A 144,179-nucleotide genomic window follows, 5' to 3' on the forward strand; every position below is an offset into this window, starting at 1 on the left:
TCTGCATTCACACTGAAGTTCTTTCTACTATTTACATTATGGAATTTTTATGAATGGTGGTATTTGTACTATTTTATCATTTTTCAGTAAGTCGTTTATGTGAATTGGGAATAAAGGAGTATCAATTGTAAAATGCAAGTTTAATAAACATGAAAATTAATAGGAAAGTACATTAGTGAAGATGAACACCTTGTTGACTTCAGGTTGGCTACAGTAAATTGACCAACACAGTCCTTGTTGTATACATATGTACCTAATGAATATACATTAAGAACAGAACACCGTTTAAAAAAATGAGATTTTTATGAAAATCATCTTACATTTAAAATTTGCAAAATATGTGAATTATGTGCACAAAATTACAAAATACATGTGAAAAAAATGTTTCAGTGCACTTTTTTCCTTCTGAACTGTGAAACTGTTTACTAGGGTCTCCATTCTTTTAGCAGCATTGCTCTGATCTGAAGGTTAGGATTTTACCTACAATTTAGATTAAGCACCAGAAGATGACAATAGTTAAAGTAGTAAGAGTGCATCAATGAGAAATCACAGAGAAGCACTTCCTAATAAAATAAATTCTTTATTAAACAGTAAAATTACTTTATACAAGTTAAAGTGAGAAAAACATAAACTAGGAGAAACAATAAGCTACTTGATGTACCGACTGTCTTCTGTTAAAATACCTGGTACATAGTAAGTGCTCAATAAATGTTTACCAAATTCAAAGAACATTTAAGAGAAAACACTGATATGTTATTTAAAATCAACTTGTTTCCTCAGTCTAAAACTCTTGCTTTAGTATAAGGCTGCTCTTAGAATTAAAATAATGGCTTATTCTACATTTCTCTTAATTTCTAGGAGTCTACTGTTCAATGATTTTGATTGTTCTATTACTAGTTCCAGCATTAAAGGACCTGACATGCTAAAATTTTCTATCATTATCTAGTTTCTGCATTCTAAACTCATTTTATCATAAAGCTGTACTTCTCTAATCAATGCAGTCAGTACAGCAAAACCTCCTATCTGCTCAACAAATGTTTTTCCATTACACTTCCTAGAAAAACTTTCAGTGATCTTAAGAGCAGTATCCATCCAGGGCCATGCTTCCTACAGAAAAATCCTACCCCAAATCTGCCACTTGTCTCCAATGTCACTCATAAATATTTGCCAACTCCTACTACTCAATCTCTTGGAGTCATCTATATTTGATTCTTTTATTAACATCTTTATTTTTACTAGGGATTGCTGGCAGTCTATAATTTGGCCTTCTGTCAACCACTTTACACTCTTCTTGACTAAAACATGGACATATATTTTAACCATATGCAACAAAGCAAAAAAGTTGTACAGAACACCAATTTTTCAAACAACTTAAGCATTTCTAGTGATTAGAAAATAGGACAGTATTTTAAAGGCTTCAAACTTTTCCCTTTTCTATTCTAGATGTGATCTCTAATTTTTTTAATCTTTTTATTTCCTCTGTAAATAGAAACACACTATACACATAACTTTAAAAATGTTTGAAAAACACATTTTTCATTCTTTGTTTTTTCAATGAGTATGATTTATGAGGAAGCAAAATAATAAAAGAATTTCCTTAATAATGAACTACAAATTCACTTAAAAGTAATATTCTTAAGTTGCTGAGAAGGCATACAATCACAAAATCGTGTAACCTGTAACAAAATTGTTCCAGACCTTAGAAATCATCTAACTGGTTCATTTTTATATGTGAGAAAATGAGGAATCGAGTTTAAATTCTTTCAAAATAAGGGAGTAGCAAAAGTCAGACTGGAAATAAAGTGCAATAAAAAATAGGCTTTGTAGTTTAAAAAGAAAATAAAACAAACAAACAGAAAAAAGCCAGAGGAAAAAAAAATCTCTACAACAAAACTACGTTAACTTCAGAACATTACTTAACTTTTTGGGCTTCAGTTTCTTCATCTTTTACAAAAGCATAAGACTTTAATAATACTATCTACCAAAGAGTATTGTTGGTTTGAGTTCATATGTCATTATTCAGGAAAATAACTTTGGCTTTATTCATTGAACAAGTATTTACTGAGTATCTAATATATATGCTAGGTATTGTCTTTAGCAGATAGGCAGAGGACTAGAAATATGTAAGGCTCTGAATAAAAACTAGCATTTGTTCCCTTACTCATATCTTTAATAAATATTATTGAATACCTTGTCTGTGCAAAGCAGTGGAAGTACAATGAAAAGTAAACCAGTCCCTGCTCTCAGCTTAAAATCTTAGTAGGGGAAATTCATAAATTAGCAATAATATCTAAAGTGCTAAAACTGAAATGAGGTGCTCTGATAAATATTAACAAGAGAGTCCAATTAGAGAGGAGAAAACATTTAAGCCAAATCCTCAAAGATGAAAATGAAGCAGCCATGCAAAACCTGGGGAAAGATTATTCTAGACAATGTACACAAAACTCCTAAAGAGGAAAAATGCTTGACTTCTTGAGAAATTTTTAGTGTTTAAACTCCATTTCTATCAGGGTCCTTTTCTTTCTACAATATATTAGACTGTCTGCAACAACAAAAGAATTAATTCTACAACTTTGGATACTTGCCAGTAAAAGCAAAGGGCTAAGTAAGCACAAGATAAATACAAAGACTAGCAATAGATATTGGTTGGACCAAACAATGTGTGAAAATGAATGGAATCAAAGCTAAATAGTGATAAAAAGCAGATTATGAAATCTGGACTTTATTTTGGAGGTAATGTAACACTAATGAAATTTCTGAGCATGGAAGATATGATGAAAGCTGTAGTGCTTTAAGGAAGTTTAATGTCACAAATATGCAAGAAATATTAAAGAAATAAATTATTATATGTCAAGGTTTAGGTAAAGAGGGTCTAATTACAGCAGCTGAAATAGAAAATACAGCAGATATGCTACATCCAGATGTGGCAAGAAACTGAACGTGTGAAACAAAGACTATTTCTGAGGCCAAAGGCACAATGGTGTCAAACAGGAAGGAAAGAGAACCAGATTGTGGTAATACAGTGAGTTTAAGAAATTTGATATAAATTGTTACCTACTTTTTTTTATTTCCCAATTACCCAGTTTATTCCTTTTCATACGTAATACTGTCATACAAGAACATTATCTTTCCTCCAAGTGGTTTTATCACTAAACAATCAACTTAAGAGGTATAATTACAAAAGGATGCAGTATGCATTAACACTCCTACCTAATCCAGATAAACAACTCAAAGGCATCTTTGCTTTGGAAATAAGTGTCAGCAAATGACAATAAGTCAAAAAGGATTCATCAAAAACCTACTGTAGGGACTGCCCTGGCGGTCCAGTGGTTAAGACTCCGAGCTTCCACTGCAGGGGGCTTGGGTTCAACACCTGGTCGGGAAAGAAAATCCCGCATGCCTCATAGCGCAGCCAAAAAACAAAAAAAAAACTTACTGGAGATGAGAGGCAATATGTGTAGTCGTTAGTTACCACTTGGCTCTCCGGCTGTAAAATCTGGGTTTAAATCTAGGCTCTACCATCAGCTATGAAAGCTCGGGATGTTACTTCAACCCTGTTAAAGAGTGATAGCTGTCCACAGGATTAAATGAATTAATACAGGCAACATGCACAGAAAAGTAACTGCCATATAATAAGCACCCCAAATTTAGCAATTATTTATCCTGTGCAAAGCCCAGTGGGGAAAAGACTGAGAAATAAGTAGGAGTCACAAGTTCTAGGAACTACTTAGGGAGGCAAAAGTACCTTAACACGTAACAACCTGAGCACAATTAGTATAGTAAAAGATCAGAGATAGAAAAGACTAATGCAAGTTAATGAAACTAAGTGCTTCAAGCAAAAAGGCTTTCCTAAGTAGTTACTGATTTTTTCTTCAGAAAATATCACATCAGACAAGTAACACAGTTGGCAATGGACAGCAGATTCCTTCAATCCTTAAATTCATTAATTGAAATATAACTAATTTCATACTTGAGATTTAGGGTGCCTAAAAACTGAAGATGAAAACTGCTAACCAAAGAACCCTCACTAAATGACTCACTGAAAAAGGTAAATAAGTTTAAGGCCAGTGATTCTATTAACATTACGTGACTAACAGAAGTAACTCTGGAGCTTCTGGTTTAATATTTTGGAGAACACTATAACTCACAGTAAACATCATACTCAATTTTAATATTAACACTTTATTGAAAGACTACAGGAAAGGTACAAACTAGAAAAAGTAAAGCTGAAAGGATTTAGTGCACTCTGACAGTTCTGAAATTATTTTCCTTCCAACTCTAGCAAAGGGCCTAACGTAGTTCTCACTTTAAGACATCTAAACCCAGAGACTGAGATTTGAATTCAACGTGAGAAGTTGAGGTAAATCAACTTATTGATGTATTATTTTATCTTATGCTTGATTCAGTGACTTACAAAGTGTAGATGCTCAATAAATATATGCATATAAACTTGAAGAGAACCCAGATCCATTAAGTCTTATTTCCCAGCATTACAGCTGGGCTGTGTACCTTCAAACTGGCTATATACAAAGGTTATAAATAGGGTTGGGGAGAAGAGGGGGAGGGGGCTGATCACAAATATAGACCCTTCAGAAGAAATTCATATTTTTAAAATGTTTCATTAGAATTAGCAATATGCAATCATTACCAAATAAACATCTCCTTAGGATAAAGTTTTGTAAAGATCTTAAGAACATTATTTAATGTTTTTTTCACATTTTTATCACTTTCTCCAAAGCATGTTCATTGAACTTGTGCAAATAAAATGAATTCTGCATCAATGTTTCACTTGACAGTACTGCAGTAGGTTTTGCCTTAATATCTAACATCTATTGAAAAACAAAATACAAACAACTATCATAAACTGACAGACTTTCTAGAGATTATTCTTTCATTAGTAAGATTTAGTCCTCTAGCTTAAGGACTCTGGCAAGGGCACAGAAGTTTCTAAAAATAATTTTAATTTTTAACACAGTAGAGTAGTAGTCTGGGGGAAATAAAATTATTACGGCAGGATTTGAATATGGAGCATAAGGATCCCTGTTAGGACTCACAGATGTGCTTCAGGGAAGACCAAGAACTCAATGAAATATGCAAAAATTGTAATACTATATGCAAACATGTTTTTTCTAGAAAGAATATAGCTCTCTTTTTCAAAAGGTCAATGACCATCCCCTGCAACCCCAAAAAACAGTGAAAAGGGCATCTCAATTTGTGAAAATAGATGCTGAGAAAAACATCAAGGTATGGTTCACTCATTTTTATGATCTTTTAAGCCACAAGAGCCATTTTGTTAAAACATAATGGTTCTGATTATCTCATTTAGTTAAACCATTATTCTTTAAATCCTTTTCTGGGGTGCTATTACAATTTCTTACTGGGACTAAGTAAGTAGCCTTCCTTTAACATAGAAATGTTGCCTTTCTGAAAACCCAAGAATGTTTTCCTGTGTTTGCCATTTTCAAGTTGATTTAGTAAATTAGATACGGCTTTTTTTCTATTATTTGGTATTTTAGTAAGACACATGAAATACGTTTTTTGGTATTCTGGATATTAGTAAAACATCCCAATACAACAATTACTTTTAAGTTTTTAACAAAAAAGGATATTGATGTATACTGTTAGCTATAGCAAATCAGCCTCCAGTAAATAAAGACCAGGTGTCCCCTGGTTTGACCAACCAATTACTATGAATTATGTGTGGAGTTAGTTGTATTCTTTACTACTTGACTCCACAAACCTCACAAATACCAGCTAAGTATAATGAAGTAAGAGACAAAGCTGTAGTCTCTACTATTCCCTAACATAAACGGAGTAGTGAGTGGTAGTAAAAGTAGTGTTCAATCTGCACTGTGCTTTTGGACCTTCTCAAAGGCCTGACCAAGCTTTAAGCTTCATGAGCAAATTTCAGTTCTTCTAGGTCTTCTTTCTCTGAACAGGAAGTATACACTTCCCTTATAATGGTTTCTAGGTATCTTAGGGCCCTCCAGTATATCCTACTCTGACCTTGGGCTTCTGAAAGTCAGTAAATTTTAATGGAAAGTTAAAATTATCCTGAATCTTAGTTTGGGGTCTAAAAGTTTGTGTATTCACGTATTAAAGTCAAACATGATATAACCCCAAAACCACCACTAATGACTAGAACCAAAGACAAAATCTACATGCAAAAAAGTCTTTTATACAGTATATAAGCTTCTTTTGCTCATTCATTCACCCATTCACTTAGACATTAGGTCCTACTGTGTGCCCAGCTGTGGGAATTCAAAGGAAATAAAATATAGCTCTAATTCTCATTTGGTCTATCGCAAAGATTTCACATTTTTAAGGGTATTAAAAGAACATGCAGATTACAGCCTTCCTTGAGCATTACACATTCAAAAATTCAATACTGAACAATCTACAGGTAATTTCTGCCCATCCTGAGCATCTTTGGTATTATTTCTTGATAATAATACTTGACATCAATAGCACAAAGAAAACAGATGGGAATAATTTCAAATTTTATCCTTTATTTTGTATATTTATCGATAACATGTTATAATGATACTTCAAACTTAAAGAAAAAGATGACAGGTTTAAATCGAAACAAAAAACTATTCTTACAGCAGAAAAAGGGAGTTCCCTCCTTTATTAAGTTCTTATTTTAGGACATATCAATTTGTACTCCTCGTAAGAGGCATAGGACTAAAAAAAAAAAGATCGATTTTTTCCTCCTGCTTCCAAAACTTTATCAGTTACCCTAGATGATCATGAGCAGAGTTAAAGTTAAAAAAACTAATATGAACAATACCTCATCACATTTCCCAGTTGAATTTTTTCCAAATGGCATTTTTGTAAATTAAAATTACTAATTAAATTCAGATTCAGCAAGTAGCTGCTGGGTGATGAGGAATTTAAACTTGAAACCAACTGTGTAATCTGGCAACTTAACCTGGTAACTCAAATCTAGTAAAACAAATTAAGAGGTTAAAAAAATCCTAATAATTTTAATTCAATATATGTATTTTTTTTGGTCACCTCTTCTAAAATCATTCAAGAGAAAACACAGTAACTCATTTAAATTAGGAACTGGGTAAACCTTTAAAAAATTTTTCAATAGTATGTTTCCTTTATATGCTATTATAATAAATGCTCTAGAAAACTGTTAGCTGAAACTTTAGATAAAGAAAAAAGTCTGTTTTGAGAACAGCACTTATCATTGCCCAAAATTGTTCAGAAAGTGTTGCAGATTTTAAGATACTTAGCTTGGACAGCAGCAGATAACTCTGAAAAATGTTCCTCAAATATTTTAAAAGGCAAATTAAATTTTTTTTCTACCAGCTAAATTACTGGACTTTTTGTATAAGAATGTCATTCAAGTTTTCTAAAATGAGAGTTTACTCATTTTAGAAAGTGAGCTTACTCATTTACTGAGTTTACAGTAAACATCTCTAAAATTTGTATTTTTTAAGCAGTACTGTCATGAGATGCATTTGTAAAATTACCCAGATTTAGACAAAAGTAAATGAGAAAATTAAAAGGGGAAGCCTTGAACACTATTAATTTTTTCCCACATGACAAATACAGATAGTAGCAGAATATCCACCAAGTAAAATGAAAATATTAACTGGTTTCTAAGGCACACAGTTAGTTACAACATCTAAAGTGGGATTTATTTGATGAATTGCATGAAGCCTTCAGAACATTTGCTGCAACTCAAGTAGAAAGAGGCAAGTGTTCACATAACATGTTAGCCTGTAGTCAAGAAAGACATTTCAACTAAAATATGTCAATCCCCGAATCTGAAATCACTTAGACATTACTGATGTAGTATTTGGAAGAATTTCTGTATAGAGATTTTTCAGACTGAAATATAGTACTCAATGCTTCAAGGGCTAGGCAAAATTAGTTCTCTTTTGTTCAACAGTGCCTCATTTCCACTAGATAAAGTTTGGTCTCCAGTCTCACTATCCAATGCCTGCCTTACACTGAGTCATCCTTCACTGGACCACACAAAGTGTTTACATTATGAAAGGCTTCTAGATCACCTGGTTCAAGTGTAATAGCTGGTTTCATTAATGTTCCAGGAGCAAGGGAACCCTCTCCAATAATTCTCAGGTTGATAAGTTTAATTTTCCAAGTATTCTCCACAAAAGGGCAGCGGATGAGTCCAAAAATTTGTTCAAAAATGCCCAAAAAAGTGTTCTCTCGGTGGACAGTCCCAGCAACTCCAACCATAACTAGACCATGGGGAGAAGAAGTACATTTCAGGCCATGGGAATCTAGATTGGGACTGAGAAAAAGATATTCTTCTTTCACTAGTGACAGCAGACGAAGGCTCACAATTTCTGCTCCATGGTAGTCTATGACATTTTGTTCAGATGTGTTGTAATAAAATCTAAGCTTGACATCATGCCAGAAGTGCTGTGGCCCCCATTCATCTTGAGGTGGTCCCAGAAGAGGATTCTGAGAATTAAGAAGTTCAAAGAACCAGTGACAGAATTCTTCACCTAATCGACGAAAATCAACCTTTTCAGCTTTTTTATCTTCTTTCTCCTGTTGATTAATAAAACCAACGTTAATTCTTGTATCTATTTTCTATCTTGCCGGTTTCATAGCTAACTTTTAAGGTACTAATTATAGCAGAAAGGAAATGAACTACCTGTGAACTCACTGAACCCATCTTGCACAGTAAATTATTTCTCAAAAAGGGGAGGTCATTTTAGAATTTCTCAGCTTAAACTTCTGAAAATTCCTCTAAGAAATTAAGGTTCAAAGTCTCTTAAAATATCAGCATGAATTAAGAGCCAATAATAAGGATTTACATAAGCATTTTCTCTTGATTGTGGCAGTGATTTCACAGGTGTGTTATTTGTCAAAACTTTCAAACTGTATGCTTTAAATGAATACACTTCACTGTGGTATATTTTATATGCAGCAAAGTTTATAATAAACATGTCTTTAAACAGACACTTCTAATATGATTGAAATAGCTTATTTTCTATGATTGGGATTATTTTATACTATCTCTTTCCAAAATGAATATTGCAAAAATACACCTGATAGCCTAGATTTTATTCAACAATGTATTCCAGAGCATAGTACCTCATCTAGGTGGTGAAAGATCTTTTATTTACTGGGCACATGCTATTACTGAATGTACTGGGCACTGTGCTTGGCACTTAAGTGCTATTTCTGTCTTTCTCCACAAGCTTTATGACACAGATATTATCGTTATGCCCGTTTTATAAACAAGGCTCACAAAGGTCCTTACTTGCTCATTTACAGCTAGTATACAGCAGACCCTAATATGAAGTCACATCTATATGATTTTAAAGTCAATATTCTTTTCAGTACATTAAGGAAGGCTTAGAAGTTCCTTTCCTAATGTGAAGGCAAACCTCTCTCACTGTAAAATACCATTAATTCAATGTGGGTATGTAGTTTAAAAACTGCAAGTTACCTAAAGGTTCAATCGATATTTAAATATTCACACAATATTTAAAATGTACAGTGGAGATAAAAAGAAATACGAACAGCCAATGTCAGCTGGAGGAAATTACTAAAACAGGATTTTTTCTAGCTAACAAATAAAAAAAATTTTTTAAATTTAAGTTTCTTTCATGAAATTTTTGCAATTTAATACCAAAGAAAGTCTTCAAAATGAGAAAGGGCTTACAACAGCATTCTTCTAAAGTGGAAAAAAGAAATTGTAGAACCAGAGACTAAATTAAAATTAAATTGATCCTGTAGTCTTTCCATTCTCTTTAAAAATCAATAGTCCCCATTTGCTAAAGGGATACAAAACTTTTTCTCACAAATCAATAGAATATTACATATACATTACTAAATATCAAAAATATTTTCTCAGGTGCTTTACTGCTCTTTCTTTAGGATGCAAAAGATAGAAAGTAAAGCTAAAATTATTAAAAAAAAAAAAACATTAACCACATCATTCCAGATCTAGGATTATCTAAAGATTTTTACACAGAACTACAGTTCAGGATACGACTATAAGGTCTGTTTTACCTGTTCAAAGAGTCTAATGTCCTCTGTTTTAACTGGCTCTGGAGTTTCCTTCAATTTCAATTGTGACTGCTTTTTCCAGTAATCCTTTGCATGCTGAATAAGATTGTGTTTTTCAGTAGCTGGAGGTATAATAACCCCCTGTGTTGCCAAGTACTTAAATATGATTTCTCGGTGGACTTTTTTACGCCTCAAAAGTTCTTCTACACTTTGACTGTACACTAATATCGCATGAATGGCATCTAAAAGAAAATTATAAAGATTAATAGAAAATCATGAGTCACTTGTAAATTTGTCCAGGGTCAGCAGAAACTCTATCAAATAATATTTATAAACTCTTGTCATGGCATTATTGCTTTTGTATAAGATGGTTATCATTTCTAAAAACCAGGAAGTGGGGGCTTCCCTGGAGGCGCAGTGGTTGAGAATCTGCCTGCCAATGCAGGGGACACGGGTTCGAGCCCTGGTCTGGGAAGATCCCACATGCCGCGGAGCAACTGGGCCCGTGAGCCATAACTACTGAGCCTGCGCGTCAGGAGCCTGTGCTCCGCAACAAGAGAGGCCGCGATATTGAGAGGCCCGCGCACCGCGATGAAGAGTGGCTCCGGCTCGCGGCAACTAGAGAAAGCCCTCGCACAGAAATGAAGACCCAACACAGCCAAAAATAAATAAATATACTTATTAAAAAAAAAAACAAAAACAAAACAAAACAGGAAGCAGGTTGTCAAGTTTTAGATTTTAAAAAAATTTCTTTAAACTATAAATTTCCCCACCTAAAATTCCTCCTTCCTTTCACTTCTCATACGAGATTGTGAATTTAAGCATTTTCTTTTAAAGAATGGTTGTATTTTAAGAAAAATTTTGAATAAGAGAAGAAAAATTTTAATAAGGTCAATGGAACTAAATTCATTTACAATCCCTAAAATATAGGTAAAATTACAATACTTTTCAATCTCCTCACTCTACAGATAACGAAAGTCAGGGATACATGAAGTATCAACAATCATACTTCTAAGAAGTGGCAAAACCAAGACTCTTAATTTTAAAGAACTTCTATTAAACAACAGACTAAAGATTATTTTTACATATGTGAGGTATACAGAATGGTAATAAAATGAACTCCTATATACACATGACACAGCTTAAGACACAGGAATTACTGGTATCTTTGAGGCCTCATTTTACCTCTCCCTACTTAATGCTATTCCCTCTCTCTCCTCGCTCACCTCACATATAGCTACTCTCCAAAATTTTATCATTCCCTCGATTTTCTTTTTTCTTTTCTTTTTCTTTTTCTTTTTGGCCACTCTGCCGGGCTTGCGGGATCTTAGTTCCCTGACCAGGGATCGAACCAGGGCCCCCCAGTAGTGGAAGCTCAGAGTCCTAACCACTGGACCACCAGAGAATTCCCTCGATTTTCTTTAGAGTTGTACAGCATAACTGTGTATCCCTACAAAATATAGTTTGGTATTTCTTCGAATGTTCTATAAATTGAATTCATCAATATATATAGTCTTCTATAATTAACTTTTAATGTTTCTGAGATTAATCTATGTGGCTAGACACAGCTGTAGTTCATTTTCAGAGCTGTACCATAGGTAATTATAGACTATACCACAAGGTATCTATCCTTTTGTTTATAGACTGTTATTATGTGTATCCAATTTCAAATACTGTTACTTTGGACATTTCCACACTTGTCTCCCAGCCCAGAGGGGCAAGCAGCATGAGCATCACCTGGAGCTTGTTAGAAATGTGGAATTTCTGGGCCCACCCCAAAACTACTGAACCAGAATCTGCATTTTAACAAGATCACTGAGGGACACATAGGCACATTCAAGTTTGAGATGCTCAGGTAAGTAACCTTCCATTTTAGGAGATAATATCGAACTTGTTTTCCAAAGTACTAGTTCTAATTTACACTCCCCCAGTAGTTATCAACGACATAACTTCACAAGATCAACAACACTTGAAGTTTTTACATTTAGTTTTTGCCAACTTGGTACATATGAAAGACACCACGTAGTTTTGGTTTTCCTTTCATTGTTTTCTAAAGATGTTGAGTATCTTTCAATATACTTATTATTCTTTCCTCTCTGAGAAATGACTTCAAATCATTTAACATTTTTGTACTGGGTAGTTTCGTTTCTTGTTTGCTTTTGGATCCACCATCAATTAAATTCAGCAATTTTATCTATTACAATTTTAAATTCACATTCACCAAGACTGTTAGAAGGCGATTAGCATGTAAAATATATAAATGGCAAAGAACTACATTAAGTCTAAAATTATTTTCAATCTAAATTCTTAGAAATTTATTCACTTAGTGTTCCTGGTTCACTTTCAAATGAATGACCTTAAATGGCGGAAATGTTAAAAGCAGAGAAAGACAGTTTTAAAAGGCAGACTCTTTTGTAGATACTTAAGTCATATGCTAATACAGGAGGCGGACATTTTCTCATTTTAAACTAAAATTCAGCAAATTTAAAATAAAACTAGCCAGGTAATATACAAAATCATAAATGCTTAAGCTACTCATTACATTACAACCAGACTGAATATTTATAATCCATGAAATCTACTCTACCGAAATGTTTATTTGGCTCTGAAAGTAATGTAGTCCTAGTACACAGAATCATCTCTGAAAAACTTTGGATCCAAAAAGAGACATGGATTGACCCTATCTGCTCTTTTATCACAGTAGTTGTTTTACGCAGCAGACTGATAAAAAGTGTTTATGATATCCTCCCCCAAGCTTGAAGAAAATGAGCAGCGGCTGACACTCCTCAGCTAATCGAAACTGAAAATGGAAAACACCCTGACTCCCCGGAAATCTTCAAAAAACAAACAAACAAAATCACTATTCACGTACCCTGCATCTTCGAAACAAGCAGCATTTGCCCACAACGTATAATGAATAAAACCTGGAAGCAGCGCCATTTTCAGCGTGCATCTGAAGCAACAGAGCAGCTATAGGGGCCGAGATTCCCGAGGGTTCCGCACAAGCGCAATCCCGGACGGGCTGGGAAGGAGGCCTACCACGGCCTCCACTCACACGCTCCCGCCAGCTGGGGGCCGGGTGAGGCCTGGGGAGGGACGGCCGCCCTTGGGGAGAAGGGTCTACCTTACCTTGGCGGTCCTCAGGCTGCACCAGGCGGTTGGTGATGGTGTCGCATAGGGCCATGATCTCGTCGCTGTCCAACAGACCGAGCAGGTTACGACAGCCCTCCATCTCTGGGTAGCTGAGCCCCGACATCTCTACCCCAGAAAGGGGGAAGAGGACGCCAACAACTTCGCCCCCTTCGGCCCACTGGGCCGGCGCCGTGGCAACAGGTACCGGAAATGCTCTTCCCGTTGTTCGCAGCCAAAGGGCCTCGGGTATTCCAGAGCCGTGGGCGCGGAAGTGATCGTTAATGAGGGCACTAAGGGAAACGCGGTGCCCCGACCGGTGGTTCCGGGCTCTCGGGGACTGAGTGGAGTCCCACGGATCTCACTTTAGGGAAACTCCGCATTTACACCGGGAACATCGACCTTCCACAAGGGAAAACGAACCTAAACTCCTCAGGAGTCCCTCCTCCAAAAGAACGCCTGGGAGGGCTGCGCAGGGCAGGTGCGCGGAAAGCCGGCGGCGGCCCCAGCGCACAACAAGCTCCCGTGATGCCGCGCGGCCGGCCAATGGCGGCGTCTCCTCCCCGCCTTTGGGCCGGGTCCCCGGGAGCGCTCTAAAGTTCTCTGCGGCCACTTCTGCGTTGGGACCGCCTGTAGTTTGATATTCTTAAATTACGTAGTTCTGTGTTAAAACAATTTGGTTTTGTTTAACATTATACTTGGAAAAGTTAAGGGGAAAAAAATCACCTATTCTGTGCTACGGCTGCCCGCCTTGCAGCTGACTTAAACTCCCCAACAAGCTGCGGTCCGCTGTTGCTTCCCTTCTTATCCTCGCCGGCTTGGCTTTAGGCGAGGCAGTATCGCGAATAGTTTAAGGTTGGGGTCTTTGAAAGCCAGATTCCCAGGGTTTTATCACGTCGTTTACTAACTGTGACCGAGAGCAATCTCTTTGGTCTTCCAGTTTTCTGTCTCGAAACGGATCTAGTAGAGATACCTACTTCATAGGGTTGTTGAAGCGCAGGGAGGGGGTGAAGAACTGTGCCTGGCGCCTAGAAAGAGCCCAGTATATATTAGCTATTGTTACCACTGTTGGTGTCAACATTCACGAGAGGGAAACTTCAGACTTCAACGCATTGTCACTGGTTTCTGTCTCCTTCCATTGTTTTAGCCATATTTTAGATTTGTTAACATTTAATTAGATTATTGCCAGTTAGTAGCTGAAATGTACACACCTGCAGATAACAGGTGAGCAGATTTAACTTTTTTAAAAAAAAAATCACAGCTAAATATCAGTCAAAATGAACTGTAAATACAGTCTTTAAAATAAGGCATTCAAACCATGGTTAAAGTGATTTGCCAGTGGATGTTATTGGGGGTACCATTTACTCATCAGATAGCAATTCTTCATTTGTCATTAAGCATTGAGTGCCTACTATGCTAGATATTGAAGATTCCGAGAAATGACAGACCCTCCTTTAGGGAGCTTTTGGGAGTGTTGCAAATAAAGAGGTAAGTGCTCACAATACTAGTGTGGAACCAAATGGAAAAAGACATGCCCAACTTTTTCATTCGTTCATTTTTAAAAAATGTGTTTACTGAGCATGACTTGCCAGACACTGTTCTTTATGCTGGGAATAAATGCAAGTCCTTTGGAGCTTGTATTCTAGTGGAAGGAAATAGACAATAAACATAAAAGAAACTATACTATGGCAGGAAATTCTATGGAGAGAAATCAAAAAGAGGGATGGAGGAGAGGATGTTCCTATTTTATACAGGCTGTGAAGAAAGGCTTCTCTAAGTGACATTGAAGGAAAGACCTGAAAAAAGTGAGAAACTGAACCACAGAAGAGTGTTCTAGGAAGAAGCAAAAGTAGAGGTTCTGAGGAAAGAACAGAGTGCTTGGCATGTAGGAAGGAGGCCAGGAGGCTGCAGCAGCTGGTGCAAAGAGAAAGCAGTGAGTAGTGAGGTTGGAGTTGTCAAGATTGATCTAGAGCAGGGTTTCTCAACCGTGGCACTACTAACATTTTGGGCAGGATAATTCTTTGTTGTGGGTCTGTCCCACAACATTGTAGGATGCTTCAGCATCCCTGACCTCTCCCCACTAGATGCCAGTAGCATCTCCTCCCCACTACCAAAAATACCTTGTTCCTCAAATGTTTCCTGGGGGGGGGGGCAAAATTCCCCAAGTTGAGAACCACTGATATAGAACCACTTGTCCAAAAGTGCTTTCTGAGATGAAAATATTCTGCATCTGAGCTAATACAGTAACCATCGGGCACATATGGTTATTGAGCTATTGTAATGTGGCTAGTACAGCTCAGCTGGCGAATTTTAAATTTTATTTGAATTTTAATTAAATTTTAATAGCCACTTGTGGCTAGTGGCTACTGTATCAGTGCAGTCTAGAGTCTTGCAGCCCACTGTAAAAACTTTGGCCTTTATCTTTTACCTCTCTCTGCATTTCCTATTATTCTCTCAGTCTCTCACTCCAGACCAGTCAGTGGTTCCCTTGCTATTTTGTTCCTTAAACTTGCCATGCAGGTCCTTGCCTCAGAGCCTTTGCTCTTGCTATTCAGCCTAGCACATTTTCCCCTCAGATATGAGTGGCTCTCTTTTCCTTAACCTCATTCATTACTTTCTCTGCTCAACAGTTATCAAAGAGGTGGTATCATCATATCTTATCATCATCCTGTTTAAACACCACCTACAATGCCATGCTTACTTATACTTTCCCTACACACTTAATTTTTCTCTTATATTGTATTCTTGTCCCCCCTCCCTACCCGCCCCCCCCCACCCCCCGGTAGAATGTGAGTTCTGAGATTCAGGGTTTTTTATGTTTCTTTTTTTTTTTTTTTTTCAATTGCCTATTACAGAGGCTGGCATATAGTAGGTATGCAATAAATATTTGTTGAATAAATGAATGAATTGTAAAGCTATTGGAGGATTTTAAACTGAGGAATGGCATGATCTTACTTGTTTCAAACAGTATCATTTTGGCTGCTGGTGTCTAGAACAGACTGCCAGAAGGGCAACGGTAGAGGCAGGGAACCCAACTAGATTAATACAGTAGTCCAGGTGAGAGTGAAGGACACGATAATGAGTCAGGGATGATTGCAAGGATTTGGTTTGGGCAACTGGAGTTGCTGTTTACTGAGAGGAGGAAGACTGGGAGAAATAGGTTTCAACGGAGAAATCCAGAATTGTCGAGATTAGGCTTTCTGGAGAGTGTGGTGATGCCCAAGAAGATTAAGCAAAGAATGAGGAGTGGGGCGGAAAAAGAATTACAGGTAAAGGGAGCAGTAGTGAAAAATGCATGGAATAAAACAGCATGGCTGGTTTTGGCTGGAACCAAGAGAAAGTTAGTAAAATCATTAACAGGAAGGCTCAGCTCCCTTCAGGAGCTTAATTCTTAACCTTGCAAGAACGGCTCTCCCCTTTTAACAGATGTGGAAGTCTGAGCTCAGTGGGGTACACTTAATTGCCTTAAAACTATCATGCTGGAATTTGAATATAGCTGATCTCCACACATCTTTGAGCTGTTTTCATTAAATTACATTGTGGTAGTTTGGATCACTGAATACTTTGAAAAAAGTTCTTTAGATTAGAATGGTTTTGGGGTATTAGATGTTAAAATATCCATTCATTAAACAGTAGTTATTTAAGTACCTATTAATAGGGGACTTCTTTAAATGTCCTGGAAATTGAGTTTCTAAGGCTCTATAAATTTAATACTTTATGAAGAAACTGGTTGCTTTAGATCTGTGGTTTTCAAACCTTAGTGTGTATCAGAACCACCTGGAGGACTTGTTAAACGACAGATTGGTCCCTCACCTGATAAAAAATTTAGCTTTTTTTTTTGGGGGGGGGCACGCCTCGTGGCTTATGGGATCTTAGTTCCCCGATCCCTGGGGACATGGCAGTGAAAGCGCAGACTCCTAACCACTGGACCGCCAGGGAACTCCCCAAAATTTAGCATTTCTAACAAGTTCTCAGGTGACAGCGGTTCTGCTCTTCTGGGGACCACACTCTTAAGAATCACTGCTAGTAGAAGAGAATGGAACATCAAACAGCCATGTCTGTACCGGACTTCATCCTTTGTGAAATCACTGATCCTTAGGCAAGACTAACCCTCTCCATCTGGATATATTAGATCCACTCATGCTGTACAATTTGTAGGGAAAACTGCATGGCAGAATGGAAACTGCATGGCAGGATTTTAGGAGGAAACATCCGACTTTTCAGTTCCACCTCTCCATTTACTAGCTGTGTGACTAGTCAAGTTATTTAACCTTTCTGAGCCTTGGTGTCTAAAAAGCATTGTTCATATCTACCTTTGGGTTGTTTTAACAATAAGAGGTAACACATATAAAGTAACCTGGTACACAGTAACTTCTCCAGTTGCAGCACCCATAAATAAGGCATGAACCTCTCTCCCTTTAGTTTTTATTCCATGTAATATTGGATCGCCTCCATTTTAAATATTGATATACAGCCCAAATTTCTGGCCTTGTTATCAGTTGATTCTTGAAATTAGTATGGATCTTATGCTATGAAAGCAATCTAATTTGTTTGTCTTGGAAGTGTATTTAATATTTGATTGCTTCCCAGCATTACTCAAATTTCAAAAAAGAAAAAATGTAAAGTCTAGATAACCCCAATAACTTTATCTAAATACCTCAATACATGTAATAGTCTAAGATCATATGACCATAAATCATAGATGGAGAATTCTAATCTCAGCTCTAGAATGTTTCAGTAACTTTCTCAGTTTTTCAAAGCATAACATTTGTAATATGTGCAAATCACCATAATTAACACAATATCTGTTCTTTCATTTGCAGTGCTCATCGTATCAAAGAGTTTCTCTCTACTTCAGCCCCAAGCTGCAAGTTATAGCAAAAAGTGTAGGAGGTTTTCCTTTGTTAGTGAGCCAAAAGAGCAGGAGCCCTCATGCCCAAGGACCCCACTTTTAGATACAGATTACTAATAGGCTTGAACGTTTTCCCATTGAAATACTTTTGTAGGAAGTAATTTTCATAATTTACATCTTATTTCAAAGCGACTTCACAGTCTTTAAGTTCCACCAGAGGCTCTTCATCTCTGAAGAATTACCAGTGCAGATCAGTCCATCCAGTGTCTTGGAGAGTTCTGATATTCGTTTTCCACCTACTAAGCTTCCAGAGGGTACTATTTCACACTGAAACCACTTACCTGAAATGACTTTAGTAACCAGTGTTCTATCAACTTGTAATTCCTGCATATGGACATTAGTTTAAACAATGTCTAAAAATATCTATTTTGTGTAGACTTTGAGTTTTCTATGTTCTTTAAAATCACTCAATAACCTGAATATGGTAATATTAACTGAAATACCTCATTCTCTTATGAAACATAATAGAAATTTCTTATTTAACATATACCTTAAGCCTAATTCCTTTTGAAGTAATGTGCTACATAAAACTGAACAACTTCATTACCAACAAGGACAATGTTTTATTGAACAAATCTATGTACAGTACAAAAAATTTCTTGAAATGAGACACTGTTGATTTATTGCAGTTCAATGGCTCAGTTTTAATTTGTACTCTTATAAAATGCAAAGTAAAATAATTTAATGTTCAACAAGGAAGCACAAATTTCCTTTCTTGCTGAATCTGTAATATCTTTCACATATTAACAATTCCAAAATGCATATGCAGCATTTAGTCATTCTGAAATGGTGTTTTACAGTACCAAATAAATTAAAAAATAAACACTACCATCCCTTTTAGGTTTTTCACCCATACTACAGTTTGAACCAAACATGAAAGGAGTACAGCTGAACCTTCAAGTGTGATTTGAAAAGAATCGCAAGTTCAATGTTATGTTTTCATTATATAATTGGTGGTTTATTTAAAAAAAAAAATATGACTGAAGCCCAAAGTACCAGTGCCCCTGTCCACGAAGGTTCTCCTTTTCTATCTATCTTCCCCATAATATAAGCAGCAAAAATTCAGATTTGCTATTTTTTTGACCTTACTGAAACATAGCAGAAAGTTAATATTTAATGTTTCAAAGGAAATTTTTATTTGAAAATGAAGGATTGAAACTTGGTCCATGTAAGATAAACACATCCTTAAAATAGAAGGAGTAGAAAAGAAAAAGAGAAGAATTTGAGGAATAAGAAGAAAGCTTCCTTGTCTTCTGAATCCCACATTGGAACTGTTGGAAGTTTATGCACCCCGTAAAAGCAAAATGATGTAAGTTTATGTTTTATAAGGCATACATAAGAAAATGTACACATTCTTTCAATAGCAATTATTTGATAAGTATATAAAGAGGTTAAAACAATGTGGTCAAATAGAATTTTATAAAACATTTCTTGATCTAGTTATGTATAAACCAATTTGATCTCAGTCTTTCAGAAAGTTTTCCCTTACCAACACAAAAGTAGAAATAAAACCTCAAAGACAAAAAAATAACACGTGGAATATGTTTAAAACATCTTGGTATGAACTGCAAAATGAATGAAAATAATTTGCAGACATGGATTTATGTCAATAGTTACAACTTATAAAAAATAAAAAGTTAAAAATGTGATAAAATGTTAAGCTGTGATTTTAAACATCTGGAAAATGTACATAGCAGAAATATCTCAAAATAACTTCATTGTCCATATGAACTAGTTTCCAAATACTTTTTATTACATGATGTATTTTAGACTGAACTGAAATAGAACTCAAGTATTATATTTTTAGTATCAGGAAGTATGGAAAACATTTTTTTCTTTAGTTGACCTTAAAGGATTTAAAAACCTTATCGAGTTGTTTACTTATGTTATTTAAATGTAAATTCCACAGCCTAATGTAGGCTACATAACAAAACAAAAACCTGACTTGATTGATATGGACTTATGACTATCAATTGCATAGTAGTGAATGCCTATGATAAATAAACTAATAAAATTGGGTAGTTTTTTAGATATCTGATTTATCATGACCTGGAAATCCTAATTTAATAAAGCCTGGATGCTACCCTGGAAGAAAAGTCACACTTCCTTAGTGACTTCATTCAAGAAGCTTTAATATCCAGAAATTTATAATAGTAGGGTCTGATGAGATTATATACTTTGAACAAGAATGTATCAGTTGGAATAACTGGAATATCTGGTTGACATTGGTATGTTAATAGCTCTGTTTTTGAAGAATTTGCCTTTGCATTTTTGTTCATTTTACTCCTGCTATAGATTAACACACTGTTAGGTAAAAGGAAGTTTTTAAGCTTCTTCTTTTAAAGACTATACAAGTCGAACACATCTGAGAGGGTATTTTAAAAAAAACCTTTTTGTTTTAATGATTTATTGACTATTAAGTTAAAATCTTCCTTAGGAAAATTACTGGTCATCAAAGAAAATAAATGCATCAATATATCTTACTGTGTTCTTGCTGTGCAAATTTTTGTGTAAATATTTTTTATATATAAAAATTACTATTCAGACCAAATTCATCAGAAATAAATAAGAAAGCATAAGTAATATGGCTTATTTTAGAATTAACTCTCCTAATTGAATAAAACCAATGAATTCTTGACCGGATTCTTAGCTGCATATTTTTCTTTTTATAGTCAGTTATTTTTATAGGACTGTACTTAGATAACTCACATTAATGTCTAAAGGACCTTACTATGAATCATCAAGCAATGTCCTAACACTACTCTATATACAAACAGAAATATCCCAGTGTGCTTATACCATTATTCACATTGAAGAATTTGCAATTCAGTGTTTTCTTTCAACTAAGATAGGCTTTAATGGTCTTAGATCCTCCCATCTCTTCCCAGAGTTACTGATAATATGTTTTCCATTGACGCTGCTGCCTTTTAAATATAACTCATTGGTATTATAAAAATGGAAAGTGGAAGGTTCTGTCAAGAGCTTATTAGCAAAGCACTGTTGTTTTGTCTACTTTTGTTTGTTAATTTTAAATGCTGACAAGTCATTCATTGAACTTTGACCTAATCAATCATCTGGAAACAAGGTACAATCTTTTATAGCTAGGATGGTGATAAATCGTTTTACTTTCATCTTATCAATCAGTTTCTAAGTAATAATAAACAAACAGAAATGGTTCCTTAAAGCATGTTTGACCAGAAAGGAGGACATAACCTGATTAGGCATGACAAGAAAACAAACCCTATTTGTGGAATACTTCTAAGTTGTTTATTGTAAACCAGCCCCCCCCCCTTTTTCATAATGGGTTTTTCCCTTTCTGTAAGGCCATAGCTGGTTATTCTTTTTGACTAGTTGCCTGCATATGTTTCTCACATAAGCGAAACTGAACATGCTGCTATTAATCATCATCGACTTCTTAAAAAAATGTGTTTTTTCTGGATAACTGGTACTTTGGGAGTTTTGTAATAACCCTTTTGGAGTCTAAACCAGCACATCTCCTCTGTGGGTTCATTCTAGAAAATGTGCTTTGTCTTTATCTTTAGTAATCCAAGACCGCTCTAAAATTAAGGCCATCAGGGAAATAGCAAACTGATGATGCATTTTCTTGTAGTGCTTTTTGCACACTACTGCTTGATCGACAGATCGTTCTGAAACATTTTTATCAGGCACCTGTAAAACAGAACACGTCTGTTAATTCATATTTATAGATGTTCATCTAGTATTCTAAGTTAGATTTCCTGTTTATTTATACCCTTACTCATTTAAAGAATATTAATATTAGTAGAAAGGCAAGCTCTTCTTTTGCTCAGTTTTATTTTTCAATTATTTTCTGGTTCTTTCTTATTTTTGTTTTTGTAATAGAGGCTCAACTTGGTTTACATTTCTGGCATGCAGATGAAAAACATTTCCATCATAATTACTTTGTTTTAGATCTCTTATTACATAAAACTTGGAATGAAGAAAAGCCTCGGATACAGTTAAAGAGTATGATCCAGAAGTATGAAAAAACTGTGTTCAAGTTCTGGCTTCCACAAGTTCACAGGTGTATGCCTACGCAAATTACTTGTGAATGTCAGTTGCTTGATCTATAAAACAGGAATAGTGATAGCACCTCATGGTGGTTGTATGGATTAAAGGAAATAATGTATGGGGTAGTGCTTTATTACCTGTGTTATATAAATGTTTATTTTTTTAACCTTACAAAGATCTATGGCATTTTCTATTTCTACAGATATACCTGCTGAGAAGATAGAAGACTTACTTTCATCATCTGAATCAAATCCAAAGAGTGTCTGACATTTCTTTTGTGCAAGGTGAGCCTCAAGTGCTTCTGCATTACAGTAGGTGGTCAGGCATTTGCCACATCTTAATCTTTTCACTGATTTTTTACAAACGTTATCTTGATCAGAACAGGCATCTACCCTATCAGTCAGAAATTTTCTGCGTTTTGGCATACTAAGGTACCGTTCATCAAGGTAACTGGGAGGCAATGGTCTGACATATGGCTTTGTTAAAATTAAGCCATATGAAGTATGTTCACTCGTCTGATTTGGTTTGGAAGGTGCCTGAGGTACTGGCAGGGTACTGTGTTCTTGTGGTACAACACTAGGTAAAATGGAACCGTTTTCTGTCCTGATTCTATTTGTATCAATTTTCAAAGCAGGATCTGAGGAAACTAAAGGTGTTTGCTCTATTCCACTGTGTCCATTGACTAAATCACTAATACAATTATTTTCAGAATTTGGCTCTATGTCAGGCATCTTTTGGTCTGTCAAGCTTATATCAGAAACAGTGTGATCAGAATGTTCATTTCCATTCTGAACTAAACGGTCTGTTTTCTTTTCCATACTTTCTATACATGTCTTTGGTTCTGTAGGATCTTTCCTTGATTTGCTAGTAGAAACTGGTAGACTAACAGTTTGTTTCTCATTACTAGATGAGTCTTTTTCCTGATGATTAGATTTTGAGTCTGTAAGAACATCCCAAAGAATTGCTTCACTTGGTTGTGCAGATGATTCTGGTGTTTTACTTAAATAGTGCTGAGCTTCATGTTCATATAGCAGAGGAAGATCTTCAAAAAGCTCATGGCATTCTGGAAAACTACACTGAGCTTGAAATATCCTGTGACTTTTTGTGTGCTGAGCAAGTTGGATTGGCAGCTTAAATGACTCATTACAATTAAAATGCAAACAAAAGTACACATTTGGATAGCTGTGTCTATTAAGGTGATCTATAAAATGTTGAGAATCTTCAAACTGCCTTTGACAAAATTTGCATTTTCCTTTGCTCCACTTCATTACTGTTTGCCGCACATTTAAATCAGTTGGATGTACAGTCCTTGCATGCTTATTTAGAAATCCAATTCTTTTAAATATCCTGACACAGCCAAGAGCGGGGCACTTAAAGTTTCCTTCTTGATCTGTCGCATATATGTCTTTTGGATGGCACACGGTTCCATTGATTTTATGAAGTACTGAAGTTTCCTGATTCAGGTCGTAATCATCTTCTTCATAATCACCTTCTTCGTCTTCTTCCTCCTCATAGTCATCCACACATACAGGTAATGGCTCTGAGACATTATTTAAAGAAGTATCAGGATTGCCATTTTCAGTAATATTTTCAATAACATCTTCCGATACACTTCTGGGAATTTCAATGAATTCACCCACATGTGAAGGGATGACATCTTTGTTTCCATCACTGGAACGAGTAATAGTCTCTACTTCCAAATCCTTATTATCAGACTTCCCATTTTCAAATGAAATGAAAGTATCAGAATAATTTATTTCTTCCAAAGCAGGATTTTCCTGATCCTCCTGTTGAGCTGCAGCAAGTTGCTGTCTCTGTATTTTCTTAACATGATTCTTTAAATGCTTCTGCATAAGTCCTCTGTTTCTAAATTTTCTACCACATATCACACATGAAAAACTGCCCTTTTTCTGATGAGCCTGGGCATGCCTTACAATGTGACCACCTAGAAATTCCTTGTTACATAACATACACCGATGCCTTGGGACATTGTGATCTACTCTGGAAGCATTAAGAGCTGTGAGGTTTTTCTTTGCATTAATATGACCTTTTGGTTGCACTCCAGATATATCATCAGGATCAAGCTCTCCAGTACTCTGATCTGTAAGAGAGTCAAGTCCTTCATCTAAACCTTGCTGTTCCACTGCCTTTTTTACATTACCTGTAGAATTTTCCAGTGTACTTTCATTTAGAAATCTAACTGCTGATTTATCACTCAGTAATGCTACACAGTTTTTCTTAATCATTATGAAGTTCCAGAATTCAGGATCAAAAAACAATCCCTTTTTCAAAATTGGAAGTAATTCAAAACGAACACGATTTTGAACACTACTTGTGCCTTCATTATATTCTTCATCTGGACGTTTGTAAAGCTCTTCAACAGTATGATAAGCTTCCAAGGAGCGCTCAAGAAAAAATATTGAGAGTGCACAAATCCTGAGAATCTCCAAATCATTTGGCAAAAAATGTGCAATTGTTTTATAAATTAGACATTTAGTTTTGGGATCATCATGAAGGTCTAGCTGTAGGGCACAACCACATATTTCAACACAAATTTGTAAGCCTTCTTCTTCAACCTGTAAAAAGAAAAATATTACTGCTACTTCTTAAAAAAAATTATTAACACTTACTAGTTTATCTTTTGAAAATATTGGGTTGGCCAAAAAGTTCCATAACATCGTACGGAAAAACTCGAACAAACTTTCTGGCCAAGCCAATACAACATTGAAATGAAAGCTAAATAAACACAGTATTCTAAATGTGCAATTTTCTTCAATGGGTAGCCATGTTTAACTACTTTTTAATATATAAATAAATCTTTTTTAACTTGAGAATAACCTGGAAAAGATAGTATTTTAGCTTCCAATTTATTTAATTTTCAAGTCTGACAAGCCCTACTGACCATAATACAAAATGCTTCATAACCTTATGGTTATTAAAATGTAAAATGCTTTATGAACTTATGGTGATTCAAGTTTCTTACATATCTAGGCCCCTGTTTTTTTTTTTGTTTTTTTGTGGTACGCGGGCCTCTCACTGCTGTGGCCTCTCCCGTTGCAGAGCACAGGCTCCGGACGCGCAGGCTCAGCGGCCATGGCTCACGGGCCCAGCCGCTCCGCGGCATGTGGGATCTTCCCGTACGGGGGCACGAACCCGTGTCCCCTGCATCGGCAGGCGGACTCTCAACCACTGCGCCACCAGGGAAGCCCTAGGCCCCTGTTTTAAGGTACCAATCTTACATTCTGTGGCAGAAGGGTTAAATTATATGTATTTAAAAACACAGGTATCGGGCTTCCCTGGTGGCGCAGTGGTTGAGAGTCCGCCTGCCGATGCAGGGGACACGGGTTCGTGCCCCCGTACGGGAAGATCCCACATGCCGCGGAGCGGCTGGGCCCGTGAGCCATGGCCGCTGAGCCTGCGCGTCCGGAGCCTGTGCTCTGCAACGGGAGAGGCCACAGCAGTGAGAGGCCCGCGTACCACAAAAAAACAAACAAACAAAAAAACCCCACAGGTATCAATTTTTGATGTTAAAAAATACTAAAGTAAAAAAAAAAGAACTGCTTATGGAAACTCTTTCATAAAGCTGCACTAAATAATATTACTTATTGTACTTATTAAGTAACATTATTTATCCAAATAAGGGGAGAAGTGTAATCCACATGAAGAAGGTGATTACAAACTTTCCAAATCTAATAAGGTATCAGAATAATGAACCTACTGGAAGTTATCTGAAAAGTATTCAAGCTTTGAAACTTTTACTGATGACTCAAAGATAACTGCATCAGCTTTTAGTTGGGAATCTGTTGTCTATCCACCTTAATTCAAGTTATAAATAATGCCTCTAGAATGATCTAAATGCTTGTTTGAATAGAAAGAGATAAAATAATATGTCTTTAACAGTTGTGTCTGTGTACCATATTGCCTGCATATGGTATATTACAGATGACAGGGAGGAACACTACTTGCCAGCCTCATGTCCTCTTAGTTCCTTATGTGCTATGCAACCCTTACTTACAGTTCCACAAGCAGACCTTAACTCTGCGTATCACTTTACCTCGCTGGTAAATTCCTACCCATCTCCTATTCATTCTTTGAGAATCAACTCTGCCTTCAAAGTTTTTCTGATTCATTCTGGCCCCTACCTTGGGGTAGAGTTAAAAACATTCTCTATTCTTTCCACTGAGAATAATTTATACTTATTTCTTAAAAGCATGTAATATTGTTTTATAATTGTCTACGCCCCTACTTCTTGACTTGGAATTCCTAAATCACAAGGACAGTATCTCATTTTTTTGTATCCTTCTGTGGTTAACATAGGAGTTGGCATACAGTGACCTTTGAATAAATGTCTGCAGAATGAATGAGATCAGATATATATTCCACTGATTTAGTCTCCTATAAATCCACCATTTCCAGCTTGGAATCCTTTTCTGAATTCAAATTTCTCATTTCTATAATTGTCAGTTATAAAACCTACCTAGATTTTCCAGATATAGCAAATTCAAATCCACTGCTTCAAAACAATTCATTCTCTTTGTCCAATGTTCTATCTACATCCTCTCTTTCCTCATGAAATTATAATGTACTCACAGTTGCTGAGGTTTAAAAATTTGAGGATCATCACAAAAGGGAACAGGCTACTTTCTTACCTGAAAGCCTTTAACAATTCCAGTATATTTATGGACTGACATTTCAGTTTTTAGAGTAGCATTCAGTCCCTTTAGGGTCTATAGCAACCCCACCCCCAACCCCACAGAAACTAAACTCTTCGATTAGTTTTGTCATTCACACACTTCCCCGTTTCTGTGCCACCCTATTAATGCCACTGGACAGCTATGAGAACCAAATAATAAAATGAGAAGGGGCTCTGTAAACTACAAATCCTCTACAAATATCAGTATTATCCTCCTCTATCATTTAAAACCCAGCTGAAAGCATCTTCCTCTGTGAAGGCTTTTCAGATATGCTATCTGTAATGTCTCCTTCTGAACTCACACAGCATTGCCTGTGCCTCTTAGCACTGAGGCATGTGAATGATCTATTCCATCAGATAAAAATGTTTATAATAGAGTGTATAAGAAATTAAGCATATTTTAAATATTTATTTCATCTTTGAATTTTTCCTCTTATCATGTATTCTTAGGTTGACCACACATGTGAAAACGAGAAAGCTCTATGATAATTGGCTGAACTTCACCTATATTGTAAATTTTCTATAACAAAGTCTCTCGATTTTTGGTACAAATGAGAATCATATGTTAAAAAGCAGAGATAGATAAATATTTTTTTAAAAGTTTTACAGGTAATTCTGATGTACTTAAACTATTAAGAAGCATTCTATAGCATAATTTGTTTTTTTCCTTGTTTTTTTGGTGGGGAGAGAGGTTAACTTTGACAATGCATTTAAATGACATTTCACTCTGTAATGATGAAGCTATTAATACAGTTAGCAAAATAAATAGAAAATAAAACAAATCAAAACCCTCTGATATAATGCTTTTTATCACGGGAATATGATCACTACATGGTCGTACATCTAATGAGTGATGCTATAATGTATGTAATAAATGCATAAATATGTAAAAAAATTAAAATATATTATTTAATGGATGCCTCCTTATGTATTTAAAAGTAACCCACATAAAGACTCAGTTAAATGGAGCTACCTAAAATGTAAGGTAGCTTTATCTTTCCTATCTTTGTATTCAAAGTTCTGTTAATACTTGAGGAGAAAAAGTAAAAGGATCTGTAGGATCTACTTTCATGTCTATGTAAGAATCATATGTAGAATTGTACTCACTTGCCAGTGGCCCATGAAAAACTTGCTTCAGAACTATTTTTAAAAACAGGTAATGGGTTTTTACTATTATTTTAAATAAACACTTTAAAAATTTGTCCTTAGGTTTCAAAAATGTCTCAGAATTCATTATTCCTTTTTACCTAAACACCAAACGTAAAACTATTAACTGTATTTCTCTATGATAGTGAACAGGTATTAGCTATAGTTACAGAAAGTTCATTTGCAAATTAGTTAAGATTCTACATACAGGATTCAGAATAATGTTAAAAGTGCCAGGCTTATTTAATTATAAGAAAAGAGATAATAGCTTCTTATGGAAGCAGTTCCCATACTAAACTTTATGTAACACTAATTTTTTTTTCTCTTTTTTCAGTTATTTTCATTTATGCATACTCTTTGTACCATGTTGGGAGTTTGAGGTGGGGGGGGAGGGGAGGATATAATATATGGGGAATGTGGCCTTAAAATCCTCCTTTTCTTCAATTACATGATCAAATAAATTTTACCACAAGAGATTCAAGTTTCAGTGAACTGTCATTTAAATTTAATTTAAAATGAAGGGATAAATATATACTATTTACCTCATCTTTAATGATTTTCATGAAAGGAAATATGACTCTCACATTAGTTGCTGTTCTTAAAAGCTGGTAGCATTGATCTACAAAAACTTGTTTTGAAGGATTAGACTTTAGCTGAAGTTTACTCCATATGAAAATCAACTCCCTGTAAATAAGAAAAGAAGAGAAATATCAAAAATACAGTTTATTCAAATACAGACATTAGCTGTCATTCCCTGATTCTGTAGTGCCCTGGCTGGGATGTATACAAAGTGGGTGTACATGGATATTAAGTTAACTGCCAAGCTACTTCCGCTACCTATTTGGGACTAATAGAAGCTAGGAGAAAAGGTGAGATTAGAAATTGCAATTTGCTGTATGGAATGCATTCTAATTATATGCCAACAAACCTAAGGCATCTCTAGTACTTGATCAAAACAAATTCTAATCTCAGTATACCAATATTAATGATACTGCTTAAAAAATTTAACTTTGACCTTTAATTAATACCCACTTGCAAATTTAGAAATCAATGTTGTAGAATTTCTGCAAAGAAGAAATGGTTCATACTTTTCATTCTATTAAAATACCAAAAGTACTACAGATTAAAAGTGTAAGTATATTATAGTACTGATTCTGAAAATTTATGTTTTATATCATCTACTCTTCCATTAAGATGTAGTATTTTAAACAGACAAGCTATGGACCATTTAAACTATTTCACAGGTAGAGTCTTTTCTAAAATATGGCCAAGGTTATTAGATGAACAAGGTAGGAGCAGTGGGTTTTGAGGCAAAGGAAATCATAAGATATAATTGTTACATTTGGATATCACATTTTAGCAAATTAGAATTCCTTGGAAAGTGTCATAAAAGTTACATAAAACATCATAATCTAAAACGTATTAAAATAATTTATGAAAATGTTTAAAAAAAAAGTGATATACTGAGAATGTACTTTGAACCCAGCACATACAGCTATTAAATCTAAGGACAGCTTGACTACTATCATGAAGGTATGCATACTCTATTTAGAGAGACAACACAGAACACAAAACAAAAAATGATGGCAAGCACACAGAAAGTAAAACCAAAATTCCTCTTCCATTTCACACTAGCTGTGTGGGTGTTCCTAAGCTTTCGTCCACCACTTACTTTTTTTTGGCACACATATTCCTTTGGAAAGCTCACCAGGTTTCACACCATGTTCCCAAATCTCTAGCTCTGACTTCTTTCCCGGTTTCCATAACTGGATATTTCAACTTAGATTGGTTTCTATCACTTTAATCCATTTAGAACAAATCAAATTCCTGCAAAATTGATTATCTTTTCCTAGATCAATGACACTAAACATTCCTCTAACCTGTCTGGTTCTAACCTGCTTGTTTTTCATAGTCATTATATTTTTATTATATTTTTGCCCACAGTTTTATCATTCTTTCTCAGTGCTACCACGTTAGGTCCTTTAATTTTCCATATGTACTTCTATAGGGGTTGCTAAACTGATCTGCTTCCAGCCTCCCAGATTATTGCATTTAGTACTTGTTCAATATGCCTTGTGGTGTTAAAAGCAACAGAAACATGGGCTTTGGTGTCAGAAGGATCAGGATTTGAATCCTGGGCATTCTTCTAGGTTGGTTTCCTCAGTGTCAGTTAATGTGCTTCATTTATTCTCATTTTTTGTTGTGCTGATTGCTCTACTTGGAAAATATTTATTTCTAAGATAAGCTTATCTTTCAGAGTCCATATCAAGTGCCTCTTCTTCATGAAAACTTTCATGAATACCCCAAACTAAAGTGATAACTACTTCAGAACAGATCTTATCTCTCTTATTGATTTAATGCCTTTCATATACTTCCTTGTTTATAAGTCCTGTTTCCCCAACTATTAATACATTGTAAATCTTCTCAATGACACATTATATAGTGGAGGTAGTGAAAAAGAACAGGAGATTGGGAATAAGAGACCTACATTTCAATAGGGCATTACATACCAACTGAGATGGTACTCCCCAGTTCACAGTGAACCACCATTTTCTAAGAACAGCCCGAATACACAGGGTTGGAACCTCAGCGGCCATGCCTCCTAAGTGACCCTCCTCACTCCTTAAAATATTAATTCAGGGATGGGAAACTGACCCCAGTTAAGTCAGTCAGAATCCCTGGAATGTTCTCAACTCTAAACTATGAAGCCTGGGGACTGTTGGCATTCTTCTGGTCTGCAACAGGAAAGACTGAAGCCAAATGGCAGAACCGAGATACTTTTTAAAAACCCCAGCAATCTCAACGTCCCTGTTAGCAATTATCTTTGAGGACCACCTATAACCCCGCCCTTTTTGTGGCTCATGTCATACCCCAGTATACATTCAATAAATACTACCTTCTCCCTGAACTAGTCAGACATAGGATTTTATCACTTGGAAACTGACTAGTATAAATTCCAACTCCATTTTGTTACTAGCTGTGTGGCTTTTATCTCTTTTATCCAGTTTTCTTATACATAAAAAGAATTAAGAGAGATAAGTGAAAACACCTAGGTGAAATGTCTGGTATATACTCATGTTTAATAAATTGCTCAGATAGTCTTCTTTGTGAAGACCAAAGGGAAAGTTTAATGAAGCTTATGTTTTCCTTTCCAAAAAAGGGTCCTTAAAAAAGAAACAACACAGCACTGATTTGTTGTACAAACACATTTCCCAGGTAGCTAACTGCTAATATAACCACCAAGTTATCTAGTTTCAGAGAGACTATAACAAGGTCTATAGCCACCCTTACCACGTAGATTTTTTTTTCATACTATACCCATTTTATAGTAAGTAATGTTTAATAGCAGAGGCTGCCTGGGTTTGAATCATTATTTACTAGTTGAATGGCTTGGGCATAATATTATCTACCCCATAAGACTGCTGGAGTAAATGAGATAATGCATATATAAAGCATAGACAAATGGAAGCACTCAGCAAATATAAGCAGCTGCTATTATTATAATATTCTTATTATTATCGATGGTGAGAGAACTGGATTAGTAGCTTGCTTCATTGGCTTGAGACAGAGCAAAACTGGACTGTGATCAGGTTTTGTCCTCAGAGAGGGGAGATGAAGAGTAAGCTGAAGACCAAGATGAAACAGACAACATGGACCTTATAAGCTGGAAAGAATCCTGCTCTTGAAGTTACAGTGAAAATCAACTTTTTTGGACCCCAGCACTCAGAAATATAAAGGAGAGAGGTAGAAGAAATAAGAGGGCAGGCGATCAGAACTCAGCCTACTCAGAAGGAAGGACAAAGAAGCAGGCTAAAGATTCCTTTTCGGTTAGGCAGCTGGGAGTCACACACCCAGCTTCTATTCTTAGAAGGTGACTGTGGCCAGGAGCAGGAAAGATAGGCACTGTTCTATTTTTAAAGTTCTTCCCTAAAGAGTAGAAATTGGTCAGCCAAGAGAAGAAGAAAATAAAATGTTTTCCTGGTCCTTTTTGGTTTGTTTATACTTGATTCCAGTTTACTTCGGAGTGTGTTAAAATGAAAACAATGGATATTCTGTTTAAATAGTTTAATATAGCCAAGGGTAGAGAACATTCCTATCACCATAGGAAAAGATATACTATAATAGTAATGACTATATCCTGTTTCAAAGTAACTACATATTAAGAAATGATAATACTTTGAAAACTATTTAGAAGTGTATGTCTTACCATCGTCTCCTGATCCTCTCCTCTATTTGTAATTTCAATTTACACGGTAAACTTCTGAATAAAAATTTGTATATTCTAAGAGTCCAGTCCCATAGAAGATAAATCCACTAGTTTCTAGACCCAGTTCTATTAATTAGCTATTTGACTCTATCTCTGAATCTGAAGATTTTAACCTATAAAATCTATAATATATTAAATAAGTTTATCTTTAAACCCCCTTCAAGCTATTGTTTTAAGTATGTAAGAACTTAAAATTTGAAAGCATTTATTAAAAAATGTTTATAGCCCATATCATTTCATATTATGATGTTAGGCACATGAAACCTAGTTTTCTCTTAAGAATTAATGACATGTCAAAGTGGTAGGGTTTTTTTCTTTTGTGTGTGTGTGTGTGTACTGGGGTAGGGGAGGCAGAAGTTATTAGAATCTTTTCTAATTATTATTCATGATTTCATCTAATAGCACTTAAGGGCTGGTACTAAAAATACTCTCAAACCACATTCTAAATTACATGATTGCTAGATAAATTTGATGCTTCATAATATTCTGCTAACAATTTTTTTCTGCTAATAATTTTTACGTGGTTTTAAAAATGCTTAGAAAAACTAATAGTTACATAATACCATTTATATTAGTGTCCCCAAAATGAGTTACTTAGGTATAAGTCTAGCAAAATATGCATAAGATCTACATGAGGAAAAATTCTAGCAAAATATGTATAAGATCTACATGAGGAAAACTACAAAACTCTGATGAATGAAATCAAAGGACTAAATAAATGGAGATATGTTCCATGTTCATGGACAGGAAGGCTCAATATTGTCAAGTTATTAGTTTTTCTCAACTTAATCTACAGATTCAATCCCAATCTAAATCCCAGCAGGTTATTTTATGGATATGGACAAACTGTTTATGTGGAGAGACAAAGACCCAGAATAGCTAATACAATACTGAAGAAGAACAAATTTGGAGGAATGATACTACCCGACTTCAGGACTTAATATAAACTAACATAATGAAGACAGAGTTGTACTGGTGAAAGAAGAGACATATAGATCAATGGAAGAGAACAGAGAGCTAGAAATAGACCCACATAAATATAGTCAACTGTTCTTTGACAAAGGAGCAAAGGCAATACAATGAAGCAAAGATAGTCTTTTCAAGAAATGGTGCTAGAACAACTAGACATCCACAGTAAAAAAAAAAAAGAGTCTAGACACAGACCTTATACCCTTCACAAAAATTAACTAAAAATGGATCATGGTCTAAACAGAAAACACAGAAACTACAAAACTCCTAGAAGATAACATAGGAGAATACCTAGATGACCTTGCGTATGTTGATGCCTTTTTAGATATAACACCAAAGACATGATCCATGAAAGAAATAATTGATAAGCTGGACTTCATTAAGATTGAAAACTTCTCTGTGAAAGACAATATCAAGAGAATTAAAAGACAAGCCGCAGACTGGGAGAAAATATTTGTAAAAGACTCATCCAATAAAGGACTGTTATCCATAATATACAAAGAACTCTTATAACTCAAAAATAACAAACAACCCAATTAAAAAATGGGCCAAAGACCTTAACAGACACCTCACCAAAGAAGATATACAGATAGCAAATAAGCATATGAAAAGATGCTCCACATCATATGTCATCAGGGAAATGCAAATTAAAACAACAAGATACCACTACACACCTATTAGAATGGCCAAAATCTGGGACACGAATAACAAATGCTGGTGAGGATGTGGAGCAACAGGAAATCTCAAACACTGCTGGTGGAAATGAAAAATGGTACAGCCACTCTGGAAGACAGTTTGGCAGTTTCTTACAAAACTAAACATACTCTTACCATACGTTCCAGCAATCGTGCTCCTTGGTATTTACCCAAAGGAGGTGAAAATTTATGTCCACACATAAACCTGCACACAGATGTTTATAGCAGCTTTATTCATAACTGCCAAATCTTGGAGGCAACCAAGATGTCCTTTAGTAGATGATGGATAAATAAACTGTGGTACATCCAGGCAATGGAATATTATTCAGCACTAAAAAGAAATGAGCTATCAAGCTATGAAAAGACGCAGAGGAACCTTAAATGCATATTACTAAGTGAAAAAGGCCAATCTGAAAAGGCTACCTACTGTATGATTCCAACTATATGATATTTTGGAAAAGGCAGAACAATGGAGATAGTAAAAAAAAAAAATCAGTTGTTTCCAGAGGTGGTGGCAGGGGTGGGAGGGAGAGATGAATAGGCAGAGCACAGAGGATTTTTAGGGCATACTCTGTATGATATTATAGTGATGGATATATGTCATTATATATTTGTCCAAAACCATAGAAAATTAACACTAAGAGTGAACCCTAAAGGTAAACTGTGGACTCTGGGTAATTAAGATGTGTCAGTGTAGGTTCATTCTTAGTAAAAAATGTACCATTTGGTGAGTGATCTTGATAATGGGGGAGGAAATGCCTTTGTGGGGGCATGCCTGTACCTCCCTCTCAATTTTGTTGTAAAACTTAAAACTGCTCCAAAAAATGAACTCTTAAAAAAATTTAAAAATAACACTCTAAATTTACTTTAAAACATAACTATTTTATTGTAACACATTCCTTAAATATCAACACTATTAATTACTGGTACATGATCATTTTCTTTTTTAATCCTTACGATAGGTCTTACAACCTATTGTTTTTTGCACAATAAATGTGGGGGGAAAAGTGGCTTAACATTTTCATATAACTTAAAAAAAATATATAAACTACAAATTCTGCTAACCAATTCTCCTTCTGTACCCCATCTCACCATTTCAATTTCTATATTAGGAACACTTACCAGATACAGTACATTTCCCCATTCTGGAGCTGTGGAATAAGAAAGGATTCACAGAGTTGCAAGGCTAACATAGTCTTGCCTTCTTTTTCAGTGTTACAGATGATATCAATTCCACTCTTACAATCAGTTTTCAGTAAATGCTATAGGAGAAAAAGAGAAACCAGTTTGTATCATTAAAAATATCTAGAAAGATAGGTGTAATAAATGTTTAAATTAAGCATTCAGAAGAAATTAGATTTCTAGTTTTCTTCTACAAAGACAATGATGAATTGTACAGAGATATTTTCATGTTTTCATAGTTTCACTATATAGAATCTACAGTTTACAATGACTACTTTTAATCTCAATGTCCACAGCTTGTAGGCATGTAGGGTCCATATTCGAAAAAGGTTCTTTCATCTTAAAAAAAACCAAAATAACAAACATATGCATTTAATTTCTTACGATTTTATTTAAAATGCAAAATCATAAAGCTTCTCGGTTTTTATTTAACCTCTGTCACACCAGAAGCTCACGTAACATGAATAACGCTTATCAACAAAAATTTTAATTTCATCATTTGTTAATATCAGACTCTAATTCAATATGAGCTTAAAGAATGGTGCCAAAGGGAACATCTAGATAATGTAATCTTAAAACCTTTGATATTACTGTAAAAGGAATTTAACAAGAATGGGCTACTTTTTTTTTTTTTGGTAAGGTTAAAATGGTAATAGGCAAACATAATCTCAAACAATACCTCCCGGAATAGGTGATCTTCTACAGGTGACATAAACAGACATGTGAAGAGTGCTTGATGGAAGTACAAGTCTTTACTGATTTCTGGGTGATTTATACAACATTTAATAAGAGCCATTGCTTCAGGTATGCGTTCACAAGCAATTAGATATCTGGCACGTAGTTCGAAGAATAGTGGATTTTCAGAACTTAAATATTTGTTCACTATATTAAAAAGAAAACAGACTCTTATTACTCTCATGAAAAGACTGTCTCAAACTTTGTTCTTTGACACCTTAGCGCTAACATGTGGTATCTAATTAAATCAACTATTTAATTAAACAGTATTTTTCTTATTAGGAGTTTACTTGTGAAAAGAATGTTCAGTTAAATGATTGGAAAAATGGAAGTAAGAGACACCAAAACTGTGCCCAAGAAATATTTGCTGATTCTTTCTCAGTCTAAAAAGTAAGCAAAATTAAAAAACAAAAAAAACATGAAATATTCTTTTTTTGTGTTCACTAATGTTAAAATATGTTTCAAATGACATGGGATCTGGAATTTCTTTCTAGTCTAAGATTACGTACTTTATCTTCTTACTGACCAGTATTTTCATTCCTATAAGATTAAAGGGCTAAATTGTAATTTGTTATTAAACCATATTAATTCAGGTTAATTATAGAGAAATGTAATCTGAATTAATGAAAAAGTTCAATCATAAAAGAAATATATTTTATTACTTTCAAACAAAAAAATTAAGTTACAAGTAGTGCCAAACAGGACTGCTTATTAATATATGCCCATGTGTCACTAAGGATAATTACTAATTAATACTTGCTTTTACACAATTTTAAAATATATAAAAACCTTTATCTATATAAGTTCATTTAGACCTAACAACAACCTCATGACAGGTATAATATTAATACTTGTTTTACAGATCACAAAACTGAGTCTCAGAGAGGTCAAATGACTTGCCCAAGGACAAAGAATTAATTAAATAAGTGACAGAGCAGGAACTGGAACCCATATTTCATGATTTCAAATTCAAACATCTTTTAATTAGTTATATATGTTTAATCAGTAGCTTCTGAAATGCCTATGAATAATGTTTTATTGGGGCTTCAACATTTGCCTTGCACTTCTGTTTACACTATACGATAAGCAGACAATGATTTTGTATAGTTGATGCAAAGATAAACTTCAGACTGATCTTTACCCTGATGATCACCAACTAGAGTACAGTCATCTACATTAATGAGGTTCTAGAGCAGCTTTTCCCAAAGTGAGGTATGCTAGTGTTAAGTATAAAAGGAATATGTATGAAAGGACTATATACATATTATAAACTGTATATATTGAGGCCATCAGCCCTCACACCAACAAGCAACAGATTTGTTCTAGCTCCTACTGAAAGGAGCCTAAAAGCTACCCTAAAACCCCAAACTCTCCTCCCCTGTTCTCATTCCCTATGATTCTGTCTTTGCCTAGCTCCTGTCCCCTCTGGCCACATTCTCCAGTTTCCTCAGAGATTCCTTCAAGGTTGTCACCCTTGCCTTCCCTATATTTGACGGTTCATACTTTTCCTCAATAAGTCGACTCTTCCTCCTCTGATCTAACTACTGCCTCCCTCTTCAGTTTTTTTCTTTTGTTTTTATTCCTTTCCAAGACCCTCACATCAGGTGCTACTCTCCTTTGTATCCTTTATATTTATACCACACCATTGTCACATATACCTTAGCTCTTTCCTTCTAGTCTTGTCCTACCTCCCATCTCATTCCACCACTGCTTCTCCTGGTCTTATCTCTTTTTTCATCTTCTCTAACATCTCTTCTAGTCCTCTACACTTGTATCTGGGGTCAGCTTGCTCTTAAGCCCTAGAATCATAGCCCCTTCTCCATTCAGTTCTACTCACAACCCACCCCACTCCTTTACCTGGGACAAATGGAAAGATCCTAACCTGCTCAGGCAACTGGTGGTGTGAAATGTCTTCTCACCAGACCAATATCTGAATGGTTCCAGCTGGCAGGTCTTGTCTTTCCCTTTGGCCATGGTATAATTGCACTCCGTAGGCTCTCTCCATGCTCTCAAATGTGTCCACACTTCTGTGCTTATTTACTACTGCTCAGCTTACATTCTAAGTTTTGGTGACCCAAATGTTCTGGGGCTCAGGAATAATATGGCAAATGTTTTTTTAAAAAGAATTAACTAGAAATAGTTGACAGAGCTTCCTGCCTTCAAAAGCAGATTTTGGCTCACAGGAACCACTGTGTATCTAGGTTGGAGAGGAAGTGATGTCCAAAAGGTATGCAGGTGGTAAGGGGATGAGACAAAACTTAACTTCTATTAATGAATGAAGTTTGGGAAATACTGCTCTGGAGTATTTGGAATCGAAATTTACTTACTCATTTAATTAGTCACTCATTCACTTATGCATTCATCATGTGGTCATTCATTCAGTAAACAAATATTTATACTGAGCACTGGCTAGGTGTAGGATGTATGGTAGTGTGTATCAAAACAAAAGCTGAAGGAATTCCATCCTTCACAGAGTTTCCTGTATAAGGGAGATTCCATGTGCTTAAGCAGGGTGTTTTTTTGTTTGTTTTGTTTTAAAGGGTGTTCCTACTTAAATAGATTTTAAAAAACATAACTGAAGTGAAAACAAACTCTGTAAAAAGCATGGGGATACTAAATATGTTAACACTCTGAATTCCCATTTTAACAGGAAATTACTAGAAATAATTGTACCTAATCTTATGTTAAATCACTCTTGGGCTGGGTTAATATAACAAATTAAACACACTTCATGTGAAAATACATCACTCTTATTCAGTATTATAAAATAAAGAAAAATCACTATTACTGCTCTAGTTAGAAAATGAAATTGTATTTGCTTCTCACAAATGTTGGTTTAGAGTTTGAGTCTCCTGAAGTACCTATCTCCTGAGATGCTGGCTGGGCTTTTAGAACAGCTTGCAACACTGGATCTTCCCATGGGCCACCATCTCTAATGATTCGAGTCACCAGTTCCAGATTCACATTTCCATATCTGCGGAGGTGATTCTGGCATTCCTAGGAGAGAAAAATCATTTTGGCTTTGTGAATTTAAAGGGGTTAAAAACTAAACTTGATCATCATTGTCAATAAAATGACTGATGGTCAGTGAGGCAGCTGTTAAACTACAGAAGAGAAAGGGTTTCTTTAGTAACCTAATTAGGGTGTCAAAACCCCATTAGTACACAAATAGGCTTTAATGCCAAAGGTTACACAGTTTGTACATAATTGGACTTAGAAAATCCCATTATAACAGGGATGAAGTGTAACCTAAGGGAAAAACATATGGGATGCATCATTTCTAGGAAAAGAACCAGGCTGCAAAAACCTAATGGAAAAACTTACAGGATGCATCATTCCTAGGAAAAGAACCAGGTTGCAAAAATGTAAAACGTTTATGTTCAGTTATGTGAGGGTTCATAAAGTTTCTGTTAACAATGGCAGGCCTAACAATAAGAAGGTAATAGAGAGGTCCCTGTCCAATTCAGATTCTGGTTGGCAGGTAGGTACAGGTCTCTGTCCCTGATCCCAAATGTAGAGTCTTAGGTGTAGCAGAAAGCTGGAAGATGGAAATTCTATTCCACTTTGTTGTGTAAGTAGATTTATAGTCTTGGGATGAGAAATGACAGGCTGAAGGAATGAATCCAGGCTATACTATGAAGACTTTACATTAGGTTTAAGATAAAGATACTATTGATAAGTTGGGCATTAACTGATAATTTGTCTATGCCTTTTGGGGGATTTTTTAAAAAAGATATTTGAAATGTTTTTAGAGAATCTGTTATCTTAGACTTGTGATTAAAATATGAAATATGTAACAAGTTTGTAAACAATGTTTAATATTTAGGAAAACTTGGTTTACTGAATTTATAAATTTATTAGACTTAGATTTACAAGATTTAATCATTTGATTATGATGCTTTGATTCATTATATACTTTGTTAGGTATCTTTTAAAATGTTTCATGGAATTTAATTTGATAATTTAAAAAGATTAACTGAAGGCCTAGTGAAGGTATGGATAGATTTATTTTTTAATGCATAAATTGAGCTTAAGGCCTTAAGAAAAAACTTGATATTGAAACTGGCAATGCTAAAAACTGGAATAAACTGCACATCAATTAAAATACAAGCGACTGTCAGAATTTCTTTCTGTGCTAAAAAATCCTTCAGACATGAAAAACTTAGTAACAGTTATAAAGTGAAACTTCAGGATAAAACCACATATATTTACAAATTTTATTTATCAGATGAATCATTAGGCTACATATTCAAAGTGGCAGTGAACACTTTGCTTTTATTAAATTGTCATGCTCTTTCATCGTTTCAACATTCCAAAGTGATATCTATATGCCACTTTTCATTCATTGTTAAAATACATGAAAGAGGTTTTGTTTTATAAGAGAACAAGGCAGTAGAAGGAATCAAGTTTCAAGATGAAGAATCATTCAAAGAAGCCAAAGGATCATTAAGTCAAAACATGAAAGTAAGTATCTTCTAAAAGCTACTTAGGGAATTCCCAAATTAAAATGAGCAAGCAAGCAAACAAAAACCCTATAACCAAATGGGCAAGTTACTTAACCTCTCTGCTCCTTCAGTTAACTCCTCTACAAAACGGATACTAAAAACACCTACTTCATAGGATTGTTGTGAGGATTAAATAATACACAGTATTGAAAAGTGCTTAGGACAATGCATAAGTACTTAATAAATGTTAGCTATTTTTTTTCTATTTTTTAAGATTCTGAATAAATATTTTATTTTAGGATACCCAACTGCCTTAGCATAAAATTAATTTCTACATTTCCATGTGTCAGCATATTATAGCACTCATAAAAATATGGTATAAAGTTATTGATCAGCCATGATTGTTTTAACACATGGAACATAGTAATGATCTGTGGCAATGACTTCATGGTTAAAAACAATCATCGATTTCAAACCTCAAGGTAAACAAACTCCTAAATTACTCTAGACATACATATTGCTGCCCATACAAATTAAACTACTGTAAGCTGGCTTTTGGTCCAGTCAAAGCACAAGAAATAAGGTGAGCTGGATGCCAGCCCATGAATCCCTGATTAGGCTTTAGCTCTGCTGCTGAGTACTTGGACAGTCTTTCTTTCTAGCTGTGTTAGGACAGGTGAGGCACCAATCATACAGCCATTAGTGCTGTGAGACCTAGAACTGGACTTGGGCCTAAAGTCAAGATATGGTGAAACAGGTCTATTGCTAATTTCTTAAACTTGGCTGAAAATAAGAAACACTTGGAGGTCCTGTTAAAAAATGATTCCCAGACCCCAATTCAAACCTACTGAATCAAGGTTTCTAGGAGAAAACCCTGATAATCTGTATATTTAACAATCCCTACCCCACAGTCAACTCTGGCATACTTTTTGATTGTATTGGGTTGGCCAAAAAGTTCCTTCGGTTTTAAAGTAAAAGTAAGACAATTGTTGCATTTTTCACCAAGAACTTTATTTACCATTTTGTTCCACTACCTTCTGCCATTTTTCAGGCAACTTCATAATTCCATCTTGCCAAAACTTTTTATCTTTTTAAGCAAAGAACTGTTCCAGGTGCCTTTTATAGTCTTCCAGGGAATTGAAATTTTTTCCATTAAGAGAATTTTGTAAAGACCGAAATAAATGGAAATCCGAAGGTGCAATGCCTGGTGAATACGGCGGATGAATCAGAACTTCCCAGCCACTGTAACAGTTTTTGCCTGGTCATCAAAGAAACATGCAGTCTTGCATTAACCTGATGGAAGATTATGTGTTTCTGTTGACTTTCTGGATGCTTTCTGTCGAGTGCTGCTTTCAGTTGGTCTAACTGGTAGCAGTACTTGTTGGAATTAATCGTTTGGTTTTCCAGAAGGAGCTCATAATAGAGGACACCCTTCCAATCCCACCATATACACATCACCTTCTTTGGATGAAGACCGGCCTTTGGTTTGGTTGGTGCTGGTTCATTTCGCTTGCCCCACAATCTCTTCCATTCCACATTATTGTATAGTATCCACTTTTCATCGCCCGTCACAATTTGTTTTAAAAACAGAACGTTTTCATTATGTTTAAGTAGAGAATTGCATGTTGAAATACAGTCAAGAAGGGTATTTTTGCTTAACTTATGTGGAACCCAAACATCAAAGCGATGAACATAACCAAGCTGGTGCAAATGATCTTCAACACTTGATTTGGATATTTTGAGTATGCCGGCTATCTCCCGCGTGGTATAACGTTGATTGTTCTCAATTAATGTCTCAATTTGATCGCTATCAACTTCCACTGGCCTACCTGACCACGGAGCATCATCCAGTGAGAAATTGCCAGCACAAAACTTCACAAACCACTTTTGACACATTTGATCAGTCACAGCACCTTCTCCATACACTGAAAAAAATTTTTTTCACGTTTCAGTTGCATTTTTACCTTTCTTGAAATAATAAAGCATGATATGCCAAAAATGTTGCTTTTTTCTTCCATCTTCAATATTAAAATGGCTATACAGAAATCCACCAATTTTGATAAGTTTTTTTTTTAACACACGATGATATGACAGCTGTCACAATACAATCTAACAAAATTGTTTCAAATGAAGTTAAAGACAATTAAGCACTACTAGCTACTAGAGCCATCTTACAGAAAAAACTGAATGAACTTTTTGGCAAACCCAATCCCTCCTACATTTGGAGTGCACTTTCATAAATGTTTATACTGTAAATTATATACCTGTACTCCTACCAATCCTTCTATTAAAGATTAGTAAATTAGCTTAAATTCATTTTTCTAATATAAAAATTATAAATGAAAGTTTTGTTTTTTGTGTGCATGCCCTCCTTGAGTCAAGTACACCATATTTTGGAGACCACTTCTATGGAGAAATAACTCTGGATAGGAAATAGAGATGAAAGAAAGATTTCACTTTTGTCTATTTAAAAAGACACAGGATGAAAGAAAAGTTTCTAAGTATCTTCTGGCTTATTTTTCCTTAAATAGTATCGTGGCTTTTTTGGATGATATTCAATTTAAAAGCCTCCCAAGTAAAAAAGGAAACACTTAAATCACTATAGAATTTACAACTTTTCTAGAGTATACTCATATTGTGTTTTTTTAGAATGTTTACTTAATTAATTTGGACCTGTATATTAACCTCATCCTTTATTTACCCACTGCACTGTGCTAAATATAATTTCCTCAGAAACTTATATTCAATCTTGTGTTTTTGCCAAAGGCAGAGAGAAAACATAACTACCTCACTCTTCTTTCAGAATCCGTTTAGTTCCAGAAGATGTTTCTTCCCCACACCTGCTGCCACTTTAGAGTTAGTTGGCCACCACAACATGTCTGTGAAGCTGCAGGTCAGTGTTCTGGCCATTACACAAACTTGATCTGAACCCTTTCGCTTATCATAGGATAAAAGTTCTTAATGCCCCAACTTCATATTTAAGGACCTCTGGATTTACCTACCTACTCACTCACCTATTATTGTACATCATGACTCCTTTTCTCCAGCCTGGTCTCTTCCATGTCTCCCAAACTTATCTTGTTCTTTCTTGCCTATGCCTTTTCTTGTATCATTCTCTTTCTCCTACAACTTTTGGTAAACCTATCTAAATCCTTTCTTAACTATTTTTCCACAGAGAAGCCTCCACTAGCCACCTCAATCCATAATAATTCTTTCTCCTGCAGTACCGAAAATCTGTACCACTCCACTCTTCTGGTACTCATAATATAGGAGGAAGGCCTTGCATTACTAATTAGGTGTTGCCATCTTACTTCCTAGGTAGTTAAAAGCTTCTTCAAACAGTCAGAAAGGGAAAGGTATATCAGAGAAGACATATTTGCAATAATAAATAATTTTTTAATCAAAATAGGAATTTATAGAAATCTGTGTAAGTAGAAGCACTATGAAATATCTGTCTTATTTTGAATGAAATGCAGATTCCAGAAGAAAAGTATAAAATACATGTCAAATTCATTCATAAGCAAGCTACTGCAGCAAATCAAAGCAAAAATACAAAAGGTATTCAATGTGGTTAATTTAGAAAAACAAAGCCTTAAAATACAGTAAAATCTTTACAATACTTTGAAATGAGAATGATCATGATATCTTTTATTATTATATTTTCATCGGTTATCTTATGGCAAAGCACTTTAAAAGTGGTAAAATTCAAAGATGTTAATGCAGTTTTCTTTTACAAAAAGACAATTCTCACAAATTTGCTGTTCATTTCTGTGATAAGTTCCTAAGAAGTATTTACCTGATGTTTTTGAAAACATAAACATTCCGAGTTTGCTCATGTAAAGAGAATAGTATACAGTGAAAAAGTTACGCTTTGTAAAAGAAAGTTCTTAAGGAGAAAATCATTTAAAATGGATGTTTGGACGTATTTACATCATTACATGATTGTTGTTGCCCAAAATCGGTATCACCTATAATGCTTGTATCTATGCCATTAAAAAACTTAAACTAGAATTTTCTGTTTAAAACAATCCTTCAATAAGAACCTGCTGTATAAAAAAATAAATTCTAAAATTCTAAAAAAAAAAATTCTTCATTTGGAGCATTTTAATGAGTTATTTTGTTTAAAAAATGGTTGCTATTCAAGAAAACAATGATTGATTTCATAAACAACAGAAATTTAGTAGTCAAATTGCAAATTTGCAAAAAGTTGCAAAATTGCAAATTTTTTATTAAAAAAATTATAAATTTGGTGGAAGGCATTTAAAACTGAGTATCAACATTTAGAAAAAAAAATTTTCCATTTGGATCTACCAAAGGAATCTTTTTCGCCTATGACAACTATTAAAACCAAGTATCAAAGCAAACTGAACTTAGAAAATCAGACTTTGAAGTACTATACGAACTGTTGAAAATTTTTCAAAAATAAAGCACATTCAGTCATACTGATGTCATTAAAGTCTTACACTGTTAAAATATTTTACTATGTATTTTTGTGTTTTATAATGTATTATAGTATTAGTGCACATACATAAATAACAAATATACATATATTGGGGATATGTGCTCAAACTTAAAAAAAAATCCGGATGGGTATAATATCAGAAGTCTGGGGATTCCTGGTTTTAGGAATTATTTGTTTTTATGCTTGTGTTTGGAATCAAATATAAAACTCATCTGCTTCTATTGATCCTAATGTCATGGCAGTTTTCTTCAACATCTCCTGATCTGCTTCTTCCTTGCCATTTCTATAATTTGCACTCTAGCTGATGCCTTCATCTGCTGTCACTCAGGTAACCAAACTAAAGTTTCTTCTTCCTCCCTCTCCCAGATAAGGTGGTCTTGAAAAGGCTTCAAAATGTTAGGACCATGAAGCATTTAAGATGGCAGTATAAATAAAAATGTTTCTTTAAACCTATTCTTTTGACATATACATTATTGCAAACCCATGGTTACATCATTTCATATAATAGATTAGGGAATACTGGAAAGAATGCTGGGTTGAGAACAGGATTTAGGCCCTTTTTCTGCTTCTATAAACCTCAACTCCACTGGAGCTTGATTTTCTGATCTATAAAATAAGGGATTATTGGATTAAATAATTTCTAAAGTGACTCTCAGTCTTAAAATTATAAAAATGCATTAATGTATATAAATTACACATATTTGATGTTTTAAAATAACTAGAATCATGTACTTAGTGAACTATTTAAGATACCTCTTTTGGGGCTTTTGAAAAAAACAAATATTTAAATATGAGTAATTGTCTCCTGTTTAATAAACCTGATTGCATTTTTATACATTAAAATTTTAGGTAACAATGTAAATGTTACTTAAATTAGCAAGCAGTTTTTTTTCTGAAGTGGAAGGCCATCATAAATACAGTAAAACTATCAACTTAGAGTATTATCAGATTTCAAAATTAATTGGTGGTTGCCATGCCAATAAAAGCACAACCCTGCCCTACTATCAATATTTTAAAATAAGTAATGAAATATTATGGCCAACAGAGAAGTGCTATTGTTACAGTTCTAGCCTCTAAGATAGACCCTGAAGCAGAATTCAAGTATATGCAAGATTTATTTGAGCATAGATTCCTACACAGAGAGCTAAATGTAAAATATGACTCAGCAGAAAGAGTACTGGAGTCAGTCAAGAGAACAGGTCACAATACAGGCTATGCTACAAACTGAGCAAGTTACTTAAGCGTCAGTAAACATTGCTGAAAGAATGAATTAATGAATCTCTCTGGTCTTTGGTTTCATCATTTATTAAAAAATTAGATTGGACTTAATATCCTCTACAGTTCTTTACAGCTAAATTTTCTATGAGCTAATATTTTATCTGGGAAAATATAAACTACTTTAAGCAGTAATATGTTGATAATTCTAATTATTATGTATTAAAGACACTCTACAGAATCAGCTTTCAGTGAATAATGAGTGCCTCAATGATCGTGATATGCTTTTAGAACTCATTTCAAAGTTAAGTCCTATCACTGACTTTAAAGGCACGTATATGTCTGCTCCCGACAACACACAGATTGCAAGATACTCAGGATATTAAGATCTTCATTTATGTTGGATACTATGGTGTGAGTAACTATCAATGTTCATCTCTTTTGAGACGACTGCTCTTCCATATGCCCAGGTATACCGGCCTTTCCTGAGATATGCAACTTACTGATGTTGACAGCCCGTTTGTTTGTTTGTTTGTTTGTTTTTGCGGTACGCGGGCCTCTCACCGCTGTGGCCTCTCTCGTTGTGGAGCACAGGCTCCGGACGTGCAGGCCCAGCGGCCATGGCTCACGGGCCCAGCCGCTCCACGGCATGTGGGATCCTCCCGGACCGGGGCACGAACCCACGTCCCCTGCATCGGCAGGCGAACTCTCGACCACTGCGCCACCAGGGAAGCCCTGACAGTCCTATCTTTTGGAGGCTTGCTCTTGGTCCCTTGAGCTTAACTATCTCAAGTTTATTTATTATATATTTTATGCTTGAAATAATTCTGGGTCTTTTATCTCTTCAAAGTGACTGTAGAACTTCAACAGCTGAACCAAAGTAAAGTGTTTCCTACTCAAACAGATTATTAAAAAAAAAAACACAGAGAAAGTGAAAACATTTCTGAGGCGGTGATATATAAGAATTATTAACCATGAGTAATAATTTCAAGATAAATGCCAGAGGAAAAATATCAAAGCTTTTACCCATTTCAACACAAGATTTATCTAAGGAATACAATCTTTACAAAATGATTTCAGAATCTGAAACTTTAATTTTAACATAAATCCCTCTTACTCCCAGTGCTAAATATGTGGCACACTTGTCAAACATGTTTCTTTCATAGATAGTGAAATCTTTTCCCTTATACTTTTCTCACAATTAAACATCCTTCAGTTTCTCTTTTTTCTTACACATCGTCAAAGTATAATCTAAAAGTAAACATTTGATGGTTTCATCCCATGAATACATTTATTGATGTCTCCCCCATCTTACTGTACACAGTGGTAACCAATGGACCATGAAGTAAACAGCTTCAGACAATACACCTCATTGTTCCTTATTTTTTAAGAGTCCAGCAAGGATAATACATCTCTAAATAGAATTTTTTTTAAAGAAAGAAATGGCTAGACATCAGATAGAAATGTCTATGGACTTACTTATCCTTCCTTTGTACTGGCAGACATACCAGTCCCCCTTAGGGGACTCAGACTACTAAGTGTTGGAAACAAAGGGATGAAAGTTAGTCTTTGCCCACCAAATCTAATTACGTCGTAGTTGGAGAGACTATCAAACCACAGACAGAATATAGATTAGTGCTTTGTAACGGTGGAAAAACTTAGGTGGGGCAAGTCATATGCAATCAAGATGGAGTTGTGCAGAGACAGGAGAGCTTCTATTCAAGCAGAAAATATGGGAACACAATTTTGAAACTGCTTCTCACTTATGTCTTGTTCTTAAGCTGATATGGTTATATTTAAAAACCTTTTAACCAGCAATACAAAGTGGATTTGAATACCAAGATGAGGAATTTGTCAAATTAAGTATTTGGGAAATTTCTTCCAAGTAGCCTAGGGAGGAGGGGACATGGTCCCAGTTTTGAGAAGGTTTTAGTGGAATGTTAATAGTTCTAAACTTATTCCTATTAGCTACAAATAATAAAATCTGGGAGATGCGCTGGTCTTATGACCACGATGAATATATACTCTAACTTCTCAGGGGACATCAACACTTGCCCCAGTGAAACAGGGTGGGCATAACGATCTATTGTGGCTGGTTCTTTTATTGCTGATTATTTTTTGCTCCTTTTAAGATGCTATTGCAGTAGGATAGCCTTGGGCCTCCTCTTGTTTGGAAGTTTATGTCCCCTACCTCCTCCCACCTCCTTCCTCTACTCCCCCAAGGAAGGTCAAACAGATTTAAAAATAGGGTGAAGTCCCAGGAAAAAAAGCTTAAGGAAGGCCAACTTCTACTCTGAACAAAAAAGATCTTTTTAATTTATACACTGACCCCAAAGGATGGGGATAGAGTTTTCTCTGAGATCAAGGTAGGCTCATTAAAACATTTGTAGAGCTCTAGCAGTAACGCTTTTAATTACTGGTTGGCATTTTGTTGACTACTCCCGGGTCTCTCTTTCTTTTTTTCCCCTAAATTAAACAAGTGAACAAAAATCTTTATAACATCTATTTTTCTCTTGATTAATAAAAAGTATACATGTTCTTGGATTAAAAAGAAACAAATTAGGAAGATACATATATAGACCCATGAAACTAAACATTATTGCACATCATCAGTACTTGGATATTCCAAAGATATTTAAAACTCTTGTGTCTAGAATGGAACTTATCTTCTTTCTATATCCTCCTCTTCCCCCTATGATCACTGCTCACTTAGTGAACAGCACTACCCTACGTGGTTACTTCAGCTCAGATGCCCAAGAATATACTCGATTCCTCCCTGTCTTCCTTACCTCCATCCAATCAATAACATAATCTGAGATTTTAGTTCCTGATTATTGTGTGTGTGCTTTTATTTAAAACTTGTATTTTCTTTTTTCAGAATCATTTCTGATATTAATAGGATTTTCATAATAACGATATGAACAATAGTGTGCTAATTTTTACTTGTTTCTTCAGGTCAGTCCTATTTTTTTCTGTAATAACTCTGTGTAAATTCTTTGTTTGGATCACTTCTAAATCAGCTGGCATACTTCTTTTATTTGTTTTCCTGATAAAAGATGTAGCTGGTTTGTTTTCCAAGTATTTGGACTATTTACTTCTGTTGCCCTCTCTCATAGACTATAGGGCCTGGCAGCTGTATTATTAAATAATATTTTTCCCTTTAAAAACTCCAGACATTATTTATTTATTCTGGCATTTGTTACAGTGAAGAAGTTCACTGCAGACCTGATTTTATTCTTTCCTTTGTGAGAATCCTGTTTGTTCTACAGGAGTCCTGCATCTGTAGGAATTTTTCTTTATCCTGAAAACTGAAATAAGATACAGCTGTATGTAATTATGAATTGAAAATTAATGTTTAAACATTATTTCCTTCACTGATTTGGATTTTCCTGGAGCTAATCTGCTGTTGATCACCTTCACCTCACTTTTAGTTTAGTAGTTTCATCTCCATACAATATTTTACTTCCATACATTCCTGAGGTTGTCCCTTCTTTACAATTTCACTTCCAGTTTCATGGAAGATACCATAGACTCAACCACAGCAAGAACATAACTGATCCTTTTTTTAAAAACTGTCTTATCTTACCATGTAACTGATGGTAATTGGTATTAGTCTCTTTATTCATCTTTACCTAGAGTATTTAGAACAGAGAGCTCTTTTACTAATGGGTAAACAGGTCTCTGTCAAATCCTTCAAGCCCAAACAGAGAAGGTAAAAGTTTATAAGTTTGATTTGTTAGATGAATGGCCCATGAGGCAGTAAATTATGAGGAAGCTACAGTGGGAGACAAAACTTTACAAAACTTTCTGACCTCTGGGTATTGGGGCAGGTTGCATTTAGTTTGGGTCATACAGTCATTCTCTCAATGGAAGGAATGCTCTCATGCAGAGCCATACATCCCATTTTTAATGTAGGTATAACACAATTCCTGTTCTGTTGGTTCTGCTGCACACCTAGTGCATTTTCAAGAAGCACCAACAAGAATGAGATTGGTCACGTACCAAATGCCCCACCACCTGCTATTTCCTCCAGCCCCTATTGTTACAAGCTTGTAGGGGGAGTGGCGTATTACTGGATAGCACTGGAAGGTCTCTCTTTTATCTCTCTCTCTCATCTCCCTATTTAATCACATTCAGTTAATCGACTGTTAATAATAAGTCCTCATCCTAGTTAACAGCATTTACAAGGAATTTTTTCCAAATTTTATATTATTTTTGTCATTTCATTAGGAATCTAAAATATTTAATTAACTTAATGGATTTTGGAGTGTATGAATTCAATCACGAGCCTATGGAAAGCTCACTAATGAACAGATTAAAAATAATAATGAGGTAGGGGCATCATATAAGAAATGTGTCATCTTCTTGCGTTGAGGTAAAGAAGTTACTGGAAGCCAAGTGCCAAGTAAGTAAGGTCTTAGAAGCCAGCACAGATCTTGCTCAACTTACAATGGGGTTAAGTCCCAATAAACCACCGTAAGTTGAAAATATAAGTCGAAAATGCATTTAATACACCTAACCTCCCAAACATCGTAGCTTAGCCACGCCTACCTTAAAAATGCTCAGAACACTTACATTACAGTTGGGCAACGTCATCTACCACAAAGCCTATTTTATGATAAAATGTTGAACATCTCATGTAATTTATTGATTATACTGAAAATGAAACAGAATGGTTGTCTGGGTACAGAATGCTTGTAAGTGTATTGGTTGTTTACTCTTGTGGTGGCATGGCTGACTGGGAGCTATGGGGAGCTGCTGCTTGCTGCAGCTGCCCAGCATATGAGACAGTATCACATGGCATATCACTAGCCTGGGAAAAGATCAAAATTTGAAGTACAGTTTCTACTGAATGGTATGCTTTCACACCATTGTAGAGCTGAAAAATCGTTAAGTTGAACCATCGTTCAGTTGGGAACTATCTGTATATGGAACATCTGGCTCTAAGAATGAAGTTTCCTCTTGGAATAAAGCAGAGGAAAAAATATCGTCAGTGATAAGAAAAATTAATAATTTCTACTTGAACAACTCAAGGTTTAGAAAATCTGAAATTCATGAAAGAACAGAATAAGCTTAAGAGGTAGGTTTTGATCTCACTGTGAAAAACAGAAATCCGAACAGTATGACTTCAGAGTTCACACATTTCACCAGACAGGTTACAGGCCTGCCTTAGGCCTTAAGCCTGATCATTTTTCTAAGAACCATGCCAAACCGATGAACCTATATACAGCAAGTACGATCATTATCCCCATTTTACAAATGATAAAACTGACACAGAAATTATGTAACTTGCCCAAGATGACAGAGTGGCAAGCTGGGATACTCACAGTTGGAAAATGGGAGGGGAGTAGGTGGGGGAACAGATGAGCGATTAACTCAAACCCAGCAAATAATGTTAGTCCCTTGCTAACCCAAAGCGTGATTAGGGAACGGCACCATCAGCGTCACCTCAGAGCGGCTTAGAGATGCAGACTCTCAGGCCTCACCCCAGAACTACTGAGTCATAACTTGGACTTTAACAAGATCCCCAGGTGATCTTTATGTACATTAAAGTATGAGCAGCCCTGTGTCTGTCCTACTTCTTGTAGAGGAGAAAGAGCATGATCTTAAGCTGTATGAAAGATGGATAGAAATGTACCACTTGGGAACTAGGGCTTGCACCAGTAGAAAGTATTAAAAAATTCAAAAGTGACATTGGGATTGTCACTGGGTTATCAAAGGTCAGTCAAAGCCTGGAGAATTCACAAAACTTAGCAAATGTGAGGTTTTAGAAGAGTATACATGATGAACTATGTGTTGGTCTTTCCTGGGTCGCTTAGGGCACATGTCTGGGAAGCACCAGCAGCAAAGCACCAGTAGCAGCAGTTCAGTTAGAAATTGGAAGACTATTCTCCACATAAAGCTAAGATGGGAACAGAAGGTGAAATCTCTCCAAGGAGGCAGGAGTTAGAGGCCCAAGAAAATTCAGAGTAGGAAGAAGCAACAGCAACAAAAGTAGTGGAAATGCAGAGATTAAAAACAAACAGGAGAAGGGGCGGGCTTTAGAATTTGAGTAGGAGATAGAAAACAATACAAAACCATGAACTCTCCCTTGAGGGATTAATTATTTTGATAACTGAATGGAAACCCTGTTCACAAGAAAAAAAGAAAAAGGATATATCCCTTCACAAATGCTATGATTTCACACATTTACAACAGAAGTCAAGTATTGTCTCTCATCTACTCTAAAAACACTTCAGTCGTTCCCATTAAAGTCATGTGTCACTTTCTAAAATACTCTTACTTTACAAAGGTTTGACTTCTTGTCTTTCTGTCTCTACACCAGAATTAAACTACACAATAGCAGGGGCTTTTTTGGTTTTTGCTTATTTTGGTTTTTCCAGAGCTTAGTGCCTAGCACACAATGGGGACTAAATAAATATTTGCTTTAGTCATAGTTCAAGAATAGATTGCCAAGAACACAAGTGTCAAAGGAAAAATGGAATGGAAAATTAAGAAGTTTTAAATACTTGAATATAGACTCTAATTAGAATGCAAGCTCCATGAGAACAGGTATTTTTACCACTTGCTGAATGTAAGGATGGATAAAGTAGAAAGTTCAATATAATGTACCTAATTTCACTGATTCTAATATACATTTTTTCATATTTTTGTAACTCTGAAATCAGATTATGTTTTACATTCAATGCTATCTTTGAATCCACGTCAGCCTGGTAATGGTCATGATGTAGTTGTCATTCTGCATGCACGGACATTCAGAGACAACATGAAAACTTGCAAAAGGGTATATTGGTGACGCAGAATAAAATCCAGGAGACTAGCAGAGCACTCTCTTAACTCTTGGATATCAGATGGTATAGGAAGGGTATAGGGTAATTAGTCTAATTTAACAATACCCCTGAAGCAGGAGTCAAAAGTTGATTAAACAGAACTTATTATAAAGCCAGCTTAAGCTTTTAAAAGCCCAGTACCAGTGACTTTTAGTTCTTTTATTAATTATTTTAGGAAATGCTGCATCACCAACACTTTTGATGCCACTGAAGACAAAATGGTGTAGAAAAATAGACACTGATGACTGGAAAGGAAAAGCAATTCTAGAGTAAGCTTCTGAATGTGAAGAAGTTTTAGATATACCTTAGCCAATTAAGTTTGCTTATAGTTTTCCTATTTTATGTATGTACCGGAGTGATCACTCATAAAAATGTTTTAATTCAGTCTAAAAGTTCTTTAAATAAACATGAAATAAAAATTCTAGGTGAGAGAAAGCACTGCATGACTTTTCTGTTACTCTGATGACTTCCTTCCTCAAGGTAGATTGCAGTACGCTGCCTGAACAACTATACCCCTAGGGGGAGCTCAAAGTACATCTTTCTTTATTCCACCCCAAAAAAGGGCAATGAGAGACTGCCAAGGACCCATTAGTGAGCCATGGTACTACGTATTGCTTCCCAACAAAATGGTAAAAACATCAAATGTTCTTGTATCTACAGGTGAGGTCTTAGATCTTTTGTCATTCCCTTCTGGATTTACTCTTCACTCACAGAGCATGTGCAAAAAAAAAAAAAAAAAAAATCTGCCTCCTATCTTGGGAAGGCTATTAAGAAAACAGATGAGAAAATCAGGAGACAACCAAAGGAAAAAGTGGCATGGGACAAACAGCCTGCTTCTAGTCTAGGCAAAAAGAGTCCTTTTTCCAGGGCTGAGTTCTACATGGGGCTTTGGAACAAAAGCCTTTAGCAATAAAAAGCAAGTATATGTCCAAGATGCGCTTGGGAATCTATAAGGGTGGTGGCAGCAGGCTCTAGTCTAGCAAATGTGGAATTAGAATCCTCTGTATGAATTGCGTAGAAGTACAGCTAAAGATTAATTTTAAGAACTTTCTTTTTTGCCAACATAACAGAATCTTAAGCATTGCCACCTTAGTAAATATAAAAGCTTATAATCAATATACTATTTTTAGGGGGAGAATAAAGGCCTGTTTTAAATGTAGACAATATGTAAGTAGTAAACTGTTTTACCTGGAATGATCCAAGAATATCCTTTAAGGGCTCTTCATAAAACTCATCTCTTCCAAAGAACAGCAGCAACTCAAAGAAACTCCTAGAAAGAATAAGTGAATGATAACTTTCATTGCTTCTCTGAATTTTTGCCCCAATTTAAAAGTCTCAAGAGATAACAGTTACATAATATCAGATATTTAGTTTTTAAATAGTTGGCTTTGAAAAATTATATTGATCATTTAGGATTCATGTTACGTTTTCAGTAAAATTATAATAAAAAGAAATACACTGAAATTCTATACCTATAGAATGAACAATTATGTTACTTATGTCTACCAGTGTTCACAATGGGGGAAAAAACGCAATGGTATACCAGGTGGCAAAAATGTGGCTATACATTTAACAATGATTCAAAATGGGCACATAGTCCACCTTCACCCCAATACAATGGACCCCAGAGAAAACTCAAAATCTGATTTTTTTCAAAGAGATACAAGGGGTGGTAAAATTGGCCCAAAAATATAAGAGGCACAATGAAAATCTCAGCCAACATTTATATTATAGCAATATCACCAATTTTATACCTAATAAATGACACATGGTCCTCAAACCCTAGGCTTACCTTGATTATCCCATTTATGATAAGTTGTCCAAACTCTGTGGTTCCTCCTTTTTAAATAAATTGTTTGGAAAATACTGTTACTAAGTACTTTATGTGCCTTTAACAATTCATGAGTTCACACAGGCAGAAATATAACTTATTTCCTAATCATAAGCATGGAAAACTATTAAAAATTATTTAATATTATTTAGTAATCCTAAAGTATCACAAATGACGAATCCCTGAAAATTTTTAAATTTTATTAACCTAGAAAACTCAACTAGGAATACCTGAAGTTGTATTTTTTTAAACACTTCTGGAGCCTTTGTTTGAGGCATAATTGACATACAACAATATATTAGTGTCAGCTGTACAACATAATGATTCAACATTTGTATATATTGTGAAATGATCACAGTAAGTCTAGTTAACATCCATCACCATACATAGTTGCAATTTTTTTCTTGTGATGAGAACTTTTAAGATTTATTCTCTTAGCAACTTTCAAATATGCAACATAGTATTATTAACTATAGTCACCATGCTGTATATTATTAATACCTCTCCATGATTTATTTATTTTATAACTGGAAGCCTGTACCTTTTGTCTCGCTTCGTGCATTCTGCCTACTCCCCACCCCCCACCTCTGGCAACCACTAATCTGCTCTCTGTATCTATGAGCTTGGTATTTTGGGGGTTTCTTGGGGTTTTTTTGTCTTAAAATTCAACATATAGGTGAGCTCATACAGTACTTGTCTTTATCTGACTTATTTCACTTAGCATAATGCCCTTAAGTTTCATCCACGCTGTCACAAATGGCAATACTGCATTTTTTAATGGCTAAATAATGTTTGATTGTGTATATATACCACATCTTCTTTATCCACTAATCCACTGATGGACACACTTAGGTTGTTTCCACATCTCAGCTCTTGTAAATAACGCTGCAATAAACATGGGGTGCATATGTCTTTTTGAGTTAGTGTTTTCATTTTCTTTGGATAAATACTGAAGTGGAATTGCTGGATCATATGATAGTTCCAATTTTAATTTTTTGAGGAACTTCCAGACTGTCTGCACCAATTTACATTCCCACTAACAGTGTACAAAGGTTCCCTTTTCTCTGCATACTTGCCAACATGTGTTATTGTCTTTTTACTTTTTGCCTTTAATCAAAGCAAATCACTAATAAAGACAACTTTTTAAATACAAATGCAAATGCAGAATATAACTGAGAATTTTAAAATTATATAAAAGACCTAGGTTTTACACAATAATTACAAAGACCCTTCTAAATACAGTATAGTAACCATACTCCATAAACTGATATATTTATAAATTTGACTACTTAAAATTTTTAAATGTCAACAGAACAAAACCACATAAAAGCAGTCAAAAGCAAAATGATACACTGAGAATCTTTGCTGATTTCCTTAATTAAAAAGCTTATACAAGTAATTTTTGTTTTTTTAAAAAAAGTTAACAACCTAGTAGAAAACTGGGAGAGAAGACCACAGAAAAGAAACGCAAGTGGATTTTTTTTCAAATATGAAAAGATTCTCTACTATAATTAAATAAGTGAAATTATAAAGATGAAGTGTCATGTCTCCTATCATATTACAAAAATAAAAATGTTGATATATCCCACGATGGCTCTGAAATACAGAAATAGGCTCTGCTATCTAGTTGGAGGGATGATAAGTGGTACTACTTTCAAAGGCAACATAGTAATAGTCAACAAAATTTTAAACGCACACATACCATTAGACTTACCATTTCCATTTATAAGAATTTAATCCTCCAAATAATAGACACATAAGTTCAAAGACACACATATATATGGATATGCATCCACAGATGGTTTGTAGCAGTAAAACAATGGAAACATACTAAATGTCTACCACAGGGGACTGGTTAAATTATAATATACCCATGAAGTGAAATATAATACAAATATTAAGGAGAATATTAGTGAGAATATATTTACATCTATATGAATAGATAAGGGGAAAATTCCAGCACATATTGTTAAACAAAGGTGGAGAAATCCATTCATTACATTATCACTGGTGTAAAGGAAGGGAGAGAGTAGAAGGCACATGTACACCAATGTATATTGCCAGAATACTAGAGGGATATGCAACAAACTGGTAAAAACAGTTGCCTTTACATAGGGGAAACAGAAACTAGGGGTCAGGGATGAAAAGGAGAATTATTTTTCATTATCAACCATTATGTATTTATTTTACCATCAATAAGTAAGTATAAAATAGCACCATCAATGTACTTCTGGAATCTTCTCTATCCCTATTAATAAAGCATTAATTCACATCTATCTCATCCTTAAACTTCTAATAGACCCTACCTCTTGTCTTGCTATTCCACATTTACCTAAAATCCATGTTCAACATGGCTGCCATTGTTATCTTCCTAAAACACAGAATGATCTACTTACAGACTTACCACTTGCTGTGTAGATTTTACCATCTAAAGCAAAGACCTTCAGCTGACACATTTGTTTTATATAGATCAAATATATTTTTTAAATATTTTAGTTTCCAATATTTAAAAACTGTGGTATTTCAGATTAAATGTAGATTTCTCTGAGCTCTTGATAAAGAGGAACCCCTGTAACACAGAGCTTGCATCTCTCCATAGCAAAATAAGCTGAGCAGCTACTGCCTTTAGTCAGGGCATGGACCTCTTTTCCAATTTGCCAGTCTCCATCCATCTCCCATTTCCCCAGCACACTGCCTACTTGACTTATTTATTACTTATATTCCCATCCTATTTTACTTAGGTATTTGAGATCACTGATGAAGAGGAGGAAATTCAGATTCCTTATTTTGACAAAAGAACCTTTATGTCTGATCCAAAACTACTTTTACACACATAGCAATTACCAAATTCCATGCTCAAATTGCAGCAAACTTTCCTACATAGCCTAAAACTCCTGTGTGCTTAAAGGTGTTTGGATCTGTTGCTTCCTCAAGACCTATTTATACGATTCCACCTAGGAACTTAGCCTAAAAACTCCTTTCCTTCTCTCCAGACTAATATATAGGTGATTCTTCTGTACTATCATAGTACTGTACTTTGCATATATCACTATTATAACATGTTGAAACAAGGAGGTGTTAACTTTGTACTAAGTACAATGGGGTAGAAATTGCATCATTACATTGAGTAGATAGTACTGACTGGTAGACCACTTAATTCTATTGAAGGAGGAAGAGATACAAAGGTTTTTAGTAGAAATAAAATATGCTATGGCAGTAAATTTAGAGATGAATGTGCAGATTAATATGACCTTGTAGATAATCTAAATATGCAGAATTATGTCTGTATTATGTGAACATGAAAGGGGAGCCAACATTACAAGAGATCTGTATGTGCCTCACTATCAGCTACCTCAATAACAAGGCCCAAGTCCAGTATAATGACATTAAAATGAGAAAAACTACATGCAAAATAAGTAGAGTAAATAATGATAAAACAATATGGTCTAGCTAACTGCCTGAGGGTAAGATTCAGCAAAGTCAACAAGTATTTACATAGCAGTGAAATCACTAAGGGAAAAACCTAGAGTATATGTAGAAGTAGAAACTTCCTGTCTCAGACCTGTTGAATTTCCTATTGCCTAGTGTAAAGGATCAACGAAGTGTTTAGAGATCAAACTGTCTAGCTCTCAAGGAGGCAAACTCTACAAGATGCAGGGTAAATGAGTCCACAATAGAACAAGGTAGGACCCCAAAATATATATAGCAGTCTAGAGCAGGAAGGCCTGTTGTTGTATAATACATGAGATAAGAATAGTTAGCCATATTTAAATTGTTAAAAAACAAAGACAAAAACAAACAAAAAAAACCCCAAAACAAAACACCCAAGAGAATATTTCCTAACAAGTAAAAATTATGTGAAATTTAAATATTACTGTCAATAAGTACATTATTATTCAAACAGAACCACACCCATATATTTACATATTGACTATGGTTGCTTTCATACTAGATAATAGAACTGAGTAGTGGCAACAGAGACCTTATGAGTTAAGCCTAAAAATACTTGCTATCTGGCCCTATACTCACCCATGGTCTACAGACACACTGGGTTTCAATCTCAGCTCCACCATTTCCTTGATATGTGACCCTGGGCAAGTCACTTAATATCTCTGTGCCTCGGTTTCTTTTTTTGCGGTACACGGGCCTCTCACGGTTGTGGCCTCTCCCATTGCGGAGCACAGGCTCCGGACACGCAGGCTCAGCGGCCATGGCTCATGGGCCCAGCCACTCCGCAGCATGTGGAATCTTCCCGGACCGGGGCACGAACCCGTGTCCCCTGCATCGGCAGGTGGACTCTCAACCACTGCGCCACCAGGGAAGCCCTCGGTTTCTTTATTTATAAAACAGGAATAATAACTGTAGCTACCTCTTGTAAAGCACTTAAAACAATCCCTGGGGGTGCTATAGGTGCATGCTAATAATAATATAGTACTACTACTTCTATTATTAACATTGCCATCAAAGTTTCCTTCAACAATCTAAGAAGAAACCTGAGGTCTTCACAGATTTGTTCTTCTCAGCTCTGCATATGTGAATTTTGTTGATATGTATGACACCAATTTTTCCTCACTTAAATTATGAAGATTTTTTAAGATATCTAACTTAATTCATCAAAATGTTTCTTTCCAAAAATTTATTATTGTATAATGTTATATTGGTTTTTAATGTTGAATGTTTCATATAGTGTTTAATGTTTGTGTAATAAAATATTTAGTATAATGCTTAATATGTCATAGTCTGTACATTAACCAATTATAATTAATATTAGTCCAAATTATGGGTTACCTACAGTTCATTCACCTAAATTGAAACAATTACTCAAAATAGAAATATCTAGGTAAAATGATTTATATAAAAACATAAATTATTTGCAGTGGGACAAGTATATTATAGATGGATGGCATGCCCTTTGAATTTAAAAAATTATACCTTTTACCATCATTTTTATTTGACTTTCATCAATCAGTATATTCCTATTAGCTATTTAAGTTTAAATAACTAGAATATCACTAAAGTCTCCATTTATGAAACAAACTATATTCTATCCTTGGGTTGCTTGGAATTCAGACCATATATTACAAGTGTTTACCAGACTTCACATATATTACAAGTGGTAATAAGGTACCAGACTTCTTAAAATACAAAGGCACATATAAATAGATTGGTAATTATGACCAGAATTACTTTTCTTTTTTGGGTCTCTGAAGCAGATAAGTAATTTTCACACTAAAATACAAGAATGTGGATTTGTGCATTTATCTGCCATAGGAAAATTCCACTAAATTATGATGCTTAACTATCCAAATACAAGAAATCCACTTACCAATTTAAGCCAAAGAAAATTAGGTTTGTTCTACATGAATTAAATAAGAATAGAATAAAATGTTATTGCCCACACTTTAAACACTCATTTTTAACAATTTCTTCTACACTTACTAATTCTAAATCTTTGATCATATAGATGTTTCAACTCAGCAGTACTTAATCTTTTTTTCCCCCCCCTTTGGCCACACCCGTGCAGCATGTGGGATCTTAGTTCCCTGACCAGGGAACGAACCCGCACCCGCTGCAGTGGAAGTGTGGAGTCTTAACCACTGGACCACCAGGGAAGTCCCAGCACTACTTAATATTAACAAAGAGCATTTACTTTGTCATACTCAAGCATTCCAATGCATTTATCTTCAAAATACTTTCTTCAGTAATGTCTTTAGTGAGGAAAGAAGAGATTCATAGTTTTTTTTTTCAACTATATACTGATAAACTGTACATTATTTTCTCTAAAGTATGACAGACTAGTACCCTTAGCGATTCACCATCTGAAAACAAGTAAAATGCTGGATAAAATAGCTGGCTTTTGCCTTGACTAAAACTTCAAACAGCTATACCAATATGCTCCTCCCACCAACTTCACCACATTTCTAAGACTGTTAAGGAAAACTGCCTGGTTGCACTTTGAACTACCCTGGAAAAGAAAAAAAAAAAAAACATCTAGTTTTAAAATCCTCTCATATAGGTTGTCACCTGAATTCATATTACGTTCGTGGTCCAAAAATTCTCAAGCCAAGAATTTAGCTAAGATTGGTCCTGGACTAGTAGTATCCCCAGGTCCCTGCCAGAAACAAATGTAGAGCCTTTCTGAATATCCACTTCAAATTCAGGCCTCAATTTTTGCAAATAAATTTATTCCAAGAAAATACAAATTCACAATGTAAATAATAATGATGATGATAATAAAAACCACAGTATATAAGGAAACACAACACCATGAGCAAGAAGCAACAGAAAGTCCATGAAGACTTTATATATTTAAACCAGACCCAGAATATAAAATGAGGATAATATTAAGGAATAAAGAAATATTAAAATGATAAAAAACAATAGCAGTCCAAAAACTTATAGAAATAAAAAGTAAAATAAATGAAATTAAAAGCCAATGAACATATTTAATTGCAGATTAGACACAGCTGAAGAAAGAACTGGTAAACAGAAAGATCTGTAAAAAAATAAAGTGCAATACAGAGAGACAAAGAAATGGAAAATACAAGCAAGAGTTAAAGACATGAGGAATGGAGTGTACAAGTCTAACATGCCTAATCATACTTCAAAAAAAAAAAAAAAAACAATGAGAGAATGAAGCTAAGACAAAAACTGGGTAAGAATTTTTCATAACTGATGAAAGATACCAATCCTCAGGTACAGGAAGCCCAGGAAATCTCAATGATTAATAAAAATAAATCTATACCTAGCTAATCACAGTAAGCTATAAAATGCCAAATACAAAGAACAATATATAAACAACCAGAGAATAATAAAGACTGTTTACAAAGACACAGGAAATTAAATTAGCAAGAGTCTAAGATGCAAATTAGTAAGCATATAGGCTAAAACATTTGACAGCATGAAGCAATAAGAATAACTTCATCTGGGCTTTTAAAAGTCATAGCAAAAATACATGGCATCAATAACATTAAAGTTGGAAGGAGAAGTTTCAGCCTTAGTGTTCCAGTGTTTTTGAGCTGGAGGAAGATAAAGAGCATATAAAATATATACTTCAGTAAGTTAAATATTAAATTCTCCTAATTTATAAATTTACATACCTTCAAGTTTTTCTGAAAGTAGAAAGTTGATTACAAAGTTAATATCTAGGAAAACCATGAAATGGCATGAGCAATGAAAAGGAACTTGCCAATATTAAAACATTTTTTAAAGCCTTTATTATTCAACTAGCATTATACTGACACATCAACAAATAGCCTAATGAAATCAAATGGAAAATCCAAAAATAGGACAACTGCATGTGAAAAATGAGTATATGACAAAAACAGCATCTCAAATCAGGGAAAATGTTTACTCCATATCAGGTAGCCCAATATTAAAAGACAAAATTGATTCACTCCAACTTCCAAACATAAGAAAAAATTCAAAATGGATAAAAAAACTTAAATATAAAAAATTAAACACTACAAATATCAGAAGTAATCACATATAACTTGGTTATAGAGAACTTTTTCTTAACTATGACTCAAAAGTCAGAAGCAACAGAACACTGATAAATTTTAATTACATTTTAAAATGTCTAAAAATATAAATGCCATAAGGAAAGCAAAACATAAATGAAAACACATACATCTGTAACTAACATCAGAGGAAGGGTTAATATCCCTAATACATAAAGAGTTTATGAAAACTGAGAAGAAAAAGTCCAACTAACTTATAGAAAATGGGCTTGAGATAATATAAACAGGTAGGTCATGGAAAATGAAACAAAATAGTCTTTAAGGATATGCAAAAGGGTGTTCACCTTCACTCACAATAAGAAAAATACAAATTAAAACCACACTGACATGCCATTTATCTCCTATTAGCTTAGCAAAAAATCAAAAGTTTGACAACACAAAACTGTGGTGATGTCTGAGGTAAAGCTTTATTTTATGGGTGAGAATGCAAAATGGTACAAGCTGTATAAAGGGAACTTTGAGACTACTTAGCAAAATTACATATCTATTCATCCTTTGACACAGATTCTAGGAGCCTACCCCAAATATCTACTGGCAAACATACAAAAAGATGTATGCCAATGGATATTACTCATAGCACTATTTGTAATAGGAAAACAATGGAAGCAATCCAAATATTTATCATTAGAAGGCATGTTGAATGAACTATGGTACATCTACACAATACTGTAAGATGTAAAAAGGAATTTGGACTATCTCTGTATCACTATGGAGTGATCTCCAAGATATAATATTAAGTGAAAAAAACAGAGTGTAGAAAAGTGTGTACCTGTTTATCTAAAAAAGGGCATAGGGGTATGGATATACATCTGTTGGAACTTGCTTTTCTATCCAACTAATTTGTTTTTAATAGGTTTAGGCAATTTACATATATTGCTTGGATTAAAACCTACCATGGGTTTGTTCTCTGTTCATTGCTCCATCTGATGCTTCTTCTACCTTCTTTTGGATTGAGTGATTTTATGATTCCATTTTATCTCCATTTTCGCTTAATATATCCATCTCTGTATTCAATGTTTTTAGTGATTACTCTAGGGTTTACTATGTATATAAGTCCTAGCCTACCTTCAAATGATATTATGCTGCTTTAAGTATAATAATCCTTGTGCTCTTTTTGTCATTCATTTAAATTTTACATGCTACAAACAATACTTCACTACAATTTTTGCTTTAATCTCAGCACTTAGAAAATATAACCCATAGGCTGGCTGCCAGTTTCTGTAAAAGTTTTACTGGAACACAGCCACATGCATTCATTTATGTTGTCTATGGCTACCTTAGCGCTACAAGAGCAGAGTTGAGTAGTTACTCTATGATCTGCAAGGCTAAAGTATCTGGCCTTAAAAAAAAAAAAAAAGTTTGCCAACCCCTGCATTAAACAGTTACGTTTCACAGTGACTAAAAAATTTTTAAATTCAATTTTACATTTACAGTTGGCTCTTAAACAACATAGATTTGAACTGTGAAGGTCCACTTATATGCAGATTTCTTTCAATAAATATGTACTAAAGTACTACGCAATCTGTGATTGGCTGAATCCATGGATGCAGAATAGCAGAAATGGAAGCCTGACTGTAAAGTTCTACATGAATTTTCGACTGTGTGGGAGGTTGGTGTCCCTAACCCCTCCACCATTCAAGGGTCAACTGCATCTTCAAGTTTGTACCATTTTCAGATCTCATTTCTTTAGGTAGATTTTCTGTCTGGCATCATACTTGTGCTGATTGTTTTTGTAGTTCAGGTCTTCTGGGAATAAAGTCTTTCAGTTTTTGCTTCCGTGAAAACATCTTTATTTCTCCCTCTCGAATTGATAGTTGAAAGAATTGTTCTTTTAGCCCTTTAAAGATGTCACTTGACTGTGTTCTGGCTTGCATAGTTTCTGAGATGCCTGTTGTAGCTTTCTAAATTGGGTAATGTCTTTGTTCTCTGGTGGCCTTCAAGATTTTCTCTGTGATTTTTTGAGTTTGAATGTGATGCATCTAGGGGACCTAGGTGGTAGTCTGAGAGAGTTTGAAATTATCCTGTTTGTTGTTCTGAGTTTCTTAGACCTGTGGTTTAACATCTTTCATTATATTTGAAAAATTCATGGCTACTATTTTATACTTCTTCTGCCTCATTTTTCTTCTCTTTCTGGGATTCTAACAGACATATGTTATACAATTTCATATTTTCCCAACGCTCTTAGATGCTCTGTTCTGTTTTCTTCTCTTTTTCTCTTTGTCATTTAGTTTGGGTAATTTCTTCTGACCTATATTTGAGTTCATTCATTCTTTCCTCAATTGTGTTGTGTTGACTTTACTGATGAGCACATCAGAGGCACTCTTCATCTGTTACTATATCTTTTATTTCCAGCATTTCCATATGAATATTTCTTAAAAAGTGTCACAGCTCTCTGCTGAAATTCTCAATATGTTCAACCATGTTATCCATTTTTTCCCACTAGATCTTTATATCTAAATTTGATTCTACAAACTGCTTTGTCTCTTGATAGTGCATTTTTTTCTTTCTCTTTTTTATGTGTCTATAATTTTTGACTGAAAGCTGGACTTTATGATATATGAAAGTATAAACAGATGTTAATAAAATTGGTGCCTGGAAACAGACAAGCCTTTTCTTCTGCTAGCCTTTACTGTTGGGCATTTAAATAAATCTACTCATGAGTTAAGTGAGTTTGTGTTATTGCTATCATGTGGGTTGTTGCTATCATGACCTTCAGTGCACCACTGTCTTCAAATTCCTCCCCTGTTATATTGTGTTGAGGATGGAGCCTGGGTTGCCAGATAATATTTTAGGCTTCCTGGGCCACATTAAGTCTCTTCCACATTTTTTTTTTAAACACCATTGTTTAAAAATATAAAGACCAGTCTTAGCTTGGGAGCCATATTAAAAACAAAACAAAACAGAAACAGCCATGGGCAGCATTTGACCCCATGGGCCATAGTCTGCCAACTCCTAAGGTAAAGAATAATCAGGTTAAGCAGAGAAATGGAGGACATAAAAGACCCAATTAAAACTTTCATAAATAAAAAAATACAATGTCTGAGATGAAAAATACATTGTATGGGATTAATGTCAGATTAGACTCTGCAGAAGATAAAATCAGTGAAAACAAGGTATAGCATTACTAAAACAAAACACACACAAAAAAAGACGGGAAAAAAATGAACAGAACAATCAGTCAGGTGTGGGTCAACTGTGGATTCCCTTCAAGTGGTGTCCTTTAAGAAGACATAATGGTGACTTCTTAAAAAATTGTTGTTTTTTACAACTGAAAATAAAATTTATTTGTAATATTTATTTAATTCATTTTAAGAAAGGAAATACATTTTTACATAGTCTTGTGAAATATCTATAGATACATGTTTTTTCTTAGCTTTTTTATCAGTTGTCTAAATAGTGAATTCTGAAAATTCTGACAAATAAGCAATGTAGGATACAATTTATGATACTCCTGTGAAAGACCTCCGTAAGTTTCCACCTTACTTCTTTTTTTTCCTAAAAAATTCTTGAGAAAATTTCCCAAATTTGGTTAAAAAGTACAAATCCAAAATTCCAAGAAGTTTAAGAGTAAGAAATGTGAGAGATATTACACAAGGAAAATTACAATCAAGTTTCTTAAAACCAGCAATAGATTCCAAAAGACACCAATAAGAAAATGAAAAGACAAGCCACAGAATAGGTAAAAGTATTTACGAATCATAGATCTGACAAAGAATGTGCAATCAGAACATATAAAGAACTCTTACAACTTAATAAGGCAAACAATCCAATTTAAAAATGGGCAAAGATTTGAACAGACATTTTACCAAAGAAGATACGCAATAGCATATAGGTAACATGAAAGGATAGTTGCCATCAACAGTGCTGAGGAAGTGCAAATTAAAACCAAAATAAGATACCATTACACAACTACTGGAATAGCTATCATGAAAAAGACAAATAATCACAAGTGTTAGTGAACATATGGAGACACTGAAACCTTTCTAGATAGCTGGTTAGAATTTTAAATGGTGTAGTCACTTTGGAAACAGTCTGGCAGTTCTATGTTAAACCGAAGTTAAACATAAACTTATCATAGCATCTAGCAATTCCATCCCTAGGTATCTACTCAAGAGAAACAAAAACATTTGTCCACTTGTACACAAATGTTCATAGCCAAAAAACTGCAAACAATCCATATATCCATCAATTGCTGATCGTAAAAACAAAATGTACTATATCCATTCAATGGATTACTATCCAGCACAAAAATGAATGAGCTACTGATAAGTGCTAAAACATGAATGAACCTCAAAAACATTACTCTAAATGAAAGTACTCATATGTAAAAGCCTACATGTTGTGACATATTGTTTACATAAAATGTCTAGGTATAGAAACTCTATTAAGATAGAAAACAGATCAGTAGTTGCCTTGGGCTGGGAATTGTCTGGAAGTAAGTATGAGGGGTATTTTAGAGGTGGAGAAAATGTAGTAACACTGGATTGTGGTGACGGCTACACAACTTTATAAATTTACTATAAATCATTTAATTACACTTAAACTGCATGAACTTAATGACATGGAAATTATGCCTCAATAAAGCTATAAAAGAAAGACAACTAGCAATGGGTAAAGAGTGTGGAGGTATAGATGAAAGAAGACTGAATACATATTGATAATTATTGAAGCTGGTGATGGGTAAGGGCAGGTCATTATACTATTCCTTCTACTTCTGTGTAGGTTTGAAAATTATAATAATTTAAAAAATTTATAAAACAATGCATTGACGTAGGGAAACAGGTCCTCTCTTATATGGCTGGCAATATTGTAAATTGCCTCAACTTCTACAGGGAAAATTTGGCACTCTCAAAATGACAAACCTAAGACTCTTTGATCTAGCAATTCTACTCCCAGGATACCTGTACAATATACAAAACTCCTTGCACAGGTTTACCTCAGATATTGCAGATTCAGGTCCAGATCACCACAATAAAGCAAATATTGCAATAAAGACACATGAATTTTTTGGTTTCCCAGTGCATATAAAAGTTATGTTTACACTATACTATAATCTATTAAGTGTGCAATATCATGTATAAAAAAGTATAGACCTTAATTTAAAAATGCTTTCTTGCTAAAAAGTGCTAACCATCATTTGAGCCTTCAGTGAGTTGTAGCAGGAACATCACAGATCACTGATCACAGATCAAAACAAATGTAATAATAATGAAAAAGTGTGAAACATTATGAGAATTACCAAAACATGACGAAGAGACATGAAATGAGCAAATTGTGTTGAGCACCAACAGACCTGCTCAACGCACGGTTGCCACAAATCTTCAACTTGCAAAAAACACAGTTATCTGCAAATCAAATTAAGCAGAGTGCAACAAAACAAGGTATGCCTGTACATATTCCAAGTGCCTCTCATACGTGGCAATTCATTAAAATTCAAGATTCATTATTGTTGATAACAGCAATAGATTGGAACATAATCTAAACACCCATTAATAGAGTACCAGTTAGTTAAAATTTTTATATATCCATAACAGTTAAATACTCTACAACCATTATAATGACTGATGATAGTTTTTCTATGATGGGGAAAAATATCTGAATGAAGATATCTGAATTAAGAAAGGGTACAAGACAGTGCGCACACTACACTAGCATTTTTGTAAAATGGAGGAAAAGGAAACATGATTTTTTTTTCTTGTACATGCATAAAATATCTCTGGAAGGAAACCCAAGAGAACAATTACACTGTTTGCTTATGGAAATTGAAACTAAATGGAACTAAGCACATTTCCACTGTAAACGAAATTGACGGATGTAAATTGAACAGTATCTCCTTGTATGCTCACCATAATTTCTGAATTTTGAAACATGAACATGTGTTACCTACTCAAAAAAAAAAAAAAAAAAAAAAAAAAGAAAAGAAAAAGTGATAGAGAAAATCTTAAAAGCAGCTTCCCAAAAGGGCACATTATATACAGGGAAACAAAAATAAGGACAGCAGACTTTTCATCAGGAAAAAAAAAACTGCGCAAGCCATAAAACAATGGATGGACACCTCTGAAAGTACTAAGGATAAAAATCCTGTCAATCAAAAATTCAATAATCAGTGAAAATATCTTTCAAAAACAGAGGTCTCTGACCTCCAAGACAATCAGCACACCACAGAATCATATCCATCTCACTGCTGACAACCTTGTGATGAACCTACAGGATGAAAGTTTCACCCAAGGAAGTGACAGCTTTATAAAGGGTAAGAATTGAACCTAGTGACCAAGAACTCCTCCCCCAGAGAAGAAATGAATCTCTTTCTCCCTTGGTGTTTGAGGAGCCAGCTTGGGGTCCAGCAAACCCCACCCTGACCCCAGTATCATGTGATGGTCCCCTCTGCTCCAGTCCTCCCAACCCTTCTTGGATGAATGAAAATTGACCCATTTTCAGGGGAATGACTTTCCTCCTCACTATGTTGGCGTGAGGTATTGGAACAGTGTGTGATTTTTCAGTGGTTTCCGACACTGTTGGTTCCTCCCTTGAGGTTGGGAGGCAATAACTACCATCCCAGGACTTCTCAATACATTTTTATTACTTAAACCGATGGGGGAAAATACCCCAGAGATCTCTGTCAGTTATGCAGAAGCCAACAGGTTAATGGTTAAGTTTGATCAAGGGAGGCAATGGTAGAAAACTGAAAGTTAGGAGGAAGGGAGGAATAAGCAGTCTTTTCCCCCTGCCCTTCTTCTTCTGGGACCTCTTTAGCAGTAATTATATTTCTTCCGAGGTCTCCTCTCACACAAGTCAATGCTTCTTCCCCTCATCAACCATTTCCAGTCTCCGAGTTCTAGTATTCCATCCTTGTGCCTTTGTCCTTTTATTTCCAGGACTAACAGCGACTTAACTACTAGTTGCTAAGTCTAGGTTCATCATCCTCTCCTTGGTCTATTCTCTCAGATCTTCTAACACCTATGAAACTGGTTCTATAAATTAAATTAAATTCTCTCTACTGAATTACCTAGCATGACTTACATTTTCCTAATGAGATCTTGATTTAAATAACCTATAAAACTCACCCATAACTTATAAACTTACCTCCACCTATAAACCTATCTTAATCAAAAAGAAAGTAAAAAAGGAAACAAAAATAAACTTACTTGTGATTATTCCCTATAAGACCAGCAGGAAATTATACTCCATCCCCCCAGTTCCAAAATTAGAATGGAAAACTTTTTCAAAAGTTCATGGTTTAAGAAAAATATAACCAATAAGCTACAGCCAAGATGAGTCACATATTTGTTTTTATTAAATATTTAAAAAATATGTTTGCCTTGGTACCTTCATCCTAGGAAAAATTTTTAATTGCAATATAATTTACATATAACATTATATTAGTTTCAGGTGTACAATAATTTGATACTTGCATATATTACAAAATGATCACCACAACAAGTCTAGTTAACATCCGTCATCACATATAGCCATAATGTTTTTTCCTATGATAAGAGCTTACAAGATCTACTCTCTTAGCATCTTACAAATTTACAATACAGTATAATTAACTATATAGTCACCAAGCTATACATACATTCAATGACCTATTTATTGTATAACTGGAAAGTTTCTGCCTTTTAACCACCTTCACCCATTTGGCCTACCCCCAACCCCCACCTATGGCAACCACCAATCTGTTTTCTGTATCTATGAGTTCAGTTTTGTTTTCTTTTCTTTTAGTTTCCATATATAACTGAAATCGTTAGGGTATTTGACTTTCTCTGACTTATTTCACTTAGCATAATAACCTCAAGGTCCATTCATATTGTCACAGATGGCAAAACTGCATTCTTTTTTATGGCTGATAATAGTCATATATATATATATATATATATATACATACATACATACATATCACATATCACATACATACATACATAGACATACATACATATCACATATCACATACATATCACATCTCTTTATCCTTTCATCTATCAATGGACACTTAGGTTGCTTCCATATCTTGGCTACTGTAAATAGCAATGAACATAGGGTTGGCAATATCTTTTTGAGTTAATGTTTTTACTTCTTTCATATTAATACCCAGAAGTGAAACTGCTGTATCATATGGTAGTTCTATTTTTAACTTTTTGAGGAACTTCCACAGTAGCACTTTCCATAGTGGCTGCACCAATTTACATTCCCAAAAACAGTGCACAAGGATTCCCTTTCTCCACATCCTTGCAACACTTACTACTTCTTGTCTTTTTGATAAAAGCCATTCTAACAGGTGTGAGATGACAGCTTATTGTGGTTTTGATTTGCATTTCCCTGATGATTAGTGATGTTGAACACATTTGCACATACCTGTTGGTCATCTGTATGTCTTCTCTGCAAAACTGTCTATTCAGATCTGCCCATTTTTTTTAATCTGATTGTTTTTTGCTATTGAGTTGTATGAGTCTTTATACTTTCTGTATTTTGGATATTAACCCCTTATCAGATATATAATTTGCAAATATTTTCTCTCATTCAGTAAAATTGCTTTTCATTTTGATGGTTACCTTTGCTGTGCAGAAACTGTTTACTTTGATGTAGTCCCACATGTTGATTTTTCTTTTTTGTTTCATTTGCTTTTGGTGTCAAATCCAAATAAATTATCACCAAGAACAATGTCAAGGAGCTTGCCACCTATGTTTTCTTCTAGGAGTTTGATAGTTTCAGGTCTTACATTCGATTCTTACATCCATTGTTAGTTGATTTTTGTGTATGGTTTGAGATAGTGGTCCAGTTTCATTCTTTTGCATTTGGCTGTCCAGTTTTCCCAACACCATTTATTAAAGAGGCGGTCCAATCCCCACTGTATATTCTTGGCTCCTATTTTATAAATTAACTGACCATATATGTGTTGGTTTACTCCTGGGCTCCCTATTCTTTTCGAAGACCTATGTGTCTGTTTTTATGTCAGTACCATACTGCTTTGATTACTATAGTTTTGTAATATACAGTTGACCCTTGAATAACTTGGGTTTGAACTGTACAGGTCCACTTATACCTGGATTTTTTCCCCTAAATATGTACTATAGTGCTACAAAATCTTCAGTTGGTTGAATCTGTGGATGTGGAACCTTGGATACAAGGGCTGAATGTAAAGTTATACACAGATTTTCAACTGCACAGGGGATGGGAAAGTTGGTGTCCCTAGCCCCCCATTGTTCAAGGGTCAACTTAGTTTGAAAATCAGGAAGTATGATGCCTTCAGCTTTGTCTTTCTTTCTCAAGATTGCCTTGCCTATTTGGGGTCTTTTATGGTTCCATACAAGTTTTAGGAGTTGTTAGTTCTATTTCTGTCAAAATTTTAATGTATTGTTGCATTCAGTTTGTTAATATTTGATTGAGGATATTTGCATCTATGTTCACCAGGGACGTTGACCTGTAATTTTCTTTCATGATACTCTTGTCTGGTTTTGATATTAAGGTAATGTTGGCCTCGTAAAATGAGTTTGGAAGTGTTCCCTTCTCTTCTATTTTTTGGATGAGTTTGAAAAGGATTGGTATTTAATTATTTGAATGTTTGGTAGAATGTTTGGTAGAATTTGCCAGGAAAGCTGTCTGGTCCTGGATTTTTGTTTTTTGAGAGGTTTTGGACTACTGATTCAATATCCTTACTAATAAGGATGCTGCACTGTTCAGATTTTCTATTCTTCATGATTCACTCTTGGTAGGCAGTATATGTATGTAGGAATTTATCCACTTCTTCTCAATTGTTAAATTTACTGGAGTATAACTATCCATGGTATAGTCAACTCTATATCTGTAGGTTCTGCATCCATGGATTCAATCCACCACAGATCAAAAATATTGAGGGGAGGGGCAATTCCAGAAGGTTCCAAAAAGCAAAACTTGAATTTGCTGAGCACTAGCAATGATTTACATAGCATTTACTTTGTATTAGATATTACAGGTAATCTAGAGATGATTTACAGTATATGAGAGAATGTGCTTGGGTTATATGCAAATAATATGCCAATTAATATAAGGGATTTGAGCATCCGTGGATTTTGGTATCTGTGGGGAAATCCTGGAACTAAGCCCCCATGGGCAACAAGGGACGAATGTAACCTCTTATGATCCTTTGTATTTCTGTGGAATTGGCTACAGCATCTCCTCTTTTGTGTCTTACTTTTAGTCCTCTCTCTCTTTTTCTTGGTGAGTCTAGCTAAAGGTTTGTCAATTTTATTTATCTTCTCAAAGAACCAGCTCTTAGCTTCCTCAATCTTTCTTATCATCTTTTTAGTCTCTATTTCATTTAGTTCCACCCTGATCTTTTGTTATTTCCTTCCTTCTACTAACTTTGGGCTTCATTTGTTCTTCTTGTTCTGATTCCTTGGAGTACAAAGTTAGGCTGTTTATTTGAGATCATTTTTTTTTCTTGATGTAAGTATTTACTGCTATGAACTTTCCTCTTACAACTGCTTTGAGACTTTCAAGATGGCGGAGGAGTAAGAGGTGGAGATCATCTTCCTCCCCAAAGATACATCAGAAATACATCGACATGTGGAACAACTCCTACAGAACACTTACTGAACCCTGGCAGAAGACCTCAGACTTCCCAAAAGGCAAGAAACTCCCCACGTACCCAGGTAGGGCTAAAGAAAAAAGAAAAAAACAGAAACAATGGAATAGGGACAGGACTTGCACCTCTGGGAGGGAGCTGTGAAGGAGGAAAAGTTACCACACACTAGGAAGCCCCTTCACTGGCAGAGTCACGGGGGTTGCGGGGGGGGGGGGAAGCTTCGGAGCCACGGAGGAGAGCACAGCAACAGGGGTGCAGAGGGCAAAGCAGAGATTCCCACACAGAGGATCGCTGCCAACCAGCACTCACCAGCCTGAGAGGCTTGTCTGCTCACCTGCCAGGGTGGGTGGGGGCTGGGAGCTGAGGCTCCGGCTTCAGAGGTTGGATCACAGGGAGAGGACTGGGGTTGGCTGCGTGAACACAGCCTGAAGAGGGCTGGTGCGACACAGCTACTACTCCTGGAGGGAGTCCAGGAAAAAGTCAGGACCTGCCTAAGAGTCAAGAGACCAGTGTTTTGGGGTGCACGAGGAGAGGGTATTCAGAGAACTGCCTAAACGAGCTCCAGAGATGGGTGCAAGCCGCAGGTCTCAGTGCGGACACCACAGACGGTCATGAATCACTAAGACTGCTGCTGCAGCCACCAAGAAACCTGTGTGCAAGCACAGGTCACTATCCACACCTCCCCTCCCGGGAGCCTGTGCAGCCCGCCACTGCCAGGGTCCCGTGATCCAGGGACAACTTCCCCAGGAGGACACACAGTGCACCTCAGGCTGTTGCAATGTCATACTGGCCTCTGCCGCCGCAGGCTCACCCCGCATTCTGTACCCCTCCCTCCCCCAGGCCTCAGTGAGCCAGAGCCCCCTAATCAGCTGCTACTTTAACCCCATCCTGTCTGAGAGATGAACAGATGCCCTCAGGTGACCTACATGCAGAGGTGGGGCCAAATCCAAAGCTGAACCCCAGGAGCTGTGAGAACAAAGAAGAGAAAGGGAAGTCCTCCCAGCAGCCTCAGGAGCAGTGCATTAAATCTCCACAGTCAACTTGATGTACCCTGCGTCTGTGGAATACCTGAATAGACAACCAATTATCCCAAAATTGAGGAGGTGGACTTTGGGAGCAACAACATATATATTTTTTTCCTTTTTCTCTTTTTGTGAGTGTGTATGTGTATGCTTCTTTGTGTGATTTTGTCTGTATAGCTTTGTTTTTACCATTTGTCCTAGGGTTCTGTCTCTCCATTTTTTTTTTTATAGTATAGTTTTTAGCGCTTGTTATCATTGGTGGATTTATTTTTTGGTTTGGTTGCTCTCTTCTTTTTTTTCTTTTTTTGTTACTTAATTTTTTTCCCTCATAATTATGTATTATTCTTCATTTTAATAACTTTATTTTATTTTCCCTCCTTCCCTCCCTCCCCTCCCCCCCTTTCTTTCTTTCTTTCTTTTTTTCTCCCTTTTCTTCTGAGCCCTGTGGCTAACAGGGTCTTGGTGTTCCAGCCGGGTGTCAGGCCTATGGTCTGAGGTGGGAGAGTCGAGTTCAAGACACTGGTCCACCAAGACCTCCCAGCTCCACGTAATATGAAGTAGTGAAAGCTCTCCCAGAGATCTCCTTCTCAATGCTAAGACCCAGCTCCACTCAATGACCAGCAACTTTCAGTGCTGGACACCCTATGACAAACAACTAGCAAGACAGGAACACTACACAACCCATTAGCAGGGAGGCGGCCTAAAATCATAATAAGGTCACAGACACCCCAAAACACACCATGGGACACGGACATGCCCACCAGAAAGACAAGATCCAGCCTCATCCACCAGAACACAGGCACTAGTCCCCTCCACCAGGAAGGCTACACAACACACTGAAACAACCTTAGCCACTGGGGGCAGACACCAAAAACAACAGTAAGTACGAATGTGCAGCCTGTGAAAAGGAGACCCCAAACACAGTAAGTAAAGCAAAATGAGAAGACAGAGAAACACACAGCAGATGAAGGAGCAAGGTAAAAACCCACCACACCAAACAAATGAAGAGGAAAGAGGCAGTCTACCTGAAAAAGAATTCAGAGTAATGATAGTAAAGATGATCCAAAATCTTGGAAACAGAATGGAGCAAACAAAAGAAACATTTAACAAGGACCTAGAAGAACTAAAGAGCAAACAAACAATGATGAACACCATAAATGAAATTAAAAATTCTCTAGAAGGAATCAATAGCAGAATAACTGAGAAAGAAGAACAGATAAGTAACCTGGAAAATAAAAGAGTGGAAATAACTACTGCAGAGTAGAATAAAGGAAAAAGAATGAAAAGAATTGAGGACAGTCTCAGAGAACTCTGGGACAACATTAAACGTACCAACATTCAAAATATAGGGGTGGCAGAAGAAGAAAAGAAAAAGAAAGGGACTGAGAAAATATTTGAAGAGACTGTAGTTGCAAATTTCCCTAATATGGGAAAGGAAATAGTTAATCGAATCCAGGAAGTACAGGGAGTCCCATACAGGATAAATCCAAGGAGAAACATGCCAAGACACATATTAATCAAACTATCAAAAATTAAATACAAAGAAAAAATATTAAAAGCAGCAAGGGAAAAACAACAAATAACACACAGGGGAATCCCCAAGGTTAACAGCTGATCTTTCAGCAGAAACTCTACAAGCAAGAAGGGAGTGGCAGGACATATTTAAAGTGATGAAAGGGAAAACCCTACAACCAAGATTACTCTACCCAGCAAGGATCTCATTCAGATTTGACAGCGAAATTAAAAACTTTTCAGACAAGCAAAAGCTGAGAGTATTCAGCACCACCAAAAAAGCTTTTACAGCAAATGCGAAAGGAACTTCGCTACGGAGGAAACACAAGAGAAAGAAAAGACCTACAATAACAAACCCAAAACAATTAAGAAAATGGTAATAGGAACACACATATTGATAATTACCTTAAATGTAAATGGATTAAATGTGCCAACCAAAAGACACAGACTGGCTAAATGGATACCAAAAAAAGACCCATATATATGCTGTCAACAAGAGACCCACATCAGACCTAGGGACACATACAGACTGAAAGTGAAAGAATAGAAAAAGATATTCCATGCTAATGGAAATCAAAAGAAAGCTGGAGTAGCAATACTCATATCAGGCAAAATAGACTTTAAATTAAAAACTATTACAAGAGGCAAAGACGGACACTACATAATGATCAAGGGATCAATCCCAGAACAAGACATAACATTTGTACATATTTATGCGCCCAAACAGAAGCACCTCAATACACAAGGCAAATACTAACAGCCATAAAAGGGGAAAACGACAATAACACAATCAGAGTAGGGGACTTTAACACCCCACTTTCACCAATGGACAGATCATCCAAAATGAAAATAAATAAGGAAACCCACGCTTTAAATGAAACATTAAACAAGATGGACTTAATTGATATTCATAGGATATTCCATCCAAAAACAACAGAATACACTTCCCTCTCAAGTGCTCGTGGAACGTTCTCCAGGATAGATCATATCTTGGGTCACAAATCAAGCCTTGGTAAATTTCAAAAACGGAAATCATATCAAGTATCTTTTCCGACCACAACGCTATGAGACTAGATATCAATTACAGGAAAAATCTGTAAAAAATACAAACACAGGGAGACTAAACAATACACTACTTAATAACCAAGAGATCACTGAAGAAATCTAAGGGGAAATCAAAAAATACCTAGAAACAAATGACAATGAAAACACACCGACCCAAAACTTTTGGGATGCAGCAAGAGCAGTTCTAAGAGGGAAGTTGATAGCAATATAATCCTACCTCAAGAAACAAGAAACATCTCAAATAAACAACCTAACCTTACACCTAGAGCAATTAGAGAAAGAATAAAAAAAACCCCAAAGTTAGCAGAAGGAAAGAAATCATAAAGACCAGATCAGAAATAAATGAAAAAGAAATGAAGGAAACAATAGCAAGGATCAATAAAACTAAAAGCTGGTTCTGTGAGAAGATAAACAAAATTGATAAACCATTAGCCAGACTCATCAAGAAAAAAAGGGAGACTCAAATCAATAGAATTAGAAATGAAAAAGGAGAAGTAACAACTGACACTGCAGAAATACAAAGGATCATGAAAGATTAGTACAGGCAACTATATGCCAATAAAATGGACAACCTGGAAGAAACAGACAAATTTTTAGAAAAGCACAACCTTCGGAGACTGAACCAGGAAGAAATAGAAAATATAAACAGACCAATCACAAGCACTGAAATTGAGACTGTGACTAAAAATCTTCCAACAAACGAAAGCCCAGGACTAGATGGCTTTACAGGCAAATTCTATGTAACATTTAGAGAAGAGCTAACATCTATCTTTCTCAAACTCTTCCAAAATGTAGCAGAAGGAGGAAAACTCCTAAACTCATTCTATGAGGTCACCATCACACTGATAAAAAAAACCAGACAAAGATGTCACAAAAAAAGAAAACTACAGGCCAGTATCAGTGATGAACATAGATGAAAAAATCCTCAACAAAATACTAGCAAACAGAATCCAACAGCACATTAAAAGATTCATACACGACGATCAAGTGCGGTTTATCCCAGGAATGCAAGGATTCTTCAATATACGCAAATCAATCAATGTGATATACCATATTAACAAATTGAAGAAGAAAAACCATATGATCATCTCAATAGATGCAGAAAAAGCTTTCAAAAAAATTCAACACCGATTTATGAAAAAAAACCCTCCAGAAAGTAGGCATAGAGGGAACTTTCCTCAACATAATAAAGGCCATATATGACAAACCCACAGCCAACATCATTCTCAATGGTGAAAAACTGAAACCATTTCCACTAAGATCAGGAACAAGACAAGGCTGCCCACTCTCACCACTATTATTCAACATAGTTTTGGAAGTTTTGGCCACAGCAATCAGAGACAAAAAGAAATAAAAGGAATCCAAATCAGAAAAGAAGAAGTAAAGCTGTCACTGTTTGCAGATGACATGATACCATACATAGAGAATCCTAAAGAGGCTATCAGAAAACTACTAGAGCTAATCAATAAATTTGGTAAAGCAGCAGGATACAAAATTAATGCACAGAAAACTCTTGCATTCCTACACACTAGTGATGAAAAATCTGAAAGAGAAATTAAGGGAACACTCCCATTTACCACTGCAACATAAAGAATAAAATACATAGGAATAAACCTACCTAAGGAGACAAAAGACCTTTATGCAGAAAACTATAGGACACTGATGAAAGTAATTAAAGATGATACAAACAAATGGAGAGATATACCATGTTCTTGGAAGAATCAACATTGTGAAAATGACTATACTACCCAAAGCAATCTACAGATTCAATTTAATCCCAATCAAGCTACCAATGGCATTTTTCACAGAACTAGAACAAAAAATTCATGATTTGTATGGAAACACAAAAGACCCTGAATAGCCAAAGCAATCTTGAGAAAGAAAAACAAAGCTGGAGGAATCAGACTCCCAGACTTCAGACTATACTACAAAGCTACAGTAATCAAGACAGTATGGTACTGGCAAAAAAACAGAAATATAGATCAATGGAACAGGATAGAAAGCCCAGAGATAAACCCACACACATATGGTCACCTTATTTTTGATAAAGGAGGCAAGAATATACAATGGAGAAAAGACAGCCTCTTCAGTAAATGGTGCTGGGAAAACTGGACAGCTCCATGTAAAAGAATGAAATTAGAACACTCACTAACACCATACACAAAAATAAACTCAAAATGGATTGAAGGCCTAAATGTAAGGCCAGACACTAGAAAACTCTTAGAGGAAAACAGGCAGAACACTCTATGACATAAATCACAGCAAGATCCTTTTTGACCCACCTCCTAGAGAAATGGAAATAAAAACAAAAATAAACAAATGGGACCTAATGAAACTTAAAGGCTTTTGCACAGCAAAGGAAACCATAAGCAATTTGAAAAGACAACCCTCTGAATGGGAGCAAATATTTGCAAATGAAGAAACTGACCAAGGATTAGTCTCCAAAATTTACAAGCAGCCCATGAAACTCAATATCAAAAAAACAAACAACCCAATCCAAAAATGGGCAGAAGACCTAAATAGACATTTCTCCAAAGAAGATACACAGATTGCCAACAAACACATGAAAGCATCCTCAACATCACTAATCATTAGAGACATGCAAATCAAAACTACAATGAGGTATCACCTCACACTGGTCAAAACGGTCATCATCAAAAAATCTACAAACAATAAATGCCGGAGCCGGTGTGGAGAAAAGGGAACCCTCTTGCTCTGTTGGTGGTAATGTAAATTGATATAGCCACTACGGAGAACAGTGTGGAGGTTCCTTAAAATACTAAAAATAGAACTACCATACGACCCAGCAATCCCACTACTGGGCATATACCCTGAGAAAACCATAATTCAAAAAGAGTCATGTACTACAATGTTCACTGCAGCTCTATTTACAATAGCCAGGACATGGAAGCAACCTATGTGCCCACTGACAGATGAATGGATAAAGAAGATGTGGCAAATATACACAATGAAATATTACTCAGCCACAAAAAGTAACGAAATTGAGTTATTTATAGTGAGGTGGATGGACCTAGAGTCTGTCATACGAGTGAAGTAAGTCAGAAAGAGGAAAACAATACTGTATGCTAACACATATATACGGAATCTAAAAAAAAAAATTGGTTTTGAAGAACCTAGGGGCAGGACAGAAATAAAGACGCAGACAGAGAATAGACTTGAGGACGAGGGGAGGGGGAAGCATAAGGTGGGACAAAGTGGCAGAGTGGCATGGACTTGTATATACTACCAAATGTAAAACAGATATAGCTAGTGGGAAGCAGCTGCATAGCACAGGGAGAGCAGCTCAGTGCTTTGTGACCACCTAGAGGGGTGTGATAGGGCGGGTGGGAGGGAGACACAAGAGGGATGAGATATGGGGATATATGTAAATGCATAGCTGATTCATTATGTTATACAGCAGAAACTAACTCACCATTGTAAAGCAATTATACTCCAATAAAGATGTTAAAAATAAAAAAAACCAGACACTTAAAAAAAAAAAGAACTGCTTTTGCTGTATCCCATAAGCTTTGATATGTTGTATTTCCATTTTCATTTTTCTTAAGGTATTTTAAATTTTTTCTTTGACTTGTTCTTTGACCCACTGATTGTCAGTAAGAATGTTGTTTAATCTCCACATATTTGTGAATTTTTCAGTTTTCTTCTTGTAATTGATTTCTATTTCCACACCTTTGTGGTCAGAAAAGATGCTTGATATGATTTCAGTTTTCTAAATGTACTAAGACCTGTTTTATGGACTAACATGATCTATCCTATGCATTTGAGAAGAGTGTGTATTCTGTTGCTTTTGAATGGAATATTCTGTATGTCTGTTAAGTACAACTGGTTTAAAGTGTCGTTCAAAGCCAATGGTTCCTAACTGATTTTGTCTGGATGATCTATCCATTGATGAAAAGTAGGGTACTAAAGTTCCTTACTATTATTATATTGCTTGTCTATTTCTCCCATTAGGTGTCTTAATATTTGCTTTATGTATTTAGGTGTATCTGGGGGAATTTCTTTTAAGATTTCTGAATAAGGAACAATGAGCAAAATTTTGTCAAATTTTCAACAACTACAGATATATTTCGTATATGTTTTTTGTTTTCTTTTCCTTCTTACTTTAGTCCACAGTGAAAGCCGACAGTATAATGCTGTAGTCTAGCTCTATGAACCAAAGCTAGCGGGGGAAGGAAGGAAAAGTTAAAATGTTCAGATCTGTAGTTTTTCAGGGATCTGACTGAGCATAAAATTAAGACATTCAAATACCAGAAAAATTCAGACATGTATTTACATCCTTCATAATGACTATATACATGTTCTTCTAAAGAATATCACTGATCTTCCTGATAGCAGCAGAAATAGTAACACCTTTTAGCCTACTGCTTTTTCACTCTAGTTTTAGTGTATCCACACTGATCAAGGCAATTATCAAGCTTTCCTTCCTTTAGTTAGATCAGAAAAAAATAAATACCATTTTTAAAACTACACACATACATCTTCTAGATTTTGATACATAGTATGGGTGAGAAGAGAGTATGTCATCATCCAATTACTTTTCACTTCTGCCAATACAAATATACCACTTAACAATCCCTGTATCTCTTTGTCATTAAAATGACTATAGTCTCAACTACTTCACTCGAAAATTAACAAAAGGAGTAATAAAAACCAAAATTACAAGGAAAAAAGATGCCAGTCCACAACTAGCACCAAATGAAAAGTTGAGCATGGCCAATATAAATAAATGCACATAGGTTTGTCTAACTTGACTTTAAATACAACAAATCCTGAAAACAAAATATTCTAATGAAACAGTAATGAAAAAAAAATGTTGAGAGAAGTTAGTAAGGGAATTTAATTAAGACCCCCAATGGCCTCAAAAAGGAAGACATCTCTTCCCTAGAGAGAGAAAACAAAGAAATAGGCTAGACAGTCTTGATTTCTCTATAAAATAAACAAGGTTCGCCTGCCACACATGATTAATAAAGATGATGGATACAAAATTGGAGACGGTTTTGAATAAGTGTTGGTCAAAATAATTGAAGAGTCTAACCTTACACCTAAAGGAACTAGAGACAGAAGAACAAACAAAACCAAAAGTTAGTAGAAGGAAAGAAATAATAAAGATCAGAGCAGAAATAAATGAAATAGAAACAAAGAAAACAATAGCAAAGGTCAATAAAACTAAAAGCTGGTTCTCTGAGAAGATAAAAAAATTTGATAAACCATTTGCCAGACTCATCAAGAAAAAAAGGGAGAAGACTCAAATCAATAGAATTAGAAATGAAAAAGGAGAAATTACAACAGACACCGCAGAAATACAAAGCATCCTAAGAGACTACTACAAGCAACTCTATGCCAATAAAATGGACAACTTGGAAGAAATGGAGAAATTCTTAGAAAGGTATAACCTTCCAAGACAGAACCAGGAAGAAATAGAAAATATGAACAGACCAATCACAAGTAGTGAATTGAAACTGTGATTAAAAATCTTCCAACAAACAAAAGTCCAGGACCAGATGGCTTCACAGGTGAATTCTATCAAACATTTAGAGAAGAGCTAACACCCTTCTCAAACTCTTCCAAAAAACGGCAGAGGAAGGAATACTCCCAAACTCATTCTATGAGACCACCATCACCCTGATACCCAAACCAGACAAAGATACTACAAATAAAGAAAATTACAGACCAATATCACTGATGAATATAGATGCAAAAATCCTCAACAAAATACTAGCAAACAGAATCCAACAACACATTAAAAAGTTCATACACCACGATCAAATGGGACTTATCCCAGGGATGCAAGAATTCTTCAATATACACAAATCAGTCAATGTGATACACCATATTAACAAATTGAAGAAGAAAAACCATATGATCATCTCAATAGATGCAGAAAAAGCTTTTGAAAAAATTCAGCACCCATTTATGATAAAAACTCTCCAGAAAGTGGGCATAGAGGGAACCTACCTCAATATAATAAAGGCCATATACAACAAACCCACAGCAAACATCATTCTCAAAGGTGAAAAACTGAAAGCATTTCCTCTAAGATCAGGAACAAGACAAGGCTGCCCACTCTCACCACTATTATCAACATAGTTTTGGAAGTCCTACCCATGGCAATCAGAGAAGAAAAAGAAATAAGAGGAATACAAATTGGAAAAGAAGAAGTAAAACTGTCACTGTTTGCAGATGATATGATACCATACATAGAGAATCCTAAAGATGCCACCAGAAAACTACTAGAGCTGATCAATGAATTTGGTAAAGTTTCAGGATACAAAATTAATGCACAGAAATCTCTTGCCTTCCTATACACTAATGATGAAAAATCTGAAAGAGAAATTAAGGAAACACTCCCATTTACCACTGCAACAAAAAGAATAAAATACCTAGGAATAAACCTACCTAGGGAGACAAAAGACCTGTATGCAGAAAACTATATATAAGACACTGCTCAAAGAAATTAAAGATGATACAAACAGATGGAGAGAAATACCATGTTCTTGGATTGGAAGAATCAATATTGTGAAAATGACTATACTGCCCAAAGCAATCTACAGATTCCATGCAATCCCTATCAAATTGCTAATGGCATTTTTTACAGAACTAGAACAAAAAAATCTTAAAATTTGTGTGGAGACACAAAAGACCCCGAATAGCCAAAGCAGTCTTGAGGGAAAAAAACGGAGCTGGAGGAATCAGACTCCCTGACTTCTGACTATACTACAGAGCTACAGTAATCAAGACAATATGGTACTGGCACAAAAACAGAGATACAGCACAATGGAACAGGATAGAAAAACCAGAGGTAAACCCACGCACTTATGGTTAACTAATCTATGACAAAGGAGGCAAGGATATACTGGAGAAAAGACAGTCTCTTCAATAAGTGGTGCTGGGAAAACTAGACAGCTACATGTAAAAGAATGAAATTAGAACACTCCCTAACACCATACACAAAAATTAACTCAAAATGGATTAGAGACCTAAATGTAAGACCAGGCACTATAAACGTCTTAGAGGAAAACATAGGCAGAACACTCTTTGACATAAATCCCAGCAAGATCTTTTTTGGTCTACCTCCTAGAGTAATGGAAATAAAAACAAAAGGACCTAATGAAACTTAAAAGCCTTTGTAAAGCAAAGGAAACTACAAGCAAGATGAAAAGACATCCCTCAGAATGGGAGAAAATATTTGCAAACGAATCAATGGACAAAGGATTAATCTCCAAAACAGATAAACAGCTCATGCAGCTCAATATTAAAAAAACAAACAACCCAATCAAAAAATGGGCAGAAGATCTAAATAGATATTTCTCCAAAGAAGACATACAGATGGCCAAGAAGCACATGAAAAGCTGCTCAACATCACTAATTATTAGAGTAATGCAAATCAAAACTACAATGAGGTGTCACCTGACACCAGTTAGAATGAGCATCATCAGAAAATAAACAACAAATGCTGGAGAGGATGTAGACAAAAGGGAACCCTCTTGCAGTGTTGGTGGGAATGTAAATTGATACAGCCACTATGGAGAACAGTATGGAGGTTCCTTAAAAAACTAAAAATTGAATTACCCTATGAGCCAGCAATCCCACTACTGGACATATACCCAGAGAAAACCATAATTCAAAAAGATACATGCACCCCAATGTTCACTGCAGCACTGTTTACAACAGCCAGATCATGGAAGCAACCTAAATGCCCACTGACAGACGAATAGATAAAGAAGATGTGGTACATATATACAATGGAATATTACTCAGCCATAAGAATGAACGAAATTGGGTCATTTGTAGAGATGCGGATGAATCCAGAGACTGTCATACAGAGTGAAGTAAGTTAGAAAGAGAAAAACAAATATCGTATATTAACGGATATATGGGGAACCTAGAAAAATGGTACAGGTGAACCGGTTTGCAGGGCAGAAATTAAGACACAGTTATAGAGAACAAACGTATGGACACCAAGCAGGGAAAGCGGCGGGGCTGGTGGTGGTGGTGCTGTGATGAATTGGGAGATTGGGATTGACATGTATACACTGATGTGTATAAAATGGATGACTAATAAGAACCTGCTGTATAAAAAAATAAATAAAATAAAATTCAAAAAAAATAATTGAACAGTCAGGAAGTGATAAGAGTTGTTACATGTTGTAGAGAAAGGATATATGTACTGATTGGGGCCTACAAGACTAACATCTTTAATGGGGCCTGGCACCACTGAAAAAAAATAGCACTTTAGAATTAGTCCTTCTTCCTCTGATTTCTAGGCTGTATCCTAAGTTAGTTAAAGCCTGGACTTAAGTTATAAATATAATCAAATAAAACATGGTTTAATATAGTAGAGACTGAAATTAGGCACAAATTCTATGAAATATGGTACAATTCAGCAACATAATCAGAAAGGGTCACTGATCTCTCATGTAATATGTGTGGCCCATGATTGTCTAGTCACTCTAAACAAGAGGCTGAGTATACCCACTTAGTTCCATGAAAAAGAAGGCCCTTTGGTCTTCTCTCCCTATGCAACTTGACATATATACTTTTAGTGTTTGCCACTGCATATACTAAATGCTACTAGCTGAACTAGTTCCCTCCTCCAGTGGACTATGTGGGTCCTTGTGGACCTAATGGCTGCCAGGCAAATTACTACTTCCATTACTGAACCCTGCCTGGACTGCTGAAATCTATGAACTTTTACTTTCCGCCTGGCTAAAAGAGGCTAGAAAGGCAGCATTAAAGCTCGCTTTTATGTAAAACTTATAAAGTCTATGTTCTCTGCCTGAAGGTCCACTTAGTTTCAGGGTGTTTGGCTTTGCTCTACCTGGAAAACTTAGAAATCAGTATTTAACCAATCTAAAACAAGAAAACAACAGGAAAAATAAACAGTCAGAACTTAACTAACTCGGATTTGCAAAAACCCCCTAACTTCTCAGGCCTCAGTTTTCTTATCTATAAAAAAGGAATTAATTTGAGGTCCTTTTTAGTGCCAACACATACATACATACACAGCAAAATCTTCCTTTCTTTAGAAAATACAGCTTACAAGGAGAGTCAACCCAGGTAAAATTATAATTAGTCAATTTAAGACAATTCTCTACATAACTATTCATTTCCATAAACTTTAAAAAAACACTCAGGTATGAATAAAAACAGAATCCGGTTTCCTTCTCTGTAAAGAACATCTTGGAAAAAGTGTAGTTTTTAGAATCTCCCAGTCTACAGAAGGCAGATCTTCACATACGTATTAATTTACAAGGTGGGTATAGGTTTTTATGAAGGCAGATATACAGACCAGACAAAACTACCAGAGAATATAGTAGTTTTATGTTTAACATATAACATATATTTTATATGCATATATTATACATATATATATTAGCATGAGACAGAATGTTATAAACATTACTTCTTTAGCTCACCTATATATTTTTAAGTGAATAAAACTTTTAAAATACACTATATATATCATAAACAAGAATTCTACAAATAGATATGAGTTATAATGAAATCCATTAATAACCTGATATCCTGTCCAGGCACCTTGAACATTGTTTGCCATTCCTGGGAGTCTCTTTTGCTCCTTCATCTAATTTACTCCCATCATCCCTTCAGAGCTCAGCTCAAGTTTTAGTTCACTGAGCAAGTTTTCCCTGACAGGGAAAGGTCCCCTGTTAGACTCTCTCACTGTACCCTATAATTCTTTCATACTTAACAATACGTACTAGTGAAGCCTCTTGTGTAATATCTTTTAGCTCTGTAAGGTCTTTAAAACAAGGACTCACCAATCTTATTTTCTATTTTATCTCTAGAACCAAGCACAGAGATTTATAGAATGAATGAATGAATGATTATGGAATAATTGTTAGAAGAATTTTCTAGCTTAAATATTTCAATAAAATAGAACACTATTCCACACTCACTAACTCTTTCAATGGCACCACCATATGGCCATTTCCCCATTTTTCTTCTGGTATTAAAAGTACAATTATCTTTTCCACTAAAGTAAATTCAAATAATGCAGAAAGTTTTCTTTATAGGAAACATTACTATTTAACAAACCACTAAGATAATTTACTTTCTTTCGCCCAGCGCTGTCCATCTTAGATAAGATTTACCTTTGCTTAATACATTATTCTTTTCATGAGCAGTAGTTAAAAAAAAAAAAAAAGCTAGCAAGCAGTGAAACATAAGTCAACAAATGACTTAATTAAAAAAAAAAACTTTTGAAAGCCTTAAAAATATTTTCACATTACAACACAAAAGTTAACAAGATTATACAGATGAAAAGGGGGAAATATCCAAACGGGCGCTGAATCAAGAACAATACTTCTTGCTTACAAATAATGTATTTCTTTCAATACTTATTTATTTTCCTCAGAAATCAGCAGAGAATAATTGAAACTGCTTTGGTAGCTTTCAAAATATCATACAAAAATATTCTTTGTAGTGACATCCATTATTTTTGTCTACTTAGCCAGCTCTCCTTCACACTACCTCATTCACTTCTTGAGGAAACTGCTTATCCCTCCAACATTTCTATGGTCTTCACAGGGCTGCCAATGTAGTATCCTCCTTCCCCCTAGCCACGAGGTGGGCTTGCTATCAGATAGCCAAAAATCTTACCATACTCTTCTCAACAGAGTTTAAGCAATGGGTACATAACCTCAGACAGGCCTGAGTTCCCAAAATATTTTGGGGAATAGAAGTGGGAGCAGAGGGTTTCTTCTCCCTTGGTTAATAAAGTAAACTTAATCCCAGAATTGTCAACAGCCCTGAGAGAATGAAGCCAAAAAAGGGGTGATGGAAAGGAAGAGAACAATTCTAGATATTTGATTCTCTAGATTCGGAAAATCCTGAAACTAGTTCTAGTCCTTGCTTTTCCATGATTTAGTCATCTAATAAATCCCCCCAAGCCCTTCTTTTTTTGTTTAAACTAGGCTGGGTAGGATTTGAAGAAGTCCTAATACTTCCCATATTCATTTAGGCATCGCAAGAATAAATCTATTTTTAAAAAATAATACATATATTTTTTAAAATGCTGTGCTCTTACAAGTCTAAATAATGTTATATTCTAAACTCTTTTCCCCTCCCACAATTTTTTTTCAGCTCTACTAGGGTATAATTAACAAATAGAAACTGAATATATTTAAGGTATACAAATTGATACATAGTGAAATGATCACCACAATTAAGCTGGTTAACATATCCATCACTTCACATAGCCTCTACAACTTTAAATATATATAAACTTTTAAAGAAGCACAGTGTACATGCAGTCTTTAAAATTTTTATGCATATATGTAAATCAAAAAACCATAAAAGTTCACATATATTAAATTTACACATCTTCAATATTTAAAAATGCTAAGTGTATACAGAAAGGTTTCAACACTCTCTCACTGCCAATGACCCAGAATTAACAACTTTCAGTATTTTTAATAGCTGGTGATAAAAAGCTTTGCTAGTATTTCTTGATTTACCAATTTTAAATATTATCTCTTAACTTCCTGCTGTGATAGAAGAGAATTAAACTCCTCACACAAGTACATCCTCCCAACAGTCATTCATTATTATTTCCTCTATTACTTATCTTTGTATCTTTACTTACACCTTTATTTATGGTTTCACGTACTGACACTCCATTTTGTAAAATAAGAATTTTAAGGAGGGATACTAGTGCCCTTGTCCTTCACTTTCATCTTGCAATTTCCATCAAATAGTCTTACATTGAAAGGTTAATAATTTTCCTCCATTCTGTAACTATAATTATTTTTGTGCTTTAAAAGTTTGAAGCCAATAAGCATCACTTACATGAAGAAAACTATATATAAATAACATTCAGTGCATATCTAAGTAGTTTGCTATGACTCTGTGTCCTTTCCTGTTCAGATTATGTTTTCTAATTGCTTTTTTATTTCCTCTGCCTTGTCTACTTTTATCACTACCTTAAATGGTTCCAAATTCTCAAGGTTAGTTTCAAGTCTCCATTTTTACTGGATATTCCCCCCTTGGAGGTGATATATCTGTAAGACCTACTATTTAGCAGTGACCCTGAAACTTCTCTTCCGTCTATCTTAAGTAAAAGCTGTTTTCTAGATCCATTGTCATCTGGTCTTTTTATATAATACCCCATTTTTCTGGAGTACATTCTCTAATAACTTCCCAAGAAAGAGAATGTGGACAAATCAATTTCCTAGGTCCTTAGATGCCTGGAAATATTGCTTCTACTCTCACATTTCACTGACAGTTTGAATGAGTATAAAATTCTACACTGAAAATAATTTCTCTTCAAAACTTCAGAGACATTGATTCATTATATTCTACCACCCGCTGTTGGTTGTCTGAAAACCAATATCAATCTGTTTGTTCCTTTGTAGGTGACCTAGTTTTTTCTCTCTAGAAGGTGTTCAAATCTGCTTTTTCATTCTTGTTATTTTCAAATTGCAAAATGATGTATTTAGCTGAGTATTTTTTATATTCATTGTGCTGAGCACTTCTTAGGCTCTTTCAGTCTGGAAGTTTATGACTTTTATTTCTGGGAAATTCTTTTATTATATATTTATTTGAAAATTTCCTGCAACATATATTCTCTAAATTCTTTTTCTGGAACTTCAGCTAGTTAAATAATGAACCTCCTACATGAAGTCACTGTATCAGTTTTTTTCTGAGCATTCCTTCATTTTGGTTTTGTTTTACATTCTGGATTATTTTTTCAACTTTACCTTGCAACTTTCCTACAGAATTTTAAATTTTAACCATCACATTTTTGGTATCTCTTTATTCCTTTCACACAGCATGACATGTTGATGTTTTAATGTCCTACAAATCTTCTCAACTCTCTCTAAAAATGCTAATTATAGATTTTATATTTCTCTTTTAAATTGTTTTGTTTTCAACATTAACAGTATTTCTTCCAGAATTTTTTTTTTTAGTTTGTTTTCATTGTATTTTTTTCACGTTGAAGGCATTCCCCAAATGTCTGATGATTCTTGAATATCCATTAATATCTAAGAATAAAGCCACAAGCAGTTTAATTGGGAGCCCTGTGAGCATGTCTAGAGTTTGGTGACTGACAAGTTTTTCTTTAGGGTAATTAAGTGATTAGGTAGCTGTCTCAATAAGAACCCTTAATTGCCAGAATACAAAGGTCACTGCTCCAAAGTCATTTAATTTCATTAGAGAAAAAAAGAAAGTATCAATGCTGTTTCCCCACCCTAGGGTCTGGTGAAAGGCCTGAATGGAAAAACTGCAACTAACTCCTTTATCTGTATTCTCCCAAAGTATCTCATTCCCTACTCTCTATTTCATACCTTTAATGTTCAAATTCTATACCTCCCTAGGATTCCAAGGGGAAGGAGGCAGGACAGATGGTCTTCCTCCTGTCTTATAAGGCAGAGGATAATTTTGTTTTATATGATACCCACAGTTTCAAAAAATGTTTTACAAATAATAAAGTATACACATACATAAAAATAAATATATAAAACAAGAGTTTTACAAAGTAATACTTATCCCATGAGACACACTGATATTTTCTATTGTATTTTGTAATACTGATAAATGAATTCACAACCCACTAATGTGATGTGATTGTAATGTGAGGAACAACAAAAAAAAAAAATTAAGTTGTGATTTGCTCTGACATGTTTCAAAGACACTCCTCTATCTGTTTTCTTTCCCAAAGAAAATTGTTGAAATCTTTTCATTCACTGATGACTCTTCTCTATTTTCTTTTCACTGTATTTCCCTCTTTTACTTCTTTACTATTTTAATAGGATCTAGGAGGGCAAAAAGGATAAATACAAGTGCTCAAGTTCTGATCTTTAACTCAAAGTCCTTTACAAGTATTTTTAAAAACCAAAGTTTCCTAACCTCTTTCTGGCCCGATTTAAGATCCCTCTGATAACTATGATGGCCTCAACTGCTGCCGGGATTTACCATTAAAGTTTGCCAAGGGAATCTGGGGAATTAAAAAGGAAAGGGAAGTGCTAGTAGTAAACCTAAGAATCTATATAACAATTCCACTTAACTCTAAAGCTAAAAGTAAAATTGTGGTTAAATGTTCAAAATTAAACCTAAACACTTAAATGAAGAAATCTTTTTGAGGGAAGACTTTAGGAAAGGTTCCTTCTGCAGAGAAAATAATCAAAAACCAGTTCTCAAATATATCAAGAAAATACTTTCATAAGAAGTAAAGAGTACTTACAAAGCAAGGCTACTCAAAACATATTGTACGTGCTCACATTCATCTGGGAATGATGCACTGGCTGATGTAAAACAGCAAAGTGCAGTCTGAAGAACCTGAAGCTGTGGCAAAGGGACCTGCCATCTTCCAGCATAATCTTCAACCACCTGATAGGGAAGCAATCCAAAAAGTACATTATTAGAGAAAATGTTAAATTTGGATAAATTAAATTATAGCAGATAAATTAAAACATTAGTTCAGCATGAACACATGATTTAGGAAGGGGAAAAAGTTCTTCATTGTTTAGTTTCATGGTATACATCTGAAAATAAAATGAACTATTATTTGAAAATGTGGAAAAGAAATATAGTATATAAATGACCACAAAGTTCAACTGCCAAATCTTTACCAAATGTTGTAACAAATGCCTTCACATCCCATATCTAGTTTTTGTCAAAATGCCAATTATCAAATATTAAAATAGCTAGACAGTAGACTACAGTAATAAAGAAAATTAGAAATGAGCATGCATTATTATTACCATTAATATTTACAAGACTGAACTATAAACATTCTGGCAACAAATGAGTATTATAGTGGTGTGATACTCTGATTAGGAAAGTTTAAACTGTACCATACTGAGGAGAAAGAATACAGAATATAATCAGTCTTGGCTCTGTCACTTAACTAGTTTTATGAATTGGGTATGTCATCTTCCTTCTCTATGCATTAGTTGCCTCACCATAAAATGGAGATAATAATGCTTATCTTGCAGATTTACTCTGAAGCTAAATTGGGAATAATTTATGAGAAAACATTTTAGAACTATCAATTGCTATAAAATGTTAATTATGATCTCTCATATGCAATACTGCTGTATTAAAACTATTAAATTCTAGAAATTCATCTTATAAAACAGGTTGGCAAACTATGGAATATAGGCCAAATTCAGCCTGCTACACATTTTTGCATGATCTACAAGCTAAGAAATGGATGTTACATTTTCAAATGGTTGAAAAAAACATTTTGTGATGTATGAAAATCACATGAAATTCAAATTTCAATGTCCATAAAGTCTTATTGGAACATAACCAGGTTCATCCATTTACATATTATCTATGGCTGCTTTTCTGCTACAACAGGTTGAGTAGTTGCGACAGAAATCATATGGCTCACAAAGTCTAGAATATTTAATATCTGACCCTTTACAGAAAAAGTTTGCCAACTCCTGATTTAAAAGCTGGTAAAACTAGAGCAGAGTAGAAAAGCCAAGAACATTCAGAGCTCAAGGACTTTTCATACTAATCACTTCCTGTTGGAGATAATTTTCCATGAGTCTCTTGTATTTCCACAGTTTTTTAAAAGAGGCCCTGACTGCCTTTATCCTTTCAAAGATGTTTATAGGGAACAGCCTTGAAAAACAGAGATGATATCCATGATGCCCCTGTCCAAAGCAATGTGTCTCTCTGGAGCAAAGGTCAGGCAGATATGCTTGCAGACCATTATAAAAGATTAGGACTCCCTAAGCTTGGGGTTCGTAAGCTGTGATATAAACTTACTATGAGTTCAGGATCCACCTGGGCCATTCACATCACCTTTGTGACACTTGAGGGCCAAAGGGAACCATCATGAACTTGAAGCACATGCTGCTTGCTGTGCCATGAGTAACAGAGTCTGCTATCTCTGACCCAGGAGTTTCATGTCTTGGACCAGCATTTGTGAAACTGTGGCAATCTACCTTAGACAAAATCCCAGACACTTCACACTTGTTTGACAATTCCAAATTGCATTACCAGGTGTCTAGCATGTCTCCAATGTTTCTAGGAACATGTATGATGTATGGATAAAGAAGAAAGCTAGAGAGTATTAGCTCTGTGAACTTGTATCCCCCTTCTATATCTAGTAGTCCTTACTAGCTGGGAAGTAAAAACTACTAGTAACTATGATGACTCCAAGTAGGACAAATTTTTCCAAACCACCACAGGTAAAAAAAAAAAAACAAAAAAAACCAAGAAGGTTAGATAAATGGTGGTTTCCTGGCTTTAAATTTTCTCTTCACTAAAGTGTTTGACCACCTTTATTGCCTCTTTTTGGCCCCCACACCAACCATTCTGGTGCCACATAAAAAACAGGTACTAACAGACTCACATTTTTACTACCTTTAATCCGAAATAGTTTGCCCTAGTACATTTCTACTTACAACCTTATTCACTTCCTATTTATGGGTTGGGTTTATCTCCTTAGAAGAGAAGCTTTCTACTTTCTCAGGTTCTGTTCTCATTGTAGCTTCCCTCATTCACCAAGATTCGGCTATTAATACCCTGCCTGACCCAGCTGAGCCCAAACCTAACACAATAAAAGTACTTGTGCACAACACCTCCAGGAGGTTTCCCACAATACCCTTGAAGGGACATAAACAAAAATGGCTGAAATTTACATACAGTTGGCCCTCAGTATCTGTGGAGGATTGGTTCCAGGATCCCCCACCCTATACCAAAATCTGCAGATGCTCAAGTCCTTTATACAAAATAATGTATTTGCACATAACCTACACACATCCTCTCGTATACTTTAAATCATCTCTAGATTACTTATAATACCTAATACAATGTAAATACTATGTAAATAGTTGCTAGTGCATAGCAAATTCAAGTTTTGTGTTTTGGAACTTTCTGGAATTTTTTTTCCAAATATTTTTGATCCACAGTTGGTTGAATAAACAGATGTGGAACCCACAGATACAGAGGGCTGACTGTATCTTCTTATACTGTTTAATGTCATGCCAGACACTAATAATTCACTATAACATTCACTATAACACCACTTTTTAAATATTTTCCTTAAAATATGTAAAACTATATATTACATTGTCTCTTTACTTTGAAAGTTTTCTCCTGCATTATAACTGTTATCATAAGCACTCAGGTAATGAGAGCTGATACCATGACATCATAATCAGAATGTGCTCCACCAGGTCACTGTGCGGTGAGCAACACATCTTACATTTGTCATTTTCTTTGGTATTCTAATAAGTAACAGTTTTTACTGTTACTATGTAAAGAACTGCCGTATAATTACATTCTTTACTTAAGAACATCATCCAAATTACTACAGACTAAAATGTGTCCCCCTAAAGTTCATGTATTGAAGTCTTAACCCCAGTGTGACAGTATCTGGAAATAGGACTCTTAGGAAGTAATTTAGGTTAAATGATGTCATAAGGAAGGGGTCCTAATCAGATAGTATTGGTGGCCTTATAACAAGAGGAAGAGAGGAGAGATCTTTCTGTCCCTCTATATGCATGCACTGAGGAAAGGCCATGGTGAGGCCACAGAGAGAAGGCAGCAGTCTGCAAGCCAGGAAGAGCGTCTTTGCCAGAACTCGACCATGCTGGCACCCTGATCTCAGACTTCTAGACTCAAGAACTGAGAAAATAAATTTCTATTGTTTAAGCTGCTAAGCCTGTGATATTTTGTTATGGCAGCCAGAGCTGCCTAATACACAAATGTATAAAAATAACACAAACGTAGCAGTCTAGGAAACCCTAAAATATCATATAAAGTGATTGACTAAAATATGATTATCTGTTTCTTAACTGAATTCTCCTTTTTGCTAATGTAACAATGAAGACTACCGAACACTAGTTTGTCACTGAGCAAACAATCCTCTTGATTTCTAAATCCAGGTAATAATAGACTAGATCATTAACACAGTTATCACACATGACTTTACTTCTATTAGCTGGCCATTCACATCCCTGTCATTTTCCTACCTGAAACCTCCCACTGGCATCAACTTTCATTATATCAAACACTTCACAGGTGTCAGTGGAGCTGTTCACTAATGTTAATTTCATTACTTGTTTACAGTGAATCCACCCACTTTTAAAATCTGATTTACAAACCATGGCCATTATCATATGTGATTAGCCACATCACAACTACCTTCCATTCTAAGAACTTCAAAAAATGCCTATAATACATGCCAATCTATGCACGGAATAAATTTGTTAATCTTCTAAATACCTAAAATAAACATTGTAAGAAACATTAAGTTAGCCTTTTCCCCACCCCCTTTCAGTACGATTAGGTTATTCATTTGTAATATACCTACTATATGTGTGTGTGTGTGTGTGTGTGTGTAACTTCCTAGCTCTGTCCATTGAGAGGGCCACAGAGCAATGACACCTCAGTAGCAACATATACACTTAGGGCCCAAATCTTGGCTTCTAAACACTATTCTCCAATATGAGGAACTTGGGGCTCCTCAGGCACAAGGAACTTGGGCTGCTCAAGCCCTCCTCCAGCAGGGATGGAACAGGGAAAATAACTAGATAGGACTAAGTAATGAAATGCTGAAACAGTGATGGAATATAAGAACATGGGAGCCAGCCTGAAGGTGCTCCGAGCAGTTAAAGCTAGAACAATTGGAGCAACAAAATAAATGATGATAGTATTGGACTTTAATCCACGAAACCAGATAAATATCCATGAGTCCCTACAAATAATCAAATTAATCAATAAGTGTAAGAGACAGCTCTTCCTCACAGAAGACTAATTAATAAACATTAATTAGTTTATTAATTAATGTTTAATAAACTAATTAGAGAAATAGAGAATCACCATTAGGCAAATACTGTACACAGCAATGAATGTTGCAGACAAGATCCATGGAACAATGCTAATATTAGTGGGTGAAAAGTTTGAGGAGATGCAAGATTTGCAGTTTCAAAGCATCTCCCGCAAGACGGTTATCAACTACAAACAGATAGCAATTTTAGAGTGGAGAAACCCCACAGACACAAACTTAACAAAGCCATCAAGGTAATATCACCAATAAGTAATAAAGCATATTATTATCATAAATCTCTTGATATGAAGCCCCAAGAAATACAAAAGCATTTTTGTGGTACTTTTGCCAAAAATGCATAAACTCATTCCAATCATGAGAAATCATCAAACAAACCCAAACTGTAGGATATTCTACCAAAAAAATTGATCAGTACTCTTCAAACACATTAAGGTCATGAAAGGAAAAACTGAAGAACTGTTACAGAATGGAACAGACTAAGGAGAAATAACAACTAAATACAATGTGAGATCAGAAATAACACCCTGGAACAGAAAAAGAGCATTGGTGGAAAACCAGTGAAACGTATCAATCCCAGAAGACTCTCATCTCCCTTCTTTAGTATGTTGCATCCATATGGTATGAGGCTGGCCAGAGTCCTCCCTGTGGCTGCCTGAGTATCAACTTAAAGACCCAACTTTTCTCTTAAGTAGGTCCAAAGGTAAGTAGTAGGCTCATTTTAAAGGCTTTAGATCAATTTTGGTAACTGTCAATTTTTCCTTTGATTCCAAACTCACTAGAGAGAATAATATACTAAATGCTCCCTGTATAAACATTAAAACTGGCACACAGACAAGGGAACCCCAAAATATATGGAAATGTATATGAATATCAAATGAACATGTTGGGTGAACAAACATCTTTGTTTGCCTGCCGCTGGTGATATCCACAGATGTGTGTGCACATGATAATGTCTCAACTAGTATGGGCTAAGCAAAAATCTGCATCTGACTTCAATTTAGCATGGCCACTAAGGCAAAAGAAATAAAAGCAAAAATAAACAAATGGGACCTAAACTTAAAAGCTTTTGCACAGCAAAGGAAACCATCGACAAAAGGAAAAAACCTACGGAATGGGAGAAAATATATGCAAATGATGCGACCAACAAGGGGTTAATATCCAAAATATACAAACAGCTCATACAACTCAATTAGAAAAAAAAAATCCAATCAAAAAAATGAGCAGAAGACCTGAAAAGACATTTTCCCAAAGAAGACATACAGATGGCTAACAGGCACATGAATAGATGCTCAACATCGTTAATTATAAGAGAAATGCAAATCAAAACCACAATTAGGTATCACCTCACACCTGTCAGAATGGCTATCATCAAAAAGTCTACAGATAACAAATGTTGGAGAGGATATGGAGAAAAGGGAACTCTTCTACACTATTAGTGGGAATGTAAATCGGTGTAGCCACTGTGGAAAACAGTATGGAGGTTCCTTAAAAAACTAAAAATAGAAATACTATATGATCTAGCAATTCCACTTCTGGGGATATATATGGAAAAATGTCCACAAAAACATTAATTCGAAGATACATGCGCCCTGATGTTTACACAGCAGCACTATTTACAATAGCCAAGACATGGAAGCAACCCAAGTGCCCATCAACAGATAACTGAATTAAGATGTGGCATATATATACAATGCAATATTAGCCACAAAAAAATTAAAAAATACTGCCATTTGCAGCAACAATGGATGGACCTAGAGAATATTATGCTTGTTGAAATATGTGAAAGACAAATACTATATATGTGGAATCTAAAAAATAATACAAATGAATGTACATGCAAAACAGAAACAGACTCACAGATACAGTAAACAAACTCGTAGTTACCAAAGGGGAACAGGAATGGGGGAGAGACAAATTAGGGGTATGTGATTAACAGATACAAGCTGCTATATATAAAAGAGATAAGCAACAGAATATACCATAAAGCACAAGGAATTATACCCATTATCTTGTAATGACCTATAATGGAATATAATCTGCAAAAATAATGAATCATTATGCTGCACATCTGAAATTAACACAATATTGTAAATCAACTATACTTCAATTAAAAAAAAAAATCAGCATGGCCTGGCCACAGATGGTATTGCAGGTGTGGCTGAGGCAATAATTATATTATTGAATTTTTTAAATGTCCATTAGCCATATAGGTTTTTTAGATATTAGTAGGTGGAAATCCTTTTTGTTCCTTCTGTCTGGTTTCTCAACAAAGACTACAAGCCAGAGGATTAAACTGAAAAGCTGGTTAAGTTCCATATGGGTCTTAGCACACTAGTGTGTGAATGTCTAGACTTTAAATTGTTAATATTAGTCTTAGATCAGCTGACTTAATTCTGTCCCTCTTAATTTTGTTCTCAGAGAACAGCTCTTATATTCATGTGACTTGTCCAAAGGCTTCTAGAGTCACTGTCATAATATAATCTCTAGTAACTTCTGAGATTGATATGTACACAAATTTAATCAAAGCTATAGATGTCAAGATTTTATCTAAGTTCAGTGAAGATGTCCAGTGGATTTTATTAAGTACAGAGATAAAGAAGGGTCAAGGTTCTTTATTGTTTAGGGCATAAATCACTTTCCTAGGATGAGGAGGAAGAAAAGCTCAATGGAATTATTACAAAGTCAAAGCCAAAAGGGAAACTTTTAAAAGGCCTATGCCTCAAAAACTAACTTCAGGTACCAGGTTTGCTTAGTCTCAAGAAGAACTAAATTTGCTTTAAAAAGATGATAAACTTTCCATTAAAATAACAGTGGAAGAGTTAAAATAAATAAATAAAAGGAGGTCATGTTAAGATGGAAGAAGAGAGGTACTTCCTTAAAAGTAAGTTCAATCTCAGAAGCTAGACTAGTCAGATATGAAAAAAGACAAAGGAAATATATATACCAGAACTATGTGTTCCTAAAGATGGAATGGGGGAAACTCATCAGAAAGGAAGGGTGACTGATTCCAAAGGTATCTAACAGAGGGATAGGAGGTAACTGTAGGATGGAAATCTCGGTGAACTGAACTGGAAATTCAAGTAAGGTAAGATGGTATTTTAAAGAAATAGAAAGTACATAATAAAAGTGAAAAAAACCACACCATGAAGACTGTGACTGCTATACAGTAACATAAAATACGTACAGATTTGAAAGGTTAAAAAAAGCTGAGAGATTACCTTTAAATACTTGAAGAATTTCAGGTGCATTTCAAATTACTAGTTATGACAGAGGGCAATGTATGGTATGGCATGGTGTCACAATGAAAAGTGCCCCAGGAACTCAAAGTTAGGCCTCAGGGAGTGGACAAGGAAAAGCAAAACTGAAGAAAAACAAAATAAGAGGTCAGACCTAGGTTTTATGTTGAGCTGGTAAGACTTCCTTAAACCTGGGAGAAGAGAGTGGGAAAAATCTGTTTGATAATAAATGCTTTTTGATAAACTCAGAATTCCTCGACTTTCATCTCTGACATTATGGCAGATCTTACAAGACATAATTGAAGAATAATAAAACCTAAGCCCAAAGGCAAAGAGAAAGGGAAAGGAAGACAAGAGGGACCAACAGGCTAAAATATAAACAAAAACAGAAACCAACTATGTTTATCTGAAATGGCATATCCTATTATTGCTGAAAGGAACGTGACAAAAAGGAATGTTTACACTGCCAATGAGGTAGAACAAATTATGCAAGGCCTATAACAGTTAAAAGCAGAATAAAGAAAGGGTCTAGAGAAGCTAGTGGCTGAAGAGATACTGTCTTTACTGGGCTCCTATGAGTGCAGACATCAGAAACATTAAAAGTAGCTTCATTTCAGGTACCCATTTATGGTTATTATCCAAATAATACAAATATGGGACACAAGAGGACTGCTTTTATGATTTTAGCTCAATAGGCCTAAGAATTTCAGGGGAAGTGGCAAAAGCCAAGGTAGCACAGGGATAAAAATGTCTTGGCACAGGTTGGGGACGGAGAAGTCCAGAGGCAAGGGCAGAACACTAGAGCTATGGAAATTGCAAGGCTGGAGCCTTGTGGGGCCTTGTAGAGATTATACTTTGAGCTTTACACACTACAAGTAAGTGATACACTCTTAACAAGAGGCAGTATAGAAATTGTGCCACTAAACAGAATCTATACTCACTGTAGCACAGGAGTACCAGGACAACACAGAAAAAAATGGAAAGTAAAAGCTTTTTTTTTTTTTTTTTTTTTGCGGTACACAGGCCTCTCACTGCTGCGGCCTCTCCCGTTGTGGAGCACAGGCTCCGGCCGCGCAGGCTCAGCGGCCATGGCTCACGGGCCCAGCCGCTCCGTGGCATGTGGGATCTTCCCGGACTGGGGCACGAACCCGTGTCCCCTGCATTGGCAGGCGGACTCTCAACCACTGCGCCACCAGGGAAGCCCGTAAAAGCTTTTAATATAAAGGAAATCTAAAGGAAGAGGCATCAAGTATGACCTGGTGCCTGCGGCTATAATCCATGGAAATTTATAAACTCTGCAAGACAGAAATTCAGACACAGCTTTCAAGGAAGTAGAAACGTTCAGGTAAAGTGCTTCCACCTCTCAGAAAAATATCATAAGCACACAGTGGCACAACCACTTGATGAATTTTCCCAGTAAAACTTTACAAGTTACAGACACAGGCAGTTGCCATAACTGACTGGCACCCTGGTAAAGTTGAAACCAAAACTGACTTGTTACCCTGTTTTTTGTGCACCCATCTTTCCTCTAATATCCATTTTTAGTGATATCACTAAATCCTACTGGCGAAAGTGATGTGAGTCAACTGTATTATGTACTAAATTCAAGGAATTAACTAGTGTTTCTAAATTTAATGGGTGTTGGCTGGTTAAAGTATTAAGTGTTTGCCCACTGACCTTCCGGATTCTTTAAAAAGTAAGATTGGAGGTTAAATAATTTTCCTTTTGAGATGTGAAAGAAGCCACTCCTAGTCAGAGGAATATAACCAAGCTATAGCTCCTGAAAACTCCCCAACCCTAACCAGACAGGCACACTCTGTCTCTGATTAAGCAATATTCCGGGAAGGCAAGAATTTCATATCTTAACCTCTATGGGACTCTAGTTTTTAATTTCTCTTTGTGAACTTGATAATGGGAAACAATTCATTTGATCCAAATGAAGTGTTTCTGGCAGACAAAACAAAGGCCAAGTGGCAGGAAAACAGTTATTCAAGTCGAAAGAGGGGGCAAAAACACTAGGGTAGCTGAAGGTAAGTAGTGGACACAAAGAGTAATAGGGGACAAGTCAAAGAGCTAGACAGAGGCTGGATCACAAAGCCCTGCAGTCCATGGTAAGAATTCTGGCTTTGACCCTGAGATAGAAAAGCATGGAAGGTCTAGAAGAGACCTCACTCTTATGTCTTTAAAAGGATAACTTTGGCTGTGTGGAGAAAAAACTGAGGAAAAACTAAAAGTTGGGAGATAAAATTGTCTAGGGGAAAGACAACTGTAGCTTGGATCAAGGTCATAACTGCAGTTACAGTAGTCAGATATGCTTTTTCTCCCTTACTAGATGATTCAGTTCTTTGAAGGAAGGGGTTGTGGCCTCTTCCTCCCTAAATCCCCTGTAATCATTAGGATGAAGCTTTCCACATAGTACACAGCCAATGTATTCTTTCAGGAATATCTTCTACAACACTTTTATATATCTAGATCTATGCCTAAGATAATTAAGGATAATTCAATTGATTGATATTAAGAAAAAGTAAGTTATGTATACATTGTCAGACAGGCACATATGCAGCATTTTATGGCCACCTATTAAGTTATGAGCACTTAATAGCTGTTGAAGTTAAATTCAAAATATAAAAGAGAGGATAAAGAATCTCAAGCGTTAAAGGGCGACTTCCCTGGTGATGCAGTGGTTAAGAATCCGCCGGCCAATGTAAGGGACACGGATTCAAGCCCTGGTCCGGGAAGATCCCACATGCCGCAGAGCAACTAAGCCAGTGCACCACGACTACTGAGCCTGCGCTCTAGAGCCCGCGAGCCACAACTACTGAGCCCACGTGCCACAACTACTGAAGCCCGCACACCTAGAGCCTGTGCTCCGCTACAAGAGAAGCCACCGCAATGAGAAGCCCATGCACCACAACGAAGAGTAGCCCCCACTCGCCACAACTAGAGAAAGCCCACACACAGCAACAAAGACCCAACACAGCCAAAAATAAATAAATTAATTAATTAATTTAAAAAAAGAGTTAAAGGGCAATATATGTGGAATCTAAAATATGGCACAAATGAAACTATTTACAAAACAGAAACAGACTCACAGACATAGAGATCAGACTTGTAGCTGACAAGGGGAAGGGGGAAGAGAGAGGGATGGACTGGGAATTTGGGGTTGGTAGATGCCAACTATTACATTTAGAATGGACAAACAACAAGGTCCTACTGTATAGCACAGAGAACTATATTCAGTCTCCTGGGATAAACCATAATGCAAAACAATATTTTAAAAAGAATATTAAAAAAAGAATGTGCATATGGTAAAACTAAGTCACTTTGCTGTAAGCAGAGATTGGCACAACACTGTAAACCAACTATACTTCAATTAAAAAAAGGCTAACTAGTAATTCAAAATAATAAAATTTTAACAACAATAATAATAAAAAAAGAGTTAAAGGACAAAATGGCTTCAGTTAACAGAGAGTTTTTAAGAAACTATCAACAGAATAACAGAATAATTTATTTTTTTCAAAAAAATCAAGTTAAGAAAGGACTGCATAAGAGTTAAGTCCCATAAAGAGAAGCAGAAATAGCATATCTGCTCTTTACAAACACAGGATGAAATGTAGCAAATCAAAATAATAAAAAAGGATGAATGAGCTTTAAGATTCTCATAACTCAGTATCTAATCTTTTTTCACAACTTTCTCCCCTCTTGATTATGTTATGTACACTCACTATAGTGAATCTGGATACTTAAAAAAAATCATCCATCATTTTCTGCCCATATATAACCACTATTAACATCTTGGTAATTTCTCTTTTCTAGCTGTGTGACTTGGGGTTAGCTGTTTAACCTCTCTGCATCTAATCTAAAATGAAGATAAAAATAGTATCTATCTCACAGGGTTGTTGAAAAGAATAAATAAGAAAGTAGGACATGAGCTGACATACTTTTTTTGAAAGGGCCAGAAAGCAGCTTATGGGCCATACATTCTCCATCTCAACTACTTAACCCTGCTATATCATGAAATCAGCCATAGAAAATACAGAAGTGAAAGGGCAAACCCGAATAAAGTTTTATTTGCAAAAGTAGGCAGTGCTGCTTGTATCACAATGGCTTACAGCAAAGGTTCATAACCTGTTGGTGTGCCTGGATGATTGTGGTCTGTGTTTGTTTAGCAAGTTTTGAAATTCTTAAGAGAATGTGATAAAAACAAACAAAAAACCTTAGACCCGCTCACCAAGGAAATGTAAATACAACTTTTTTTTGCAAATAATTTCAGCATTCACAGACTTCCTGAAGTACACGAATGACCCCTACGGATTATCATCAAGAAATCCTGTTTCTAGTGAAATAGATCATTTGATTTTTCTTTACAGCACTTTCTCCCTCTAAAATACGGTGAGAATGGACCAGCCTATATTCAAACTGTATAATCCTGCTACAAACAAATTTTTCCACCTAATCTTTTTGTCATTGTACTTTATTTTCCTAGAGCATTATATAGCCATTGAGGACATAATTTTTTAGGGTTGAATAATATTTTAGTTTATGAGGGTTGAAAAATGTTCAACTGTTTTAGATGTTCTGGTTGCTTTTCCATTTTCAACTCATTCCTTTCATTAATTACAATTAATGCTATGATGAATCACTTTAATCCAAATTTATATTTCCTCAGAAATTAATGCTCTAAGTCAAAAAGTACAAATTATTTTTAAAGTTTCTAATATACTTTGATGAATTATGGTTCAGAAAGGTTGTGGTGATTTCTGCTCCCACCATTTGAAAGTGAGATATCCATTTCACCACACCCTCATGAGCATGGAATATAAATATTAAACTTTACTAACAAGTTCTATAATCTGAAAGATCTTTGGCAAAAGCTTTCAAAACATGGTAAAGGACAGATAATAAAGTCTTAAAATGCACATCCACTGTACTCTGGGTTAGTAAGATTTCAAGATATTCAAGGTTGAATCTTAAATAATATGGAAAAACAAACTTTAAAATTTTAATCATTAAGAAAAACATCTAAAATATATTCCATACCCTCCTGCCTTCAAAACACAAGGTAATAACATAAAGTAACAGGTCTGTAATCATAACTCTTGCATTTAAAAAATAACCATTATAGTGAACCACTGCTTCAGATCGAAGCATATCCCACTCAGGTAAGTTGGGGGAAAAAATTAAAAGGTTGAGAATCACTTCTTACAGGGAACCTCTGATAGCTTAAGTTCGATTTTTTTTCCTCTCTTTTACATTCATGAACATCTTTAGTTTCTGCTGCCTTCAGTCTTTTTAAATCACTACTTTTGCTCAGTCAATAATTGCTTAAGTATGCCATAGGACATATCAATACATATGCACAGATGCTATAACAGATACCAAATGCATATTCCTAGAAACAATATATGTGTATATTGGAATGGTTAAGTACACGGGCTCTTGACAGATGGGTCAGGATTCCCACCTGACTTAATCAAACCATTTAACCTCTCTTGGCCTTAAGTTTCCTGATCTGTAAAATGAGAATAATGGCACATACCCTGTGGGGTAGTGGATTAAATGAGACAGAACAGGTAAAAGACTTATCACAGTACCTGACACATGGAAAACACTCAAAATATTATGTTATATACATATATATAGCACTCCAATAAAATAAATAAATCTTCCAGATACTAAAAATATAACACACACATATCAAATCACTGACAACAGTGATTAGCGAATATTTAGAACACTTCAACTTTAGGGTAACCAAAACAGATAGGGTTAATTTTAGTGAACTCTAGTTATAGAACTATATATTAATAAATTGTGTACATGTTTTATTGGGGTATCATATGTGTATACATATTTTCAAGGTACATAGAACAATGTTGTACACTTATGTATTAATATCTACTGATACAACTACTTTTCTAATTTCTCCTTCTCCTTTCACTTCTTTTACCACAAATGTAGCCAGAAAATGAGGATATCCCCTTCTTTCTCAAAGTTAATTAACTGATCAATTACAGTATATCACTCAACTCTGAATAACTACTCCAGTCTGACTCCTGCTCCCATCGTTACATCAAAACAGCTGTTTAAAGTCACCAAAGACCTGCACGTTAATTCAATGGTTGGATCTCATTAGCTTTTGATGCCAGTTACTATTCACTCCATCCTGAAATATTCTCTTTTCTTGTCTTCTGTGACACCATAGTTCCCTGGTTTTCTCCAAGCTCTTTAATCCTTCTCAGACTTCATTTGAAGATTCAACCTCTTCTACCAGGCCATTTAACTATGGAGTTTCTGAAGCTTCACTTCTAAGTCCTCTCACTCTATATTATCTCCTTACGTGAGCTCATTCACACACACGGCTTCAAATACCATCCACACAACTATGATTGACCAGATATCACTTCTGAGCTCTGAATTATGTAAATCTAGCCATCTTTAAGATCTCTTCTTTGGTGAGGATATGCACCTTAAATTCACCAAGTTCAAACTAAACCAAAGAACCCCAGCCAAGTTCAACTTGCCCAAGAATGCCTTTTATTAGCCTGCATTTTATAGTATTATACCTTTTCTTCATAGAACTTATCAAAGTTATACCTACATACAAAAACAGAGACAATGCCTGTTTATCACTATATGCCCAGTGCCTTATACAGTCATTCGTCAGGATCTGGGAGACTGGCTCCAGGACCACCCCACAACCCCTACCCCCGCCCACAGATATCAAAATCTACAGGTGCTCAAGTCTCTCATATAAAATGATGTAGTATTTGAATCTACACATATCCTCCCGTATACTTTAAATCATCTCTAGACTACTTAAATACCTAATACTATGTAAATGCTACGTAAATAGTTGCCGATGTGCAGCAAATTCAAGTTTTGTTTTTTTGGAACTTTCTGGAACTTTTTCCCCGATATTTTTTCATGTCCGGTTGGTTGAACTCGGGGCTGCAGAACCTGCAAATATGGAGGGCCAACACTATAAACAAGCGTCAACCCTAACATCAATGACTCTTTTTTCTACTGTTTAAATGGAAAGCCTTTCAGCTATTTTCACATTCATGGCTGCTTTGGAGAATTGAGGGTATTAAGAGGTTAGTACAAGAGTGTCAATGTACTGAACTTTAGGATCTTATGTGGCACTTTATACAGATTGACCTCCTCTCATATATTTAGTTGCCACCAAGTGTTCCACCATAGCTCTAACCAGGTGATGTTGACTGGGTCTCACCCTAGAGAGCAGACCCAAACTGAATAGAGTGTACTGCTGAAATGATGAACTGACCTGTCAGAGAAATAAGGAGCTAAAAAATAAATGTGATATATATTACATGAAAGCTGAAGATTACCTTGTATTAGATTCATTCGAAATTACAAACCTTAAAAATGCTCTCCAAAACAGACTAGGTACTGCTGTATTTACAGCATAACTAAAATTAACATTTAGTTAAATTACATTAGATCTTAAATGGCCTAATAGCCTTTCCATTACACTTTTTTAATATAAATTTATTTTTTTATCTTTGGCTGTGTTGGGTCTTCGTTGCTGTGCGCGGGCTTTCTCTAGTTGCGGCGAGTGGGGGCTACTCTTTGTGTGGTGCACAGGCTTCTCCTTGTGGTGGCTTCTCTTGTTGTGGAGCATGGGGTGCGGCCTTCAGTAGTTGTGGCACACGGGCTCAGTAGTTGTAGTGCACGGGCTCTAGAGTGCAGGCTCAGTAGTTGTGGCATGCGGGCTCAGTAGCTGTAGCGCACGGGCTTAGTTGCTCCGCAGCATGTGGGATCTTCCTGGACCAGGGCTCAAACCCATGTCCCCTGCATTAGCAGGCAGATTCTTAACCACTGCGCCACCAGGGAAGTCCCTCCATTATATATTAATATACATTTTAAATGGCATATTAATTGACCATATTTTACTGATCATGTTTTATATTTTCAAATACCTCACCAGACACACCTTTTACCATAGCTTTCTTAAATTTAATTTAAAGTTTTCTTTTTTGTTTTTGTTTGTAAATGCTAAGGTATAGTTTACCACATTTTGGCAAGAAAATCAAAAAGATTCTGTGCCAACAGTAACAGTACAATTGGTGTCTTCTCTTTGGCAGAACTGCAGAATAATGGTATCACTAAAAATTTTAAAGCAATGAACTTCATTTAAAAATATTTTCTTCTACCATCTTATCTAGAAAAATTGAGATAAATTTCTTTAAGCCAATGTCATGAGTGGTTATTAGAAAGCAGTAATGAACGTATATTTTAATGCAAGGCTGTGTACAAAGAAGTTACATAAGTTTAGGATCTCATTGGTTAACCTAAAACGACCTTCATAAGTTCACTTAACCAACTCATTAAAAAAAAAAAAAAAAAAGCATTTCACTTATTTTTGAGAAACAAGGAGTTAAAATTTCATCATGCTCAAAATATTCTTGCATTTATTCACAGAAAATAAGCACTCTATGAAATAGGGAGAGAAAAAAATAAAATGTATTTTTTATATTTTATTTTTCCTCTGATTATAAAGATAGTAGGTTTAATCAAGAAAACATAAAAAATAAATAAACGTAAAGAAAAAAATTTAGCTATAAACATATCACTAATAAATTATCCACTGTTAACGATTTGGTATATTTGTTTTCAGTCTTTTTTATTTACAAAAGTGAAATCACCTGTCATCTGTGTCTTTTCAGTCATTATTATACCACTAATTACTATTATACCACAATTAGCACTATTCAATTCTGAAAGTCAACATAAAAAAAGCATAAATAACAACAAAGCATTAGCTCTCCAAACACAGCCAACAAGATCTAGGGTTCATTTTGTTTTGTTTTTCCTTATTATAATAATTATAATAAATAAATAACATAGAGATAAATATCATACTTGCTACAAGAGCTGCAAGTAATTGCCTCTGGGGAAGATGCAGGGAAGAAAAGGGACAGGGAATGACTGCTATTTAAAAAATATTATGGGCTTCCCTGGTGGTGCAGTGGTTGAGTCTGCCTGCCAATGCAAGGGACATGGGTTCGAGCCCTGGTCTGGGAAGATCCCACATGCCGCGGAGCAGCTAGCCCCATGAGCCGCAATTACTGAGCCTGCGCGTCTGGAGCCTGTGCTCCGCAACAAGAGAGGCCGCGATAATGAGAGGCCCGCGCACCGTGATGAGGAGTGGCCCCCACTTGCCGCAACTAGAGAAAGCCCTTGCACAGAAACGAAGACCCAACACAGCCATAAATAAATAAATAAAAATTTAAAAAAAAAAAAAAGCAAAAGAAATCTGAATGAAGTATGGTCTTAAAAAAATAATAAAAAAATAAATAAAATAAAAAATATTAATTATATAATAAAATTATAACCAGTGGCAAAATAGAAAATCAAAAACAAAATAAAAACACAAACAAACAACAATTGCCTCTAAAATATCTTCTTGTTTTCTTCCTTCCTTATTACTAGAATCAGAGACATGTGTCTACCAGGGAAAAAAATACAAAAAAAAAAAAAAAAAACCCAAATCCTAACATTCTTTTCAGATGGGAATAGCTACCAAGATGGAAATGGAAGTTACTGAGTAGAACTTAGGGCAAGATGTTTTTGGCTTACCCCAGAGACACCCTGTTCCTGCTACATGGAACTCAGATGTGATGGCTGGAACTTCAGCAATTATTTTGGATCATGAGGCAAACTTGAGATAGGAAGATAAGGATGACTGATAAGAAAGAGGGAATGATGGTAAAATGATGATAAAGCTACCATATCATCCCTACACTATCCATTCAAGACTTTTCATGTGAGAAATAAATGTGTACTATTGTTTGAGCTGTGTAAGTCAGGCCTCTACTAGCAGCAAAATGCAATTCCTCATATTTAAGTTTTACATGACTCATTAAACCAAGTACATGTAAAACACATATAAAAAGTAACAGCAAATCAAAAAATAATTCCGATTAATTCCAAGACTAGTAAAAACGTATTATTATACCCTAAGAAACTGCTCAAGAAACTATAAATATTATGTAAATTTTATACCAAGACTAAGAGATAAAGCTTGTATTTTCCTAAAACAATTAAATTTTCATTTCTCTAAAGTAAGAGGCATTAGCACGTATTCTACAAAACTATGAAGCAAACCCTTTTTCTGTTAGATTATCTCTTTATCTATTAAAGTGCCGGGTACCCAGTAGCTGCTTAAAATTATTTGAGGATCATTAGAGACTTTTTTTAAGACATAAAGTACCCACTAAGGGTTCCAAAGTAAGATTATAGCAGGGTTTCTCAACTTTGGCACTATTGATATTTTGGACCAGATAATTCTTTGTCGTTAGGGCTGCCCTGTGCATTGCAGGGTGTTCAACAACATCTCTGGCCTCTACGCACTAGATGCCAGCAGCAACCCCCCAATTAAGACAATCAAAAATATCTCCCGACACTGCCCAATGTCCCCTACAGGAAATAAAATCTGAAAAAAAAAATGTAGTTGTTTTTGCAAATCATTTAGTGCTTCATCAGGAACATTTGGCTTTTCTAGTTAAATAACAGAATTTTAGAATTGTAACATCTCTAAATTCTCTCTAAAGTTGATTGTGGTATACAAACTCAAAGTGACCTACAGATTAGGTTATCTCTAATGTCCCTCTTAAACCTTCAGAGGATTTCACATGAAAGAAATATTAATAGCTTCTATCTATTTAAGCCTATCTATGTGCTAGGTATAGTACTGAGCACTTCATGTTCATTCTCTCATTTTATACTCCTGACATCCTCGTGGGATGGCTACTTAACCCCACTGAAATAAATAATTTTAAAGTCTATTTTAGTCAATAAATCAAAGTGCTTCCAGAAATAATTATTTATCATTCATTATATTCACTCTGGCACTGAACTAAGAAGGTACCTTTACTTGCTTAATTTACAATTTATGATAAAAAATATTTCAATATATCTAGCAACAAAATTAAGTTGAATTACCACAAACTTCAGGAATCGGGGAAATGTTCACAGCCCCTAACAAGTCCGAGAAATAATAATTAACTGTTTCTTGGAATATTTTTTATACTGTGGCATAATGAAAGAGTATTTTTTAAATTTTTCATCCATGATTCCCTGAGTTCTTCCAGTAACCTTTTTTTTCTCCTTTGTACAACTTCACAAAGAAAAAAAAAAATCACTTTATAATTATTTGAGGATTCATCTGTAATTTCAATCTGTTGTTCAGGAGAAATTGAAGGCTGGGTCCAAAATCCCAGCTTCTTCACCTGACAAATTAACTTGTTCAGGCCTCAATTTCAACTATGTAACTTGCACAACAAGACCTATCTGAAGGCCTTAAGAGTTAGTAGGTCCTCAATAAAAATTACATTCCTCTTCCTTTCATCCTGAAATTAAACATCAGCTAAGTGCCAATTCTATTTAAGCAATTGTTGAGAGTCCACTAATAAGAGCCAAGGGAGGATATGATGGGGCAGTTAGTCTAACATTATTCAGTGTAACTGGAAATGAACACATTCAGTCTCCCAAATCCATCAACTCAAAAATTCTGTAGCCTAAGCCCTTAGTTTGAGATTTTTAATTACTATGCTTGTATTGTTTCTCAAATAGAAAAGTATATCATCAAATACACTGAGTACATGCATAATTTTTCACTTATATTATCTAGTCTTCTGTTTTACTTTTCCCTGTGGTAAAAGACACAAAACCATTTTTGAAAAGAAGTGTTCCTTCCTCTCCCTTCACCCACACAACTAACTGCCAAGAAATTTTGATTCATATTTCTCTCTAAAAGGAGGAAGATAAATTGGAGCCTTTCTTCTCAACTTCACAAGGCTCTGTGTATAATTCATATATTTAGTTAACTGTCACCAACCCAAGTGCATATTATCCATTTTATGGATTACACACAATTAAGTCATTTACTAATGAAGGCAAGTTACCCTTAGCGAACATTAGGAAACCAAACGTTTAAAAAGAAACAATCTTTAGGAATTAGATTATATAATCTACTGCTTCCCTTACTGGCAAATAAAACAGAATTACTATACTAGAATTTTAATAATCGGTTGGTAAAATTCAACTTAATACAGGTAATCTTTCATTCCATCTAAAAGTTTTAATACAAAAAAGGACTTCACAAAGCTCACCTACAAGGTGGAACCAGACAAGAACTCTAAGAAGAGATCGTTTGGTAATCTAGAGTATTATAAAATATGTTATGAGGGTTCAGGTAGAAGTTGGTAACATGAAAGTATATCAGTATAACACTCATAATTTAGCAATATAAAATAGAAGTTCATTAAGTTCTTCCTGTTTAGTTTTGCTTCCTTGGATATTTTAGGAGGTAGTGGAGTTTTATAAAACAGTCAACTTCATTTGTTCTTAAAATAATTTACTGTCACTATTCAGACACCGCATTTCACAAACTAAATTTATTCATTTGTTCTTAAAGTTGATTTCAAGAAACAGAATAAGAGTAATTAAGAGTTCTCCAAAAATGTTCTGGCCCTCAAATTAAATTTCACATTCTACAGCAAGTAAGGGTTATCTGTTCAGGTAAATTTACAAAGCTAAATGTAACCAAAGCCAAGTTGCTCATTAATGATATAAAAAGCAAAATACAGAAAAAGATAAAAAGACTTTCTGCTTATGACTATATTAAAAAGAGCAACTGTAACCTAATTTTTCAGAAGTTTAAAACTCCTGTAGATACAAAGTCTACTGATAACATGGTTTCTAGATATAGAACATAGAAGACAAGCTCTGTAAAGACACTGAACCTCTAAATCCTGAATGCCAATACCAACAAAAAAATTTTTAATAAAGTCACTAGAGAGCAATGCCAAAGAAAATTGACATACCCTTTACACCAAGACAATTTCCACTGTCAAACCAACCTATCTATTGGGGGAAGGGGGGATGAAATCAAAAAACAGTTTAAAGTATTAAAAACTTACCGGAATATGTCAACCCAGCCTTTTTCTTTCAATGCTTGGAAATACATAAAATCAAATTTCAGCAAACATTATGCCCACTTCTGCTTAACTTTATTTCCTACTTGTTACCGGAATGAAATTAATGGCTTACTTTAATTAATATGTAAAGGATCCAAACCCTTTACCTATTCATTCCTTTAATTACTATCCCTATTTGACAGAAGAGGAAAGAAACTAAGGCACAAAGAAGTGAAGTAATTTGTTCAAGATAACACAGCTAGAGGTAGTAGAGCCATGACTTGAACGCTATATAGCCAAGATAATAAACAAATAAAGGAATGGGGTGGAAAAGGAGCAGTTAAATTTTTTTTCCAAAAGAGTTTGCAAAGTAAGAGTGTTGTGAAAGAGAACAAAATGTTTAAACTATAAATATATGTAGATGTGAACGTAGATAACACAAATTTTACCCCTACACAAGTACTTTGGTGCTTTAATATTTGATTATGGTCAAACATTCTAAACTACATCAAATTTTAGTGGCAGTCGACCAAGTAAATAATGTACTGTCACTATTCAGACACTTTTCTTTTTTTTTAACAAGCTAAATAAAATACACTATAATTTAAAGGAAGGGGGTTGGTGGTGATGTAACTGGAGCAATAGTTTCAAGAAAGCTGCTTTCTCTATTAGCAGTTAATTAGAAAAGAGCTTGCGTGTATCGGGGAAAGGGGTAAGAAAAAGAAAGATGACAATCCCACTGCCTTAACCCCACCTCCCAAAAAAGTAACTAAGTCACTGTGGGTCAGCGCCTAAACCAGCTGGAAAACCGGCCCAGCGGGGTCTTGCGAAGAGATGACAGGAGACCCTAGCAGAGGGGGAGGGGTGGCGATGACAGAAGAGGGGGCGGTAGAGAGATGGCAAGCCTCCCATCTCCGGAAAAGGGGAGAATACGGGGGCAAGGGGCGGAGAAGGGAAGGCAGGAAACGTTGCCAGAGATTCCAAATGAGGTGACAAGAAACCGGGTAGGAAACACAAGAAAGGCGGGACCCTCGGGCAGAAAGGGGTCTGTTTGGGGCAGGGGAGGCTTGTCAGTACAGAGCTTTCCAGCCAGCTGGCCTTCCTTCTCTCCAGCCCCTCCACCCCCGACAAACTCTCACTTTCTCAGCAACCCTAAACCTGCGCAGGTCATCCCCGTCCCGCTCCCCGCCCCCCACCCCAAGCCGGATAGGTGGAGGGGGGAGCTTCACCCTCACGCTCCTTGTTGGGCTGGTGGCGCGAGCGCTGGACACAGCCCAAATTCGGGGACGGGAAGACCAGGAAAAGCAGGGAGGCCCAGGACCTGGCTGACAAGTCCTGGCGGCCGACGGGCGCCTCACCTGACAGAAGCGTCGGCAGTAATCCCGACTGCTGATCCCGACGCCGCCGCCACGGCAGCTGCCGCCGCCAGCGCCGCCTCTGCCATCGCCCGCAGCTCTAAGCCCGAGAGGGCCTGGCGGGGACTCCACAATGGCCACGAGCTCTTCTCCGAGGCGTTCGGCCTCTTGGTCGCTCTCTTCCTCCGCCATGAGGCTCTCGCCGCCCAGCGCGTACCAGCCCCTGCGCCTCCGCCGCTGTAGCTGCCTCGGCTAACCTCCTCCTCCTCCTCTAGTTCCCTCCCCCTTCCCTCCTCCCCAGCCGGACAGGGGCCTCTAGGCTGGCTCTACTTCCGGCTCCGCCCACCCACGCCCCCAGTTTTTATTGGAGAGCTCAAGCTGCCAATCATGTACATGTCCACCCTTCCACTACTATTGGCCAAATCAGCCGTCTGTTTGATAGATCCGCGGTCCGTTGGTCAATGTTCTTCGGCGGTTGCTGGGGACCGCCTACGAGCTCTCCCATAGGCGGCGCAGGAGGACTGGGCTCGGCGGGGGACACGGCGGCCGCTGCGGGGCTCGATCGGGCAACGGCGACGGCGGTGGCGGCGGTGGCGACTGGTCCTCCTCCTTCACCCCATTGCACCTCCTTTTCTTCCTCTTCCTTTTCTTTTCGGCCGCGTATCGTCCACTTCCCCTCAAGGCGGCCCCAATCCTACGGTACCAAGGAGCTAGGGAGGCCGAGGGTGGGCCCGACCGTTGGTGCGAGCTGTGGGCCCGGGGCCTTCCGGCCCGAAGCGCGAGCCGGGGGCGGGGCCGGGGCGCTGTTGTCGGCGGGAGGAAGAGGGAGGGGACGGGAAGCCTGACAGCGGCCGCCTCCGCCAGGCCCCTGCTGCCTCCTCCCTTGAGACTGCCGCCAACTCGGCTGTCGAGTTCCCGGGCCCACGGCCGGCAGCTGGGACTCGGCCCTGCCCAGCTAGCGGGTAGGAGCGGTGGGGCGCCGGCGTGCTGGGCTCCGCGCGGGAGGAGGGAGTCTAGACGCCGGGCGCGTCGCGAGCCCCGCCTTTCCCTCCTCCCGAACCCTGGGGCTTGGGCGCCCGGGGAGGTGCAGATCCGAGCGCACCACTGTGGAGGGACTGGGATGAGGAGAGTTGGGGTAAACGTTGGGATCCAAATTTGTGGTGTGGACTTAGGGTGATTTTAAGCACACCTGCGTGGTTGTTGTGGACGTTCTTGTTCGTTTTTTCATCCACCCTTTTTCCTTCCCCCTCCCCCATTTTTTCTTTCCATTTGTTTTTCGTGTTTTACAGTGAAAGGCATGACTTCCCAGCACCTCAGGGAAAATAGGGTGCAAGCCCAGAAACTATTTCCACACCACCACTTGTTGAAAAACTGATTCGAAGGCATCTCCGGGTTTGAACAAACTGAAAGTGCCAGGATTTCATGCGTCTTTGGTTTTGCGCTGGAGACCCTTCGCTACTAGGTATCAAGACGAGAAAAACTGGAAACTAATCTGGTAAACATTTAAACTTGAAAACTTCTGTTGAGTTTTATTTTTATCTAGTAAATGATTTGCTTCTTTTGTTGGCCAATTCTTGCTCTTAACTTTGTAACTTCCTCGTTTAAAATATCTTTACTTCTATGGAAAACACTTTCGTTCTTCGGTTCTGTAAACTTGAGCATCCTCTACTGGGTGGATATTTACCTCTGCAGTAACACGAATATACTTTAAAACTTAAAAGATTTTGGAATGTATAGGCCTTTCATATTAGCACAAGTGATTGCGCGTTTTATGCTTCAAAGAATAACGAACATGTTAATTGTTTTAGAGTATGAAATCCAAAGACAGAAGACTTTTCAAATAGAATGATTTAAGCATTACTGGGCACAAATATGTAATGTTTTTCATAAATAGCTTAGAACCATTCATTATAATTGGGACTGACTTGCTATATGATTTTAAAACACATACCATTAACTTAAAGTACAAATATGTGTAATGGTAATTCACTATTTAGTAAGCAGGAATTGTCTTACCTGCCATTGAAAACCTATAACCTAAATAGTATTTGACACAAGAGCCTTGCGTTAAACACATTTTTAATGGGAAAAAAAAAGAATTAAACCTATTAAAACCTAAACTTGATCATACTTTCCAAAATTTCTTTGGAATGTTGAGTTCTTCTCTGAGGTTATGTCCACAGGTGTCTAATACATAAATTCTTTTTGAGAGAGATTTCATGATAACCAGCTGTGAATTCTGTAGCATAGATTAACGGAATACTCCATTGTTTCTGATTACACTTATAAAGTACAGTTCTTCAGAGCATACCTGGGAATTTTTCTCTAATGTATTTAAACAGAACAGAATTCCATCTTGAATTCTTTCAAATTCATTTCAATTTCTTATATCTAGGTTAATGTAAGAGCTTAATCCAATGGCATGGCCTCAGGGAACAAATGGTTATCACTTACAACTTCTGTTATCTCAAGTTTTCAGTGCCCATAACCTTACGATTTTGGCAGTGATCACAAAAAATTGTTTTGGGGTTAAATTGAGAAATTATTAAGCTGCTTCTGAGTTAAATATTTGGAAAAATAGAGAAGATAATCACTTATTCCATATCAACAAATTGTGATTGAGCATCTGTCATGTACAAGATACTGTGTTCTTAGTTTTGGTCTAACTTAATAGTTAAATAAGTGAAATAAGTATTAGCAGATGTAAATATTCTTTAATGGAAAAAAAGTGTTGGATAAGGCACTTTGCATAGCTTGTCTATCACCTTTTGGGAAGGTATCTTAGTAGAGGTGTATATGCATTAAAAAAAATGACTTACTTTGAGCTCTGTATTTTGACTTTAAAATTTAACATGTTGCTACTTTTAATTGCATTTGGCCTGTGTTCTTTCTTGGTTTTTACTTTCTTTCTTCTCAGAACAATTTTGGAAATTATATTCAACTTCATATAGAATTATGCCAGTTTAGTGGCCCACCTGTTTGAACAAACTTTGTACACAGTTCCTTGCAGTTATTTTCCTAAAATATGTTGCCCCAGAACTGTGAAGGGAAAGAAGTTCTTTTAAACTTGAACACATATCTAAATTGGATGAGATTAATACCATAAATGTTGACCTGTAGTTAGGTTTTTCTAAAGGATAGTGACATCTGGGATAGTTCTTTTTTCATACTTTGAATTTATTTGAATTTCATCAAAATCAAGGAATGGACCTAGTTGTTACTAGTAACTTGCTCTGGTTTTGCCTTCCCTTAACATATCTCAGGTAAGTTAAGACTTAATAGACACACGGTCTATTAATTGGAATTCAGTTTTCTGAAGCCTTTAATCTTAAAATGTTTATACCTACCTTTTTATTATTCCTTCCCTCATGAGGTATTGTTATAACACTCTGTTTCTCTTGTCTTGAAAGAACCCTATTCAAAGTCAGAATGGAAAGATTTGTAGTGACAGCACCACCTGCTCGAAACCGTTCTAAGACTGCTTTGTACGTGACTCCCCTGGATCGAGTCACCGAGTTTGGAGGTGAGCTGCACGAAGATGGAGGAAAACTCTTCTGCACTTCTTGCAATGTGGTTCTGAATCACGTTCGCAAGTCTGCCATTAGTGACCACCTCAAATCAAAGACTCATACCAAGAGGAAGGCAGAATTTGAAGAGCAGAATGTGAGAAAGAAGCAGAGGCCCCTAACTGCATCGCTTCAGTGCAACAGTACTGCGCAAACAGAGAAAGTCAGTGTTATCCAGGACTTTGTGAAAATGTGCCTGGAAGCCAACATCCCACTTGAGAAGGCTGATCACCCAGCAGTCCGTGCTTTCCTGTCTCGCCATGTGAAGAATGGAGGCTCCATACCCAAGTCAGACCAACTGAGGAGAGCATATCTGCCTGATGGATATGAGAATGAGAATCAACTCCTTAACTCACAAGATTGTTGACAAGGAGGTTACCACCATTGTGATCAAGATAAATAATGTGGAGTATTAAAGTTATGTGTTGATTGTGTGGTTCATTTTTATATTTATTTCATTTTAAATCATGTGATGCAGAATAGTTTTGCAATGTATATATAGTTGCAGGCAAAAAAAAAGAAAACATAAAAAAAAAGAAACCTCACTGCAAAACATATTGTTAATTTTAGTCACCAATGGTGTAAAGCAAAACTTAGGGTTTAGAGTGTGCTAGGATACCTGAAACCTGATGGTTATCTTTAAAATTGATGGTTTTTCTCCTGAAATGTTTGTGCATGGAAGAACTGCCCTGCTTTTTTACCCCACTGCCATGTATGATTATTCCTTGTGAGATTACCTAATTACTTGGATTGAAGACTAGCCTAGGAAATTGAAGCTGCTGCCAGGCAATACCACTCACAGTAACTTAAAGGAATTATTTCTGATAAGAGGATCCTCAAAAAGGAAGGGATGGTGGGAAACTATTCTTACATCTTCAGATTCCTAGCAGAAAATGATTGTTTATTTCAGACTATGCTTTACTTGTATATGATGTAGTTAACTATCTTTCAGTTCCTCACTGTCTTTTTTCCTTTTTTTTTTTAAAGGCTTATTGTTGTATTTTAGTAGCAGCTTCAAGTGACCAAAAGACTAAAATCTTTTAACGTCAGTGCCAAAAGCCACCGGGAATTTTGCAGTGACACGATTTTAGTCTCGTACTATAAACACAAATTTTCGAACCATAGCTTTCGTTTCAAGCATCATCTTGAATTTGCAAACTTTTTTTTTTATGTCTTGGTGTTAAAAGACTTCAAGATTGGCATTTTAATTTAAACAGGTAGACATTTTATGATTGAGTTTCCTGTTTTTACAGAGAATTAGTAATTACTTTTTGGCTGACAGATCAGATGATAAGGAAATTACTTTTTATGCATTAATTTTTCCACAGGATTTTATAAGAGTATTTAGATAGACTAGAAACAAGTTTACTTACTTTCACTTTTATGTGCTTTGCCTCTGGTGGTATAAGGTTTTTAAACATAGATGGTAAACCGTTGTCTAAAAATACTGGCAAGATTTTTGTAATGGAGATCTGGCAGTATCCTGCATAACTGTTTGGGTGAGGAAATAATTCTGTTAAAGGTCAACCATGTTCAGGAAATGATCTCTATCTGAATTCCACTATCCTGTAAGGTTATTAAAGTGGCTTAGCCCAGATATGTCCTCTTTGTTGGATACCCAAATTATATTTTTAAAAAATTAAACAGCTGAAAACCTGGAGTAGAGCTTTAAAAAAAGTCATAAAGTCTTTGAAAACACTCAAGTTAAAAATCTTTATAAAATATATTTCTATTACAAAGCACTGACAAAAGATGCCCTATGTGACTTAGAGGGAGTTATCTTTGAGGTCATTTTACCACAAGTCTTCATTAAAAAACAGCCAAAGTGAATAAGAAAAAAATTAGATATTAGGTTTTTCAGAATCGGCTTTCCATGTCTAAATTTTTTTGGTGGACTTATGTTCCTAGTATGAGGTGTCAAAGTGCCCATCTTATTTTAGATTTTATGTGGGCTTTTTTTGTTGTTGTTTTCATTTTTAAATAAGTCTGCCACCAAAAAAAAAAAAAAATCACTTGTCAAAATTCGAGCTACCAGTTTTTCTCATGTTCAGTTAAAGTAGCACAATTAATGCCCCGAATAGTGCTCTCATTTGTTAAGCACATGCAAGAGGAAACCAGCGGCAAAACATAACCAAAATGTACTTTGCTTTTACTTCCTCTAGTAAAGAATTTGCAGGCAACCGTGTTTAGCTTGAATTACCTAAGATGGTACAAGATTAAGAAACTCAGAAAATAATTGATTTTTATAGCAGTATTTTCAGAATACAAAGATAAGGTTAGATATACAATCATTCTAATTTTTTCAAGACTTTCATGTGATTCAGACTGCTCCCTATTGTTCGGACATTAATTTGCACTAACAGCAAACACATAGTGGCAGAACGGCTTTGAGTAGTCCTAAACAGTAAACTGGATGACGTTGTACTAGAAAAATACCAATAATTCACATTTGAGTTTCTAGCAGTTTGATGATCATTTAGGTCCCATATAGCTTAATGTATTTCTCCAGGCTCCTAACTTTTCGTATATCCAGTATATATAGGGGCATAATCTGTCCTCCTGTTAGGATTATATCATGTCCTTAGAAGCGTTTTCCATCCTGTTGTGGAGGTTTAATGTGTTTCTTTACTGATTATGAAACTTTTCGTTCCCTGAAACTGGTTAACTTTACTTCATGGTTAAAAAGATCAGGCAGAATGATTGTCTTAGCCTGCTCAAACTGGTACAAGTTTGTGAAACCGTGGTTAGCATACGTTGGGTAACATGGAGAATGTCTAAGAGGCATATGCTGCTGTGGAGGTGTGGACGTGTGTACAGAGCTCTCAATCTTAACTATATAGTGTTAGTGTGATGCTATAGGGAAAAACACATTTTTTCTATTTTATAAGTTGTATGCATAAACATAAGATTTGTAATGTTTCATTTATAAACTGCCTTCAACACATGCTTACCTGTTAATAGTGTTTTCTCAAAGTATAGTATGTCTTCCAGAATTTCACTATATGCTTACAGTAAATAGTTCCTAGCTTGTTGAAATGTTAAATTCCTTGTTGGTTTCTTTTGATTCTCTGGGGCATATAGCAAGCCTGAAAGACATTATAATCATTTCTTACAGGGTGGAAATTTAGAAAGATTGTGTATTGGAGCCTAAATAGTTATTTTATTCATTATCATCTTTGAGTAAGACATTTTTTCTTTTTTTTTTTTTAAACAAATGTTACTTCCAGTTAACGCATTTGGCCCTACTGAATTTCAGGGACCAAAATACCTATACTTAAAAAGTTGTGTATCTTACAGTTGTAACCAATTAAGTATCAGCTTGGGATTGTTCAGAAGTCTTCATTGCTTAGAAACTATTGTAAGTAACAGTTGGCAAGATCTCTAAGCAGAAAGTTCCATGTTAAAGTCTTTTGCCTGAAAGAATTTGTATGTAAATGTTAATGGAAAACACATTTAAAATAAAACGTAAGGTGGCCCCAAACAAAAGCCACAAACAATTTGTCATTTGGTGCTTAGTCTTTGTAAGGGCTCTCTGTGGTTTGACTTGCCCCAGCTGCCTTTAAATGAGTACAGATCACCTTAAAACATGTTTATTAAATAGAAGATTCATTCTATAATTTAATTGAAAATCTTAGCCTAAAATAAGTTGCTTTGGCTTCTAGCCAGCACTCGTTAAAATGTGAATAGTGAAGTGACTATCCTAAACCTGGTTTATCTCAATCCATACTACCATAGACTTTTGAGGTAAATACAGTTCTTATGTAGTGGTATTCTACTTGTATCCAGAATACTGTATTCATTAAAATTTTACTATGTTCATTTTTGTATTCCCTTGCTTATTTTTTTTGCTCACGCATGTATCCTTAGTATAAATGTGTCGCTTTTAAAGTTTTGTCTCTGTGACTTTTAGAAATAAATTTCAAAAATTGTTTCAGAAGTTTTTGAAAGCATGTTTTTGTGGGTCAATAGCATATATTTCATAATTCCAACAGATGAATAAAACTTTACTAACTTAGATTTATTTTTCTACTAGTTATATCTCTTTGTAAGATTATTAGTCCTTATGTCCAATGTAAAAGTATATATATTCTGTCAAACCAAATTTACATCATAGCTACAGATAGCCCCTTTCCCCTAAAATTATATAGGTAATATTTAAATAAGCTTAATCAGTGCTTTTAATTGGAAACATACTCTAACTTTCTACCTTTAGAAAGGCTAATTATGGAAGACAAGGACCTAATTTGCATCTCGTAAGTTTTATTGGGTTTTTGAAAAATACTCTTATCAGCACTGGGGAGAAAATGCATAGAAGTGGAAAATTGTCTTTAATTAGTTTTACATAGTTTTAAGGACAGCTATTCCTCCTTCTGTTTACTTCTATTTGGAAAAAATTGATGAATTTATAAAGTAATTGACTTGTTTTTTCTGAAATCAAAACGGTAGAAAGGACCTTAAGAAATTAGTCAATACTTCTGTTTCCAGCTTAATATCTCCAAACCAACAGAGGCTTGTCTTCATTTTTCCTAAAGAATCTCATCATAACCTTTATTAAATGTAAACCAATTGAATGTGTGTGCCTTTGGGTCTCATAATAGTTCCTTTTTTTTCTTTCTGTGTGTAAACTGAGTTGTATTTTGCACCTGTAATATGGTATCTCATGATGCAAAGATGTTCCTGGGATCAGACTAGCTAACCTAGCCCAGTAAAGACGAAAACTAGGAAGTAGAATAGGACTTAAACTTATGACGTGATGCATTTGATACATATGGCATGACTTCCATCTGATTACCCCTCTAATATGTTACTTGATTTCATTTGTTTTATATGCATACTATTTAGAATGAATGCTTAGATCTCTCTTGTTTAAATGTTGGAATCAAATAATTTAAAAGTCCATGGCCTCAAGTTCTTGGTTAAATTTGAATAATATGCAATCAACTAGTACTTACTGAGTTCTTATCATGTGCTTGACGCTACTCCAGCCATGCTACTCTAGTGGCTACTCTAGCCACTCCATCACATCTACTCTAGCCACTCCATCACATCTACTCTACATCAGAGAAAATAAAGATGATTTATTGTCGCTAACACAGTGATGGGGGCAGAAGAGCGGGAGGGCACATATTGTCTTATCTAGCCAACTTCTTTAAGCATTCCTTGTAAGACTAGTAAATTAGCAACAAAATAGTTATCATTGGTTTCATCTTCACTCTCCAAGTCTTATTTTGTACAGGAAGAGCAATAAAATTTGAAAATTTCCAAATTAAATGGTGTGCATATCCTTTGAAAATCTGGTAGTATATGTTATACAGAAACTATCAATTTCCAGATTAAATTCTATTAAACAATGGGATTGACCAATGTAAATAAGAACCTGCGACACATTTTACTGCAATGCCCATGATACATCAAGAGCTTCATTGAATACAGAATATCCAGATAGTCACTGGTGTACCTAATCAATTAGACATTAACTAATGATGATCATAATCCAAACCCCTGAGCTGGTATGTATATTAAATGACAGATTCTACAACCTTTTCTGTTTAAGCATACAAGGAATCAGTATGTAATAGAACACACTGATTTTTAAAAATTGTTTTCTTAGTATGCTCATGTAGTACATATTCAATAGTAATAGTAATAATAATTTTATGTATTCCTTTTAATCTAACAAATTCTACTTTTATGAATATATCAGAAACAAAATGGCCAATATATAAAGATATATGTAAAAAGAAGTTCATTTTAATATTATAATCATAAAAAAATGCAAATACTGTGAATGTCCAGCAAAAGTGCAATCGTCCAAAAATTATGACACATCAATATTATGGCATTATTCAAGTGCCCTAAAAGTGTGGATTAAAAGAGACACCTACAAGGTTGTTAAGTTTCTCTATATATACATTTATAAATATATATAGTGTATTTTGAGGAAAAATAAAAGAACAGTGCTATGCAAAGTACAATATGTTTGTATGTGGTAAAAAACACACTAAATGGTTAAGATTACCGACAAGTGGTGATACTGGGTGATACTGAATGGGGTGGGGTGGGGGCAATATTTGCCTTGTTTTATATACTCCCATATGTTGACTTACCACAAGCACATGTTATCTGTGTCACACACACAAAGTATGAATTAGACTTTTATTGAAACTTGCTCCCACAGTAGTTATATCCAAACTGTAAAGAACAATATCACATAATTCATCGACCTTATTAATGAGAATATTAAAGAATTTTAAGTGCTGAACAAACATTTTAAAACATCTTTTTGAATTCTTTAAAACTTATCTTTATAAAATTTAGTTGCATATTTACAAAGTGAAGTCATTATTCTTCTCCCCAAGTTATTCATTACTAAGTATGTAATGGGGAGTCAATTTCAAAGCTATGACTTTAGTATCCCTGTACTCTATAAATAGCCTAAACTTTTTCTAGTTTTTTACAGTAGTTGTAAGTACTAGTCCACAATGCTTCAATAATACCTATAACAAACATAAATCTAATAACTGCTAAAACCTTGTAGGTGTTTCCTAATCTGTCAGTTAATGAGAATAAAACAAATGTCATAAAATATCATCAGGTAGTTTTTCTATCTAACACCTTAATTTCCTATTTCAGAAAACCAGCATTAGATCAGGATTGGAATTCCATGTCTGGTCATCATTTGTCATTTAGTTCTGTTCCTCTCCATGAAGGTTGCTATTGTGGTATGTACACTCTTCTGAATACTCTTTTCCTACTGGGGGATCACCTAACATCACTTTGCTTGCCTACACAACAGCAATTTCTTTACTACTTAGTGTAGTAGTGACACAAAACAATTAAGGTGCAATCTTTCCCTGTTACCAACGGCCATCTGTCCTTAACCTTTCTTTCCTGATTTCCTTCTTTCTCCTCTAATGCTTCTTCGTCTTCTCCCCTTGTGGATTCTTAATGCTATTACCTTCCTTTGACTAACACAAAATATTATCAACTCACTGTGAGATCACAAGAGTTATAAGTAGCAAATTCATGTCTAGAATCTGTGTAGTCATTAATCCACATTTTTAAGTGTACCACTGTATTGAATCTACAGAAAAACAGGTTCATATTGGAGCAAAAGGAAAGAGGGCTGGGAGGGAAGGTCTCCAGGGAAACAAATGGAATATATATTATTTTGTATTATATTTATATTATTTCTTTGATAATCTACTCTCCTTTATTTATTCCATCCTGCTTTTGATTTCTAAGACCTCTTTCTTGTTTTCTGAACACTTCCTTTTCATAGCATCCCATTTTAGGTTTATGATTGCAGAATTTTCTTTTATCTCTGTGACAACTGTAATTTTTTAAAAAGCTTTCTTCTGCTCCTGCACTGTCTCTATTTCCTCCAGTCTCCTCTATTTCTGACTGTTTAATTTTAATCTGTCTCTTCCTTATTGGAAGCATTATTTAAGTATCTAGTGATTCATAGATGCTGATTCATATTTAAGAACTAAATAGCTGATTGGAATCCCTATGTTCATGAATGGGACCAGGCAACAGGTAATCAGAAATAAAACACAATTTTTGAAGAACTCCAGAAGTAAGTTGCTGAAAATCTTTTATCTAAGTGCATTCAGTTTCTTCAAACTCACAGGGACAAATGTAAAAAATTAATAAACAGAAACCTCAATCAAATAGAGTCTGGAGACCAGAAGGGGGAGCTCTCATGCCCTGTGATGATGGCAGAACCCAACAGGAAGAAAGACTCCCATTCTTTCCTGGCAAGGACTCAGCCAATGCAAAGCCATAGGTCTGTTTATGATAGCCCTCTCAACTTCCATTTCCCCTTTATAAAAGCGTTCCCCCATGTGGGGACTTGCCCATGGCTTGCCTGCACATGGCTTGCCATGGTTGCAGACCACAAGTTGCAATTCTCTGCTGATCCTGAATAAACCCATCTTTGCTGGAGAAATATCTGGCAGTTTATTTGTTTGGTCAACACAAGAATGTGAATAATATGCCCAATTACTGGAATTCTGAGAACAGGATGAATAAGAGAGCTATTATGAGTTGAGTTGTGTCCTCCCCCACCAAATTTGTAACTTGAAGTCCTAACCCACCAATACCTCAGAATATGACCTTATTTGGAAAAAGGATCATTGCAGATGTAATTAGTTATATTGGAATAGGATGGGCCCCTAATCAAATAGGACTAGTGCCTGTGAGAGGGGAAATTTGGACACACACACACACACACACACACACACACATATACACACACATACCGGGAGAATGCCATGCTAAAGGTAGAGCTCTAGGTGATGTGGCAGAAGCCAAGGAATATCAGAGGTTGCCAGCAAACCATAGGAAGCTAGGAGAACAGGTCATAGAACAGGTACATAGAACATAGAACAGGTGCTTCCTCACAGCCCTCAGAAGGAACTAATCCTGCCTACACCTTGATCTCAGACTTTTAGCCTGTAGAACTGTGAGACAATACATTTATGTTGTCTAAGCCACCAAATTTGTGGTTTGTGGTACTTTGTTATAGCAGTGTGAGGAAATTAATACAGGAGCTTATGGTTCAATATGTAATAATTCTTTTAATCCCATGTTGTTAGTTCTGTACCTCATTGCAACCCTTTATTCACTGGCTTTCCTGAACCTGGAGCTTCTCTGGTTCAAATTATCCAGAGAATAAGCTTCTGATCCCTTGCTTGGTTAGGGGTGTGGATGTGAATGGAGAAATAGTTGCCTACTGGTATGGTCTAGGGAAATGCAGGCTTCCTTGCAGCCTGCAAGTGCTGAGCCTCTGAGGGGTTCTGCAGAGTGAATTGACCAGCTCTGTGTACTTGTGCCGCTCAGTCACTTATTACCTACCCAGCTACACTTCATGTTTTGAAGGTTGAGGAAATCTCTCATACATTATGTGTCCTTTTCCATTTCATTTGTCCTTAAGTTTTAAATACAGACACACATACACACACATATACATACATATATTTCTAATTCATTTATTTTTATTTTAGTGAAGTTTTATGAGATAAAGGAGATAAATACATGCTAATCCACCATTTTTAACCAGAGTCTTTTGCTTCTGATCTCAATATGCTACGTTTCAACATCAAAGCCAGAGACTGGATAGACAGGTCAAACACATGCACTTCCTTCCCTTTATGCCTCAAATCCCTTAAATTCTGAGAAGAAATTCATAGTAGGATTATAAAATAAGAAAGGGTTCATGAACGCATAAGACTTCTTGAGGAATTCCTGGATGATGGAAAAATTGATTGTATGGGATGATTAACTGTATAGATGATGGAAAAACACAGTTTACCCTTGAGCAACACAGGTTTGAACTGTGTAGGGTCACTTATACATGGATTTTTATCACTAAATACATACTACAACACTACACAATCCAATCCTCGGTTGGCTGAATTCAAGAATGTGGAAACTCAGATATGAGAGCCAGCTGTAAAGTTATACTCGGATTTTTGACTGCGTGGCGGTGGGGTCTGTGTCCTTAATTCCTAAGTTTTTCAAGGGTCAACTGTAGTTTGTATTAGACTGATTGAAAAGTGACACAGCTAGAAAAACCAAAGCTCAAATGCTTTGAAGAAAACCACATCCTGAAGAAAACCACTACTGAATTCACAGCAGAACCAGAAAAACAGCAAGCTCAAGAACAAATATGAGGAATGGGAGATGTTGTTTCTGAGTAATTATCAGGGTAAATGGCTAATAAGGCCAGCTATACCTCTCAGGGTGGGGGCAAGATTCTCCAGAAGGCTGTATATAATTTGAATCAACATCCGATATATGGTGCTACTTCTCCCATAGCTGGTGTACAGGAATCATGGGGTGAAAATGGGAGTGGCACCAGTCTCTATTACCCCTAGTGATCACTAGCAAAATTTGTCCTTCCTGTTCTCATGACTTTATGTTCTGCTGGTCTAGAGGTCTCAGTTCCAAAGGGAGGAATGCTTCCACACTGAGACACAACAATGATTTTCGATTGAACTGCAAGTTAAGACTGCCACCCCGCCACTTTGGACTCCTCATGCCTCTGAATCAGTAGGCCTAGAAGGTAGTTACTGTGCTGACTGGAGAGACCGATCCTGACTACCCAGGGGAAATTGGACTGCTGCTCTACAATGGAGGTACTGAAGAATATGTGTGGAATACACAGATCTCTTAGCGTCTCTTAGTATTACCATCCTTGTGAGTAAAATCAATGGAAAACTACCACAACTCAATCCAGGAAGGACTACCAATGGCTCAGACCCTTCAGGAATCAAGGTTTGGATCACCCCCCCAGGTAAAGATACATGACAAGGCAAGGTGCTTGCTAAAGGCAAAAGGAATATAGAGTGGGTAGTGAAAGAAAAGTAAAACTACCAGCTACAACCACATGACCAATTATAGATATAAGGACTGTAACTGTCATTGAGCATTTCCTCCTTATTCTGCTATGAATACATTTGTGTATCTATATATCTCTATCTATATGTCTTTGTCTTCTTTCCTCTCCTATTACCTTATAACATAGGCGTATTGAGTTTATATTGCAGTATTTAAGTACTGTTAATTTTACATCATAGCATTGAAATTATAGGATATCAAGAAAAAGAGTAAACATCACTGAAGGATTTTATCTCCTCTTCTAGGGAAGGGGTTGGTACATTTTCAGTTGTACACAGGATAGTTGTATCATGTTAGATGGAACTGTGGTCTTAATATTGTTTTTATTTGAGTATTGTTTAATGAGATGAATATGGGTGCCACGTTGACAAGGGGTGGACTTATGATGATCAGTTTTTTTTTTTTTTCCTGCGGTACGCGTGCCTCTCACTGTTGTGGCCCCTCCCGTTGCGGAGCACAGGCTCTGGATGCGCAGTCTCAGGCCATGGCTCACGGGCCCAGCCGCTCCGCGGCATCTTCCTGGACCGGGGCACGAACCCGTGTCCCCTGCATCGGCAGGCGGATTCTCAACCACTACGCCACCAGGGAATCCCTGTGATGATCAGTTTTATGTGCCAACTTGACTGCACCATGGGGTGCCCAGATATTTAGTTAAACATTATTCTGGATTTGTCTGTGAGAATGTTTTTTGGAGGAGATTAACATTTGAATCAGTAGAATGAGTAAAACATATTGTCCTCCTATCCAATCGGTTGAAGGCATGAATAGAACAAGAGGCTAATACTCCTTTAACTGACAAGGAATCTCCTCTTGCTTGACTGCCTTGGGATGAGGCATGGGTTTTTCCTGGGTCTCAAGCCTGCAAATATTTGGTCTGGAACTACAACATTGGCTGTCTAGGGTCTCCCTTAGGTCTCCAGCTTGCTGACTACAGTTCTTGGAACTCATCAACCTCTATAGTGGCATGAGCAAATTCCTTATAATAAATCTCTTCAGGGACTTCCCTGGTGGCGCAGTGGTTAAGACTCCACACTCCCAGTACAGGGAACCCAGGTTCAATCCCTGGTCAGGGACCTAGATCCCACATGCATGCCACAACTAAGAGTTCACATGCCACAATTAAGGAGCCTATGTGCCACAATTAAGGAGCCGGCAAGCTGCAACTAAGGAGCCAGCAAGCCGCAACTAAGACCCAGCACAACCAAATAAGTAAATATTAAATAATAATAATAATAAATCTCTTCATATATAATATACATATAATATATATTGGTAAGATATATAGTTATAGATAAACATCTATATTTATTTACCTATATCTATATCTATCTACCTATCTATCTGTCTATCTATCCATCCTACTGGTTCTGTTTCTTTGGATAACTCTAAAATATCACCCAAGTAAAGTCTTTCTTCTTTTGGAAAATAGGGAGGAGTTGATGGAAAACAAATAGACTGCCAGATATTTCTCCAGGAAAGAAGAGTTCATTCAGGATCAGCAGAGAATTGCAATTTGGGGTCTGCAACCATGGCAAGTCACATATAAGTCCCCACAGGGCAAGGGAAGGAGAATGCTTCTATAGAAGGGGAAAGGAAGTTGTAAGGGCCATAGTAAACAAAGAATCTATGTCTTTTCATTGGCTGAGCCCTTGCCAGGAAAGAAGAGTAGACTTTCTTCACCCCTGTTGGGCTCTTCTATTGTCACAGGGTGTGAGAGCTTCCCCTTCTATTCTCCAGACTCTAATTGAGGTTTCTATTTATTAATTTTAAACATTTCCCCCTTTTGATCAAGATCTTGCTCTGAAAGCATTGAAGATCAAGCATCAGGTTTTTATAGTTTTAGTGGCTTTCTCTTCCTTAGTGCCAGGAAGGACCTTTCCTGGGTGTAGTGTCCCACATATGAGGGAAAGTGCACAGGTTGAAAACCAATTAAAGTCACATTTGAGTAACAAGGAGGGGTAGGAGGGAGATCTCTCAGGCACTTTTTATCTAAAATCCATATGTTATCAAGATCATAGACATTGGTGAGGTCTGATCCAGATAACTTTGGAAAGCTGTCTAATCAGAATTCCTCTGCTTCTATTCTAGAAAATCTTTACTTTCAGTCACCAGATTATGTGCACGTTCAGTCAGAGTTCAGTGCTTTCTTTAGGTGCATTACATAAATCCAAGAGTCTATTCCTTGGAGTCTGGCAGTATCTGATGGAAGCCTTTATAGTGAGGTTGAAGAGAATTCTTCTGGAGGTGCCTTTTCCAATAGATGAAATCTCCATGTTGTGAGGTGTGATGCTTAAGGTCTTCATCTCCTGAGAGCACACTGTGAAAAGACTGCTCTACCAAAACATGTTATTTTTAACAGAAGCAATCAGGCCTTTGTAATATTGGAGTATCTCTCCTTTTATCTCCTTCTATGAATTGTAGGTGAAAAGAAGCAGGAGCCAAGCGCAGTGGGAATCCCATGACTATCTCAAAGGGTGAGAGTTAATGTGTTCCAAAAGAGGTGAATCTGAGATTGAGAAGGACTGCAGCAACAATTTTGGTGAAGGTTTTTGGAGGGCCTCTACAAATGTTCTCACTGGGTCTTAATAATGTCATTAGTGTGTTCAACATAGGATTGAGGGTGGTAAGCATAGTGAGAGTATTGTAAAACTGACCAAACAGCAGAGACTTTTTGAAGTACCTGTCCAGCAAGATGGGTTCTTCAAAAGTTCAAGAGGAGTTCCCCAGGTAAGGATAATCTTTTCCAAAAGGGCTTTAGAAGAAACGGTAGCTTGTCTGCAAAAGAAGGCTTCAGTCCAATGTGAAAACATACAGAGCAAGCCTAAAACATATTTATATCCATGAGACAGAGGAAGTTGTATGAAATCCATTTGCCAGACTTCAAATGGTCTGTTAGGCAGTTTAAAATGTCCAGGAGCAGTATGAACAGGCTTCCCTGGGTTGTATTTTGGACAAGTGGGATAAGAAAGATAGGAATTTTTGTGGCCTTGTTAATGTTTCCCCACCAACATTATTCATGAAGGCTATAATTTTGTCAATAGATCAATGATTTAATGCATGTACAGTGGCTAGGAGTGGGAATTTGAGTCTCCAGTGAGACTGGGTTGTTATTTGGTCCAAACCAGAGCTTTCTCTTTTTATCAAACTAACAGTTGTTGATTTCCAATCTTGTTTTTCTTTTTCTGAGGCCAACTATTGGGCTTTTCTAGCCAGTTTTTCTAAGTTATCATTTGGGGAAATATGCCTTTGAACCATGAGAGAGATTTGGCTGTTTCTGGTCTCTTTTTTTTTTTTTTTTTTTGTGGTACGCAGGCCTCTCACTGTTTTGGCCTCTCCCATTGTGGAGCACAGGCTCTGGACGCGCAGGCTCAGTGGCCATGGCTCACGGGCCCAGCCGCTCCGCGGCATGTGGGATCTTCCCGGACCGGGGCATGAGCCCGTGTCCCCTGCGTCGGCAGGCGGACTCTCAACCACTGCGCCACCAGGGAAGCCCTGTTTCTGGTCTCTTTAACAGCAGCATTCCTTGCAAAAATGCCAGCAAGGTGGGTGATTTCCCTTAGCTTCCAGTGAGTCAAGTTTACAATGCCCCAGAATCTTAATAATGGCCAAAGCAGTAGGTAAAAGTATTACAACCAATAATTCCTGAACATAGCAGCCATTTTAAACTTTATTTCCACTGGAAGTAAAGGAAGCCATGTTGCTTCCTTGACATTCCAAAATCATGAGCTACTCTGAAAGTGTACCTTCTATCAGTATAAATATTGGCAGTTTTGTCCTTGCCTAAAGTACAAGCTTATCTAAGAGCTTATAATTCAGCCTGTTGGATGGAAATAGCCATAGGTAAAGATACTACCTCAACAACGTCATAAGGAGTTGCAACAAATAAACCTATCTACAAAACAGAAACAGACTCACAGACATAGAGATCACAGACTTGTGGTTGCCAAGGGGGAGAGGAGGAGGGAGAGGGATGGACTGGGAGTTTGGGGTTGGTAGATGCAAACTATTACATTTAGAATTAATAGCCAACAAGGTCCTACTGTATAACACAGGGAACTATATCCAATCTTCTGGGATAAACCATAATGGAAAAGAATGTAAAAAAAAAAAGAATGTCTCTATGTGTATAACTGAATCACTTCGCTGTACAGCAGAGATTGGCACAACATTGTAAATCAATTATACTTCAATTTTAAAAAAATGAAAAACAACAGAGGAGTTGTAATAGCATACCCAGCACTACATTTGCCATTGTCAGTTTTTAAATAAGAACCATCAGTGAACCATGATGAAATCATTGTTACCAAAAGGAATTCCCTATAGATCACCATAAGGGGTCGGAAGGTGGTCTATCAGCATTAAGCAGTCATGAGGGACCTTGCCTATGTACCTCTTTATCTGGCTATTCATCTATATTCTTTATAGTATTCTTTATAATTAAATGGCAAATGTAAGGAAATGTTTCTCTGAGTTCTGTGAACTGCTCTAGCAAATTAATAGAACTGAGGAGGGGGGCGTGGGAACATTTGATATACGGTTAGTTTGGTCAGTCAGAAACACAAGTGACAGACGACCTGGACTGTGATTGGCTTCTGACATGGGGGCAGTCTTATGGGACGGAGCCCTTAACTGGTCAGATCTAATGCTATCTCCAAGTAGACAGTATCAGAATTGAGTTAAATTTGTAGGATACCCAGTCAGTGTGAGCACTGGAAAAATTGGTGGTGTTGGAAAACACTCCGGAAATACCTTCCAAATGCTGAGTATGAACTATTTCGAAAACACAAGTATACACTCATCCAAACTAGAATTTAAATGTGAGGTCAAAATAAATAAATGTTCTGACTTGCAAAGGTCAAAAGTTACCACCCACAGAACCTCTCTGAGATAATTACATGAGAATCATAATAGAAAAATGTTAAATATAAAAAAATGTTAAATATAAGAAAACAGAAAATGTGATATACAAGAAAGGGCAACACACAAATATACAGTTAAATCTTAATACTATTGATATATAATGCTTAAAAAGAGTGAAAATGTGGTCATTAAAATTCCTGATGATAATAACATTTAGACATTGGGATAAAGGGATGGGGTAAAAACCAAAGTAAATAAAACCTAAAACTGTGCTAAGATTAATCCTAGATATTGCTAAAATTATAACTTTCAGATGTTGCTATAATTAACTATAGATATTGCTAAAAATATAAATTTGTATATAAACAAGCAAACAAACAAACAAAAAGAGGAATTGGATGTGTAACTTCCAATCCCACTAATAAAAAAGAAATTTAGTAAAAGAAATCCAATCAAACAAAGCAAGAAAGGAACAAAAAAAGAAAAGGAAAAAAGCAGTGCAAAAGACAAAACGTAAGATGGCAGGAGTAAGTTCAAATATATTTGTTATTATAACTTATAAAAGTTTTCTATTAAAAGAATAATTAGATTTTTGAAAAATAAGGTATGATTGAAAAAACTGTACTTACAAGAAAATTGTGCTGAAAGTTTGAAAATGATATATTAATCAAATGCTCTGAAAATAAGAACAACGTTGACAATATTACAATCAAGGACAAATAGAATTTACAATTATAATAAAACAGAAAAGAATAATTTTTGATATTGGTCAAATATACACTGTGCCTCTTTCTATCCTTTTATAATCCCCATTCTCAACAAAGAAAACACCAACTTCAGCTTAGAGGCTTCTGCAAGCACTGATAATGCCTCAGCATTTATAATTTTTTGTTTTTAGTACATGTATTTTTATAGTTAAGTTCTATTCGTGGATATTTCACTTTGGCTTTCCAATTACAGTTTTGATGGTTTTCTTTTTAAATAAACTTTTTGAAGTATAAAAAGCAAGTGAATGTAAAACATACCAAGGAAATAATAGCATTTGTGAGACTTTGGTAGGGCAAAATACTCGAAGGTACCATGTGATGCTACACAAATATGACAAAAAACAAAAGATGATGTGGCACAGAATGGTTAGCTGCTCACCAAACCTGCAGATAGCGAGACTGCATTTCCCAGCCTCTTTTCCCAGGTGACAGAGTCCTGGCCAATGGCATGTGAGTGGAAGTCAAATTTTAATCTCTATCATGCCATTTTCTATTCTCTTCCTCCTCTGATGACTAAACCCAAGGCTCTAGTGACAGGAAGAAGGATAAAACAAAAGGAATTTGGGAGTTGAATTGTGTTCCCACAGAGGTAACAGCAAATATTGATGCATACTGCCTTGTCATCCAGGAAGATTTCCCTCTAGAAAGTCTTCAGGGCAGTGAACTTTTTCTTTCACTCAACTGGTTGGTAATATGATGGAGAGGCACACACACAGAAACACACTCACTCACTCCACACACTTGTGCTTAGTATTCTACTGGTTATATTCCTTGATCTGAGGTTTTTATTATATTATGTATGATAACTAGGTTTTTTCTTTTATCAGCATTTGAATAATCAACAGAATTCATCATATTACTTAAGGGAATATACCTTTTTTTGAGGTTTTTAGCAATAAATTTAATATAGGCAAGGGAAAGCTCTAACTATAAATACATCTCATATGTTCATTGTAGCAGGCCCATAAGTAGTCTTAGAAAGGATTTGGAAGCTCCTACTTCAAGTTGTGGGTGTATGGCCATAAATTAGTAAAATCACATTAAAAAATTCCAAGGTTAAAGATTTTCATTACGTTAGACTGATCTTTTTCCAGTTAGTACCAAAAAAGGTTCTTACATTATAATGATGAGAGAATGAATTTCTTTCTTAATATTATTTATGTATGTGTGAATTGTTCTTTTGTGTGTATGCGTGTTTAACAAATTTCTAATCATGGGTGACCCATACTCACTATCTATTAAGTTCTTGACTAATATTTTCTGATATGACTTTCATTTATTCAACAAACACTACTGGGTACCAACCAGTCAGGTGTTGTGAGAAACACTCTTTGCTCTAGACCTGAGGGACCAAGACTAGGCTCCTATTCTCAAGAAGCTCTAATAGGGAAGAAAATGGAGAGAGAAAAAAATTCCAATATAGTACTATAAGTTCACTCTAGTCAAATAAATGAAAATTGAAATATTAGTGAGATAAGTTTTTTTTGGCTGGTAAAGATGACTATTACTTTTTAATGTTAGTCGGTGTATGGGAAAAATGGATATCTCATACCATGCTGCAAGAATAAAAATTATAGATTCTGGATACAATTTGGGAATATGCCATAAAAGCCTTAAAATGTGCAAACCTTTGGCCCACAGATTCCATGTCTTTGATTCTGTCATGAAGAAATATTCATGAATATATTCAACCAATATGCTTCTAGGATATTCATCCAGCATTGCTATTATTAGTAAAAAAATTGTAATTAATTTAAATGGCTAATAATCAGTACATTTTTATAAACCAGCCATAGGGTAGAATGCTGCACAGCTTTTAGAAGAAGATGCTGTAGAAGAGGATTTCGACATGAAAAACTTTTCACATCCTATTTTTGTATTAAATGAAAAGAAAAATTACAAATATATCCATCCTTAGGTGTTTACATTTATCTCTGGGTAATAGAGTTGCAGGGATTTTTATTTTCTGGTACATGCATATTTATACTTTCTAACCTGAAAATGTCCCTCGAACAAACAACTGACCATTGGGAAATGGGAGCCTATCAAATCCATTACAAAGAGACTCTGTTATATATGTGCTGCTTTTATGAGTATGAGAGGTGCTCAAGGTATGGTGGTCATATTAATTTAGAATTAAAATCTTGAGGATCTGTATAAAAGGTGTCAATTGTTTCACTATATGCTTGATAATCTGAAAATCCAGGAATCACTGATACATTTTGGCATCCTCCCTCTTTACCCAACTGCTATTATGACACACTAGCGTGTGTATGGTACTTAATAACCCTGGCAAAATGGAAGTGTGCTTATTGCTTTCTTTTTAAAGAGTTTTGTCTACACTTCCAGTGTTACAACAGCTAGAGAATAATGACAGTAGTCACATAAAGTAGATGTTATATCTTCAGTGATGAGAACAGGCTACAGAAAAAGTATGTAAAAATTTTTTAAACTTGCTTCTGCAGTTTGAGAGGGTTGGTTGTCACCTTGACTGAATGAGATTTATCATTTCCTTGGGGTGAGATTTCTTATAATGACTGAATTTCTCTTAGTTACTTATAAAATCAATTAAATGAATAAATGCATTAATTACAAACCTTGGTGTTATCATTTTATCTTCTTAAGCGCTATTTATCACCTATATCCTCAATACCAGGCAAGCAGTCTGAGGAAGTTCAGGGAAACTATGTTTGCCAATAGGTTAAGATGAAAGCTAAAGTTGATTTGCCTTTCATAGATTCTTTAAGAGAGAGAGGTAAATTTTCTACCGGATATCCGAGATGGGGACTAACAAGCTCGCGCATTTCTATGGAAGGAAAATACATTCTATTTTCCAAAGACATTATCTTGTAAACAGTTAAGAGTCGGTGGTCACATTAGACTAAATTGACCAGAACTATCTTAGACACAGGAAGGCTCTAACTGGGTAACCAGAGGAAATTCAATCATTTCTATGGTTTGGTATTCTGGATTGGTTAATTTAGCACTGAAAAATAGTTTTTCCTGTACAGCACCGAGAACTGTACTCAGTACTCTGTAATGACCTATATGGGAAAAGAATCTAAAAAAGAGTGGATATATGTATATGTATAATGGATTCACACCTGAAACTAACACAACATTGTAAATCAACTATACACCACTAAAAATTTTTTAAAGATAAAAAGTTTTTCCTTTTTAGTTTTCTAATAAAATTCCATTTGAAAAAAATACCAACACAAAACAAATATGCCATCTGTACAACTGAAGAGGATCAATGAGCCCTCAATGTTAATTCAGGCTCACCTATAAATTACTTGCATGATTTGGACAAGCTCGTACAGACTTCTCTGAGCCTTAGATTTCACTTCTGTGAAATGCCAAGTTTGGTCTATGTGGTTCCCCAAATACTTTTTGAGTTTATAGGCTATCATTTAATGATAATGAGAAAAAGTCTGTCCATGCTGAGATGCTGGTAACGGTATCACATTCAATCTGCTTTAGAAGAGCAAAGAGTCTGGAAGTATTTAAACAGTTGGAGGCCAAGAAGGAGAGAGTGGGGACAACAATAAGCATTACGAAATTTCCGCCTTCACTTTTCATTCATATTGGTATACAAACAACTTGGGCATAAATGTGAAAATATCCTAGTGTAGACTAAGATAAGTGGTGATTAAATATAGAGTAGCATAATATAAGGTACTATGTGATAGCTATAGCAGTAGTAATCTGAGAACAGAGAAGAACAAAAGGTTCCTTTCTTTTGGATACCGAAAAAAATATATTGAAGAATATCATTTATAAGCAAGAATTGCTGAATAGTAATTGGGCTGTTTGGTGGATTAAAAATGAACCCCAATTCTTTGACATTCCTCCCATCTAGAAGTGAGGGTCTATGTCCCCTCACTTTAAATCACTGTGGGCTCCAGGCCTGCTTTTACCATTGGACTGTGGCAGAAACAACACTGTGCCAGTTTCCAGGACCAGAACATAAGAAACTGGCAGTTTCTACTTCCTGTTTCTTGAAAAACTCTTTCTGGGAGCCCTGGGTTGTCCTGTAAGAAATCCAACCACCTTGCAACTGTCATGCTACAAAGGTCACATGTTGATACTCTGGTCAATAGTTCCAGCTGACCTCAGCCTTCTAGACCCTCCTAGAAGTAATAGTAATAGTCATGCAAGTGAAAGGTCTTGGACCTTCCAGACCATCCCGTTCACCAGTTTATATAACTTGATGATGTCAATCAATCCCACATGGAGAGGAGTCTCTCGGCTAAAACCTGTTCAACTTCTTTACCCACAAAATTGTGAGATACAGCAAAATTTTTGTTTGACACTCCTAAAGCTCGGGGTAAGCTGTTATGCAGCAATGGGTAACTGAAACAAGATGATAAAAGATTCTTAGAAGTAGGTCTTTTTTCCCTGAAATTTTATTTGGTTTGTGGTATACTGGGGAGATAGTTTATGACATCAGACCTTCTAATCTTGGATCTTCTAATCTTGGATGACTCCTGGAGTGTTACATCTAGAAAGAGAATTGCATTACTTCTATACATTTTTTTGCCCCTCCTCCTTTATATTCTTGGTTGGCTGCCTGCCCATTAGAGGACCGGAATTCCTTTATGTCTGTTGAATGGTAATCCAAGCTCCATTAGGTAAGATTCAACAAACTCTTATTCTGAACTGGGAATTCCTCCCCAAATATTTCTGCCTTTCATAGTTGATACCATATTGGGATTGGGAGAAATTCCCTATCTATTTTCTATCAACTAGATTTAGATAGAAGAGCCAAGACTTTCGATAGAGAATTTTTTGCTACTTACACTAATCCTGTTCACCTCAGGCAAATTACTCAAACTCTCTGAGCACCAGATTTGCTTTTTTTTTTTTTTAATAAAATGAGGATAATAATTCCTTCTTTGTTGTGAGGTTGGTAGCAAATATACACGTACAAAGTATGAAATAAAATTCATATTTTATGACAAGACAAGAAAAATATTGACAAAAAAACTCTGCCTTTTGACCTCCTCTCTCCCCCCTACTTTGCATTGCATATCTGCATTATGCATCGACCAAATCTCCCCCACCTGCAGAAATACCTGCTCAACCATAAAGAACAACATTCCCCTAGCATCAACAAGATGACTCCTTAAAGATAACATTCCTTCTTGATCTCGTAAGGGGTCACATGGCACTTAGATCTGGATCATATAAACTGTCAATAATATGTCATTTGAGGTACAGCCCTCTGTCTCAAACTGTGCCTTGACTGTGTGTTATATAACTGTGCCTTGACTTCTAATGGGCGGAACAGTTCTCAGAGCTTTCTGAGATGCTCTTCCTGGGTTATAATCCTCAAATTTGGCTTGAAAAAAAATTTCCATTTCTTTCTTAGATCGACTGACTATTTTTTCATCGACAAAAGTATATTCCATAAAATAATCTGGCCACAAAATATGACATATAGTATAGAATAAATTTGATGATTAGAATAAGTTTTTCCCAGATTCCAGTCCCTGAAACTGCTTCTCTTTCTATTCACTACAATTACCGAATGCCTGCCATATTTCAGGTTCTGATCTATATACTGGAGATACAAAGATAGATAAGTTACAGTTTCTGGTTTTGTGGAGCTGAGATCAAGAAGGAATTTGGAAATTAAATCAGACAATTAAAATCGGACGGCTCACACCTAAGGAATTGTAAGGGCTCATTTACACATCATGGCAGCTTGCAGAACACAAAAAACATGGAAGTTATTAAGATACAGAATGAAACTCAGCAAGAGAGATTATCTACAAGCACCGAGTGAAGCAGGACACAAATCATGTTCTCAGAGTCAGAGAAGAAGTTAAGAACAAGAAACATAGTGTTAAATAAAACCTGGGCAACAGAAACCCAAGTGAATTAAATATGCAGAATAACCCTTTAGACAGGCATTTTGTAAAAGGCTTGGTATATGATGCTCTTTTGTTAAAGAGATTTAAAGGAAGATAAATTTGAACAGTTGGTTCCAGTAGTACAACACTCATTGTCAAACCAGACCATCATACCGTGAGAAACTGAAAGTGAAACTAATGGCAGTAAACACGTAGTAGCCCACCTACTAACATGAATGCATACATATGTATATTTAATCTGATGGACAGCAGCTCTAAAGTCACCTAATCTGTACCCTTAGGGACATAAAACACCCCCTGATACATATTCAGCCAGAGGCCTATTATAGGCAACATAAGGAGCATTAGTAGGGAAAACAAAAAGAATAGACAAAGCTCTCACTCAGCCCCATGTGCACCATCCTTCAGGCCCTGCCTCCTGCCTCCTGATCCTTCCTGCTACTTCTCCAGACAAAAAAGTTCAATGAAGGGTATTTAAAAGGAAATGATATGCTGTGATAACATATGTTAGCATTTCATTCATTCAAAAGTATTGATTGAGTACCAGCTATATTTCCAGTATACATATTAAATTATATACTTTTTTTTTTTTTTAACACAAATGATTCTTTGAGCAATTGGTTTTCATGAACTATCTTAAGGTCTCTTCCAGCCTTAATACCCAGGGATCCTGGAGCCAAGAAATTTCTTTGGGACAATTATTTTTGCCGGAAGGAAGGTTTTATTCTATCTCCACTCCAAAATTGATTACCCAACTTAAATATGTCTATTTTTGTACAAAACTGTGTTTGGCTTAGGACAAAGTTATCATCAGTATTCAAAGCAATGGAAAACACATGAATTTGGTTATTATGTTCTGAAAGTGTCCAAAACAGAGATAAATTAATATCACTGTTAAAGATCTTTATAGTTAGAAAATGTATACTTTAAAATGTATAAAATATATAATTTATAACATAAGTAAATTAATAGTTAGATCTGACCTAAAAATGCCTTAAGGTAGCTTGCCTCCAAAAATGGAATTGAAACATTAAAACTAGAGCTCTGAAGCTAGGATTTTATGATCAGATATTGCAATTCATTATTTTTAGGATATCTTGATATTTGGTTAACTATATATTTTTCCACGGTTTCCAACTTTCCTATTTAGATATAAAAATTTTAGAAAATGTATAAAGATGAAATTGATTCTGATCCTATTTAGGGAATGTTTTATTCTGTTAAGTATTTTTAGATTTTTATTTTGATGTTTACTAGAAAAACGTTTCCTCTTAAACTATACGAATAAATGTTAAGAAATCTAGGGATTTCTGCCTGTAACATTTGATACACAGAAAGAAATATATTTTGTTTAGATATCTTTAAGTAGAAGACATTTTCTGAATTTTTTATTTATGAATCATACTTCTGACCTTTTTTCACTGAATGTTATTCATTATTTTAATTAATTCATCTGGAATGACAATACTCTATGAAGTTTTAAGTTGGATAAATATTTGAATTCCTTAGGGACTGAGAATATTATGCTCAAACTTTGCTCTCAGGAAAAGAATAAGAAAGCCCAAGGGAAACCAAACCAGTAAACAAATCTCAAAATCTTTCAAAGAGAGGTATGTATTTACCTGAAACTATGAAAGAAAATTATCTCTACATTACATAAAATACAACTTCCATGTAATGTAATTAGTAGTTAATAGTGACATACAAATTTTTTTTAATCTCAGGTACAAATAGTTGCCATTCTCATTTTTTGGATCATGGTACACCATCATTATTGGCACACACTTCTCTTGTTGGGTTTTGTCTTAATTTTACTATTGATATATTTCCTCTTCAGATCCTACTCCAACTTATATCTACACCCCTCCCCCATGGTATATGCTGATGTATTTTATGTCTCAGAAAAATTTTGTATCCCTAAAACATGCAGTGTTTCTTTTCTATACATGTGCTTCTAATTTACTCAAATGGTATTGCACTATGTATTTTTCACTTAGCATGTTTACAAGATTTATCCATGTGGCTTTGATTACATCTTGTTCATTATTTCTGACTACTTCATAGCATACTATAATATGCATCATCACATTTTATCTATCCATTGTCTCAGAGATGGACAACTAAGGTGCCTTCAAATGCCCACTTTCACAAATAATGCTGAGGTAAAACATCTTGTATCTGTTTCTTTATGGGCCTGTGCGAGATTGCCTCTGGGCATATGACCAGGAGTGGTGTTTCTGAGTCATAGGTTACATGCATATTTACTTGTCTATCTTATTTGTCTTTCTAAAGAACCAGCTCTTGTTTTTTTATCTCTCCTATCAAATTTTAATTTTAATTTTTTGTCATTCTCTAGTTTATTGATTCTGCATCTATCTTTATTATTTCCTTCTTCTTCTTCTCCTCTTTTTTCTCTACCAGCTTTACTCTGTTGTTCCTTCTTCACCTTCTTGGGTTGAACTCCTAGGTCATTTGTTTTCAATTGTTCTAGTTTTCTAATAAATACATTCAGAACTATAATGTTTCCATTAAGCATTGCTTGAGTAAAGTTCCTTAGACTTGATATACAGTACATTGTCTTTTATTTCTAAGTATTTTGCAAGTTCCCCCCACCCTGCTTTTTTTTGTTTAACAAAAGGTCATTTAGTAGTATGCTATTTAAAATATCCAAAACATGTTTGGTTTTTTTTTAAGGCATTCTTTTAAGCCTAGTTCTACAGATAAGTTGGCTTAATATGTTGGAGTGAGCTAAACATAAACCACTGCTACCCTGTGGACCTACTCGAGTGTGGCCCTAATACACAATAATGAGGGGAAATCCTTCCAGAGAGCCGAGCTTCAGGACTCACACTAGGTGACCACTTTCAGTAGTCTGAAAGAAGACTGTACATAAGATCTTGAGAAGTGCCATGTGGCTTGGCTGGTGGGTCAGGATCCTGGGTGAAGCACTGAAAGATCAGATGAAGGAAGATTGTGGAAGAGACACGTGGATAAATCTTTAGAATGAGCATAGAATAAGGAGGAGAAAATGAACAACAAAGTATACAGGATAACTCATCCAGGGACACTTATCAGTCTCTGTCCTTGGTCATGCCATTGCTCACAAGGGGCCTAAAGAGAGTAGTCATGGTGGTGGAGATGGAGGCTGTATACGGACACAATAGCTTAGCTCAATAGCGTAGCTTCCTTTTACTGATGCTAACCTAACTACTGCTGCTGCTGAATATCATATCTCCCAGCAGCACAGACTGATGCTGATGGTACTGTCCTTCAAGGAGCTCAACCAACAACTCTGCAGCAAATTGGTTGCACTGGACCTCTTTACAGCAAAGGAAGCGTGACAGTATTCAGATGACCAGGAACCACCAGTCCTACCATATACTGCATTACCAGAATCTGCCAGTATGATAGAATGTTGAAATAGCCTCTTAACAGGTACAAGCCAAGGCATCAGCTTGTGGATGACTCTCTGTGGCACTGGAGTGCTGCTCTTCAGGATGCAATATATACTTTGAACCAATGGTCATTATATATGTTGCAACGGCCAGGACACATGGGTATAGGAATGAAACGATAGAAATAGAAGTAGTTCCTGGCATCACTCACAATGAACCACTTTGGATGTCTGTCCTTCTATCTGCAAAACTTGGGTTATGCTGGATTACAGGGGACCAGTAAGGTTCTACTGAATCTGAGGCTGTGACTGCCACCTGGTCACTTTTGACTCCTCAGGTCAATAGGCCAGGAAACAAATAAGAGTTACTATACAGGAAGGTGTAATTGAGTTACTATCATGAGAAGATAGAGTTACTGCTGCATCATGGGGGCAAAGAGAAGTATGTCTGGAACTTAGGGGATTCACTTGATGGTCATATGTCTGATGATAACAGTGAGAAGGCTAATACAACAACCATGAATTAGTTAGAAAATGGTAAAAAAGGGATCAGACCCCTCAGGGATGAGGGTCTGAATTTTCCTAAAGTGAAGCAACCTAGACTAGTGGAAATGCTAGCCAAGGATCAGTGGACTATACAATGGTTTCTACAGAAGTAAGACGCTGCAGAGCCATCATAGGCTCATGACCAACTGCAGCAGTGGAGACTGCAGTTTGTTCTATTAGCTTCCTATTGTTAGTATTTCATTTCATTTTATTTTAAAATTGTGACTGTCCACTAAACTGAAGAATAGTGACTAGACAGTAGAGCATAAGTAGATCTGTGCAGTGCAAGGGGAAGATTACAGCAGTTGCCACTGGTGTCCAACCCAGATCCCCTGTGTGATTGTTTCCCATACATCCTAATAGCTTCTTACTTCAGGCACTGTGAATCTTAGCCAGAGGTTTTCTTGGATCTTGGGAGGGTGCTTGGCCATATGTGGGGCAGACTGGAATGTTCAGGGAGCTAATGACCATGGGAACAGCCCTTAACCAATGAGGGACTGGAGTTGGTGGGTAAATACCCAGTTTTTTTGCTCTTCGAATGGGGTAAATCTGAGGCCTGCTCTACATCTCCCAGAGGGCCCCCGTGGGATTTAGTTTCATTGTCCAAAGTGATAACTTGTTCCTTAAAATGTTCTGTATTGACTTTCTTCCCCTCGCTGTGTCACTTCTGCATTCCCCTATTGGTGCTTTTTTAAGTCACCATCAAAAATAAAATATTTGCACTCAGATCCTTGGCTCAGGGTCTGACTGGGGAAAATCCAGCCTAAAACAATCAATACCTTAGCCCTCTCTCAGCCCTCTTTCCAGTCTTTCTAGCAGCCTCCAACTGTGTTAACATTACTATTAGTTTATCTCAGAATCCTTATTGATGGGTCTTTTTCCTTTTTTCCCTCTTTTTAATGTTTTTTCTTTACTTTTTGGTAGTGGTCATATAAGAAACAGTAAATGGTATTAATTGTTCATTTCTCTTCTTTCTGGAGTGCTTCCTCCAAAAGTGTTTTCGATAATGGCTATGTGTGGTAAAACTTCTGAGACCTTGTATACTTGAGAACCTCTTCATCTTACCCTCATATTTGAATGATCACTTAGATATAAAATTCTAATTCAAAGTTCCTTCAGCACTTTCAAATGAGTGCTCTCTTGTCCCCCTGTTTCTGCTGTTGCTGTTGGGAAGCCTGATGTCATTTTAATTCTTGTTCCATTGTAGGTGTCTTGGTGAAGGTCTCTGAAACCTTTTAGAGTATTTTTTTCTTGTACACACTTTATTTCTACAATAAATAAAAGAGCAAATCATCCATATGATCTATTGTTAAGATACATATATTATATTTGGCATTTAAAAATGATCTCTCCTTCCATGGAACAGAATAGTGAGCCCAGAAATAAACCCAAACACTTATGGCCAATTAATCTATGACAAAGGAGGCAAGGATACACAATGGAGAAAAAACAGTCTCTTCAATTAGTGGTTCTGGGAAAACTGGACAGCTACATGTAAAAGAATGAAATTAGAATATTCTCTAACATGGTTTACAAAAATAAACCCAAAATGGATTAAAGATCTAAATGTAAGACCAGATACCATAAAACTCCTAGAGGAAAACAAAGGCAGAACACTCTCTAACATAAATCACAGCCATATTTTTTTGGGTCCATCCCTTAAAGTAAAGGAAATAAAAGCAAAAGGAAACAAATGGGACCTAATTAAACTTAAAAGCCTTTACACAGTAATGGAAACCATCCACAAAACGAATACAACCTACTGAATGGGAGAAGATATTTGCAAATGATATGACCAATAAGGGATTAATATTCAACATATATAAACAGCTCATATAATACAACATCAAAAAACAATCTGATTAAAAACTGGGCAGAAGAACTGAATAAGTATTTTTTCAAAGAGGACACACAGATGGCCAACAGGCATATGAAAAGTTGCTCAACATCACTAATCATCAGGGAAATGCAAATCAAAACCACAATGAGATATCACTTCACACCTGTCAGAAAGTCTATCATCAAAAAGAACACAAATAGCAAATGTTGGCAAGGATGTGGAGAAAAGGGAACCCTCGTACACTGGTGGTGGGAATGTAAATTGGTTGCAGCCACTGTGAAAAACAGTATAGAGGCATCTCAGAAAACTAAAAATAGAACTACCATATGACCCAGCAATTCTACTCCTAGGTATATATCCAAAAAAAACC

General features: G+C 35.9%; 3 protein-coding genes across 5 annotated transcripts; 1 reads left to right on the forward strand and 2 right to left on the reverse strand.

Annotated features, from left to right (window-relative positions):
• Positions 1-6,492: 6,492 nt before the first annotated feature.
• LOC309806292 (uncharacterized protein C3orf38 homolog) lies at positions 6,493-13,499 on the reverse strand. Its single transcript, XM_082625051.1, has 3 exons — positions 13,135-13,499; positions 10,009-10,247; positions 6,493-8,535 (listed from the first exon to the last, which is right to left on the reverse strand). The coding sequence occupies exons 1-3, from the start codon at positions 13,259-13,261 to the stop codon at positions 7,963-7,965; spliced, it is 939 nt and encodes a 312-aa protein (XP_082481177.1). The 5' UTR covers positions 13,262-13,499; the 3' UTR covers positions 6,493-7,962.
• A 5,073-nt stretch (positions 13,500-18,572) lies between these two features.
• Positions 18,573-112,827, reverse strand: ZNF654 (zinc finger protein 654). 3 transcript variants are annotated; one of them, XM_082625919.1, is made up of 9 exons: positions 112,557-112,827; positions 90,450-90,595; positions 53,903-53,984; positions 38,624-38,759; positions 35,707-35,909; positions 34,968-35,107; positions 28,457-28,598; positions 22,308-24,651; positions 18,574-21,715 (listed from the first exon to the last, which is right to left on the reverse strand). In XM_082625919.1, exons 1-9 carry the CDS (start codon positions 112,743-112,745, stop codon positions 21,708-21,710), a joined length of 3,390 nt encoding a protein of 1,129 aa, XP_082482045.1. In that variant the 5' UTR covers positions 112,746-112,827; the 3' UTR covers positions 18,574-21,707. The 3 variants fall into 3 exon arrangements, with proteins under 3 accessions (XP_082482044.1, XP_082482046.1, XP_082482045.1); XM_082625918.1 differs by having other exon boundaries at positions 18,573-24,651; XM_082625920.1 differs by lacking the exons at positions 38,624-38,759; positions 90,450-90,595; positions 112,557-112,827 and having other exon boundaries at positions 18,573-24,651; positions 53,903-53,982.
• A 184-nt stretch (positions 112,828-113,011) lies between these two features.
• CGGBP1 (CGG triplet repeat binding protein 1) lies at positions 113,012-120,056 on the forward strand. The gene is made up of 3 exons (XM_082626090.1): positions 113,012-113,252; positions 113,843-114,048; positions 115,964-120,056. Exon 3 carries the CDS (start codon positions 115,983-115,985, stop codon positions 116,484-116,486), a length of 504 nt encoding a protein of 167 aa, XP_082482216.1. The 5' UTR covers positions 113,012-113,252; positions 113,843-114,048; positions 115,964-115,982; the 3' UTR covers positions 116,487-120,056.
• Positions 120,057-144,179: the final 24,123 nt, after the last annotated feature.

The sequence above is a fragment of the Mesoplodon mirus genome, assembly GCF_964341445.2.
Source record: "Mesoplodon mirus genome assembly, chromosome: 6".
Classification (NCBI taxonomy): Eukaryota; Metazoa; Chordata; class Mammalia; order Artiodactyla; family Ziphiidae; genus Mesoplodon; species Mesoplodon mirus.

Coding starts and splice junctions, on each gene's coding strand:
- LOC309806292 (XM_082625051.1), bottom strand. CDS start 13,261: ATGTCGGGGCTCAGCTACCCAGAGATGGAGGGCTGTCGTAACCTGCTC. Junction 10,248..13,134: donor GCAGCCTGAGGACCGCCAAG/GTAAGGTAGACC, acceptor ATTTTCTTTTAG/ATGCCATTCATGCGATATTA. Junction 8,536..10,008: donor ACATTAGACTCTTTGAACAG/GTAAAACAGACC, acceptor ATTAATCAACAG/GAGAAAGAAGATAAAAAAGC.
- ZNF654 (XM_082625918.1), bottom strand. CDS start 112,745: ATGGCGGAGGAAGAGAGCGACCAAGAGGCCGAACGCCTCGGAGAAGAG. Junction 90,596..112,556: donor ACTGCCGACGCTTCTGTCAG/GTGAGGCGCCCG, acceptor CTTCCCTATCAG/GTGGTTGAAGATTATGCTGG. Junction 53,985..90,449: donor GTTTTGAGTAGCCTTGCTTT/GTAAGTACTCTT, acceptor TATTCTTTCTAG/GAGTTTCTTTGAGTTGCTGC.
- CGGBP1 (XM_082626090.1), top strand. CDS start 115,983: ATGGAAAGATTTGTAGTGACAGCACCACCTGCTCGAAACCGTTCTAAG.